Source organism: Panthera uncia (genome assembly GCF_023721935.1).
Source record: "Panthera uncia isolate 11264 chromosome A3 unlocalized genomic scaffold, Puncia_PCG_1.0 HiC_scaffold_12, whole genome shotgun sequence".
Classification (NCBI taxonomy): Eukaryota; Metazoa; Chordata; class Mammalia; order Carnivora; family Felidae; genus Panthera; species Panthera uncia.
In genome coordinates this window covers 17,808,823-17,953,001 of record NW_026057579.1, presented here as the reverse complement: position 1 = coordinate 17,953,001, position 144,179 = coordinate 17,808,823, and the positions used below count along the sequence as shown (strand labels likewise).

At 45.9% G+C, this 144,179-nt stretch overlaps 1 protein-coding gene across 1 annotated transcript; it reads left to right on the top strand.

Moving 5' to 3' along the window:
- Window positions 1–35,971: 35,971 nt before the first annotated feature.
- Window positions 35,972–123,693, top strand: LOC125937309 (BRISC and BRCA1-A complex member 2-like). Its single transcript, XM_049651918.1, has 6 exons — window positions 35,972–36,081; window positions 38,415–38,514; window positions 41,814–41,884; window positions 44,452–44,534; window positions 91,316–91,469; window positions 123,271–123,693. Exons 1-6 carry the CDS (start codon window positions 35,987–35,989, stop codon window positions 123,332–123,334), a joined length of 567 nt encoding a protein of 188 aa, XP_049507875.1. The 5' UTR covers window positions 35,972–35,986; the 3' UTR covers window positions 123,335–123,693.
- The last annotated feature ends 20,486 nt before the right edge of the window (window positions 123,694–144,179 follow it).

The following is a 144,179-nucleotide window of genomic DNA, read 5'->3' as shown; positions in this document are numbered from 1 at the left end:
TGCATTTTCATAGCAGCTTTATTTATAATAGTCATAGGTGGAAACAATCCAAATGTCCATCCATAGGCGATTGGATAAATAAATTGTGTTATATATATACAATGGAATACTACTTACTCAGCAATAAAAATGAGAGTATTTTTGATACATACAACAGTGGATGATTCTCCAAATAATCATGTTGAGGGAAAGAAACTAGACAAAGAAGAGTACATGCCATTTATATAAAATGTAAAGAATGCAAACTAATCTCCAATGGCAGAAAGCAGATCAGTGGTTGCCTGGGGGTAGGAGTGGTAGAGTTGGTGGAGGGAGAGATGACAAAGTGTAAGAGGAAACTTTTGGGAATGATGGATATGCTCATTATCTTGATTTTGGTGATGGTTTGTTGGGTGTATACATATGTCAAAAGTCATTAACATTGTTCACTTTAAAGATGTGCAGTTTATTATATGTCAGTTACTCCTCAAAGCTATAAAAAAAGTATTGATAGCTTATTATGGTCATTTTCATTTGTCTGATAACATCAATCAAAGAGATACTTCCAACAGAAGCTCAATGTCCCATTGATGTTGGCAGCAGATGATACATTAAGCCAGGTACAGAGCTAAAGCAATCACAGTTTGTGAGTCGTCGTTAGCTCGACTGTGTTTCTAGTTCCTGTTGTTCACTTGTGTTTGCCTTTGTTTTGAAGAAACTGCTCTAGAGCAATAGTTTTGTTTATGGTACCTGTGGAGAATGAATTAGGCACATAATAAAATTACACTTTGATTAGATTTAATTTGTTCAAGATAGAAGTTAATAATCATGCACTCTTAAGCCCCTGGCCCTCAGGTGTTAGGCAAGAGGCTCTGTGCTAAGTGGATTTATGCCCTGTGCTGAGTGGATCCAAGTCAACTCCTCAGCGAGGAGTCTGAAGGCCTGGTCTCTGGCTCTGGCTCTGCCATTTAATAAACTAATGACATTGGCAAGTCATGTGTTGCAGAGTCCCGGTTTCCTCATGCGCAAAATGAGAGTACTAATAATGCTTGTCTTGCCTGCCTTCCAGAATTGATTCTGAGAGTTACATGACCACTCTTTAAAAGCTGTAAAATTGCATAAAAATGCAAAAGGTTTTTGTTACCTCTGTTGTTATCTTGCCTAGGATCTCAATGTCTGCTTATTCATTGCTCAAGGAAACCATATTACATAATCTTTGTAATTAACAAGAAGGAAAAGAATGCTATGTCATAATATATGTTCTGTGTGGAAACAGATGACGTCACTCACACGTATGACACTATTGCAATGGACACTCCACCCTGTTCCTTCAAAAGCAATTCTTTCTCATGTCTCCTTTTTCTCTTCCCTCCTCTGCTTCCTTCGTTTAGTCAACAGATATTTGCTAAGCACCTGCCAGGTGTCAGGTCTTGTAGGCAATTGAAATAAAACAAGGAAGAAAACAGATGAGTCACTGCCTTCAAGAAGCAGACATTCCAGTGAGGGGCTGTGGTGCAGTGTGATGAGTGCTATGACAGGAAAAACAGGGGTGCTCAGGAGCACTTGAGAGGACTTCTTACCCAGATCTGGGGAGTCAGGGGAAGGGATGTCTAAGTTGAGACCTGAGGATAAGTGAGGATTAGCCATATGAAGAATGAGAAGGAGCGCCCTACTCAAAAGGAACAGCATGTGCAAAGGCGTAGGGGAGAACACTGGTGTGAATGGAGATTAGAGGGGAAGGAGGGTGGTCAAGAGATGGAGTCAAGGGCTTCCTGGGGACAGATTGGGTTGGGGCCTGGAAACCCATGGTAAGAGCCGCCGGGAGCCTCCTTCCCGGTCTCTGTGGGAGGCTCCCAGCTCCCAGGTTCCCGGGGAAGTCCTGCTGGTTGGTGCTCCTCAAGATTAAGGAGGCCATGAACCTCTGTCTGGGCGAGGTTTTCTTGGATAAACTTCGCTTATGGTGACCAAACTGACTTGTTTACCTTCCAAGAAAACAAAAACCTCCCCAAATAAGTAGTGACTGTTTCTTATACTGGTTACCAAAACATACTTTTCAGTGTTTCCCTCACAATTTGTTGTGTGGTTGCGACAGAGACGTTTTAAATGGGAATTCTCTACCAGAGAGAAAACTGTGCTCTAGCAGAGAAGACCAGAAAGATTTGAATATAGGGGAAACACTCTGAGGTCAAATGCAGTGAGATTTTATTTTAATGGTAGGATGATTAATTCTGTTCCCTTTGCCTCAAATGTCACATTGGCATTTTTAAAACAACTTGGGGAAAGTGTGCTGGCTTTTGCAGGCCTCAGGGATACTATTAAGAATGTGTCGTCTGCAGTTCTTGCTTATTTGGACCTATGTTGGTCTTCCTTTTGTCTTTCTGTTTTATAGCTGTAGGTTTCTTTGGACAAGAACTTTTCAGATTCCTTGGTCTCTTATAGCTAATAATAACATGTAGTCTTTGCAGAATTTTCCCCAGGTGCCAGGATAGCTTATTACTTATTTGTTTTTATATTCAGAAAAAAATCTCTATAACATGAGAATTCCAAAGGACAAAGGGCTTGGGCCCCATTAGCATGGGAGCACAGTTTCCCTCCTTTTGGGTCGAGGGCGTCCATCAAGAAGGCCGGAGTCTTCAGGGACACCAGTGAATTGTTATTGAACAAAATGTTGGTATCTGTTTAATATATGTGTGTATTTGTGTATATGTGCATGTGTGTGTAGAGATACAGACGTGGATAGTACAGTTCAGACGTGAACAGTCTGTGTGTGTAAAAGTGGCTGTCATTGGATATAAGGTCTCAGGAAGCATATTTGACACAGGCCATTAGTTAACGTAGCAGCAGAAATGGAAGTGCCAGCTTGAACGTAACACACTTTTTACACAGAATAGTTGAAAATTCAAGTCTGGATTGTATGGAAGTAGCTTTGGGCAAGTCTAACAACACACACGTAAAACGTTAGCTTGAGCAAGCGAAAAACAGTATCCCATGTTGTATCCCAAATATACTGCTGGGGCCGCCACTGTTGCCTAACGAGTTGGAAGATGGTTCACTGTAAGCTTTCATCCTTTATAGTGTCAGCCTCCACCATGGTGAGCATTGTGCTCCTCACAAGAGCGAATGATCCAAAATTAAGACATTTCCACACAAAAAGTTTTTAAATTTTTTAAGATTAAGCATGCTCACTGTCTACTCTGCCATTAACTTGACCAGTGTTTGTGAGGTTGTCATCAGCTATTTTTTTTAACCCCATTTTCTTCATCTCTGAATTAGCTCCAGGGGGACATGAGCTGTATTCTGTACTTCTGAGAAACAGCCTTGTAGGTAGAGGAGAAAAAAATGTTTGAGTCACGCTGACTTTTGATTCAAAGCTTCAGTGCATATGGGTCCTTGACCAATTTATTTAGCCTCTCTGAGCTTATGATGTTATTGTAAAAGTACAGCTTATAAAACCTCATTTACTAGGCAGAAAGAAGTAAATAGTGTGTGTGAAATCACAAAACTGAGGACTTTGTGCTTTTCAAGTACCAAAAACACTTGTTATGGAAAACGGGCTTGGTGCATCAGCGTAGAACGTTTCTTTTTTACCGTTATTTGCATGCCTTACCCTTAAAGCTACACGGGAGGCAAAGATGGGGTAAAAGAGATTAATTAGATAAGTGCTGTGTTTGTTAGAAGGAATCAGGAAACCACGTCTACTACAGTCATCGTTTTAGAGCACCAGTGACCAAACTTGATTCCCTATCAGAATCATGTGAGGAACTTGCTCGTGAAAAATACATGTTCCAACTTCTGTTTCTCTTAGTAGGTAAGATTAAGTACCTAAACAAAAGCTCTGTGACTAAAAACTCTGGAAATGAAGTAAGAGAAAATTAAAGCCAAAAGAAAGTAACACAGCCTCAAAGGCCAGAAATATGTTTAGGCAGGAGTCCAGTGGAATAGGTTAGCACTAAAGTCAGCTTTCAACGCAAAGACATTTACTTAACCATGATGTCCTTGGACTTAGGTTCTGATAACTTACTGGGTGTTGAGAACAGAAGCCAAATACAAGGTTTTGCCCAAGGTGAGGAGTCTAATAAAAAGAATTCATGTAAAATTGGGACCCTAAAATGCAGTACCCTCCATGTAAGGTATAAATTGGAAAGGAAGCTGTACTACAGAAGGGAATGGCAAAGAAACATGCCTGCCTTGACCTTGGTGTTGGGTAGAAGGGAGCAAAAGCTCTCTCCTAAAAATTAACAACCACAGGCAGCCTTCCAACAAGTTTATAGCCTGCGTTCATACTCTCTGAGAGTCTGAAAACCTTCAACCAGAGTCTTCTTTAGCATAGTTTTGGAATGTCGGTACCCATGCTGACTTTTTGCTCCACATCCAAGCACCTGCCCCCTCCTTACCTTCTTTGCCTTAGTTTTAGTGACTAAATACCAGGAAAGCCAAAGACTGGGTCTTCTTTCTTTCAACCTTCAGTTATTAGAGTTTATAATTGGTTGAAATATTCTTCATTAATACCACTTTTAGCTCGGGCCATTAGGTAAGCAGAGACCCAATACGGCATCCACAATCTTTGTTCTTGACCTACAGAATATGTGTGGGAAGGGGGGAAGAAAAGAACTTTTTAATGCCCTAACTGAACTGTATTAAAAATCAATCCTAACCATAATAAGTCCCCCCCACCTCCCCAAAAGCAATCCTAAATAAAGCAAGCCCTTTGTGGGCTTTGAAAGTGGAAGTCAGGGGGTGTGGATTAAGAGTGTGGTGATTTTGGCAACAGGACTGAGAGGAGAGCATCTGACCAAGGTGAGACCCATAGGGCAGCCAAAGAGAAAGTAGGTAACTGGGCTGTAGAGTTCCCTACAGGGCCTGTCACACCAAGTACCCTGGGAATGCAGGCTTAGGAAGGCTGCTGCTTGGGTAAGATTATTAAAATGTAGAATTTGTGGTTGGTTGGCTTGAATCTGTGTACCTGTTTCCATAGTTCTGTCCCAGCATATTTTTTAGTGCCTTCCTTGTTTTTGTGCTTCTTGGGTTCATTTTTGTAATGCAATGCTAATCCCTGTGCTGGGTCAGCATCGAGGGCAGACAATTGATTTTGGAATCATTGTGCCACTTGGCGTAATCCCAGAAGCAAGGTGACGTGTGTTACATTACATGCTGAATTGACGTCTTGGCTGACACACAACCCCTGCTCTTTTATTACGTGCTTGTAGCAAGTTGCATGTTTTACGTGCATTTTCTTGGCTAGGATGGCACAGATAAGTGTCACCCAGCTCTTCCCTTTCCTGAGCCTGTATTTGCTGTTTGTTTGGCTGTGGGTTTTCCTACCAGATGACAGTCTTCATTTCTAAATTTAAAAATGTCACAAATGACTTTGTTCACTACTACACACCCAACCCCTAGAATTGTGTTTGGCAAATAGTAGATGCTCAGTAAATTTTTTGAATGGATTATTATTTTGTACAGACTACAGTTAACGTCTAGAAGATAAAACTGAGAGTCGGTATTAGCTAAGAAGTGAAGGAAGATTAAGCCAAGGTTGTGTAAGCCAAGGTTATAGAAGGGTTCAGGAGTTGTGTTGTCCATTTAGTTGGCAGTAAAGCAGGTGAGGAGCAGAGAGCTGACTAGTGTGTTGGGTTGGCGTCCACAGACACGTCTGTAGGAAGGCAGCAGTTGACGTTTGAAGAGCCTGCAGATCGAGTTTCTGGCCAGGATTTGGGAGCCATCGTCAGTCAGTAGGTATAGAACCAGATACCATGGGCTGTAAGACCTAAGTTAAGTGCTCTTGATCTGGGATTGACACGAATGCAGAGTGTGGGTAGAGCCGGACAGTCCCTAACACCCTGTTATTTTGCAAAGGAAATATTAGGAAACTCCTGTTTATTCTATCTGTGTTAATAAAAGCGAACTGCTAATCACAGTTTGCACTGGTATCTTCTCTCCTAAATGTGTGAAATGTGCCTTTTAGGAAAATGCAAAACACATCTCACTCTCTTTGACCTTCATAGTTGATTTAGTATCTACTTTCCAAACAACCTTTCCTAGCTACTGTGCTGTTGACAGTGAGCAATACTTAGAGGAGAAGGCAGGACCAAAGATTGGATCTTCGCACTAAATTTCTTACCCTCATTAGTCATCGCTCAGTCTTCTGTATTCCTTTTACATGGATCATCATTGGCCATTGGCCTCTCACTAAGTCCAAGTGTCTCTGTTGAATATGTTTGTACCTTATTACCCTCTACTAATGGAAGGCTAGCAAGATTAATTTGTTAGAGGAGTGAACGAAATATAATGTTATCTATAGATATTAACCGTCTTCTTTACTCCTGTTGATAATAGCACTATGTCATTTCAGATGGAAGAAAGCACCACGAGCTTCCCATTTGTGACTATAGTGTGCACACACTCAGTCAGCCATAGGGTCAAGTGCATGTTCGTAGGCGGCTGGGAGTTTGCTGAAGCAATTAATCAGCCTCATCATCTATAAATAATAGTTTAAATAACTTCTTCTCTCACTTGACTGAAACAGCCCATCAAATTCAAACAATAGATAACATGCTTGACCTTTCCAAAAATAGACTGAGACTACAAAGTTTGTCTTTCGAGATTGAAAACTCTAAGCTGTTTACATGTTTACCAAGTTTGTGGTTTTTTTTTTTTTTTTAATGGGACAGGGAGTAGATTTCTGTAATAACCAAGGAGCTATGTCTTATGTCCCAATGGAAAAAAAAAAAAGCAGTATGCTATTTCATATTAAAGTGTCATCTTTTTTTTAAATTTTGTTTTTGAGGATTTAATGATAAGGAAAGAAGTCCTAGTATACAACACGATAGCAGAAATAAACAAGATGCCAGATTTTAGAGATGAATTTGAATTTCATATTCTTTGGTCCTAATATCACATAATGATTGTTTTTACCAAAAAATACCATATGGCTAATGTGGACTTCATCTCCTCAACATTTGTTTGCTGCCTTACGCACACATTTTCATTTATATTGCTTTTTTTTTTTTTTTTTATGTATGGAGCTTCGAGTAAGATGCCAAGAGAGATGATATGTTTGCGGAAGCCAGTGCCCACTCAAAGAGGATGTGATATTGGCCTGGGTGTTACATGGCACTCCGAATCTCTCTGTGCATAAGGAGCAGGCTTTCATTTATGGCTGTAGTTGTCACCAAGAGATCACTGTTAATTTTCCTTAAAAACTCCTCTGTTGCGAATTTTCAATATGAAGAGAAGGAAAAAAAAAATCATCATGGACAAGTGTGGCCAAACTTTTAAGATTTGGCTGTATCATGAGTTTCATCTCCAGTTTGTAGCCTCAACTAATCCTCCACAGTTTCTTGCCAGGGATTTCTTAAGTCTTAAGACTTCCAAAGAAGCTGGCAAGCAAGTGCCGTGCATCAGCAGGAACAGGTTGCAAAATGAAGACAAAGCTTCTGGCAAGGCACAGAGGATTGATAGAGGCCAGGCCACAAAATGGAGCTGGAGCCCCGGGTGATGAAAGATCACTGTGGTCACCATACAGATGCAGAGACGGGTTGTCCCTTCATCTGGGTGGTCATGTGGTGTGAGCCGTCATGCCCAGGTGGCCAGGGGAACAATTGGGAAGAGCAGGCCAGGGGCATCCTTTGCCAGAGGAAGTGAAAAGCTTTTAGAACTGAGGGTGCTCAGAAGTCTCTGGGTGCAGTTCTCACCTCTGCTCTGATAAGGATTGTAAGACCAGCTGGAAGAGCACTGCAGGGTCAGAAGATGAAAATAAATCCTAGAGAAGATAACAGGGAGATTTGGATACATACTACTTTATGGAGTACAATTCGTGACCAGGGTACTTACGGTATCCCTAATAATTGGAATAACTACGTTAGCCTTGCTCTGTCAGTAGTCCTCAACTTGGACCCTCCTCCGTTCATCCCTGTGTCCTCCCTCACACCTGCCCCCTGCTTCCTGGTGCCTCCTCTCCCTCCATCCTTCCCTTTCCCATTTGTGCCCCCTCCTTCCCTTGTCTTCCTCTTCCCTGTCCCCTCTCCCTTCTCCTCTGATTTAAGAAGTAACTTCTCTCAGTAACTTTATCAAGGACTGCTTATATTCTTGCAAGGCTGAGTACAAAGTTCCTCAGAGGACAGAAAATTCTACTGTAATTCCAGCATCTGGTTGCATCAAAAACACCAGGGTGAATTGGATTTGTCAAAGCAGGACTTGGTAATGTTGCCCTAGTTTATGTGATGGGACCATTTTAGTTGGGGCTTTTGTTAATTTCATACATGCAACTGGGAGGAGAATAGGACGTGCATTAGTTGACTTGCCCATAACATTATCTTTATCTGCCCCCAAAATTGAACATGTGAATACAAATAATCAGGACTTTCATCCTTTCTTAAGATGTGATGAAAGAAGGAGAGCAAGAGAGAAAATAAAAGAAAAAGAATAAAAAGAGACAAATACAGTAAAAAATCTTCAACGGGTAATATAAAGTCTATAAAACACACAACACAAATACATATGCTGTTAGTACTTTAAACATGGGAGAAAACTACTCCCATTTTTTATTGCAGTCAATTATGGCAAAGTATCAGCATGTATTTTGTACCTTCACCTCACCCGTGTCCTTACACCCCCACAGAGAGAATACATTCTTATTGATGAATCACTGTGGGACACATCCTGTCTTGTGTGTAGGGTAATGATGTGCCAAAATTAACATGTACCAAAATTGGGAAAGTCAGAATGAAATAACAGAGTGAGCTTAGGTGACAGGTAGTACTTTGACCTTTATAACGAATTCACTGAATTTCACTTTTTTTAAGTCTCTGTGTTCCGCCAGGGCTGCCTTACATTTTAGGATCCGGGTTTCTTGCTTTGGAAGATTTATCAATTAATTCCGCACAAAAAGGGCTCACTTCTTCCTTTTAAAGCCTCCTGTGGAGCAATTTTGATCTACTCTGGCAGTTAAACAACAAGGAACAACATCAGTATTTTTTATTTGCTTCGAAGTCTTTTCTGTTTAGATCCCTGTCTAAACAGGGATAGCTTATTTTATCCCATTTGTCTACATACATTAGTTGGTAACTTTAGGAAGAACTTCATGGATGAATAACAACTAATTCCTGCCATTGCTTCTCTACCTTTTTGTGTGGGTGTGAGTATCTGTGGAACCTTGGGGTAGAGACTTCAATTCTTCATACCGGTTAGTTAAAAGAGGGCATAATCATCACCACTAGTTGGAGGAAGGCCCTGCTTCTGCTTTTTTCTTTTCTTTCTTCACCTCCCTATCTCTGTTCTGTTTCCATTCTCCTTGATAATGTTCTTGATATGCCCTTAAAAATATATAGTGCTGTTTTGGGGACTTTACATAAGTGATGTTTTTCATTTACATAGATGATGTACTCAGGTTCTCATTCTGTTTCTCACGTTGGCTAGGCTTTATGGTTTTCAGGTCTTTCCTCTATGTACAGAGGTGGTTGAACCTTGTTGCCATGTGGGGTTCCATCCCAGGCACGCATTACATTTTTCTTTTCATCCCCATCGTGATAAACAGCTAAATTGTCTCAGCGTGCTGTGCGAGACACCCTCACAGCACGAACGGATGCCCTTCTGGAAAGGAAGGCCAGTTTAGAATCCCAGTGGAGATGCCTGGGGAGGCTCATTTTCCCATGTCCCTGCCAACACTTTGCATTATACAAATTTTTCATTTTTGTCAATCTTTATGGCATCGCTAATTTTTATTTCTCTGATTACTAGTAGGCTGCTCATCACTTTATTTGCTTTTACCTATTTAAGTTCCCCCTTCTATGAATTGCCTGTTCATATATTCTGCCCACTTCTACCCTTTTTCTTATTGATTTGCTGGAGTTCCTGATATATGTTAGATATTAATTCCCTGATTTAGTCTTTGCTGTTATCTTCTCCCTGTAAGTTACCTGTACATTCATTTTGTCTGTTATACCCATCTTTGAGCAGAAATCCTTACGTATCTACTTAAAATTTTGCAGCTTTTTCAGAAAAAAAATTTTTTGTGTTTGCTTGGAGCTAGCGATTGGCAGTAGATGGTATGAAAATTACAAAGTTGAGGCCAACGTTTAGAGAACTCAAGAACCAGCCTGATCTTTGAGACTGAAGCAGTGTGCAGAGTGCATTCCCCAAGAACTTTCCAGGAAGCATGAGCACGGGGAGTGCTCAGCAGTCACTTACGGTGCACACCAGCATTGAGTCATCTGTGGGGATTCCTGGCTCCTTGGAGTATCTTTCCTCGGCGTACTCAGGAACAGGATCATTTCAAATACCAATATATTTGGTAATGAGCGATCAGTCGTTAAATTCTAACTCAGACTGAATTTTCACTCTGTAAGAAATTTTTAAATATAAAGATCTTTTGTTCATTGGCCTGGACCATGTAACTACTTCTTGCCAGTCACATATGAGCAGAGTCGACAGTGCCTCTTCCAGGTTGGGTTGGTAAAAAAACAAAAACAAAACCTCTTTTTTTTTTTTTTTTTTTTTTTTTTTACCAAATTCTCCCGTGCCTCTCTTCTTCGGTCAACCTGGATCACTGAGCTTTGAAGTGAAGATAGCTGTCCTTGAAAATCACTCGTGCATGGAGCCAACTTCCCATGAGCTTTTGCTGCAATAAGACACTAACATGTGCAGATTATAACATGTGCAGCATTTCCTACTTCACCCTAACCAAGTATGGTAATAGTATTATCCCTCACTTTGTAGGTGAAGAAGGCACCAGAAATTAGCTTGTCCAGGTTTCTCACATAGTCAGTCTCTGACTCCAAAGCTCAACATCTTAGTTTCAGTGCAGTTCTTGTTGTGAAGTGAATGTCTTATTGTGAAATTAATGTGTGCCGAGCACAGTACTCAGTGCTGTCCATACATCATCACCTGACCCTCAGGCTCCCTGTGGGGCAAATACTAATACTATCTCTCTAAGTGGCAGAATGGAGGCTGAAGCCCATCTTTCTGACTCCAGACCTGAGGGCTGACCCACTATATTAGATCTCCCCTGAGTACTTAAGGATGAAGTAACTCAGAAAACAAAGTCGCTGTCCTGTTAGATATCAAGTAAAACAGCAACAACAGCAACAACAACAGATTTTTAAAGCAACAAACGAGCAGGGGATAGCATTAGTCCAGCAGTCTGCCATGGCAGGTGCTCAGCAAACGTTTCCCATGGTTTGTGCACACTACTATTCTTGAATGCTGGCACTTGAGCGGGCGGGGAGGGGGGGGGAAGAGGTTAAATTAAAGGACAGTGTAAATGTAGCTAAAGATTGTTGTGAACATTCTAGTGATGGTTTCTTGACACTCCCAAGAGAATTTAAGTTTGATGGGATTGTCTGACTGTTAATCAGATCAAATTTCACTTCCTTTTCTGTACCATGAGTATGTGTCTGGTTCATTACTAATTCCTGGTAGGCCTCTCGTCAGTGATTTAGGTCCCTGGTTTCTGCTGCTACTGTTTTGCATTTCTGTTTTGTCTTGTTTCTTTGCTTCACAATGGGACAAGAAGAGAGAATACATTTTTTCCTGAGACAGTTCATCAGAAATTCATCAGTCGGTGAGGGGGGAAGGTGTTTAAGGCCGTGCACACACATCCCTGTGAGAATGGGATCGCTCAGCGGCAGCAGACCTCACTGGGCTGCGATAGGAAGGTACTTGTAGGCAGGTGGTTAGCCCCGGGGACTGCCTCCTGGGGTTAGCGGCAGTCCAGAAGAGCCAGCTGTCATCAGTACAAGACTCAGAGTGTGAGAGGGAGTCCAGCTCAAGATGCCATGTCTGTAGCAGGCCATTTATACTTATGAAACATTTCCTAACTGGGTGTTGCTATTCAAAAAGAAGAAGATGAAGGAGGAGGGGGAGAGGGAGGAGGGGGAGGAGGAGCTAAATCATTGAATTGGGTTTTTAAGTACTGTAGGGCGATGGTTTTGAGACCTTTAAAAATTTTTGTAAGTTAGCAGAAACGCCCCCCTTGGCAATCCCAGGTGGTACAACTTAGAATCAGAAGCCAGCTTGGTGGACCTCTGTTTACTTATTCAGTCTTTCTGATGTCCAGAAGGGGCCCCTGAGGCACCGCCTTGTAGACAAATCTTTCTCTTAGTGTACCTTTCCTACACTTTCGGTTCCTTTTTCTCCTTGTGTACCTGCTTGAGGGCTCCCCCTGTCTCTGATTCTTCAGGCCATTTTCTAAGTTCTTGAGCAGTTCTGTCCAGCCGACGGCTTTCCCCTCTCAGTACTTGCATAGGGTTCGGTAGAACTGCCCGGGTGTGCAGGGCTCTGGGGTGATGGGCTCACAGCCTCTGACCAGGTGTATTAACTGCATCAGCTCCCAATGAACTGATTATTCACTCCTTGTGTTTCTCTTTGCCTCTTGGTCCCCTTTCTTTGCTAGGAGACCAGAAACACAAAGTAGATGGTTCTAGTCACAGCTGCTTTCACTGGCTGTGTTCTCAGGCAGGTCTTTTACTGTGTCTGGCCTCGGTTTCCTGTACAGTGAGGCTAAATTAGGTCTGAGGATCCCTAATAAGTTCTTTGCAATAAGAAGTTTTGAGATTCAAAGCCAGTTGAGTTGGTCACAGTTTCTGTCACACCCCATGCCCGCAGCTCAGAGATTCTTTTCTGGCCCAAAGTGGGCACCAGAGCAAGAAGTCAGCATTCTCTCCTGGCTCTTCCTCAGAGTGGAGGTACAGTTTGCGGGGGGAGGTGGTGGTTACTTTATCTATCTCCGAGGCCGTGCTGTTTTCTGTAGTAGCCTCATTGGGTGGAGAAGGTTCTGATTACCTATTAGCAATCTGCTAAGATTGGCATCCCACAAATTGGGGGTGGGGACTTTGCCAATAATAGAAACTTTGGACTTTAGCCGATGTTCAGATTCCTTGTAGAAGGTGTGGCCTGGGGGAAAAGGATTAACTTGATAAGGAACAGTAAAAATTGTTAAGTTTCTAGACACTAAATTATAAGCATTGCCAACTGGGAGAAAGGAGGGAAGGCCTGCCAGATGAATAGAAGATGATGTATGTGCTCTAATTGTATTGTTATTATTGTCACGTTACTCATTGATTCATTCATTCAACATACATTCACTGAAGAGCCATGTATTGGATACTTGACTAGCCACTACGGGTTCTTTATTCCTTAGGGCCGCTACTGAAGATTGTTCTCAGACTTTTGGCCTAAGTTAGGGTTGCCTGCCATTAGAAGCTAGTGACTTTAAAAAAAAATTTTTTTTTAACATTTATTCACCTTTTGAGAGACAGAGAGAGACAGGGTGTGAGTAGGGGAGGGGCAGAGAGAGAGGGAGACACAGAATCCGATGCAGGCTCCAGGCTCTGAACTGACAGCACAGAGCCCAACGTGGGGCTCGAACTCATGGACCATGAGATCATGACCTGAGCCGAAGTCAGATACTTAACCGACTTCGCCACCCAGGTGCCCCAGAAGCTAGTGACTTTTTTGATCATACTACATAGTCCAGTCCTAGGGATTGAGATATAGACATAGTTTTCTTGAGGTAAACATTCTGATGTGACTTTCCTTTATGGAAATATAATTATTTCTTAACATAAATTAATCTTAAATTCTAAGGGTACATATCTGTATTTCAAATTAATTGATATAGAGAAATCCAGAAGAAAGCAGAAGTCTTGGTATAATTAATTACCTTCTTCACATACATTTAACTGTTCTGATTGTTAACCCTGTGGTTTCATTTCCGTAATGTCACCATTCTTTTCTTGTACTTCCTTCCTTAGCTGTAGAAATCTCTGGGCTTATCCATGGCTCACTGGCTCTGCAGCCTCCCACAGTGTCATTCCATCTCCTTAACATTAAAGTCTCTTGAAAAAGAAAAGCCTGCAGGGGGAGCTGGGGTAGGGGAAAGCCTCTCTGGTTCTTTCCTGCTTTCCTGTCTTTTATTAATGTATAAGGTATTCAGTACCTAGTACGTGCCTGGGCTGGAGCCAAGTCCTGTAGCTACAAAGATAAATAAGAAAGATGTGTTTCCACCCTTGAGCTGCTCACAGTCTAGGGAGGGAGAACAGCATATGAAATAGTAAATTATACTATACTGTGGAAAGTGCTGGGTCTGAGTTATGAACAAAGTACACTAGAAGAATACAAGAGAGTGCTATGCTAGTAACTTCCCAAAAGGGCGTAGGGGTTTCACCAAGATATGATGATGGTTGAGCTAGGTATCAAAGAAAGCTGTAGAATTTGCCAGGTGGCAAAGGTGGTAGCAGGAGATAGTATTTCACCTTTATACCACAAGGAAACAGAAGGATAGCATGTGCTACAGTGACTTTTTTCCCAATAAAAAACGGAATTATTTTGCTTTTTCCCTTAAGAGAGAGAGGGAAGGCAGGGAGGGAGAATGCAAGAGAAAGGAAGAGCAAGGCAAGCAAGCCTCCCTCTTCCTACTAGTGTCAGTTAAAGCTCCTGGATTAGGTGTTCCATAAAACTGAAGTACAGTAGCAAAGCTCAGTCATTAAATAATTTTGGCCAGTCCCTTTGAAATGAATATCTAAAAGGAAAGGAAAAACAAAGAAACTTCCTCAGAGCAGATTTCTTGAAATAATTATGTTTCTTCTAAACAAAGCATTTTAAACATGCAAGCAGAACACTTAACAGAGATTTTGGATCAGAGATATAAAGTGATTCCATCTCAGTGTTAACTCTTAATTCCTTATACAAATGGAGGACAGTGGTATAAGACAATTCAAGTATTTTTAATCTGTTTTCAGAATGCAGCCTATATCATTTGCAGCTCCAAGTTTACCATGATACTTTTCTTGGATCAACGATAGAATGATTTTGCATCTCCTCAGCATATAGTAGCTAAAACCTTCAGAGGGTACCGCAGACTTTTATGCTAATGTCTTCTGAATTTCCTATTGGTCATCAAAAAGGAGAGTCATCAGGTTGGTTCTGGAAACTGCTGTCTTTATGTTGAGTTAGGTTGGGACTTCAAAATACTTTTTTAAGAAAGTTCTCAAGCATACACAAAGCCAGGAAAACATAGTATAATGGACTCGAGATAATCATCCTTCATATTTAACAACATTTTGTTATATAGTACATTCATCTATTTCTCTTCAGCATCTTTTGAACCTGCATTCATTTGCATGTTTTTATGCATGTGTGTGTATAGCTCTATGTGATTTTATCTTATGTAGTTTCATGTAACCACCACCACAATCATGAGCCAGGGCTGTTGTATCACTGCAAAAGAACGTGTTTGTATGGTCTCTTTGTTTTTGCATTATACTTAGGAAGGTAGGTAGGTTTTCATTTATTTTGAGGGAGTCATTATAAATGGTACCATGCTTTTAATTTTGGTTTGCATATGTTTGTTGCTAGTAGATAGTAATATGATTAATTTTTGTGTGGTGATCTTGTATCCTACAATCTTACAAAATTGGTCTATTAGTTCTACTGGCTTTTTGTAGTTCCTTGGGATTTTCTACCTAGACTATCATGACATCTGCAAATAAGGACAGTTTTATTTTTTCTTTCTGATAGATATGCCTATTATTTTATTTTCTTGCCTTATTGCATTGGCTAGGACTTCTACTTCTATGTTGAATAAGGGTGGTGAGCAGCAACATTCTTGCCTTGTTCCTGATCCTAGGTGGGAAAGCATTCAGCCTTTTACTTCTAAGTATGATGTTAGGATTTTTGTAGATATTCTTTATCAAATTGAGGAGGTTCCCCTTTATTCTTAGTTTTCTAGGAGTTTTTATCATGAATGATTGTTGGACATGGTAAAATATTTTTTCTGCATCTATTGATGTGCTTATTTGGTTTAGCAATTGATATCTGTCCTGAACTGCTGCCTTCCCCAAACACTCATGGCAGGCCCCTTATTGCCAGTGGTAAAGTAATCTAAAGAAGAAGAATATTCCAGAGAAAGCAATTTGGGATATGAATGCATGTTACTGATAGATCTACACTGATGAATATCAAAAGGAATTGATCAGATACTTGTTGAAAATCTGGCTTTTGAAGTTCTTTCCTTTCTTAGCATTGCCGTAATATATACTGAGGCAGGTACAGAGCAGAGAGGTTAAGAATAAGACTTTGTTCTTTTTTTTTTTTTTTTTATTTAACTTTATTTTTTATTTTTTAAAATTTACATCCAAATTAGTTAGTATATAGTGAAGCAATGATTTCAGTAGATTCCTTAATGCCCCTTACCCATTTAGCCCATCCCCCCTCCCACAACCCCTCCAGCAGCCCTCAGTTTGTTCTCCATATTTATGAGTCTCTTTTGTTTTGTCCCTCTCCATGTTTTTATATTATCCTTGTTTCCCTTCCCTTATGTTCATCTGCTTTGTCTCTTAAAGTCCTCATATGAGTGAAGTCATATGATTTTTGTCTTTCTCTGACTAATTTCACTTAGCATAACACCCTCCAGTTCCATCCACGTAGTTGCAGATGGCAAGATTTCATTCTTTTTGATTGCCGAGTAATACTCCATTGTATATATATATACCACATTTTCTTTATCCATTCATCCATCGATGGACATTTGGGCTCTTTCCATACTTCGGCTATGGTGCATAGTGCTGCTATAAACATGGGGGTGCACGTGTCCCTTCGTAACAGCACACCTGTATCCCTTATATAAACACCTAGTGGTGCAATTGCTGGGTCGTAGGGTAGTTCTATTCTTAATTTTTTGGGGAACCGACATACTGCTTTCCAGAGTGGCTGCACCAGTTTGCATTCTCACCAGCAATGCAAAAGGGTTCCTCTTTCTCCGCATCCTCGCCAACATCTGTTGTCGCCTGAGTTGTTCATGTTAGCCATTCTGACAGGTGTGAGGTGGTGTCTCGTTGTGGTTTTGATTTGTATTTCCCTGATGATGAGTGATGTGGAGCATTTTTTCATGTGTAAGACTTTGTTCTAATGCAGCCTTCATCATTTACTAACTATATGTGACTTTAAGCAAACCACTTACCTTATCTAAGCCTCAGCTTCCTCATCTGTAAAACAGGGCTGATAACTATCCCATGTTGTTGTGAGGATTAAACAAGATGGTACATATAAAATGCTTAACATGTAATAGGCATTTAATAGGTATCAGCTGCTGCTGTTGTAGTTGTTGTAGTATTCACGTATTTAACAAGAATTTATTAAACTCTCTCACATACAAAGCATTGTGCTGTATTTTGGTTGAGACACAGTTATATGAAGTGCAGATTCAATCTTAGAAGAATGTGCCATTCAATTTTCAAACATCCCATATGTTTGAGTAAGTGAATGAAAACTTTCCTCTCTTCCACCCATCCAAGACCAGTCAGTCTTTGGTCCTTAACTTCCCACCCCTGCCCCTTTGCACCTGTCCTGTCTTTCTCGCTCTCCCCTTTTTCCTCTCTCCTCCTCACCTCACTGGTTTTTGGTAGCAATCAAGCTGTTTTAGGTGAACCAGTTTCTGTTGCTGACTCTCGTGGGGATTCCTTTTTTCTTTCTCCCTCATTTTACTTTTCCAGTTTTTCAGAGCTTCCCTAATTATGTTTGGGGCCACCTTTCTCTTAAATCTTTCTATGTCCTTAGAGAATCTCGGGACAGCTGAAAACCTCAGGGCAGCCCCTCTTCACAGGTTATTCTTGTATTTCTAAGCCCAAAATGCCCATGATTATGACTAAGCTGAGAGATGCCTGAATCCGAAGTAATAATAATGAAAAAATTAGTGACATTAACCTCTAAAAGCCTTGATGGCGCCCAGAATTCCTTAATAGAATCTGCACTGAATTTCCCACTTCTCTCCTCATTTTATTCTGATTAAACCTTCTTTTCCTCAGATAAGAGCATGAAGATAAATTAAAAGCTCCAACCTAATTTTTGTTTAATTGCTACATTTCAAAAGAACTCACTTCTATTATTTTCTCATTGCAGATCTACAGTATTTCTGCTACTCTGTGGATTTGTAAAAGCTTTAGTGGATTGGCCTAAGAGTATCACCTCCTTCACAACATTATTTCTAAAGGAAAATGCATTCCCTGAATTCGCAAACAAGCTGACTTTGGGAACCCGCTTTGCTGGTACACGGGGCACTCCCTGTGCTAAGTGTTCCAACTTGTAGAGGGTTGCAGTCCTTTCAGATATTTTAGAGAGCCAAATCAGCCTGTAAGTGCAGCATTTGGTTCATCCTCCTTGGAAAGAAAACCACCTAATTAGGGTTGCCATGACAACTCTGTTTTCCTGCAGTATAACAGACCTATTGACCTGAAGTTAAGGTTGATGGAGCACATGTGCATGTTGATGACGGAAAGCATCATCCAAAATCTAAGAATATTGGCTCCATTTCCCTGCTAGCTTCTTTTGTAATTTATGCCCCTAGCAAGCATTTATTAAGCACCTTTTGTGTGGAGAGCTTATATAAACCCATGAAATATCTACATAGGAAGAAAGAAATGGTAAAAAACCCTCTCATGGAGATTGAATAAAATCCAGACACCTGCCCATCACCTTCATGAGCTGGCCCCTGCCAGCACATTTAGCCCGTCTCCTCCCACCCGCCCCGGAGGCTCTCTGTTTTGGCCACATCGACCTCTTCCTGATCTGCAAGCACTCCAGGCTCAGTGCCACCTTTGGGCTTTTGCACGTGCTGTTCCCTCTACCACAAAGATGTTGCTGCCATGTGTTTACTTATTTGGCTCCACTCCACCCTTAGGGTCTATTTAAATATATTTCCCCAAGAGAGGCTTTTCCTGATTGCTGTAAAGTTGCCTCCCACTACCTTCCCACGTAACCTAATTGAGCTCTTTGGCATTATATTTTGTTTCCTTCTTAAGTGCTTTTTGTTCTTTTTGGTTATTTTGTTATTTCATTATTGCATTGTCTGTATTTTATTAGAATGTCTCTTATTAGAAACTCTATGAGAGCAAGAATGATTTGTCTTGTTTCCTGTCACACCTATTAATATCTGTTGAGTGAATGAAGAGGAGAGTGATGGACCATCATGGTAGTCAAGAACGACTCCAGATCACCTCTGGTACGCAGCAAGTGAAAGAGCATAGTTGTTTGTTTGTTTGTTTTTAATTATCCTTCTCTATTTTTAATAGATTAAGAGCAAATCGCTTGTTTATTATACAGTTCTCTAATGAGCCCCCCCCAAATGAATGCATTACTGAAAAATGCAAACAGAATAAGGTGATTAAAAAGGAAAAAGAAAGAAAAGAAAGACTTCATGGACTGGCACTCATGTAAGTGTTTTGGATGATGGACATGGTTGGGTAGGAATAATGGCCAGAAGGCATTTTATGTGTGAGGAATGCCCTATATTCATAAGTGCTGTGTTGAGGTCAAATAGGCATTAAGATAATCAATAGGAGCATGTTTGAGTGACCAGCTGAACTGTAGGGAAGGCACCACTTGGAGAGGAAGCATGAAAGAAGCAGACACGTGGAATTCAGAATGTTTAGGAAGCAGTTCAGTTGGCCCGAGCGCTACAGGGGCCATCCTGCATTCAGAAAAATAAACAGTGGGCCTGAAGTAGAAAAAACAGAATGTCTACCATGAGGAAGCAATTCTCTATTTGAAGAAACATGTCTAAAGTTGTAGAGTCTCAGGTTGGGGGCGGGCAGGGGGCTGGATAGGGAGAAGGAAAGTTTAAAAGGGCCCTTTAGCTGCCCTTTTACTTTAGCTGTGCTTTAACTTTCCTCCAGGGAAAATTTGTTTCTTAGGTGCACTAAAAGGGTGGCTTTTCAAGCATTTGACAGTAGATACCCATGAAATGAATTTATTTTTTAGTTTGGTTTGAATGTTCTCTTTCTTATAAGAGAAACAAACGAGTACCTAAGTATTAGAACCCAATGGTAGTAAGAAGTAACATTTAAAACTATGTGTGAGCCACTTGCTAAATACCTCACATAATTCTTTAATTCACTTTTCACAGTAGCCCTGGGAGCTTTGTTATGGTCCCCATTTCATAGATGAGCAAACTGAGGCTCAGGGAAGTTTTAAACAGCTTGTCCCAAGGTCATTATTCTATGTGGCCAAGTTGGCTCTCAGATGCTCACGGTCCGTCTGATTCCAGAGCAAGGGCTCTTAACCACCTCATTTTTCTGGCTCATTCACACTTCAGTCTAGCTTTTGTTATGTTTTTATTTCGTATCATGTTATACATCTCCATGCTTTTATTTGAGATGCTGATCTGTTCAAACTAAATTACTTGATGCTCGTTGCACAGTTATTTATTACTTGCCTACGATACACAAGGTATTATATAGCATATTAATAACATTAATTGAAAAATCACCTAGCCAGTTATATATTGCATTACATTAAAGAAAATTAAACTCATCAAAGTCATATTTTCTTTCCCTGAAATTCTCTTTCTGTGTCATATAGCAGTGGATCAAATATGAGCATAACAATTGAAAGAATAATTATTAGGACTTCTTGGGTAACTTTCTATGTTGATATTTAAATGGAAGAAGGAAAGTTACAAGAATAGAATGGTGAGCTGCCTTCTATCTTTTACCCAGTTTCACCCATTATTTACATTTTGCCCCATTTGCCTTGTCATTTTGTATAATTTATATTTGTATATTATGATTATTTTTTAACTCAGCCAGTGAAGAGTTGGGCACATGAGGCACTTTACCCTAACTGCTTCAGAAAGCATTTCCTAAGAGCACGGACATTCTCTCCCACCACTGCGGTGCAGGTCTCAAATCAGGAAATGTATCGGTGACACAGTACGATTATCTAATCCACAATCTGTATTCTAATTTTGTCAATTGTTCCACTAATATCCCTGTTCGCTATTTTTTACCCTGGTCCAGGACCCAAGCCAGGATCACACACTGTCTTTAGTCGTCGTGTCTATTTTTCTTTAGTCTAGAGCGGTTTCTCATCTTTCTTTATCTTTCTTAACCTTGACACTTTTGAGGAGTTCAGGCCAATTATTTTGTTGCTCAACTTGGGTTCGTTTGATGCTTCCTCATGATTAGATTCAGGTTAATGGATTTTTGGCAGCGGCGCACGTACCTGGTGTGTGTCCCGAGGGCACGTGATGCCAGCGTGATCACTTGGCTAAGGTAGTGTCCACAAGGTTTCTTTAACGTTACTAATTTTCTCTTTGTAATTAATGAAAAACTTATGGGGAGATATGTTGAGACTATTAAAACATCCTCATCAGACTTCCACCCACTAGTTTTAACATCCATTGATGATTTTTCTAGCTTCTTTCCTTCTACATTTATTAGTTGGCTTTCTATTACAAAGAAGAGCTGCCCTTGTGTGTTTATTTACCCATTTACCTCTTTGTATCAGAAATTTGTATTTGTCTATTTGTATCTATTTGTATTACTGATTCTGTTTTATTCAGTGGGGCATATGCCATTGCTATCATTATTTTGTTGCATAAAGAAAGATAACCCCGTCTCCAAAAAAAGGATTGTTTGGAGTGCTGTATTAGATTTCTGTTACTGCTGTAACAGATCACTGCAATTTTAGCAGCTTAAAACAACACAGATTTATTGTCCTACAGTTCTGTAGGTCAGAAGTTCAGTGTAAGTTTCACTGGGTTAAAATCAAGGTGGTAGGGAGCCGTATTCCTTTCTGGAGAATCTAGTGGAGAATCTGCCCCTGTGTTCACTCGGGTTGTTGGAAGAATCCGGTGTCCTTGCTGGAGATCACCCAGTGATCTTTCCCGGCTTCTGTGGGCTGCCTGCCTCCCTTGGCTTGTGGCCATCCTCCTCCATTTTCAGAGCCAGCAACAGGTCCGTCTTGCTTCCAGTGTTTCCTGTCTCTTCTGGTGGCACGTCTCTTATTTACTCCTCTGTTTCCTTCTTCTGCTTTTAAGGACTCATGTGATTAGATCAAGCCCAGCCAGGTAATGCAAGATAATTATGTCAAGGTCTTTAACCTTCTGGGAAGTCCGTTTTACCATGTAAGGTAACATATTCACAGGTTCTGAAGACTATTCTGCCTATTATTCTGCCATTATTCTGCCTGTCACAAATGCCTAACCCTGTTCAAGGCTTGTGCTAGGAACTTGCTTCTGTTTAACCAGAAAAAGACATCAGGCAGAGAATTACAAGCAAAGAAACTGTTCAGTGAGAGATTGTTTCATATTTTGTTAAAAGGAATAGGCTTATAGTCAGGAGCAGGGGCTGAGAAGAACATAGAGTATTAACAGGGCCTCAGTCACAGTTCCTGAAGGGTTGGGCAGGCTGCAGAGAAACCACACAAGCATGGAGGGCTTAGTGTCCAGGTGTCCCTGTTGCAAACTGAAACTGTGGTACTATTGGCTGTAGGAACTTCCATGCATGCAGGGCTGGTGAGAAAGCATATATGGGGGACAGGCATGGCTCAGAGTTCCTACTTCCCGCATGGAGCACCCTCCCTTTTCACAGCACCTAGCACGCCTGTCTCTTAATCATGTGCTTTCACTTTTTTTTTAATTTTGTGCCAAGAAAGTTTATATGCTGAGATTGGATCTCTCAGTTGTTCCAGGATTTCTAAAGCTTTCTTTAATAAGACAGGCTTCTAGGGTTCTGAACCCAAAAAAACTACCTTCCTGTGTACATCACTGCACTAGACCAGGGGATAACGAGAGAACCAAAGGGGATTTGAGAGTGGTTGGCCCCATCCTCACTGTGCATATGAGAAGACAATACCAAGAAAACTAAGTGATCACTAGAGCCCCCACGGCCAGATGGTCTGTGGTGCGAGACAGGGTTTCGAGCAATGGTGAAATACATGGCTTTGGGAATTGAATGGCTCGATTCAACCCAGTGTGTTTCATTTACTGGATGAGTTAACGGAGTCAGTTACCCAACCTGCCACGCCTTACTGTGTATCTGTAGAACATGTCAACCTCATAGGTCTCTTATAAGGAGTAAAGAAAGCTAATGAATGAAAGCTTTCAGTACAACGCCTGGCGCATGGAAAGTGCTCAGTATGTGGTACCTGTCGTTACTGATCTTCTGACAGTAGTAGAATCTAGATCAATAATGTAGAACCCCAAAGCCCTTGGGATTTTAGGGTCCCAACCCTGGAACTAAACTATGTAAATACTCTGCACACCTCTCAGGTACTTCATCCATTTGGTTGGCCATTGCCCTTCCCATTACGCCTTTGCTCACCAAATTCAACACCTTCTATGCTTTACATTCACTTATTTTTATACCTTGGCTTCTCTGTCTTTCTTTCTTTTTCTCCCTACTACCGAGGTAGTATGTGCCAGTTATAGCCACCAATACCAATTCCAGTACCACCAAAGAACAAAGTATACATGGTAAAATGTCTTCATTTTGTCCTACAATAGCTCCCCCTTACCCTGGAAGTTACTCAACATCATGATCTCTTCATTCCCAAGTGGGCAGCGGAATTAAAAACCCCTGTCAGTTGGATTTCCCTCCGTTAATCTAGAATTTCTGTCTCTCCACCACCACTGGTTTGTGTTCTCACTCTATTGCTCTCTGTCCCCTCAGAGGCCCAAAGAAGGCCTCTGAGATGCTCCGGAAGCCCCTGTTCTCTCTGACTCTGTCCCTTTCTGCCTCTGTGTCTTTCCGTTCCTGTCTGGGGGATGTGCTCCCCAGTGATGTGTCCACCCTTCTTCTTCCCGATGCTGGGGCCAACGCTGACCTATGTGGGACCACCCTCTTCCTTGGGACAGTGAGCCTCAAGCTTTCACCTCAATGAAAAGGGAGAGGGGAAATATGACTTACTAGGAAATACACGATATGTGGATGTAATGTTTTCAAACTGTTGTCCCTATTAGCTCAGCTTGGGGTTTTGTTGTTGCTGTTTTAATTTAGACGTAAAAATGGTGTCATCTGTTACATACCATTCTGCAACTCGCTTTTTCTTTTAACAATATATCATGGTCATTTTTCTAAACCATGACCTATAGGGCACTGTCATTCTTCCCAGTGGGTACGTTGTACTCCACCGGAAGGTTCTCTCCAATGTATTCAGCTCCTCGGTCGGCGGATGTTTCCCTTTGAAACCTGCTTACGTTTGTGATTTGGTTCTACCTGTGTGAACGAGCCATACATTCTCTCTGAGCACTGGCTCAGTCCTCACCCTTCTAAGGAGGCTCCTGTCTCTGAATATGCCCAAGTCATGTGTTGAGTCTGGAGGACAGTTAGAGCGTTTGCTGCTCAGGTGATGAGCATGGCTGCAGCTCACGTTTGAGGAGGTGATATGAGTGAGCTTCAGGGCTCCCCCTGCTCTGAAGTGACCCTGAGCCCCTGTTCATTCCTAGCGAAATGAGGAAGCACGCACGGAAGTGAGTTGTCCTCCGTTTGCCACAGCTCATACTGAGAAACCTTCTCGGTCTGATTGAGAGAGAGGGACACTGATGTGAGCCTGGGGCCTTTCCTCTGAGTGGCCGAGTGGCAGGGGTGGACTGCTGAGCCCTGCAGACTTCGATGCTCAGGGTTTGCCAGACGGCCTGGAAGTTGCGGACCCCTCCCTGCCTTTCTCCTCAAAGACTGTAAATGTCCACAGACATCTGTGGGATTATTAGCTGGGGAAAGTACCAGGACTCCTGAGAGTTAAGAGTGTCTGCACCTGCCTCCTTACACCAAGAGGTCTGGTCAGCATGTTCTTCTTCCATGTGAGTCTGGGTGAAATTGCTTCGGGTCCGTTGATGCCAGTGACGCAGTTGTGCTACAGAGTCAGGACTCGGTGGCTGTGGTTCAGCCACCCAACTTTTTAAGTAAGTTGTGTTTGCATTCCCCTGTCTGCTATTAATATTGCTCTTTTAATAATGTTTCAGTTTTGAAAGCAGAAGAAAATCATAATTCTGCAGCAGTCACGAAAGTTTCAATAAACAAATTATTAGGCCAAACTCAATTATATTTGGCCAATTAAGTTGGCGTTCTCCTTGTCTGCATTTACCAGAACCCATTCCCTGCCTGACTAAACCTTTCTCCTTGTGTTGTGTCTGTGCCACGGGGTTGAAGAAAGCAAACACACCTGCCTTGTGGGTTAAGCAAGCACCCCACAAGCCCAGACTTCCCAGAGCTGCCTGGGCCCCTGCGTGCCTCCTGGGCCCCCTGCTGCTTCTCCTCAGTCCTGCCCCACAATCTTGGCCCAGGAGTGTGCAGGCCCTTGTTGACTGGCATGGCTGTTTTGAATAATCTATTTTAGAGAATTTGATAAAAATAGTGCTTAAACCAATGGATATATATATATATATATATATATATAATTTTTTTTTTTTAAATGAAAGACAAAGGTGAGTAAATTGTGATACTCAGAAACAGGCTCCCGGTTCTGCCAGATGGGTATTAACAGAACTGAACTCCCACTTTCTCCATTAGTACGTAAACAATTTATTTAATAAGATAAAATGCTTTTTACATGATGAGCATCTACTGAATGCGTGTTGTTTCTGTTAGAATTCCGATGGTGCGCATAGCCTGCTCAACCCTCGTGTCTGCAGATTCCCTTCTCCGTCATCTTTTCCTGTCCTCCCTGTCCCCAGTGTGCTCCAGAAAATGGCTCCCTCTGCTTCCCAGGTGACTTCCGGAGCATGCCGCCCTGGGGGCGCAGAAGGATGCCTCCTTCTGTGGAGGGGGGCAGTACTCCCATCGGGTGTCTGTGTCGTGCTTTGGTGCGCTGGTGACATCCTGTGTGCACACCTGTGGGCATTTCCTGGGGCAGTAGCTGGCAGCGGGGCCAGGCATCTCTGCCGTGGCAGCGGAGTAGAGGGCGTGCTTCTCAGCAAGCAGTGGCCTGCGGTTCCCGCTCCTCTGCATCCACTGCCTTGATTTTATCATACTCTCGGTCACAGCGGGCAGCCGTGGCATTGCGGTGGGGAGGAGGAGCTAGAAAGGCGGCGAGAAAATCGGTGGACGTCCGGAATGACGTGGGTGATTTGGCTCGTAAAGGTGGAGCCGGAGCTGGGCCAGATGCTGCCAACATTGGAAGACCAATGTGATTTTGCCCGCAAGCTGAGAAGATCTTCCACTCCTAAGGATAGAAGACTTCTCCTTCTGTGTGTTCAGTACAGTGATTCTCATGTTGGGTTGGGGGCAGTTGGAAAATCTGTGCTATTAGTTCATACCGGAAGCAGCTGCAAGGTGTTTTGTTTTGTTTTATTCAAATCACACATTTCTTCACCCTGAGATTCTAGATTCTAGATTCTACCCTAGAATGGGGATGAGAGAAGAGATATTTTTTTCTTCTCCACCTTCCCTTCTCCCCAAGAGAATCGCTGGAGGGATACCGCAGTATGTGTGTGTGCTGGGGCGGATGAAGGTGGAGAATCACTGCCTACTGGCTTGTCTGTCGACTGTTTATATATGCTGTAGAGGGTGTTCAAGAATAAGCTGATTTCTTGGGGTGTCTGGGTGGCTCAGCTGTTTAAGCATCTGACTCTTGTTGTGGGCACAGGTCATGATCTCAGGGTCGTGGGATCAAGTCCCGCATCGGGCTCTGTGCTGACAGCATGGAGCCTGCTTGGGATTCTCTGTCTCCCTCTCTCTCTGCCCCTCCCCCCCTCAAAATAAATAAATAAACTTAAAAAAAAAAAAGGAATAAGCTAATTTCCAACATTAACCAAAATGGCATGTGCCTTTTCCATGTGAACCAAACCAAAATAACAACCAAAATACTTACTTACCTGCATGTTATGGACAATTTAGTTTACCAAGTTAGTCACAAAAGATAAAATCACTACATCAAAAGTATTCAGCCTCTAACTGGTGTTTTCATTTATGATGAATATTATTCACCGGCTGTTGTTAAACATTAACTATAACACATATATCCTGAGGGAATGAAATAGTGACTTGCAAAAGTTTTGGAATTGTGGCATCTCATTGTTATCCGTAAATAGTTTATGTGTTGGACACGTGTTTTTAATTACTTAATTTATTTATTTTTAATGTTTATTTATTTTTGAGACAGAGACAGAGTGAGAGCGGGGGAGGGGCAGAGAGCGAGGGAGACACAGAATCCGAAACAGGCTCCAGGCTCCGAGCTGTCAGCACAGAGCCCAACATGGGGCTTGAACTCATGAACCATGAGCTCATGACCTGAGCCCCAGTCAGATGCTTAACCGACTGAGCCACCCAGGCGCCCCACGTGTGTTTTTAATTTAAAATAAGAACAAAACAACACTTGAACTTTACACAATCCCTTTTGTGATAACTCTGGACGTGAGCATGTCCCAGAGCCAGACCCAGGAATTGCTGCCACTCAGCTCAACAGGTCATTTATTTATTGAGATTGACTATTTTGTTACTTTTTATTGCTAAATTGTAGGTCCATTTCATCTACCCAGACTATTCTCCTGCCTCTCCCTGCCCCCGCCAAATGCCTTTTAAATCCCTGCAGGTGAATTCCGTCTAAACTTTGTCTGGCTTACAAAAATTGGGGGTGTTTCATGCTTCAGTCAGTGTACTCGGAGTGAGTGTCCCTCTTGTGATGGCAGAAGCATGCCCATACAATGCCCAAGACGCTGGCTTAGGCCTCTGCCGACAACCCTGAGCTCTCACAAAGTGTTGAAGGTTTGGCCCGCATACCGTCAAGAAGCCAACATCCCCATCCTGAGTACAGGCCAGGCCTAAGGTTAGCAGTAAGACCAGCATTTCATTGCTTCATTTTCCTATTAAGCTCTGGGTTGCTGATGGAAGCAAAATTCCAATGTATTGACACACTACCACATTGTTAACACGATAGGGAGGATTTGATTATGGGAGAACAAGTCCAAAAACGGTAAATTGACAAAAAAAAAAAAAAAAATCCGAGGCCTTCCCTCTCCAGGCAGCTTTTGCGGTTGCATTCCTTTATTTGATGTGGTCCCTCCTTCTCGTGTGCCAAACGGTGCAGTGTGTAAAAGTGATGATGTTGCAGAAAAGGGCAAGGGAGGGGCCAGGAGGAGATAGGGAGTGAGCTGTTTAGTAACAAGAGAAAGAAAGCAGAGCTTAGGGATCAAAGACAGAAATACCTGTTTCTCCAAGCAGGAAGAAGAAAGAAACGTGGGATTCCTTGCCCTGTGCTTGGGTCCAGACTGAGCCCGCTGTCAGCTGGCACCTCTCAGGCCAACCCAGAGCAGGAGACAGGGAGGCCACAAGCTGCCTGTAGGTGAGAAGAACGGCACAAGTCCGAGCTGAGTGCCGGGGGTTACCAAGGGCAGCAGCGTTAGCCGGGGAGGGCCCCAGGGAAGAGGGGTGGAGAACAAAGGCTGCCTTCCATCATCAGATTATGGGACTGAACACGTTTTAACACCAGCCAACCTCGGAGGCAAGTCCTAAGACAAGCATTGGAATCTAAATGAGGAAAATGTTTCCATGCAAGAACAGGATTTTATTTATTTACAATTTTCAGGCTGGGCAGCTTTTCTAATTGTACGGTTTGTGACTACCCAAAGTGACATTTTCTGAGTTTTAAAATTATCTCTTTTTGCGCTGTGAAAAGAGCATATATGATTCATCTTAATATTTCTGAGGATCAGTCACCAACTAACAGCTAGTATTTTGGGTGGGAGGAAGGCTTTTGTAGGCAGCTTTTTCACCTAGCATAGACGTAGAAAGCACCAGAATATGCCTCAAGCTTCATTTGAGATCATATAAATAGCTCTCTTGCACAGTGTTCCAATCCAGTGTCATTATGAAACTCCCACAGCGCACGAGTTGCTGCTTAACGTCCACCTCACCCTCGCCTGAGAAAGACTAATGCTTGTGGTTTCCCTGCTGGTCGAATATGGTTGGTAAGAGGTTTGACCAAAGGGGCTTCTTTTCAATTTTGCTAACCTGATCCAGGTCTTTTTGGCTCTATTTCTTCTTGGATATATATACTTCTCCTCAGCACCCCTAGAACTGTCAAATGACCTAGGATCCTAGATCAAGAGTCCGCAAACTACAGCCTACTTTGTCTGGCTCGTGAGCTAAGAAAGATGGTTTACATTTCTAAAATGGCTAGAGAAGCACTTAAAGAATAATATTTTGTACTTTGTAAAAATGGTATGAAATCCACATTTCAGTGGCTCTGAATAATTTCGTTGGAGCACAGCTGCGTCATTCGTTTACAAATTGTCAACGGCTGCTTTCATGCCGTGGCGTCAGAGTTGAGTAGTTGCAACAGAGATGTTATGGACACAGAGCCGACACCATTTACTGCCTGGCCCTTTACTGACCAAGTTTGACGACCCCTGTCCCGGACCCTTGAAACCTTCCTTTTCATAATGACTATTTCAGAAAATATGTATACGTTTTACTGACTTTTAATATCCATTTTGGAAATTTGACTCCTGTATCTTTCCCTACATTCATTTGACTTTAATACCACAAATATTTATTGAGTGCCTACTAGGAACTTGGCACTATTCTTTGCTTCTGGTGTAACAGCAGGGACCAAAACAGAACAAAACAGACAGAAGTCCCCATTCTAGTGAAGGGTGGTGGGGGGAGACGGTAAACAGATACAGTATGTAGAACGTTTTATGGACATATAGGCCATAGAGCAGGTAAAACAAAGACGAGGAGATACCTGGGCTGGAGGTGGCTTGTTTTAAATAGGTTGTTCAAGAAGCCTTACTAAGAAGGTGATATCTGAGTAAGACCTGAAGCGGGTGAGGAAGCAGGCCCTGCAGACGGCTGGGAAGAGTGTTCCAGGCAGAGAAAAGACCAGAAGGACTGGCCACGTGTCCGAGGCAGAAACACTGAGGTAGGAGCAGCCCCGGCTTACCCATGGGGGCAGGAATCCAGATGAGAAGGTACGGGAGATTGGACAAGGCTGACTGAATGTGGAATGTGAGGGAGAAGAGTCAAGGATGACTGGGGAGCCAGTAGGCTGGAGCTGCCATTGGCTGCAAAGGGCTGAGGGCAGGAGCAGGAGGTTTGCAGGCAGGGTTTGCTTGTGTGGGTTGAGTTGGAAGTGCCCTTGAGACATCCAGGCAGAGGCATGGAGTAAGCGGTTGGCTGAGTCCCTAGTTGAGGAAAGGTCTGGGCTAGAGTATAAGTTTGGAAGTTGTCAGTGTAAAAGAGTTACGTTAAGCAATGAGGTTCATTATCCAACCTCAGAGGTTTCCTTATCTCCAGGACATCTCTCACTCTGTGACTAAACAGAAGTTCTTTTTTAACCTCTAATTTTCTTTCCTGCCCAGGTCACCACTGGCATGCACCAGGATCTACTCTTGTCTCTTCTTACCTCCTCCAGACAGATGCCCTTTCAGCAGTAGCTGAAGTATGACATATGCTTTTCTCATAGGGGCAGAAGCTGTTCGCTGTGGTCCAGGCCCCACGGTCTGCTGTCTGCACAGTCCCTGGCCTTTGATTTTGTGCCTTGCCTTCTTGTAAAGTAGAATCTCTGTCCTCACTTCCGGCCCAGTCCTGATTTCACTGCTCCTCTGCCTTGCCTTCTGGTTACCTGCAGGTAACTGCACTGCCTTTTGTCCATGTGTAAACTCAGTGCTAATCACCCTTTTCTAGTTGTTTCCAGAAACATATTCTACTTCCACGCTAAGCCTTAAAGTCCTTGAGAGCATGTCTAGGTTTTCTTCACCTTCTCGTCCGCAGTGCCTTTCAAATTGTCAGTGACCTAATGCACCAGGGATGGGTTGCAAGTTTGCTTTTCCTGCACCTTCCACATTCTCAGTCCCAGTTGTGCATCCTCAGCATCATGTACAGAGCAGTGGTGTGAGGACCGCCTGCACCTACATCCGTTAGAGAATCTTAAAATGCAGATTCCAGGGTCCCATCTCAGACCTGCTGAACCTAATAAATCAGCTTCTCTGGGGTGATGCCTGGGTATCTGAGTTTTTAACAGGCTCCCCAGATTATTCTCACACAATCATGACAACTAGTAGTGCAGAGAAAAGATCGCGATCCCATTTTCAGGGTTTCCAGCTTTAAGACCTTGGGCAAGTCCCCCATCTCAAGTCGTAGTCTTCTTATCTCTATAATGGGTATAACAACACTTCCTACCTACTTTGTAAGGCTGTTGTAAAAAAAAAAAAAAAATGAGCACTTTGGAAACAAATTGTAAAGTGTTATGTTCTGGCACCCTGGCTAATCTCATCTTCTGGTATCTCTGCTTGATTTTGTGTGGGCAAGCCCAGCTGCAGCTTCTACAGATTAGCTCTTTGAGCACAGAGACCAGTAATGTGCACATGAAGTTGCCTAATGCTGTTTATGTGCCTGAGCCTTTAGTGACTAACAGTAAACAGGAATCAGGTGGATACCCTTCTCTGCCCTGGCCAGGCAGAGGCATTTTTCCCCCCTCGTTCTCTGTGTCTGCCATTGACCATCATTAAAACCAGCGTGCCACGAGGGAGTTGTAAAAATGCTTGTGGGTTTAGTCGAGGGTATAGTCGAGGGTAACTGTGGTGTGCGCTGATGTTTTACTAGCTTTATTGATGTATACTTGACAAAATTGTAAGATATTCAAAGCATACAGTGTCACGATGTGATACATGTAGGTATTGAACTTTTCGCAGTAAATATGTTATAAAAGTACACCATAGGAAGAGGAACCTCTGCCTGTGTAATAGCAGAGCGGTAAAGCCATTCGTTGGAACCTCAGGGTTGTAAATTTATAACAAACTCATAGTCGCTTTACACATTCCTGATGACTGGTCTTTGAAAATAGTTCCATTTCTTAAAGAAGTTGTGGTGCAGTCAACTGCAGATACGCGGCGAGGGATCAAAAGGCAAGAGGGAGAAAGCTTTTCTTTTGCCTGGTCTGTTCATGTCTCGTGTGGCCAGGCGTCACTGTAAGTAGTTCAGACCAAATCTTAATACAACATCTGCCGAGTCCGTTGTTGTTTTGGGGGATTTATTTTAAATGCTTTTCCACATGCTAACAGAATCCTGATGGTGGACAGCTGTTAAGATTACCGTCCCTTGAAGGCTTTTTTAAAGATGTTAACAAACTTAAAAAACACATTTCCGAACAAAAACTTGGTTAGCTTTCATGTCGTGAGACATGTTCTGTCTGCAATCACCATATTCCATCTTTTGTATTTTTGTAAGCGTGAAGTCTCTTGGCTTGCGTGCCGCCTCCTATCTGCCGAAACTGCCCATCGTGTCCTCCGGCCCTCAAGAGTGCTTCTGGGTTTCCTGGGGTTCGCTTGCCTACAATGAAAAAGGCCTTAATTGCTTCTTCAGGTACCTGAAGCAGTTGAATAAATGTTCCTGGAAGCAGCCTCAGTGGCTCAGTCAACCCAGGCATCTGCCTGAACCACCCAAGCCAGAAGGAGCCCGATAAAGCTGATACACGTGGAACCGATATCCGGTCTGCAGACAGGGATTCAGAAATTGCAGAAGTGATAACCTGAGGGTGGGGTAGATTTAGGTCAGAGACGCCTGGATTTAGTTGACTCTGCCATTTACTATATATGTGACCTTGGAGAGGTTCCGGAACTTCTCTAAGCCCCGGCCTTCCCGTCTGTAAAATGGGATAACGCTTCTGGCGCAGCTTGGTGTGAAGCAGAGTTGATGTCATATAGGAGGCCACTGAGTAGAGTGCCTGACACCTACCGCTTCTCAGATGGACCTATTATTCCCTCTTCGTCCTGTGGAAAGTTCACTCACTGTACCAACGAAATCCGTCATATTTTAAACTCTTCATGTATATGGTGCCCAAGCAAGGAACCACTGATTCAAATTGCCCATATAGTATGTCTTCACATTCTTAAGTTACTCTATTTAATAATTCCGTAACCTTCTAAATAATTTTACTTAACAATTTCAGCTTCTTTTTAGACTTTTCCTCCAGAGGGACATTTTCTAAGTATTCAGTCATATTTGTCATTGTCTCAGAACATTTCCATTTTCGTATGTCCCTCTAAAAATGGGAAACAAGAAATGGAATACAGTACTCTAATAAAGACCTGATTTATGCTGAATAGAAACATTGGGTTAGTCACAAATGTAGTATGGCCAGCCCTCCATTGGTGCTCAGTGAACCCCTCATCCAGTTTGACTCCCCATGTTTTCTTCTACTTGTAAACTTGTCTCTGTGATCTCTGTTTTCTCCTGTTATACTTGCTGAGATTTTTTTTTTTTTTTGATTTCGAATTATACCCTGATTTTGTTTAACTGAGGTATCCAGAGATTCTTGAGACGGCTCAGAGTTGAATCCATGAAATGAGGCAAGAACTAACAATAGCACTAGAAAATGCTTTGCTAGGAAAAAAGAAAATCCCGTTGGGAACAACAAACAAATAAACCAGGGTCTCTCCTTAATGTACTATTTGTGTGCTTGTGGGTTTTCAGAAGCTATACGTGACTTTTTTTCTCTATCCTGCAAGTTAACTTGTTGTGACATATGATGTCTTAAGAACAAGTGAGACGGCACAGTGATGAGTTTCATGGATACAAGCTTTTTTGAGGATAATTTCAGCCACTTACACCGCTGTTTCAGGCCATAGTGGGGTGAGAGTTTCAAATTTCTCACACCTCTTTCTATGAAAGAATTTCTGATGAAAAAGGACGTAGACTTTGGAACCAAGAAGACTCTGCGGCTCGCTTGCCTGGGTAACCTTGGAAAGATACTTAGACCCTAAGACCCTTGGTTTCCCCTTCTGTAAATTGGACTCATTAGGTCCACTTGGCCGGGTTGTTATGAGGTTTAGAGATAGTGAAGTGCCTGGTAGGGTGCCTGGCAAAAGTGGATACTCAATAAATACCAGTGACTTCTGTTTTGCTGTAATGGCCCTCCTGGCGGGCCACCAGGAAACATACTCTGGCATTATAGAGTGCTCCAGATTCTTGAGGTTCCCTGGCATCTCTCTACCGTGAAGGGAATTAGCAGTGGTGCCCTAATCACATCTCCAGAATGGGAAACTAAAGTCCTTAAACACAGTTAGGCATACAGTTAGTGTTTGTTGAATTGAATTGAAGGCTCACCTTTCCTTAGGATGTCTCTTAGCCTTGGGGCTTAGTGGCAACTTGTGTCCGTCTGACATCCTGGAAGTTCCCCGTGTCAGTGCTTGACCCTCCAACACTCCCCAGAATCATATTGTGGAGGAGGCAATGTCCTCTCCCTCGGAATCCTATCCAAAGTTAAAAGCTGGATGATAACGCTGAGCCAAGTGTCTCTGAAGGGCCTTGACATAACCCTTGACCACAGCATGCTCCAAGAGGAGGCGATTTAGAATGAAGTCTCTCTTGGAGTGCTTGGTGCTATTTTAATATTAACGTGATTGTGATTGTTATTTCTCCCTTGAGAGAGATGGGTCTTTTTGAGAGGAGTGTTACCCCACTGCACTGATGGGAGCATTGAATAGAACCAAGCAGAACAAACTTGGCAGAAGCAAGAATTATAATTGAAAACCACTGGCCCTTCTTGCTTTCTCCAGTGCCAAGTCATGTTTTGCTCGGGCTAGTAAGGTAAAACCCCACGTGGAGAGGAAGAGTTACTGTTCCATAATGGGTTAAAATCAAACCCCATTGTCCCAAGTCAGGCCTTCAGACAGGCTGACTCCCTGCATTTTTCCATGTCAAAATGCTCAAAAGTATTTCCTTTGTGTTGTTGCACTGTAGCCAAGTCAAGTCTTCAGTATTAGAAGTGCTCTGAGTATTTGCAGACAGAGCCAGGTTCGCAAAGGGCTCTCTTGGCTGTATTTGCATGGAAAACCATTGTATCAATACATTTAACACAGACAGTTCTTGTATTTGACTTTTACATCCAGTGAGACGGACCTGGAAATGCTTTTCTGGCTACCTTTTGGTCTATTCAACTCCATTGTTGGACAGATTTCTCAGACTCTGGTCTTGTCCTTCTAATTTGTATCCACAGATTCAGTTTCAGTTCTAAGAATTATCAGCTAATTTCATGGCGCATTTCAGTCAATAAAGAGATAGATGGTATTTTCTCATCAGAACAGCCCCTTCACTCCTTTCTCCTCCTAATTTCAACCTGAGATGCCCCCCCCCCAGTAGTTGATTTTCCGTCACTTTGTACCCCGCTTCCTCACCTCACCGGTCTGAAGATCAGAAGAATCAACAGCAGTGGTCCCCTCCACCCCCTTCTCACCCTGTCCTCAGCCCCTTCCCGCCGCTAAGCCAACCGGTCCAGCCCTGCCTTCTCCAGCCAGCCCTGCATTCCTGGGAAGAGCTCCGTGAGCCCTGGAATCTGCACAGGCTGAGCCTTCTGTTGTACGTGCTCAACCCAGTAGTTTTTGATTCGTGAATATTAAATAATTAGAGATCACAAGGCCTTACCTCCATCTTGCACCTTTTAAAAACATAATAGCTTTTTTATTTCATGGCACTTGACTTTGTTTATTGAGCATGATCAGGGCAGCATTCAGGCTATAGCAAACCTGTTAAATATTTACCCACGAGGCGGATATTTATACATGAATCAGCAGCACTTATCAGTGTGTGACGCTGGAAGTCAGGTTCAGTACCCTCCCAAGCTGAGGAACTCCCGAGTTAAAGAAAGGCTGCAGTAAGTGCCATTTTAAAAATAAACTCTCACTTAAAGCAATCCTTCGTAGTATCGGAAGCACTTCACTCACTGAGGCTCACCCTGTGCAGCCAACTCGGTCACCCACAGTGAGACATGGCAGAGAGGGTGGCTCCTCGCATCTGAGATCCAGTGAATCTGGTCGTTTGGTGGTTGGGGTGGGAGAGACTGAAGTACGAACAAAATCGACAGGAATGCTTGCTCGGCTGCGGTGTGGAGGAATGTCAGGAGAGATGGTGGGCTGTACAACACAGTGCCTGCTTCAGGGGTAGTCGGAGTGCTTCTGGAAGCCCTACAGCATCCCTGGAATCCTGGTCCCACTCACTGGTAGCCAGACCCACTGTTTCTTCCCGTCCCTGCAGCCCTTTCAAGAGTAAAAGCCCCCTGCTCTCAGGGAGGCACGGAATTCAGCAGTAACAGCCTGGACTCTGGCAGTAGGCAGGTCTGAGCTCAGATCTTGACTTTATCATTTTCTGGCTGTGTGAATGAACCCAAGGAAATTTCTTCTGCTCTCTGAGCCTCAGTTTCTTCACCTGTAAAATTACACTGATAATTGTCACCTCATTGAATTGTGGGGAGGATTAAGTTCGATCATGAGAAAGCACCTAGCAACAAGTGTTAGTTCCCGATGAACACAGAAGCAGAGTGGAGAGAGACGGGCCTGGCGGCCAAGCAGACGGTCTTTGGATTTCTCCACATCTCTGCTTCTTTCCATCATTACAGGTAATTTTGGTTTAATGGCTGTATTTCAGAAGCAGAGAGAGTCTCAAGTTTAGAGGATTACCCACAGACTATTTTCATTTTTTCTATTCAATTTAATGAATGATTAAGAACTTATCCTGTAATATTTTATACAGGTCAAAGCCCATTATAATCAATTCCAGGAAACTGTTCAAATTATTTTTTGGAATTTTATCATGCCAAAGATTGTTCCTCTAAGCAATGAGAAGCTGGATCTTGGTATTTTCTGTGTCACACAGATATTTCCCCCAGTAACTACAGGATATAAATATTGGATTTGTTACTCTTGTGCTACAGAATTTTCTTCTGGATCAGTTTCCATCCTAATGGAACCAGTAGAACCTTCCGGTTTGAAGTGTGCCTTCTGTGTACATTTGCATACAAAAGAGGGGACAAAAAGCCTTCTTCCAGTTCACAAGAAGTCATAGGAATTTTCCTAGCCTTCTTCAGAGTTTAGAGTAAATCTAAGCCAGTGTCTGCTCTGAGAGTAGCAAACGGAAATGATGTTCTTGCTGATTCTGTGCAGTTGCAGGCTGTAGATGATTCATTAATGTCATACTTAGTCAAATGCTGTCTCATAATTTTCTCAGTTGTCAGAGTTGTTGTGCTTTTTAGGTATCATCTGAATAGAAAAAAGTCAACAGCAAATCTTTCCACCCGATGTTGACTTCCTCATATCACCTGGGGTTTTATTTGTGTGTTGGGACATTTTCATTCCATAAATAAATAAACAAAATATTCATTCCTACCAGAAAAATTAATTTCAGAAATCTGTAGTCAATAGGGAGACAGGCTGGGTCTGGAACCCTTTCAGTAGTTCTGTGTATTGTTCTCTGTATCGCAAACCCTCGGCTAAGTCTTTCTGCTCTAAACTATTTAGGAATGATTTTCTAGACTGTTATTGTGAAGCACTTTGCTTCCGTTTACTGCCTTGTAACTGTGGGGACTTGGTTAACGAATTATCACAGCATTAACAGATCTTAGGGGTCTTTTTACACCCCATCATATTACAGAGATGGTTCAAGGGGCTTACAGCAGAAGACCTACACATTAAGCTAAAATTCAAATAAGAAAAACAAATTAGGACCAAAGGAAACTGAGAGAGAAAAGAAGATAAAATCAAGATTGGATGATTACGAGAGGTGCCTGCTTGGGTGGTTCAGTCGGTTAAGTGTCCAGTTTCAGCTCAGGTCATGATCTCAGTTCGTGAGTTCGATCCCCGCATCGGGCTCTGCACTTACAGCTCAGAACCTGGAGCCTGCCTTGGATTCTGTGTGTATCTCTCTCTGTCTGCCCCTGCCCCACTCGCACTCTGTTTCTCTCTCTCTCTCAAAAATAAATAAACATTAAAAAAAAATAAAAACAGTTTAAAAGAATGAGATACGAACTGTATACTGCTCAGGACCTGGAAACTATTTCTGGATCCGTGTTGTGTCGTAGTGCTTGGTTTGGTGATTTTTGACTGTACCTTCTTGTTTAGATGGATTGGATGTCAGTGTTGACTTGGACTAGTTACAGACTTCCCACCCATATTGGTCCAGAGACACAGGACCAGGCGGCATGGTGTTCCAGAAGGTGTTTAATTAGTTGCCACCGTTTAAAACTTGAGACGTTAAATATTCTGGATTTCTGGCTTCACGTGAAAAATTGATCTCCTATAAGACCGGGCCTGTGTTCCCACGTGGCAGAGATCAGCTGAAGAGAAGAGGTGGAGGGCCCTTTCCACTGGGCAGAAACTCCAGTTCTCTGTGCTCGTTTCCATCACCTACCTGGGCCGGGTAGACCCTGGAGTCTGCAGCCCCTGTCCTAGGCCACCTGCCTCACACTAAACATGAGGACGCTAAAGCCCAAGGAGGCTTCCCAGGGCCCCCAAGCTGGTGAGGGCAGAACTGGTCCCTCTGGTGCACTGTTGGGAGCGCTGCAGCAACTCAGTTCAGTTCAATTCAGGGGTTTAAGGAATGACTTCTGACTTCTCTTTGCCTGGCACGTAACGAAGGGGATGAAAAAAATGTGTTTCCATACTAGGTCCAACCCATTACTATTGGTAAGACATTTACCCATGCCAATCAGAATGTGCTAATTTGTACTCTTGTGTGACAGAATCATTCGTTGTTATTCATCGGTAACACGAACACGCTGAATTAACAAAGTGGGTTAAAATAAATCTAATCATAAAGCGAAGCCCATATTCCCGTTGTCATCATTCCAAGCGGTTCGTGGGCAGACCTTGGTAAGAGAAGCCAAGTCTGTGAGGGTACCACTTCTACCTTGTCGGAGCCCTAAGACAAGTGTCCCTTGTCCTCTTGTCCTTTCAGTGCGCTTGGAGGCTCCTCAGCTCTTCATATCCCAGCTTTCCCAGGAGGAGGATGTCTCATTGATTATGTGCCTCAAGTATGCCACCTGCTCACCAACAAGGTAAAAGCAAGTCTCCTGACCCTCCCCTCACCCCTTGTAAGGCTCCTCTCTCCAGCGTGGCACCTACACGGCCTTGTGTGCAGGCGCCAGCTTCTTCACCCCATCTTAGAGTCAGTCTCCACCTGACGTCGGCCTTTCTTACTGTGAATTACAGCTCATCCGTTTCTCTCCCTAGTTCTTCACCCTCCTTCCTTTTCTAAGGATTCTGACCTCCTGCTCCAGCCTTATCTTCATCTTTTAAACTTCTGTCTCCTTCTTCTGAAATTTCCTTTGTGTCCTGAGTTTTTGCTAGATCGTTCACCTTTGAACTCCTCCATTTCCCAGTTATCTGATGCATGCATGCATGGCTTTGGGGGGGGGGGGTTGCCACTGGCTAGCATCAAGGTAATTCACTAGAGCTGCCTTCAGCTCTTTCTGTTTCTCTGTACCTCACTTTTTAGTAGTGAGTTCCTGACTGTCCGTGTCCTGTCCAGGAGCAGTTTGCCAGAGCCCCGCTCCTCAGGGCGAGATCTCCAGGTCAGCCGGTCCAATAACCCAGCACATCAGATTATCGAAAGCTTTCCCTGAGCTGCATTTATGAGCCATTACACTGCCAAGTAGCTGAGTTTACGTTAATGGCTATTGTTAGATACTTTTAAAAAAACATAAGAATATGCTCGTTCATGTCCAGCCAGTGTATTTAGCTAAATACTGGACGTGTTAATCCACAAGCAATACTGATTTACTCTCTTCTTCTACATGGACTCAGTTCACTTAAGTTCCAAAGTACTGTTTTCTATGCCCCTATTGACTTGTTCACATTGGCTTGGAAAATAAATCTTTTGTTTGTCTCTTTCTTTCAAAAGATGGCTCATCTCTATATAGGAAATATTTTAAAAGTACAATAATATTTCAGAGTCTTCAGTATTAGTTTTTAAATGTCAGAGAACCTAAAATCTGGCAACTCTGCAGTCTGTGGGCTTGGCACAGATTCCGGGGCATCTAACTCTCGTGAAGTGGACGCTTCTCATTGGACCAAATTCCCCCAGCCACTGCCCTCCTTGAGGACTGATCGGAGGATAGAATTCTTATTTACATTGTGGGACTTTACACTGCCTTCAAATCTGTGTCCCAGTATTTTAGAGAAACATGCAAATTTGGTCTTCCAGAATTGAGAAGAAAAGCCTTTTTTTAAAGCTCTCCAATTGAGATTAATTTCTAGTCATAGATTTTTCTCCAAAAAATTGTATTACCATTTTCCCAGAAATATAAGAATCGGTTTGTTTTTCTTATCTGGTTCCCTTTCATTAATTTTACTTGTCTTTTAAAATTGATGTTCTTATGCTTGCTACAAACGAGGACAGTATGGGCTGCTTTTAGAAACAATCTCTTCAAATGAATTTCCATAATTACATGGGAATCTATCTTTATAGCCAGTTTTGTTGTGGGTTTCTGTTAAAATGGTTTTCTGTTTTTAAAATCAAGTACACAGAACTGTTTTCATCCCCTTTTTAAACAAAGCCACTTAAGCAAACTTATCATCTGTTTTTCTTTTCCCAAAATAACATTTCTGATCCTGCATTAAGCCTGCAAAGTAAGCACTGTTTTTATAAATTGACATAAACCCCTATTATATAAATAGAATTGTTTTACTTTTAAAGGGTACAAAATGGCTATCACTACCAATTGTGTCAAGGTTATTTCAAGCACTTTATCTCGAGCTTTTGTTAGCCATGGAAACTCATTGTGGCTATAGCCAATAAAAACAATTTGGGGGGCCGCTTCCCCCCGCCCCCGCGCCGTTTCTTTGAGCCACTGTGAGGACATTATAAGGAATGAATTTTTGTGTTAGTAGCTGATGGGTAAATGACTAACTTCAGATGCCCAGCTTAATAAGTTCACAATTTTTTTTAAAAATAAAAACGGTCATTTGGTGATAACAAGGAAATCTGAAAAGGCAAAATAAAATCTATTGTAACACTCCTTCTTCTGAATACTAGGAATTTGAAAAGAAAGAATTAAGCATTATCCTGCCTTTTCAATAGGAGTCCTAATTCAGGATAAAATAGCCCCCATTAGATGTGAGGAAACTCTTCTTTACAGAGAATTCCAGATGGTAAGTACACAAGGAGGGTTAGAATTTTTAAAAATCACCACTTTTCGGCTCCTAATGAAAAATCTGATTCAGACAAGGATCTCCAACAGGTATCGAAACCGTGAGGTAAAAGGTCGAGAGGGGACTAGGTCTTCTCATGCCTCGAGAAGCATACCCAGGGGTCACTGCTGGCGGCAGCAAAGGGGAAACCTCCCTTTACGATGGATTAGTCCTGCTGTCGTCCTGCTGTCGTCACCTAAATCAGTGATCAAGCCCACCATCACTTATGAAGTTGTTTTGCCAAAAATATTTAACCTGAATCTAGTCTAGTCTAGACACATTATTTTTTAAGTTTATTTATTTTGAGAGAGAGAGGGAGGGAGGGAGAGAGAGAATGCACAGGCACATGTGATTAGGGAAGGGGCAGAGAGAGAGGGAGCAAGAGAATCCCAAGCAGACCTCATGCTGTCAGTGCAGAGCCCTACACGGGGCTCAATCCCATGACCCTGAGATCATGACCTGAGCCAAAATCAAGAGTTGGACGCTTAGCCAACTGAGCCACCCAGACACCCCCAATCTAGTCACACCTTTAGTCTAACTTCCAATTAATAGGAATTACAGGGAGTAGAGGACAAATACAGGGAGTAAGGAAACAATCAGAGAGTCTAGAATGCAGAACATTCTACAAGACAACTAGCCCAATCTCTTTGAAAAGTCAGAATCATATATGTGCATGCAGGCATGGACACATGCACACACGGTCGTATTAATCTACATTAATAGACTTTCTAGATTAAATGCCTGACCCTTGAGTATGCCCTGTCTTTTAAAAGAACATTTTGGGGACAATTGGGATATTTTGAAAACGCCCGGGGCACTAGATGAAGTCAGAAAATGGCTGATAATTTCTTGGGTACGATCATAACATTGTGGCTATGTAGGAAAATATCTTACTTTTTGGAGGTACATGCTCAAGTATCTAGGGAGAAACTTCCATGGTGCCTCTAAGTTCCTTTGAAATGTTTCAGCAAGATTGACTGATAGCTTGTTAGGGAGGTAGATGGCTGGATGAAGCAACCAGACAAAATACTCATAGTTGTTGAATACAGGTGGCAGGAATATGGGTATTCATTTAACCATTCTTTCTACTCCCTGAATCTTCGAAATGCTTTGTAAAATAGCATTTGAAAACTCCCTGTTCCTCAGCTTTGGGTTCCTGTTCCAGGTGCAGTATGTGATTCAAGGATACCACAAAAGAAGGGAGTATATTGCTGCTTTCCTCAGTCACTTCGGCACGTAAGTTCCTCTGTGCTTAAACCATGTACCAACAATGTCCTCCCGTCCTGATGGCCCTAACGCGAGAGCTTGATTGAGAAAATAGCAGCTTGCTCTTGTACGGAATAGCTTTTCAGTGCCACTTTGATTCTTTTTGGTATGTTGCTTAAGCTAAAGCTCCCAGGAAGACATTTTTTAGGATTTTGCTACATATCAGTATCGCGTTATTGATTGTGGAGCAGAATTTGGAGCAGCCTCACGACTAACCCCAAGCCCAGCAGTAACGAGGGCAGCGAGGCCTGCTTGTTCTTGAGCTCTCTGCAGTGTGCACAGCGCACACCTCCAGCTGCTCCCCGGAGTCGTGAGGGAGGGAGCCACGTGGGCATTATTGGCACGTTTGACTGAAGAAAGCCCTGGACCTTTGAGAAGTCTTGTGACCTGCCTGGAAGAGACAGGGCCAGGGCGGGAACCCTGGTTCTCGAGACTCAGGCAGGCTTTTCTCAGGGAGGAAAGCCGGCGTTAGACGCAAAAGCAGCGACTCACACTCGGGATTAGGAGTTGGAAGAAGGCACAGAGAGGGGAAAGCAGGCGTGGGGCTGGGGAGTGCATCTCCTCCTGCTGCCGCCCCCCTGGCTGGCCCCCTCCTTCAGGTTGCCGGTGGCCTGCTGTTCTGCAGCTCTGTTTTCCTAAATGGCGTCTGAGGCCTGGTTGAGCTTCTGCCCAGGGCTTAGCTCAAGGGCAGAGGGACCGTGTTTTCCCCACAGTCTTCTTCAAAAGATGGAGCGCTGTACCCATTCAGGGGGGCTGAGCACTAAGGGTGTTAGCGATCTGCTTATAGCCCACCTTGTTCCAGAGAAGGTTTATAAAGATAGAAAGATATATATAGTCACACAAAGTTAAGATTTTAAACAAGGAGATGAAGAAATTGGGACCAAAAAAATTGGGACTAGGCAGGAGCGGGCAAAACAAAGAATAAGGTTGGCCATTCCCAGGGATATAATTTTATAAACTGTAGCATAATTATGGGCAAAATTTCTGACTCCTCAAAACAATTTTAAGAAATTTTCTCATTATACATAGTGGAACTTTTTATGCCTCCAAAGTAGAACTGTCAATATCTAAACAGTGTGACTGTCTCTCACATAAGCCTTTAATACTCAACGATTTTTTTTCAGCTTTACTTATGAACATTTTGAAAAAGTTCTTATGATACAAACAGTGGTTAGTAAATGGCACCATTGGACTTTTAATTTTTGAGGAAATTATCTTAAGAATATAGAATGAAAAATGAAGGAGCTAACACAGTAACCTCCCAAGTAGGGGGCACACACCCCACCTCACTCCATTCACACCCAAGAAAAATAGGAAAACTCGCATTTACATCTTTTTGGAAAAGTCTCACTCTTTTTTAATATACATTTTGTGTATGTTTTATTATGCATATAACACAGTAATATAGTAGTACTTGTATACAACTACTAAATCCTGTACAAATACTATTCTATTACTGTACTGTATGCATAATGGAAAGGATTCTGTGCTTGTTTTTACGTACAGCATGCAGGATCTAAAAAGCTTACATAGCGGTGTTTAACATGTTGAGTTGATTATAAATTCACGAAAAGAAATATAAACCGGTGACTAAACTTATTGACCTAAGTCATCTGAATGATGTGCCAACAGTCTTTGAGCAAATCACTCAGTCTTTAGTGTCCTAATTCCCTTTGCCCTTATGATGAGTTCACCCTTCCTACTGAAACTGGCAGGCCATTGGTATCGACAGTCTGATTGGCCTGACTCAGCCAGGGAGATAGCACACGCCACTGGTGGACAACAGAGAAGATTATGCCTGTCCTCAGTGTGTGGTTAGTATTGTCACCTTATGGTCACGTCTCCCAAGCACTCAGCTCTTGAGGAGAACGGGGGAGGCTAGCCTATCAGGATTCTGGCCAGGCCCTTAGCAGTTGGGGGCTGTTCTCCTTGACACCCGTCCTGTGCATCTCCCACCTGAACCAGTGTCCACCCAGCTAACGTGGCTACTTTGTCTTGAGCCTGGTGGGGAGGACAGGGGACACAAGTGAAAGGATTCCAAGTACTTTGGAAGAAACTAACATAGACTTCCAGACTTAGTAACGTTGTCACTGCTCATTGCTTTTTAGTGCCCGAGTGAAAGTGGGTCTTAATCACCATCCAGACAGCAGTGTCCCTGTTGACCTGATTGCTTAATTTGTCCTTTTACTCATAACCAGCATTTGAATAGCATTGTATGGTCTATCTTACTTGTTTTTCACAACCCTGTAATGAAGCTCGAAAATATTGTTCTATTTGTCTTACAGATGAGGAAATTGAGGCTCCAAAGGTTAAGTGATTTGCCCGGAGTCGTGATAGGTAGTAAATGGCAAAGCTGTAACACAAATGTAGAGGCTGCCATTCCAAATCCCATGTCCTTCCTGTGGTAACACTCACCTTAAATGCCTCTTGGATTCAGTCACCGTGACTCTAGGAATCTATTCTTTACATGGTTTCATCTCTTTTCTGCCTTGTTTTTATGAGGGTTTCTTCTTTGTGTGTGTGTTCTTATCACCCAGAGGTGTCGTGGAATATGATGCAGAAGGCTTTACAAAACTCACTCTGCTGCTGATGTGGAAAGATTTCTGTTTTCTTGTACACAGTGAGTATACTTTTGCTATGAGCACGTCAGCCTACATTCATTTGCATGTACGTCCATGTACTGACTTCATTCAGTGGATAAAACTATGTAATAATGGCTGTGAAAACCTTTAGTGCCCTGCTGTGATTCCTTTTACTTTAGTATATTTACCGCATTGGTCTTAAAGAGAAAATATCTCTAGACCAGTGGTTCTCAACCACGTATAATTTGCCCCTCGGCAGATGTTCGGCAGTGTCCGTAGACATTTTTGATTGTCATGATTGAGCAGGAGGGGAGTGGGGATGGTGGTTGTTGCTACTGGCATTTCGTGGGTAGAGAGCTGGGAGGTTGCCTAAACATCCTACAATGCACAGAACAGCACTCCAACAGCAACAAAATCATTTGGGTATAAACTGTCAATAGTGCTGAGTTTGAGAAACCTGGAGTTTAAGAACTCAGGGTTCCAGATTCCTATTTCAAAGCATCTTTCCAGCATGAGGTTCCAAAACTTTCAGGATTATTCAAAACATACTTGTTTTGGTCATGTGGTTATCATCCTTATTAAGGGAAAAGACTACATCTTTGATAACACATAATAGATATGTAAAAGGTGAGACAAGTTGGAATGTATCTCCGGTGTCACTTCTCATTTTTATTCCACAGATAGGCATATTTAAATGCTTATTGTGTTACATTAATCAGCGAGTCAGTAAACTTTGGTCCACCTTTCTCCTGATGGATAATTTGAAGTCTCTCTCATTTATTTTTGGTTATATAAAACTTATTAACCCATGGTGCCAGGTTTGCTCTGCAAAATGCCCAGTCTTTAAGCCGAAGACACGTAATTCCAGCTCTCACAAATCAAATTACAGAAAAGCAGCGGGCTTGGCTTGACTTCATTCAGTGGATAAAACTACCCTAGACCTTAATAAACTATTCCAGGAAGAGGAGCCTTGGCCCTATTTAACCAGGCCCTCAGACAGTATAAAGCCATTGACTTGGGGATTTTTGTTTCCCCAGCAGACGGACATTCTTGGTTGCGATTTGCTTAGACTAAAAAATAGTTTTTAAATTCCTTTGTCTTACCCCATTTCACACCAACAGACAGAGACAGAGACAGAAAGCCTCGAATACCATGGTATAATCTGCACAGAGATAACTGAGCCTTGGCTCTGATTTTGAGGTGTTTCCCAATGATAAACACCTCTTCATGAAGTGCTTCACATTGGGCTTCTACTCTATAGCTAGTCCTGCATTGGGATCATCTCTTTACATGCACCTGAGGAATGCAAGCATATCGTAGTGTATTCATTCTATGCACAGATAAAAAGAGATTTTAATCTTGGGTGTTCCTCCAACTAGTTACATGATGTTCAGATCACTGGGACGAGCCTCCCTCTGCTTTCATTTCCTCATATGTACCCTGGGGATCTGGTTGTTAAGTCCTGTGGAGACATTCGCATATGGAGCTTAACCCGTAATACAGGGCCAGGTGGAAGAGGAAGCCTCACAGTCAAGGCCTCCTGGCAACCTCCTCTCTGCTGGTCATCTCACGTGGCCCTACTGGTTCTTCCAGCCACCACTTTTGATTCTCATCTTATGTGTTGCTGTTTTGTTTTTTTCATTCTGAGTCCTAATTCCCTTGTGAGACCCATTTCCTATTTGCCACATTCACTTTGCACACCATCTTGATCCCAGCAAGTCTGCTTCTAGCCTGGTAACCCGACCCCAGATCCTGATTACATTCTTGGTTCGTCTCTCATGACCCTGGACAGGTGCCTGGGTGATTTGGTTGGCGCAGTTCCCCTAGCCCAGCCCAGCAAGAGGGGGCCTGTACCCTGCCTCGAATGGTGGTGGTGACAGTCAGAAAGCCACCCAGAGTGGCTGTGAGAAAAGGACACAGAAGGAGGGACGCACAGAAGGATAATTGCAAACGTGAAATTAGAGGAATGCTCAACCGCAGTGGCATGAAATCTCAGCTCTTTAAATGAAACTTATTTTGGTTTTCCAGCCATGATTCTACTTCCCAAAATCTTGATGTCAGATCCTATCAGATATGAAGGTACAAAAGATACTCTTGCCATTGTTCATTCTCACCTGTGTCTTCCACATGCGACTCAACAATGACTCTTCTGGTGGCGGCGAGCAGGAGGGCTGCACGGGGCTGAGGGAGAACTCACCTGCCAGCTCCTGCCCTCCCTCATCGGTACACGTGGTGTTAGAGCGGTTCCTGTTCCTTTGGAAGGTCTGTCCCCCAAAGAATATTTCCCCTGGTACCACGGGTCCGGTGTTTCTTACAGCTCCTTCTCCACCTTCCTGTCTTCGCTTTTCCAAGTCAGATGTGCAACATGAAGTCCCAGAGTCACGTTTCCACTTAGTTGTGGTTCTCTTCTTCAGAAATGTAGAACCCACAGTCACTCTTTACAACAGCTACTAGGGCTTTGGGATTCGTTTAATTTACTTTTTCCGGAGTGTTTTCCTCAGGCCGTTACTCTCTTCCTCCCCAGGCTGCTTGCCCCTTGTCTCTTAGCATTACTGCCTGCACTCGTGGCTCCTTGGCGGATATGACCTCGTCTGTGAATCATGGGGCTAGATGCTATTTCCTGCTCCATCATCAACACGCAGCCTGCCTTTACATATATTATTCTCACCCTTCTGCTTCTTTCTTGTGTCTAAAACAAACGTAGGACTTGCTGCATCAAAGTGAAGCTTGGTTGGACAATGTGTTTTGTTCTGTCACGCAGTTAAGCATCTGACACTCACCTTTTTTTCAGTGTCTGCCTGCTTGGTTACAGCACCCAAGGGGCCACTTGTTCCCTTGTTTCTTTCCGTGAAGACAGGGAAGCGAATACAGGGTGGCAGAGACTTCCTGAAAGAACATGGCAGTGAATTATTCTGAGATCTCAAGAACATGAACAAGGAGGGAAGTGCCTGGGGATGGAGCCAGTCTTCCATGGCTGGCCCCGCTGCTCCATGGAGAGTGAGCACCTGGCAGGACACCGGATAACATCCCTGCTCTCCTTCCTTTCTCCCCCTTTCCCAGGCCCGGGAAGAACTCGGTCACTAGGGCAGGTGCTGGTAATAATTCTGAGCATTTTGGATGCCAGAGGAAAGAGGCGCTTCTCTCTCGAGGCAGGCGGCTCTGACCTCACACTTTGCTAGAGTGTGCGGAAGCAAGAATGTCCTCGGGGAAAACATTGTACATATTCTGGGTTCTCTCAGGAGCCTCTGCAACCTCCCAGCTTTCTGACGGTTTCAGGAGTGGGGACGGGGCCATGATCATGGCTGTGGAGAGTTTTTGTCCACTTCTTCCTTCTTTCTTTCCTTCCTTCATCCATTATCAACATACTGCAAGACTTGGAACCATGCAAGAATCAGGGAGTGCTCCCATCCAAAAACTGTGTTCAGGAAGGTTTCCCAGCCAACATGTGAGAATTATCTGTAGTGGTTACGGAGGTAATTCTGTGTTTGCCGAGCTCTGGAGGGACATGTCACCTTTAAGCCAGCACCTTCTGAGAATGCTGGGTGACAAGAGAACCAGACAGCAAAGCACGGTAACACAGAATAAAAGCAACCACTGGGAAAAACATCAGCTCTTCTTCATGGTCCCAGGCAGTGGTACTCTAAGTAGATATGAGAGGAGGCACCAGCCCACGGTAGCAGGATCGCTGCTCAGAAGTGGAGGGTATTGAGGTCTGTGACTCCCAAGGCAAGCGAGGGAGCGTGTGATCGTATGAGAAGCTGTCTTTTCTCATTACCCGTAAATCCTTGGTAAGCGACCCTTTGAGTCATCCGGCCTGGACCGCAAGCCAGGTCTCCATGGCAAAATATCTGTTGCTCTAAATCTGACCATTTGGGCTGTTCCATTTAATTTTTTATCTTCTCTGCCCCTGACCTAATCACTTTAACCCAATGCAACTGAGTTCTGGGTTTATTGAGAACCTGTATGTGCTTAGGACTATGATAGGTCCCAGGGGACAGAAATGGGTCCATAACTCAGGCTTGCTCTGAAGACACTTAGAGCCTGGCATAAGAGTTGGCAAACGCTACCCTGCAGGCCAAATCCCACCCTCAGCCTGTTTTCATACGGCCCTAAGCTAAAAGTGGTTTTTGTGTTTTTAAAGAGTTATTGGAAGTGGGAGGAGAAAGAATAGGCAACAGAGGTGGTAAAGCCTAAAATACTGACTCGTTGACCCTGTACCAAAAATGTTTGCAACCCCTGGTCTTGTTGATGAGAAAGGAGGTCAGATAATGGTGAATCACGGTGGTGTATCTTTTTAAGACAACTAGCTTGTGAGTGTGCCTACCATATGCCAGGCACAAAGAGCGGGCAGGGAGAGAGCTTCATACGTTTTATACGTAAGAGAGAGATGTAGAAAAAGAGAGAGACCCTCCCTAATCAAGTCTGGTGAGAGAGACAGACAATAAAGAACTAAAACTATCAACTGTATAAATTTCAAATGCTGACAAGTGATATAACGGAACAAAGCAGGGGGCTGCAAAAGAGACCGAGGGAAGGTGGTGTTAGGCCAGTCGGGAAAGACTAGTTCCTCGGCAAAGTGGGGTGGGCTCATGTCCTCGCCACAGAATCAACATCGTGTCTTTATAGCGACAAGCGAGATGGCTGCTAATTCGGTAAAAACCAACATCGTGCGGTTTTTCAAAACTTGCTTACTTTTTGGATACAAGTCACATTGTTATATAAATAAATAGATTTAAAGAACAAATCAGAATCACTGAAGTGATTAAAATTGGAACCACAATGTTAGAATTCATTTCAGTGTTAGAATTCATTTCACAGTGAATCTAGAGAAAGTGTAATATTATTTTAGAATTAATATGATTACTTCAGATGAGGCATCTATGAAGATTTGTGGCTTAATTTTCTCATTTCTAGTAGGAATGATAGCTATCAAAGTAGCAGGAGCTAAAATTGATTATGAATAAAAAGTAAAATTAATCAGTTCTCTATTGTTCAAAGAGATAAAAGAATATGGAAAAAGATAAAAGAAAATCTACTTTCTAAATGCCTTTTTGCTTTGATTAAGAGAACTATTGGTCCTTCAGATACTTTAAACATTTTGGTTAATTTTTTTCCCGGACTTCCTTGAAAGTGGTTAGCTCTGGTGGGTAAAGCGGTTTTCATCTTTTGATTATATACAGAAGCACACCCTGTTCACAGTTTACAACCTGAAAACTCTAGAACTTTAGCGACCACTGTCACCATTTTGATTCAAATTGAAAGTCCGGTTTCATCTTCAGAGTCTACTTTCTAGAAAAGTCTTTTTCTGTAATTTCTGGCTCTGGTTTGAGCATTTATTTCATTAATTTAAAGTATTCTTGGGTATATCCTTTTCATTCTAATACCTTGGATTTATGTGACTCCTTTTTAATGACCTTGAAGGACTTCTCGTAAGGAAGGAGGTTGAAATCGGATGCACAATCACCATGCGGTGATTTCTTTCCCTATTCTCTCTCATATATATTGTGTGAGTCCTCTCAGTTGTGATTGTTGGATTAAAGTAATTGCTAAGGTGAGTTTATCCAGTCGGAGAAAGGGCATTAAAATTCAGTGATTTTGACTTAAAATTGTATGCAGCTGCTTTGAAATGAACACATGGTAACCCAAGAAGGCATGTAACTCAGTGAAAGGAAGTGGTTTACAAAGAATAACTTTTAGAGTATTGATCCAGCTCAGTATCATCTTTTCTTAGAATTAATTTTAAAGTATTACTGACATTGGTGAAACAGGGGCATTATTTTGGGGGTAAAACTTTTGCTGTTGTTAAAGATAATATTTACAGTAATAACAGTTAGCAAGTGTTGAGCATATACCATGCTCCAGACACTTCTCTCGGTGTTTTGCATATATGGTATTATGTGGCTTAATCCACATAACACTGTTCTGAGGATAATTACAAGTATTACTGCATTTTACAAATGACAAAACTGTGGCACAGAAGGAGTAAATACACTCACTGTGACAGAGCTAGGGTTTGAAATCCAGGCATTGATTCCAGAGCCCACGTGCTAGACTGCATTACTGTACTATTTCAGATGATTGGTTGGCAGTATCCCCAAGTATGTGTTGAATTTTGAAAGCTTTTGGAGCTTCCCAGAGAACCTGTAAGCTCCAGGAACAGAAGTGTTCACCCAGGCATGGGGAGATACGGGTAGACAGTGGACATCGCACCAAAGACAGTACCGATCTGAAGGCAGCAAGGCAGCAAGCTGGTGTCGCTCCTCAGTGGTGATGACAGTTTGCCCAGCTATAAGCCCCTGGCCAGTGGCGCAAACATGCCGGCTTGAGTAGGGTTTCACTCTGTGGCTATAGAAAGACATAACTAATGAGTTAATTAAAGAATTAACCGGCTATTGACTATCAAAGACTAGATTTAACCTGCTTTCAGATATAGTTAATGTGGTCAGTTATAATGGCTGATTATACAAAGTCCTGCAAATGCAAACCTACAAGGTTGGAGCCAAATGGGCACTGGAAGTAGGAGAGCAGCTCAGGTTCTAAGACAAGAAGGAGTGATAGGAACTCCATGCTCCTTTGCAGGATTTTTGTTTCTTTTTTTAAACCGAGTACAATCCAAACATTTCTGTGGCCAGGATTTATCCTGATGGCTTATGAATCTTCTTTTAAAAAACACTTTTGGGGCACCTGGGTGGCTCAGTCAGTTAAACTTCTGACTCTTGGTTTCAGCTCAGGTCATGATCCCACGGGTTTTTAAGTTCGAGCCCCACGTTGGGCTCTGCGCTGGCAGCGCTGAGCCTGCTTAGGGTTCTCTGTCTTCCTCTCTCTCTGCCCTCCCCCACTCATGCTGTCTCTGTCTCTCTCAAAATAAATAAATAAACTTAAAAAAAAACTTTTTATTACAAAAATTTCAAACACAGGGGCACCTGGGTGGCTCAGTCAGTTAAGCATCCGACTTTGGCTCAGGTCATGATCTTGCAGTTTCTGAGTTCAGGCCTCACATCTGTGTGCTGATAGCTCAGAGCCTGGATCCTGCTTCAGATTCTGTGTCTCCCTCTCTCTCTGTTCCTCCCCTGCTCACACACACACACACCCACACACACACACTCTCTCTCTCTCAAAAATCAACATTAAAAAAATTTCAAACACAAAAATAGAAAAATATCATAAACCCCTATGTGCCCATCACCCATGTTGCATCTTTGTCTATCTTGTTTCATTGACCCCTTCCTCCTTTTTAATTTAATTTAAAATTTTTTCTGGAATATTTTGAAGCAAATGTGAAATATCATTTTACCTATAAATACCTCAGTGTGTATCTCGAACAGGTAAGGATTTTTTAAAAATTGTTTTTTAAGTTTATTTATTTATTTTTGGAGAGACAGAGAGAGTACAAGCAGGGGAGGGGCAGAGAGAGAGAGGGAGAGAGAATACCACGCAGGCTCCTTACTGTCAGCACACAGCCCGGTGCGGGGCTTGAACTCACGAACCGTGAGGTCATGACCTGAGCCTAAATCCAGTCAGATGCCCAACTGAGCCACCCAGGTGCCCCAGGAGTTTTGAAAAGATGTATCCAAAACAACAATATTAGAATGTTACAATACAGTAACAAATTATAATGTTGTTTAATATCATCTAATAACAGTCTGTGTTCAAATTTCCCCATTTGTCTCATATATGTTTTTTTTTTCTTTTCCAATTGGTTTGTTCAAATTAGAATCCAAATAAGTCAGGACCCATGAATCTTGAAAATCCCTGGAAAAGAAGAGATGTGGACCCAAATAATGGATATCACCACCCATTTTCTTTCCCCATAATTTAGCTAAGAAAATACAGAGTGAAATTATTAAAACATCACTTCACCCATGGGCCTGTAGAAGATAAGGTCTTGACGTTTGCTTATCACCTTCGTTTCAAAGTGCTTTTAATTATCGCATTTAGAATATGAGTCATTGAGTCTCTCTGTCAGTTTTGAATAGAATGCTTAGCACTAGAACGAATGGTTAGAGATCATCTAGCCCAGGAAGGGACTTTTAACATTTTTGTGCCAAAGACCCCTTTGAAAAACCCTGTGGATCCATTCTTCAAACAGTGTTTTAAAATGTATAAAATAAAATATATAGTACTGCAAAGGAAGCTGATTCTATTAAAAAATATTATCAAGTCATTAAAAGTGATTTAATCATACACTTAAAAACGTATGACACAGAATATGAGCTTCTTTGATAACAACCTTAAATAACAATATCCAGTGGCAAATCTAATAACCCTTGTAATTTGGAAATAGTGATGAGCATTGAAGAACACTTTAAGATCTGGGCAACACCTGCCATGTGATATAAAAGTATCTGCAATGTCTTATGACAACAAAGGCAAGGTACTGCTAATACTGCTGTAGATTGTTATCTGCATTCCTAACTGGAGGAAACGCTAAATTTCAGTTCAAGGCAGTGAGTGTAGAGATCCACATTCTTCCTGTGCAAGTTCCCAGATACCCAAATTCGATCCAAGACCTTGCGGAGTGGGAGGTGAAGGGAGGTGTACAGATCTCTGACTGAGAATCTCGGAAAACTCCGTGTTACAGAGCTCAGATGTGTCTGAGGACCTCACCCTCAGCCATGCATAACGTCAGGGGAGAACAGGACTAGAAGCCAGGTTTCTGCAATCCAATTAAGTATTTTTCCTATGTTTGAATGGCTGAATTCTAAGACTCCTAGGCAAGGGAAATACTTTTGCAGCAATATGTGTGAACGCTGGCCTGAAGAACTGTTCAACATAAGGAAAATACCGGAAAACAGTGCTCAGATTTAAGGATTAATGACCTGTCTTTTGCATATTATATGCTCCCTGATAAACACAAGTTCAACTCTCATAAGTCCATGAGACATTTTTTCCCTGTCTTTTCTGAGGTATCACTTACTATAACTTTACTATAACTTACAGTAGAACTCACCCTTATTAAGTGAATAATAAATTTTGGCAACCACATACAGACACAGAACTAGCACCACAGTCAGGACGTGACACATTTTTCATCACCCTAAAAAGTTTTTCATCTTTAAAACGTCTTTGCAGCGGATCCCCCCTATTGACCTTCAGCCCCAGGTAGTCACTGACCATTTTCTGTTTCTGTAGCTTATTCTTTCATAGAATGTATAGAGTTCATAAAAATGGAATCAAGTTGTATTTGACCGCTTTCACTTAACGTAATGTTTTTGAGATCCATCCATGTTGTGCATGTGCCGGTACTTCATTCTTGTTTATTGCTGAGTAGTATTCCATTTTCCCATTCTACTATTTACCCATTTACCATGCAGCGGACATTTTATGTGTTTCCGGTTTCTGGCCAGTAAGAATAATGCTTCCGGCTCAGTCAGTTGAGGGTTCAACTCTTGATTTTTGGCTCAGGTCACAATCTCGTACTTCATGAGATTGAGCCCCACATCAGGCTCTGTGCTGTGTGGAGCCTGCTCGGGTTTCTCTTCTCCCTTTCTCTCTGCCCCTCCCCCTGCTCATGTTCTCTCTCTCTCTCTCTCTCTCTCTCTCTCTCTCAAAAAAAAATCAACGTTAAAAAAAAAGAATACTCCTATGAACATAATTTAAGTGCAAGTCTTTGTGTGGACATAATATTTTGTTTCTCTTGGGTAAAAAGAATACTGGATCATATAGTAAATATGTGTTTAACTCAGTTTTGTAGTCCTATATTGCTTTTCAGAGGGCGGTAACTTGTTACATTCTCACTAACAACATATGAGAGTTCTGGTTCTTCCACATCCTCTCCAGCCCTTGCCATTATCAATCCTTTTAATTTCAGCCATTGTTAGGTACGTAGTATTATCTCATTGTGGTTTTAATGGACAATGAAACTATGGCTCAACATCACTCATGATTAGTGATGTTGGGCACCACCTTTTCATGTGCTTATTTGCCAAGTAAGTTATTTTGTGAAATGTCTGTTCAAGTCTTTTTCCTGATTTTAAGTGGGTTGTTATCTTCTATTTGAGTCATGAATTCTTTATACATATTAGATGCCAGCCCTTTGTCAGTTATATACTCTACACATTTTTTTTCCAGCCTGTGGCTTGCCTTTTCATTTTCTCAACTGTTTTTTTCCAAAGAGCAAAAAGTTTTAATTTTGATGAAGTTCATTTTGTCACTTTTTTATTTATGGATGTACTTTTTAACAAATTTTTAATTTCAGTATAGTTAACATGTCATGTTATATTAGTTTCAGGTGTATAATATAGTGATTCAACAATTCTGTACATTACTCAGTGCTCATCGTGATAAGTGTACTCTTAATACCCTGCACCTGTTTCACTCATCCCACCCCTCCCCCCCAACCCATCTCCCATCTGGTAACTTATACTTTAAGAGTCTGTTTATTGGTTTGTTTCTTTTTTGTTTTCTTAATTCCACATATGAATGAAATCATATGGTATTTATCTTTCTCTGACTGACTTATTTCACTTAGCATTATATACTCTAGATCCATCCATGTTGTTACACATGGCAAGATTTCATTCTTTTTTATGGCTGAGTAGTATTCCAGTGTGTGTGTGTGTGTGTGTGTGTGTGTGTGTGTGTGTGTGTGTTACATCTTTATCCATTCATCTATCGATGGGCACTTGGGCTGCTTCCATAATTTGGCTATTGTAAATAATACTGCAGTAAACATAGGGGTGCATATATCTTTTTGAATTAGTGTTTCCGTATTCTTTGGGTAAATACCAATAGTGGAATTGTTGAATCATATGATAATTCTGTTTTTAATTTTCTGAGGAAACTCCATAATGTTTTCCACAGTGGCTGCACCACTTTGCATTCTTGCAGGCTGTACTTTTAGTGTCCTGCTTGAGATATTTTTGCCCAATCTAGTTCAGGAAGAATTTCTACATTGTTTTCTTCTGTACATTCATAGTTTTAGCTCTTAAATGTAGGTCTCTGGTCCATTTCAAGTTAATTTTTGTGTATGGTGTGAGGTAAGGGAGGTATTTTTGTGTATGGTGTGAGGTAAGGTAATATATAATGGTTTATATATTTTTTCAATGCTAATATCCATTTGTTCCTGCACCATTTGTTGAAAAGACTATCTGTCCTTTCCTCTTTGAATTACCTTGGCACCTTTGTCAAAAATCAGCTGAACATATAAGTGTAGATCTGTTTCTGTACCTATACTCTGCTCCATTGATCTGCATGTCTGTGCCTTCACTTTATAGTAAGTCTTGAATTCAGAGAGTATAAGTCCTTTAATCTTACGAATATTTATTTGGAATTGTTTTCTCTGTTTAGGTCCTTTGCCTTTCCATATACATTTTAATTAGGTTGTCAATTATTTTCACTAAAAACTTGATTAAGATTGCATTCAAACTGTGACTTAATTTGGAGGGAATTGCCATGTTAGAAATATTGAATCCCCCGATTCATGAACATGTTTTAGGTTCTCATTTATTTAGATCTTCTTTAGTTTCCCATAGCAGTGTTTTATAGTTTTCAGTATACAGGTCTTATACATCTCTTGTTAAATTAATTCCTAAGTATATTTTAAGCTATTATGAATGGAGTTCTTTTAAAATTTTTCATTTTCTACTTGTTTATTGTTAGTATATAGAAATACCACTGATTTTTGCATATTGACCTTTAGTGGATTTCTTAGAATTTTTATTTACATGATCATGTCATCTGCAAATAAAAACGGTTTTACTTCTTCCTTTCCAACATGTATTTCCTTCCTACCCCCCCTTCCTTCCTCCCTTCCTTCCTCCCTTCCTTCCTTCCTTCCTTCCTTCCTTCCTCCCTCCCTTCCTCCCTCCCTCCCTCCCTCCCTCCCTCTTTTCCTTCTTTCCTTCCTTCCTTCCTTCCTTCCTTCCAGTGGCCTCCAGATCTGACCTATGCAATAATTTGTTGATTTAATTCTTCATGTACCATATGTTGAGTACCTGCTCTGGTTGAGGCAGTCAAGACTCAAGGGATAACAAGAGGAATGCCACCCACTCTAAAATGCCTCACAGTCTATTAAGGAAGATGAACATAGAAAAACAACAATGCAACATTTCAAATGTAATGCTAGGCAACCACCAGGTGTTATGGGAACACAGAGAAGGGGCACCCAGCCCAGTAGCACAGGAGGGCTGCAAGAGCATTTCAGGCAAGGGGCTCTCATCAACAAATGCACTGAGGGGAGAAACAGAGCGAGGAGCAGTAAGCCGTTTAGAATTTCTCAAATGTGTATTGGATCCTGGGGAGTTGTGAGAGATTGAGTTAGAGGCAGTCAGAGACCAGAACTCAGAGAGTTGTATACCAGGCTAATGAATATGGACTCTCTCCTGAGGATAGCTAGGAGTTAATTGAAGTGTGCTCAGTAGAGAAGTGGCATAATTTACTTTTTAAAGAAAGGGACTATTTTGGTATTATGTTGAAGATGATTTGGAATGGGGACCAGGACACCTAAAAAGATATTTTAGGCAAAAGATGATTAGACCTGAATGAGAACAACCATAACAGGGATGGAGGGAAAGGAACTGTTTCAAGAAATACTTTGGAAGTGGAACTGGCAAAATTTAGTGATTGATCCCAACCAAAGTGAAGGTCTAAGGAAAATTAGGATGATTCCCAGATTTGTTGATTAGACATCCAGACTGCTAATGATGCAATCATTTGAAGTAGGGACTACATTAGGAGGAACAGATTTGGAAATGTTGAGCCCAGTTTGGGATATGTTGAGTTTTATGAGCCAATGGAAATCCAAGCGAAGAATGAGTGAACATTCACACAAAACAAATGTGTGGTAGAGGCTGTCATCAAACAGCTTATTGGCCTGGAGTCTATTCCTGGAGTCTGTACAAACCCCCAGCCATCCCCAGTTCAGATGATTCAGAACTATTTGGCCCAACTGAACCTTTAACGAAAGGATTCAGTCATGCTTCACGGTGGACAGGATCTGGTTTGGAACTTGGACCTTATTGATACAGTTTTCCTCCCATAAATATGGTTCAGATTCTTGACATGGCCTGACCTAGGATGTCCTGAAAGAGGCTTTTGGGCTTCTGGACTGAGAATGACCCTTGGCTAAAGTTAAGCCATTGCCTTCAGTCAGGTGAGGGCAAAGGGAATGTCAAAACACGTCATAAAAGGACAAATACTGTGTGATTCCACGTATTTGAGGTACCTAGAGTAGTGAAATTCATAGAGACAGAAAGTAGAATAGAGGTGACTAGGGGCTGAGGAGACAAGGAGTGGGGAATTGTTGGTTCATGGGGACAGAGTTTCCGTTTGGGAAGATGAGACAGTTCTGGAGATAGATGATGGTGATGGTTGCACAACAAAGGAATGTACTTAATACTTCTCAACTGTACACTTAAAAATGGTTTAAATAGTAATTTTTATGTTACTGTATACTTTACCACAATAAAAAAAAAGACACAATTCATTTGTAGGCAGGCATCTTATTGGCAGACTTTCGTCAGTCTCAGTCAACCTGGTGTTTTTCTCTAACTCATTGTCAATCAGAGGTTACTGGTGATAAGAAGTGACCTCTAATAATAGGTAACAATAATAATAGTAATGCCATTGTTGAATGTATTATTTGCTGAGTGATCACTGTGTGCAAATTACTGTGTTAAGTACATTCATAATCCCATAGAATTCTCTCAGCCGCCCTATAAAACAGATCCCTATTTTACACTAAAGGAAACTAGTTGCCAGGTGTCCCATAGCTAGTAGTTGAAGGAAACAGCATTGGAAGGAAGACCTTTTCATTCCAAACTCTCATTCTCAGCAGTTCACTAGAGCTTCCCAGTCTACGTGCTGGGGCACACCACTGGCTTGGGAAGAGGCTACTAATCACTGTAGTTCTTATGGAAGCTGGATCCCATGTGGGCAACCTCTGCTGGCCTCACGCATTTTTCCCAGCGTGCCAAAACATCACACCATTTCTCTGATGATGCCATGATTTGAAAGAAGTGGGGAAATGGTGGGACACTATATTGCGTTTTCTAAAACAATTAGAAGACCCTAGATATGCATACGACCAGTCTACCTGATGGGGAGGGATCCTAATTCCTAGTTCCTTTCTGCACACGAGGTCCTACAGGGTTCTCCCGGTGTTACTTCTGATGTGCCCGGCTGTGAATCTGTCTCTTTGTACTCTGAGTCTTTTGAGCTCTCCGGGGTGTTGAAAAGGTGGATTAGGATTCCCTGTCTCCAGGGAAACCATAGTGCCTGCCAGCAATCAGCAAACTTTGCATACAGGTGAGCCTAGTGAAGATAATTGCAGAAAGGAATCTGAGTGTGATTGAGGCCAGGTAACTAACACTCACTTTTTAAACAACCCCTGCAATTTCTGACCTAAACCATTGTTCCCACTCGGTTTGTTTCCCAGTGAAGAGACAAATTTAGTTCCTTGCATTTTCCCAGTTAGCCTTTCAAGTTAGATGCAGAGTCTCATTCAGCTTTATAGTCCTGAACATTTGTAGGAATGGGGTTTGCCTTTTTATGTACTCCCAGGTGACAGGTGCATTTGACTCCAATGAGCGTTTAAGCATATTCTTTGTGCCAGGCACCATGCTGAATACTAAAGATATAGGGCCGAATGGGACATGTTCTTTTTCTAAAGAAACTTACAGTCTAGTGTACTCAGATTCCAGGAGGCTTTTCCCAGTGAACATTGTCTTTAAAAAAAAATCTCTTTAGCTATGCTTAAATTTCCTATTTTTCATTTGGCTGCAGCTTGGAAACCTCACATGTATTGTAAACTGTCTTCTGTGTCAGACAAATTAAAAAGAATTTGCAAAGTTTATCCTTAAGCTCTTGTTTGATTGAGACCTCAGAAATGAACTGTGGTCTGAACAAAGCATCTCCAAATGGTGCATAGCCTTTGTTTTATGTCGGAAGAATAGAGTGGGCCAGAACCCTCAGTTCAGACTGTTCCACCACAGTCGGTCAATGAGAAGGTAGAACCTATTTGATGGGAAGCACTTGAACACTGTATTTACAAGAAGATGAAAACATGCTCAGCTGGCCTCCACCCAAGAGGACAGAATACTTCAAAAGACCCATTATTCTGGGAGATGAACAGCCTAAGATCGCAGACTCCGTGGACTCCACAGAGAGTAAACAAAAAGAGACTGTATGCTGTAACGTTCAGAGACCGTTTACTCCAGCATCATTCACTGTTTCCATTATTCCAGAGATCATGGGGGCTGCAGAAAACCAACACAGTCAGAAAGAGTGGCTTCTTGATTGCAGTTTTCCAAATGTGATGATTTTAACAACTACAGAGTACTTCGAAACAACCCAGATTTCACTTTGGTACCTTGAGAACGTTAGTTTTTTTAAGCCACGTAGGAACCAAGGCAGTACTGGCCAGTGGCTATAGTGCAGAAGTGGGGGTGAAGACCTCAGTGTCTATTTCGGACCCCATTTTGTCCTGTCCAGTGAGTTTGGTCCGCTTCAATCTCCCCATGTAAGGTAATAATATAATTAAATTGGTGGTTCTTAAAGTGAGCCAAGGGACACACAATTGGAAAGCAGGGGGTAGCTGCTGTGGTGATTCACCTTCCACGATCCTTGGGTATTTCCAGTTTGGGAGAACAGGAAGCAGGTAGGGCTTGGCCAAAATTTTCAAGCATGTGCAGGCTTGTTCTTGCACACACGCACATACACACACCCTTCAGTGATAACACTCAGCCACCCTAACACTCCTGGAACTACTAAGGCTTCGACAAAAACCAAAAGTGTCCCTCCCACACACAAAATAGAGGGACTCTCCCTAAGAATCTTCCCTTTAAAATTTTTTTTAATGTTTATTTTTGAGAGAGACAGAGAGATAGAGAGCTAGCGGGGGAGGGGCGGAGAGTGAGGGAGACACAGGATCTGAAGCGGGCTCCAGGCTCTGAGCTGTCAGCACAGAGCCTGACACGGGGCCCAAACCCACAAACCAACTGAGCCACCCAGGCACCCCCTCCTTTTAAAATTTTGTATTTTATTGTTTGAATAGGCAGTATATTCACCTAATTTTTAAAAACATGCTCACTGTGAAAAAAATCTCTTTCACCCCTGCTCAATCCATTTCTCTTGTTATCACTTCTTTTTGAAGTATAATTGACATACAGTGTTAAAGTCATTTCAGGTGTGTGACATATTCTTGTCACTTTTGTTAGTTTTTCAATTCAGCCTTTCAGAGTTTCTTCAGGTGGATAAAATAAATATAAGAATATATTCTTAATTTTCCTCCATCTTACATGAAAAGAAGCACATGCCACACCTTATCTGCACCTAAAACAAGAAATTTTGATGTCTTGTTGCCACGGATGTGCAATTCCTAACCTCCCCTCAGTCATGGTTACTGAGTTAACACAAAGGCTGAGAAGGTACAGCTTTCCAGCTATTGTAAATTTAGGTGGGATTTATATAATGCCTCTGTCACTCCCCAGTTGTTATTAGAAATGTCTCTTCAATATCCAGTATAAGACTTCACAATATTTCAAAGTACTTTCTCATTTATCGTCTCCTTTAATTTGAGTCTCCCGAAACCTCATGGAGTTGGGAGGGCAAGTATTATCCTTGTTTTTAAAGTGAGGAAGGTAAGGGTAAAGGGTCTGCGTTGGGTCACACGTCTGGGTCTGGGGCCGTCCTCTATGCCTTACGCCACTTTCCTGTTTTCCAAAACAAGGGAGAAACCGCCTTCCCTAGTTCTGTTTATGCTTCTCCATATCTACCACATAGTCTTTCATGGTTTCTCAACACTTCTTGTTCTGAGATAATTGTATAGTCACGCATCAGTGTAACAAATAATACGGAGAGATCCTGTGTCCCTGCTACCCAGTTTCCTCCAGTGGCGACATCTTGAACAACCTTAGCACAGTAGCAACAACCAGGATATTCACATTGGCACTGTCAAGATGCAGAACATCCCCATCACCATGAGGATCCCCGGCACCCAGCTCAGAACCCGTCTTGCTCTCCTGCAGTTTTCGTGGATTTCCCCTGCAGTTCCCACTAAATCAGTCACGCTCGCCCACTGACTCCGTGGTCTTCATACTCGTCAGTGAGTAATGTGACTTGATGTCTCCTGTGGAGATAACTCCCCGCAGAGAAATCCTGCAAAGTTATACCTTGATCCTTCCCCACAAAGGGCAAGTTTTGTGTATCTAAATGTACTAAATACCGTTCCTTTAAAAGTATCCCAGACCTACAAAGATGTGACCAGGTCCAGCATTTCAGCAAACAAAAGCTGAGGCTTGTAACAAGCAGGAGTCATTGCCATACAGTTATCGCCACAGGTACATACTCAACTTCGAGGGCAACCAAAGTACTTAATAAACATGCCACCTCTTCTTTATCTTAAAATGAGAGACCTAAAGGAAGCACCACAGTAATAGTTGCCAGCCAGGATCCACCCCTTATCTGGCTGCTGTCAAACAGTCTGTAAATAATCAATCCGGAACAGTCCTCTGGGTTGTTGTTTTCTCTCCCACTTCTCTTCTTCTGAACATTTCGCCTTTGCAGTCTCTGCCTTCTGGACGGGATCCTGTGTTCTCTCCACCTGGAAGGAGTCAGTATATGGAAACATATCTGCATTTCCAGGGAAATGGACTGAGGTTATCAAAAAAAACCCCATCTGTCCAACCCTAGATCAAGATCAAGGCGTTTTATAGCAACCCAAAGAGCCGCACTCTGGAACACATAGTACAGCTCCTTTGGGAAATACCTGACTGGGGAGTGACTTTTGGTCTCCCGGGCAAAATGTTCACTTCTCAGACAGCAAATCCTTTGTAGAAGGGCAACAGACTCAAACCTGGGTGGTGACCAGATAAAGGCGGGCCACTCCTGTTTGAATGTTTGTCGTCTTGGTGGGGAGTGTGTTTAACAAGGTTTCTGCCTTATCTGTCTTCTTTTAGATTTATAGCTCCAGAGCCCACGAACGGGAGGCCACAGATGTGAACACAGGCTATGGAAAGATTAAAAACAAACCTGGGCTGCCCGATAAAAAGAATCTTGAGATATTTTGGATTTTGTTCTTTGTGTTGTCATTTTGTTACAGGAAGAGCACATTAGAGGCTCTAACAGAGCCTGAGAGTACTTAGCAGTACTTGGCTAAGTGTACGTATTACAGAATGCTGGAAGGAATGTTGCTTTGGCATTATATGTAGTAAGTATACTATTTCCCATTACTCGGTCCCTGGAAAACAGGGTTCAGCCCAGTATTTTAATTCCATTAAAAACTATTGAACCCTCGTCTTGGACCATCCACTATATCGGGGACGTGAATAAGATGTGGTCCCTCCCCTATGGAGCTTAAAATGAGAAGATCATCAATATACCCTGCTGTTCCAGACATTAACATTAAAGTCTCTAAGAAAGGGCCAGACCGAAGAACAAGCCCTTTAGGAGGTGGTGTGTGGCACCTGCTTTGTGGCCTTTGTGCCGTGGAGGGGCTCTTGGCCACCACAGCTGTCGGTTGTGTATTTCCTTGTACCTAAACCACCTTTGCCTTCTACTCCTGAACAAAGAGTCAACCCGCTGTCCACCCAGATGGCATGATTATTCCTTCAGTCTGTTGATACCTTCTGCTGTTTCTGTGGAAGAGAAAGTGTCTGGGCCCTCAATTCAAATCAACACTAGTCATTGTCATTTGTGGAACACTCACTGTGAGATAATCACTGCACTAGATGGTTTATTTGTATTATCTCATGTATTCCTTACAATCCTACCAGATAAAAATCATGATTGCCATTCTACAGATGGGAAAGTAGAGAGCAGAGAGGCAGTAACCTGCCTAAGATCCCACCGGTGATAAATGCAGAATGATTTCAATGAGTCCCAAGTGTTCAAACTCTGAGCCCTTTCTGCTCTGCCTTCCTTCCTTGCTTTATTTTTCACAATGATAAAATGCTATTATTTCTTGATTCATTGAAAAGAATTTTTTAAAGTTTATTTCTTTTGTGAGAGAGAGAGAGCATGGGGAAGGGGCAGAGAGAGAGAGAGAATCCCAAGCAGGTTAGGCGCTGTCAGTGCTGAGCCCTGTGCAGGGTTTGAACTCACGGACGGTGAGATCATGATCTGAGCCGAAACCACGAGCTGGATCCTTAACTGACTGAGCTACACAGGCGCCCCCTTGATTCTTACAGTGATGTGATGTTGCCCTGTTTCCCTGGGATGTGGGAGTCTGTTGTGCAGAGGGTGCACGAATATGGGCTCAACGTACACATATTATGTTCCAGAGCCTCGGGTGCAAAAAAGGATGGAGAACATCTTATTTGGCTTTTCCAGTTGAAAGATGGGAAGGATAGAAGATGACCATCTACAGCCGGGTTGCAGTGAAGTGCTTAACTTGTCTGATAGTGTTTGAGATGAAAGGAGGCTGCTTCACATGTATAGAATTCTTCAGAAGAACACAGACCCAGGGGCTTAGAGTTTTCACCCATCACCCATCACCTAACCTTTTGTAAACGCTAGGTGGTTGCATGTGTTTAATTTGGTTGGGCCTCAAGCTGGACCAGAGCCACCACCTGCCACCGGGGCCACTTCCTGCTGCATCCGGAAGATCGTTCTTTCAAGGTCTCCCCTACCCAGGCAGTGCCCCAGCATGACCTCCTTCTCTCGTGACATGGGCCCCATGGGGATAGCCGTCCTTCCAAATGCAGTGATGTGACCTCAGATAGTTCCTGGTTTTCTTTCTTTCTTTCTTTGTTTCTTTCTTTCTTTCTTTCTTTCTTTCTTTCTAAACCAATCAAAAAAAATTTTTTTAAGATTTATTTATTTTTGAGAGGGACAGAGCATGACTGGGGAAGGGGCAGAGAGAGAGAGGGAGACATAGAATCCAAAGCAGGCTCCAGGTTCCAAGCTGTTGGCACAGAGCCTAACGCGGGGCTCGAACTCATGAACTGTCAGATCATGACCTGAGCTGAAGTCAGACACTCAACCGACTGAGCCACCCAGGCACCCCTCTGGTTTCCTTTTTCAAAGAAAGAGAGATCAACCTGTCAATACACCGTGAAGGAAACAAGCCTCTTAAATGTCCTGCCCTTCTTCCAGCTTGGTTGAGCTATAATTGAATATTTAAAGTTTCATATACATTGGACCCTTGAGCCATGTTGGGTCAGTGGTGCTGACCCCCCCTATGGTCAAAAATCCACACAGAACTTTTGACTCCTCCAGAACTTAACAATGAATAGCCTACTGTTGAGCAGAAGCCTTATTGACATTATAAACAATTAACATATTTAGTATGTTTTATGTATTGTATACTGTATTCTTATAATAAATTAAGCTAGAAAAAGAAAATGTTATTAAGAAAATCATAAGAGAAAGTACATTTGCAGTACTATACTGTATTTATTGAAAAAAATCTGCGTATAAGTGAATTCACACAGTTCGAACCCATGTTGTTCAGGGGTCAGCTATATTTAAGGTGTACAACTTGATGTTTAGATATACATATTACATATGCACTGTGAAATCACAAGCAAGCTAATTGATCACATACTCATCACACCACAGTTACCATTTTTTTCTGTGTGTGTGTGTGTGTGTGTGTGTGTGTGTGTGTGTGTGTGGTGAGAACACAAGATGGACTCTTCTGGCAGGTTTCAAGTATATAGTTTTGTTAACTGTAATCACCATGCTGTACATTAGATCTCCAGAACTTATTTATCTTGCATAACTGAAGATTTGTGCTCTTTGGCCAGCATCTCCCTGTTTCCTACCCTCCCCACCCTAGTCCCTGGCAACCACCATTCTACTTTCTGCCTCTTCGAGTTTGACTCTTTTAGATTCCTCATGTAAGATCACGCAATATTTGTCTTTCCATATCTGACTTATTTCAGGTAGCCTAGTGTCCTCTGGGCTCATTCATTTAGTCACAAATGGCAGGATTTCCTTCTTTTTGAAGGCTGAATAATATTCCAGTGTGTGTGTGTGTGTGTGTGTGTGTGTGTGTGTGTGTGTGTATGTATATGTATATGTATATATATACACTAAATTTTCTTGATCCATTCACCTATTAACAGATATTTAGATTGTCTGTCTTGGCCAATGTGAATGATGCTACAGTGAACATGGGGGTGCAGACCCCTCTTCAAGGTACTGCTTTCATTTCCTTTGCATATATCCGCAGAGGTGAGATTGCTGGATCCTGTGGTGGTTCTGTTTTTAATTTTCTGATACAATCCCACTTGTCTATTTTTTCTTTAGTTACCTGTGCTTTTGGTGTCACATCTAAAAATATTGCCCAGACCAGTGTCAGGAAGATTTTCCCTTATGTTTTCTTGTAGCAGTTTTACAGTTTTCTGGTCATACATTCAGGTCTTTAATCCATTTTGAGTTGATTTTTGTGTACGATTTGATAAAAGTCCAATTTCGTTCTTCTGCATGTGGATGTCCAGTTTTCCCAGCAGCATTTATTAAAGAGACTGGCCTTTCCTCGTTGTATGTTGTTGGTAACCTTGTCGAGGACCAGTTGACTGTAAATGGGTGGATTTATTTCTAGGCTCTCTGTTCTGTTCCATCGGTCCATGTGTCTGTTTTTATGTCAGTACCATACTATTTTGATTACTAGAGCTTTGTAATATATTTTGAAATCAGGATGTGTGATGCCCCCAGCTTTGTTCTTCTGGCTTAAGATTGCTTCAACTGTTCAGGGTCTTCTGTGGTTTCATATGAATTTTAGGATTTTAAAACATTTCTGTGAAGAGTGCCATTGTGATTTTGATAGGAATTGCACTGAATTTCTAGATCACTTTGGGTAGTATGGTAAATGTCCATGCCCTTACGGCAAGAATTCCACTAACATATTGAAACTGAAACAACGCTATGGTATTGGAAAAGATTGTAGATAAATACAAAAAGCATGTGCCCCAAATCTCTCCTTTCTGGGGCCACTGGTTGCAAGGGAAACAGCCAACCTTGTAGGTTACCTAAAAAATGTAATACTGGAAGATTCTGCTTGTCACTTTGAAAATGGCAGGTTTGAAATGGGTTTTCAAGCTTCACAAATGTGTGCTCGGGCTTGGTGATTACCCATAGCTTATGACATTTATGTTAATTGGTAACATTTAATAATCTTAGATGATCGCTCCTCCTGTTCTAAGAACATGGTAGATGTGGAGGTGATTCCTATCGTTAAAGGCATTAACTTTCAGTAGGCATGTGTGCAGAGAGTGTACAGAAAGCATAGGTACAAATATATTTTAAGAGGGGAAGAGAAGGCAGAATTGGGAGCATTCTTTTGGGAAAACATGTGGAGGTTTCAAGATTCTACTTTGAAGGAAGGGTGTCGTGTGATGAGCAGGAGACCAAGAGATTCTTTCTAATGGTTGGTCCAGTTTACTTTTCACAAAAGCGGCGATGGAGGTCTATGACCGAACTGTGCTCAGAGCTGTAAATCACAAAGCTTAATAGAAATCAAACTTTTGTCCCTGATAAAATCGTACAAGCTAAATGAAATACTAAAATTTTTGCTTTGGTCTAGAATTGTGTCACCTTGGTTTAGTCATGTGGATATCTCCTGGGGAAACGGCCATTAAGGCAAAATCTTTTAAAACTTGTAGCTTTGGGGAGGAAAGTGGAGTAGAGCGTGAACCCCACATAATAAAGAGGTGAACTATTGCTTAGGCAAAGGCTCAGAGATCAGGGGAAAGCTGACTGGGCTCAACTCCAGGATTCTGGCCTCCGTGTAAGTCAGAATAGTCAAGTGAAGGTGTGGCTTGATAGAAGTTTACTTTTAGTCCGGAGGATGGTTAGGGGTTATAAAAAGCTGCGACTCGGACAGAGGTTTATTCAGTTTGGTTCAGATTCAGTGGCCACCACACAGAGTAAACAAATAGGTACTGAGCCTCTCAGACTTGGGAGTCCGAAATGGTACTCCGTGGTGCCTGCCGTCAAGTTGCTTGCTGTCTAGTGCCGAAGTCTGTGAGACCAAGAAAGCCCGCAGTGATGAGACTGCCAAGTTCTGTGGAACACTGAAGAAGGTTCTGAGGAAGCTTGGAGAAGGCTTCACAAAGACGCACGAAGCGGGGACCAGCATGGCTGAGGCAGCACGTGGAGTAATAAGAGCTTTGGAGACGGGAGACCAGGAAGGCCCAGCAGCACCCATGCCCACTCCAAGCGGGGAGAGCACTGGTCCCCAGCACAGGAAGTCATCTTCACAGCGACTGCTCTCAGCACGGTCTCCTGGAATGCCGCAAAACTTCTTTTACTCTGGCTGGCGAAGATAAAAGATAGCTGATACGACACCCCAGTGTAGGAGACGGTTTTCACCAGATTCCCGGGATTGAACATCTGCTTCACCCAGCTTTTAATGGAAGAACCAGACGTGTGAACTGAGGCTCCAAACCGTGGACTGGTGTGTGATTTCTCCTTCTCTTTTACCCCCTTTGTCCACTTGGGCCCCACATAATGCAGCACAGTGTAGCCTGTGGTTCCAGCCCTGACCCTGCATCCAAACCCCTCCAGAACCTAGAAAAGGTCTGCCGTCTCCACACCTCCCTGCCTTTCTCTTCTCCCAGCCCCTCTCCGTTATTGCGTCAGAATTAGAGGGAGGGGCATGGTTGCTGAACTTGTGTATTTTTTTTTTTTGGTGTTGTTTATTTATTTATTTTGAGAGAGAGAGAGCAGGGGAGGGGCAGAGAGAGGAGGGGGAGAGAGAACCCCAAGAACCCAAGCAGGTTCCTTGCTGTCATCACAGAGCCCGACCCCGGGCTCAATCTCACAAACCCTGAGATCATGACCTGAGCCGAAATCAAGAGTCGGAAGTTTAACCGATTAAGCCCCACCCCACCCCCCCCCACCCCCTGCCCGGTGCCCCTGAACTCTGTTGTATTTTAAAAACAGCTTCCTTGGAAAGTCTGAGGCACAGCTAGTCTTGCTTGACAGCTGCAGGGATAGTGGAAGGAACCCACCTCACAGCCAGAAAATCTGGCTTGCGTTTCCACACTCACCACATACTGGCCCCCAGACTGTTCTGCATCTGTGAAATGGGATTGGTGCTTATCCCACACTTCACAGGGATTTTGTGAGGATTAAATCACATGGGCGCAAATTAGAAACCATCATTGCTATAAAAATGTAAGGGGTTATTTATCCCTGTGTTTGCCACTCCCATGCCCCCACCCTAGATTATATAACCACTCCACGCCAGGACTGTTTCATTGGCCAGCTGGTTTGTCTCTTGCCCTCGCACCCTGCCACCAAGTTATCATATTGAAATACCACTTCCGTTTTGTTTCTTCTCTGCTCAGATGCACCCGCTAGTCTCTCCAGTAGACAGGCTCCCTTTGTCCATCAGACTTTCTCTTCCCTCAGCCTTGGCCTGTTTGTTGTCCCTTTTTGTGGTCTCTCCTTGACCTCCATGTCTTTCTTACACCGTTTCTTTTTTAAAAAATAATTTTTTCTAAGTTTATTTTTATTTATTTTGAGAGATAGATAGCAAGCAGGGGAGGGGCAGAAGAGAGAGGGAGACAGAATCCCAAGCAGGCTCCGTGCTGTCAGCAGAGTCTGATACAGGGCTCGAACTCACAAACCGTGAGGTCACGACCTGAGCCAAAATCAAGAGTCGGACGCTCAACTGACTGAACCACCCAGGTGCCCCATCTTGCACCACCTCTTAAAGACTGTCCCAAGTTTTCTCTCTAAACCGATCACCCCTATCTTAGATCCAAATAATATAATTATGAGACTTTAACATATATTTTCTAGGATGATTCTGTAATTGTCACATGTATTTGCTTTATTATTCTAGTTAATTTTCTTGCCAAGGCCCAAGACTACACCTAAGTGATGTTTTGCATTGTGATGCAGTTGTGCCCAGTGCCCCTCAAGGTATTAGGCATGTGGTAGGGCTCAGCGGCCGTGTGCTGAGGCTGAGGGGGCAGAGGTGGAGGCAGGGACCTGGTAGTCAGAGCATGCTCGCAGCCTGTGGCACACTTTCACTTCCAGGGTCACTCTTCATCATCACTACCCTGGAAGGCAGTGGTTATTCACCCCGTTTCACATGAGAGAAGAGAGCCTCAGGTTAAGTAACATCAGTTTTGCGGGGTGAAAGGAAGACGAGGGGCACTGTGTCCTAGAGAGGAGCCAGGGTGTAGCAGAGCCCATAGGTGGTGTGGAGGCGAAGGAGAGCTCCTGCAGGTTGTGGTCAGGTCTCAGCCGGGCCGGGACTGAGGCCGAATTAGTGAAGACCTAGCAGGAGTGACCGGAGCAGACAGGCCTCAGTGGGCCCTCTGCGGGGCTGGCCGCTCACCAGGGGGAAGAGCAGAGTCAGGATGACTCCAGCTGGCCCCCTGATCTGGAGTCGGGAGGGATGTAGGTGACTCAGCCTCTGCCCTGGTTGGAGCCAGGCAGTGGGCTTAGCAGGCCATTTCCTGGGGACTTTTCAAATGGACCAGTGATTTCATCTTTCTCTTCTAAAGCACCTCCATTCCCTGGGAGCTGTTATTTATGGGGTCAAGGGACTGAGGCCACGTGGTCTGATTTCTTAAAGGAGAAGCTGAAATAGCTCTGGGAACTTTCTAGGCCTAGAGCTTTCAGTAATTCCATTCCTGACCAACACTGATGAGAAACCCTTCCAGTCTTCTCTGGCTTCAGCCGGCATGTAGATAAACAGTGCTTTGACATTTCAGTATTGCTGCCTAATTTATGAAGGCATGAGCTCCACGCAGGTAACTGGCTCCTGCCTCTGGTTGAAGTCATTGTACTTACTGCCTAACTGGGACAGGCCTGGGGCAGGGCTGGGGAGGGCTGGCAACACCAGGCCCAGAAAGGCAAGCCGAAGACCAGCAGGCAGGCCTGAGGGTTGGACAGCCACCCAGCAGATGGGTGGAGACCAAAGCTGAGTTACATAGCTAGAGAATCCAGGGCGTGGTGAGGGAAATCAGCCACTGCGACAGTAAAAATTAATGTTGAATACGTATGCGTTTATTAGCGTGGCTGTACTTTCGTCAGAAATGTCATAAATTCACAGTTCGGGATTTTAAGGTAAATAAGATCACTAATACTTCTCTCTCAACAGTCAACAGCACCCCTCACTAAGAGAAAAGTGCAGAGTCTTCGATTAATCTTTAACCTGAAATATTAAAACTTTTGTTTTTATAAGCTGTTAGAAATAGCTTCCAAAGAATTCCTTCCCCCCTCCACCTCAAACCCCTGCCCACGTCGAAGGTTAAGAGCAAACCATATTTTCTTTAAAACATTTGATGAAACCCTCCTTCCTTCCCTAAGTCTACCAAATTTTGATCTTAAAAAAAAAAAAAAAGAAAGAAAAAATGGGGCTAATATGACAGTAAGATTTGTCCCTTCGCAAGTAAATATTACAATTTAGCTGGGTAACTTGTGGAAGCTTGTCAGGTCGAAGTGACTCACTTGCATAGATGAAGTTATTTTTAGAGATGTAATTTGTACTGTTTAGAAAAGAATAAAGAGATGGTAAAAGGCTAGATCACTCATTATAGTTTACAGAGCTCATGAACCCAGCATCCATGCAAAAGATGACTCAGCAACGGGTCGGTTGGTACTTTCTCTCAGAATTTTACAGATGTGAGTCACCCACATTAGACTGCAGACACAGCATTGAGGTACCTGTGACTCAGCTCCCATTTAGAAAGAGCACTCGAATTCAATTCTGATACACTTTTATAGTTAAGTACCAAGGAAATTACATACCAGAGCAAAATACGTCTTTGTACCACACAGTCATCGGATGTTTTTAGCAAAGATTGATGTATCTTTGTCTCTGGCCTTTGAAAGAATCCGTTTGGGGTCCACGCTGGCTAATGTGCCCCTTCAGTCTGTTGCTATCCATTGCTGTGCACCTTGATGTTTGGGTCCCTTACTCTGGTGCACGACTGTCCTCAGTAGAAATCTCGGCCTCCCCCTTTCTGCACTATCATGTCCGGCATTCTGGCCCACATTCCTTTAACCAAATGTTTGTGAGTGAGTGAGTGAGTGAGTGAGTGAGTGAGTGAGTGAAATCTCTAGCCTACTGTATTAAAAATCTGGTTTTTATGAACTGGCAGAACTTTCACAGGCTTGCTCCCAGCCACACTGTGCCCATGTCAGGGATTAGAAGAAATAAAATCACATTTTCTTGAAGTGTGTTCTTAGGGTTTTTCTTTTAATACCCTACACACATGTGTGGACACACGATAAAAATAATCTCTATATGTAGACACACGTGTTGAAGCAAATGCCTTGTTCTCTCTACAGGGCTGCCTAGTGGTTCTCGTTGCCGGGCTTTGCTGGCCAGGTGCCCCTGCAGGTGCCCCAGCACAGCAGGCTTACCCCCCCCACTTGTTGGCACACGCTGATTATGCAGCCCCATTGGAGTTAAGCCCTCAGAACATGACCTGTCCTTTCAAATATACAGAAAATACAGTTTGCAGCTTGTAGACATTATCAATAGACTGTTCATAACCAACAAAGAGCCTTGTATTTATTATGTTTATCAAAGAAACACGAACATGGTTACAAAAGCAAATAGTCCAGAAAGACCTATAATGAAAAGCAAAAGTACTCTGCCCCACGCCTGCTTAATAACCATCACTTTTAACCCCTTCGGTCAACTGGCGTTTACCTCTGTAACTGCCTTCATTCCTCACCTGCTGTGCATGTAACACTATTACTAAGAACATCAGGGCAGGCAGAGGTTAAAAACCGTGTTCTGTTGTCAAAGAGAAAAGCCGTGTGTACACTCTAGTCAAGTCAGCAAACATTTGAGTATCTACTACACACCGATTCCTGTGTTAGGCCCCGTAGTCCCATAAACGGGTAGGTGCACTAAGGAGTTTGCAGTCAGGCCAGGGAGCCAGGTACGCAGATACGTGAAGGCGACGACTGTGTGGAAGCCGTGTCATACAGATGCATGATGCAGGTGTGTCAGACCCCTGTGTTTTACAGAAATGCCCTGGAGCTGGGTCTGTACGTGCTAGTAGAAATCTTCTAGGGAGAAAACAAGGAAGAGATATCCCAGACGGGGAGGACAGTGAGCTCATGCACCGATGGCGGCACACTCAGAAGACAGGGAATGATAATGAAGTCGCATTTGCAGGGTAGTTGAGTGAAGGGAGTAGTGGGAGATGAGCTGGGGAAGAATGTGCCTGGTTAAGAAGGGCTTTGTGTGTGAGGAGTTCAAAGTGCATCCTATTACTATTCGAGAGCCTTGGGAGGATTTTAAATACGTGACATTATCTCAGTGATGTTACAGGTCTGATGGTGGAGGGGAGGATGAATTCAAGTGGGAGAAAGCCGGGGAGAGCAAAACCATTTGGGATAACCAGTCCAGACAGGGGAATGTGAGGTACTGAAACAGGGGGAGGCAAGAGGGACAGGAAGGCCAGACCCTAGAACGACTTCAGAGGTAGAATCAGCAGGCCTCAGTGAACACACAGATTTAAGGAGGGAGGGAGGAGGAATTGTAATTCCTGGCTGGGCTAGCTGAGTGGTGAGCAGACACTTAAGAAGAGGACCAGAATGTAAGGGAAAAGACAATGAGTTTGAATATATTGAGTTTGAGGTGTTAATAGGATAAGCAGGTGGAGATATTCAAAATATTCAGCCTCCAAAAATGTGAGGCTGAAATTCAGAAGAGCCATCCTGGCGAATGCAGGCGTGTGGGCCATGTGGCTCGGGGCTGGTGGGCCGCTCCAGGCGGTGTCTGTAATGAGAGGGGACCGGGTGGAGGCCGAGGAGCAGCCCGGAGGGAGGATGAGAACTGGGTGAGAGGGGCACCGGGAAGGCAGGGTAGTGGGGGAGCCAAGGATGAAAAGCATCTGCTTTGGTAATTAATGTCCCGGTGCACAGTGTTCGACTAGTAAAGGAAACATCCACACGTTAGTGTAGGCGGAAGCTGGGTGTCAGTGGGTTAGGGGATTCATCGACAATGAAGGAGTTGAACCAGTTCTCTTACAGAGTTTGGAAAAAGAGAGAAGAGCAAACGGGAAGTAGGCGGCCCGGGTGGTGGTCAAGGGAGTGCTTTGCGGGATAAGGGATTCTGCAGCCTAGTGAGGTGGGACCAGTGGAAGAGGTTGAAATTTAGAGAGAAGAGAGAGTTGAAAGAGCGAAACCCTATGTGACTTAAGAGTATGGAGCATGGGGGCGCCTGGGTGGCTCAGTCGGTTGAGCGTCCGGCTTCGGCTCAGGTCATGATTTCATGGTTTGTGAGTTCGAGCCCCTCGTCGGGCGCTGTGCTGACAGCTCAGAGCCTGGAGCCTGTTTCAGATTCTGTGTCTCTCTCTCTCTGTGCTCCTCCCCTGCTTGTGCGCTCTCTCTCTCTCTCTGTTTCTCTCTGTCTCTCTCTCTCAAAAATAAATAAACATTAAAAAAATAAAAAAAAGAGTATGGAGCATGGGACACAGTCAAGGAATAAGCTTTGCGCAAGAGGGAACTCGCCTCCTCTGAGACAGGAGGAAAGGGTGCAGACAGATATTGCTAAATAAGAGGTGTGGGAAGGGAGGAAGGGCCAGAAATGGAGATATTTACCCCGAGTGTCCATTTTCTCCAAGTAGTTGGAAGCAGGCTTGTCTCCTGAGTGAAGGTGTCAGAGGAGGGATTAACGTCTTTGAAGAGACAGGAAGTTGTGGCAAAGCCATCAGAGCCAACAGCGCAGCAAACCAAGAGGTGTTTCATTCATCTCACTATTACTAGCACCTGACAGTACCTGGAACCTAATCGGCACGCACAACTGTCTCTGAATCAGTGAATTTTTAAATTGGGTCAGAGGCGAGGGTTTCAGAAGTTATAATTTTGTGACTAGAGCACGAATAGATGATGAGAAGGTTCAGGGTGTGGTCCCAGGGAAGCGGGTGCTGGGTGGGTTGCCCTTGCACGTGATGAAGTTACACTGGATGATTCCGGAGATCAGAACGGAGAGGAGTCTTGGAGCAGGTGGAGAGGTTCTCAAGAGCATTAGTGTGTAACCAGGAGCCCGAGTAGGTAACAGCAAAGGGGATCGACAGAGGTCATGTAGCCAAATGGTAGGAGCTTCGAATGGGGATGCTTTTCTCGGAGGTGAGGCTTGAGTATGTAGGCAAGTCTGGGAAGACCAGTGGCTTCTATCCAGGCGGTGGTCACGAGAGAAAGCCAGGTTTCACTTGAGATAGGAGGTGGCAAGAAGGCTCTGAGAAGAAGTGAGAAGGTGACTCCTGGAGCAGAGGCAGAGGGTGTGGTACAGACTGTTTGTCCTATGAGGTGACAGACGGCATTAGGCAGAGTCATGAGGACAGGTGTTTTTTTTAACAGAAAATGAGCCTCACTGAAAGGAACTGGTCAGCTAGGGAGGAGAAAAGAGGTATCTAAGGTCTGCACAGGGCCAGCTCCAGCCATACGGAAAGGTGTGGTGGACAGCTCGTTACCATTCGGACAGCCCCTCGGGGAGCCACGGTTAGCCTGGTGGCCAGATGCCCAGTGGGCGGGTAGCACAAGCAAAAGCGTGCCAGGAGACCTGCTCCAGAGGCTCAAAGTGTGGGCTACGGATTGTTGCTCTTGACCCGACTGTGAAGAGACACAGAGAAATAGAGAGGAAACATTTACAAACTTGTATAGCAGTTTGACATTGCTGTGACATCCCAACACATAATTGTTTTTTCAGTTACTCAGTTTTATTTTATCAGTGACATACTGGAAATGAAAACAGAATAAAACTGGTCATTCACCTCAGCAAATTTATGAGGCACGGGAATGCTCTACAGCATTCCTACCTCAGCCTGAGCCCTGATACAGAAACACCCACTCCTCAGATCAGGCCCCATGGCCTGTCACCCTGATCTGGTCCTGCAGGTCCCAATGACCAGCACAGCCTGTTTAACCACGGGATTTCTTGGCCATAGAGTCTGGCCGCTCATGAGCAAAATATATAGACAAGAGTAGTACACTGAGCTGGCACCCCTCACTCTCCTGCCCGAGTGCCCCTCAGAGCCACTGAAGGGTTCGCACCTTGTTTCTCTGCCATGGCCAGGTGAACAGGCAGCTTGAGAAGTAAAATTGAGTTGTCCCTGGACCTGAGGTTTAGTCCACCAGAAACCTCAGCACAATTCAGCAGGGATGCATGTCAGCAAAGCCAAGCCATCGGTCTCTTGCTTTACTTTTTATTATCTGCTAAAGAAAGATGGCGCATTTTGAGGCAAAAAGAAAACAAAGCCTGAGTAGCAGGTAGTTCATCTAGAGTCTCTTCATCTGAACTCCAGACCATGTAATGCAGCCTCCTACTTCAGACTTCTCACACTATATTGTGACTACTTGGTTTACTGACCTTTCCCAGTGATGAACTTTTTAGGGCAGAGATCATTTCTCTTTCGTCTCGAAATCCCCTTAGCGTAGGAGTTAGGGCAGCTCAGACACTTGATAAATCAATGTACAAACTCACATACTCTTTCCTTATTTGACTAATAATAATGCATTTGGTCCTACTCTCATACCAAATCATAACTGATTTTTTTTTTAATCATTAAAACGCCATAGGTGGTACTATCCTAAAAGATGCCTTAACTCCTACTGGCCAGGACCAGTCCCATGGTCAGGAATGCTCATGGTCACTGTCTCTGAGGTTCAGACAAGAAGCTCTCCCACCTCTTTTTGTACAAGTCTGAAATTGTCCTGCTGCTTAAACCAAATACACACACATACACAAAGGTGTAAACTTAGATAGCAGTGTGTGTGTGTGTGTGTGTGTGTGTGTGCATGTGTGCATGCGCACGTGTGTGCATGAGATACGCCACCACTTGTTACAGCATTCGTCTAGACCTGGGATTCCCACACCCCTCCTCTGAAGCCATATTGGGGCCTGCTCACACACTCCTTTGCAGATTTCCATTTCACTTTCCCATGAGCTAAGATTGGTTGAGTGATAACTTAGTAAGTTGAACATTTAAAGACTCAAACCTGTTTTTCCATGGAACCAATTAATGATATACCTCAAGTGAGCTACTCGGCTGATAGAAACAGAGCGTTTTCCATCACACAGAGTGCTGGGAAGGGGTTCTGAATAAGAGGGGAGCAGGTTAGAAGAGCTGTTACATTGTAAGGGCAGCAGGCGGGCTCAGCGAGAAGGGGCTGACTGTTGAGTCCACGTCAGGCTCTGCCGAGGTGTGACCAGGTTTAAGGCACTTTGTTTTAAAGCTCTTTGGAACTTCCCTCTCTTTTTTATTCCTATCTGATTCTTTTCATCTGTCCTTAAATGCTCTGTGTATATGAGTTTCAACTTTCAGGTCTCAGTGTTTTAACCAGAAGCTGATGGCCGTCCCATGCCTTCTTTAGGAGGAACAGCTAGATAGGCCTCATCTGAGCTGCTCCCCAGTAGCATTCAAAAATTCTATTTTTATCCAAGAGACCTTGGTTAGTCCCCATGGGCTAGAACAAGGGGTGGAATTAAGGTAATTAAGCTGGCATCACTGTGTAGGACAGGCAGAAAAGTGATTCCTGGAGGCAGAGAAAGCATAGTGAATGACTTCAGGTATGAATGATGAGTATTTGCAGCAGACCTAAATTGGTGGGCATGGGAGGCCTAATACAAAGTGTATTCAGCTGTGTAAAGTGGGGTGCTGTTTTTTAATATATATGCCCACTTGTGTTTGTCCACGTTGGGAGTAGACATGGCCCCCGGCCCTCTCCTGTCCCCTCTCGATAGTACCGTGCCTTGTGGACAGTCCTCTACAGTATACGCTGTCAACGGTGAGGCTCTCCAGAGATGGAAACAGAATAAAGAGTCTCGGGTGACAGAATATGGGTGGAATATCAGACCCAACCTGGACGCGAGTGAATGAGGAGCATGCAGTGGCTTTTGTTTCACATGTGTGGTATGATTCTTCCCCAGTCGACAGCAGAACATCCTAATGGCATCAAGACCACTGGGTTCGGAACCTGAAGGCCTGAATTTGAGGTCCAGCTCCATCCTATAACTGGAATTCTAAACAGACTGCTTTCTGTTTCCGAGTGGCCGTGTTCTGACCTATAAATGGAGTTATATGCCCAGCTTAAAAAGTACACGTGAGACGGTATATGTGAAAACATATTTAAGCCATAAAACTTCTGTTCCGACATCCAGCAGGTGTCTGGAATTATCAGAGTGAAGTGCAGGTGAGCAGTCAGGGAACAATATGGAGATTTTGAAGTCATCAGAGGGTATCAATAAATGAGACTTTTCTGCAGCTTTCTAAAGGAGGAAGACTGAGGGCCACACCTTCAGGGTTAACAAGCCCCTCAGTTGAGCTTTGGGAATGAGGGGCTGTTAAGCAGACAGAGAAAAGGCAGTAAACATTTTAAAAGGAAAGGAAGTAGCAGATCAATACAGTGTTATGGAAACCATGGGAGAAGAACAGAAATGAGTAACAATGTCAGATACCATTAAAACCCCGTAGATATGAACATAAAATGCTTTCCCAGTCAAAAGGAAGAAAACAAGGAGATTGAAACGTCAAAAATAAAAATCCACGAAAGCCTGAGATCGTTGTACCCTTGAGAATAATTTTTAAGGTCTGAAAGACAAACACTTCCTATTCCGCCTCTAGGTCTGTTGTGACTGTGCATGCCAGTCTCTCTTCTTCCTTGCTTGCACACTTTCTTGATCAATGGCCTGAGAAGTTGCTTGCCAATAGCCACCCCTGGCTGAGATGGCAGATGAGCCAAAATGGCCCTGAGGAGAAACTCCTTCCAGAATGTCAGAAACAAGCAGTAAATATAATCTGTAGCCCTTGCAGTGGAAGAAACATGGACTCTAGACCCAGCTGGGCTGGGAGTAGCCCGTCTTCTTCATGGCTGCAAGCAAGTTCTCATGCTTGCCCCAGGGACAGGCTTGTTCCCTGGGGACAAGGGGCAAGAGAGAATCGTGTGGCACAAGTTGTAGGCATTCAATAAATGTTAATTTCCTTCCTGTTTCTTAGCATTCTTAGCATAAATATATTTATTTAGGAACGCCTGGATGGCTCAGTCAGTTAAGCATCCGACTTTGACTCAGGTCATGATCTCGCAGTTCATGGGTTCGAACCCCACATCGGGCTCTGTGCTGACGGCTCAGAGCCTGGAGCCTGCTCCGAGGTCTGGGTCTCCCTATTTCTCTGCCCCTCCCCACCCCACCCCCCCCACGCTCTGTCTCTCTCTCTCTCTCAAAAACAAATAAACATTAAAAAAATTTTAATATATTTATTTATTTATTTATTAGAATGAGATACAAAACAAAAAACCACCACAAAAACAAAAGACTGCCTACGCCTAACTGTTGTCTGTAGCAAGAGATTTTTCCGAGCTGGGGTAATGAAGAACCCAAAGTCTTAACTACTGTAAAAGCACCTACTGGGAGATGCACCAGGTTGTAAGTGGCACACACAGTAATGTGTGGCTTGCTGGATGTGGGGTCCGTCCTCAGTGTGGCTGCTCAAGCAGTTACCCCTCTATACTGCAGGCTGCTCAGTTATCACCCGCATAGATGATTCCCAAGACCCCTTTCTGTACTGTTGTTTAACGAGTGTGTCCTCTATTTGACAAGACATGGAGATTTTAAAGTAAATATCTCACCTATCTGCAGCTCAGCTCTACCCTGTGAGCACACCTGTCAAAACATAGCCGAGAGGAAGGGAGTTGGCTAAAGAGGGGTCACAAAGTCTGTGTATTTTACTCACAAAGAGCCTTCCAGGCCTGGCTCTTATCCCTTGTAATAAGCTGGCATGCTAGTTCCCAAGTCCCTAGCAGCCTAACTGCCCATAGACAGTCTGTAGCATATAGATGTACAAACGAAATAGCCCGAGCTAGGAGGTAGGGGTGGAGGGAACCAAGAAATGCAGGTGACAGATACCAATTAGTGTAGGGGCTGGTGTGATGTCATGACCATATATACAGTCCACTCTAAGAGTTGATATTTATAATTTTCACTTTGAGTCATTTAGAAAGGGATATGAGAGAAGTAAATGTGAAGTCTACTTTAGAAAGGTTCCTATCAAATCAGTAAAAAGGAAGAAAGTTTTGGAGCTTCCAAGAAAAAACCCTCAGCTTGCATGTGAATATGCTTGTCTTCCTTAGGTAACATGGCTCTAGTACCTTTGCTTGAAAATTACCTTATTCCTTTAAGTTTGAATGTACTGTCCAAGCAACTCACTTGAGGTCTTGCCTCCACATGATCACCTCTGTTTACATAGTTCCTCTCTTTGAAGTCATTAGATAGGAGAATAGGACCACTTAAAAACATCATTTTAGATGTTTTAGATGGCAATCATACCTTCTTCTCAGATGAAATTCCTAATTAGAACTGCTATCAAGGAAGAATTTGTTTCCGTTCCCCTACTGTCTCCCCCACCAATTCTCACAGAAGAAATAATGACCTAGGAGCTGGGCCCAAAACGATAACCACTAAACAAAAACTTGGAAATTCACAGACCAAATATAATCTCTAAATATATGAAGACTGGTTATATTTCTGATCTTTTTTTTTTTCCTTTTTTTTTCTTTTCCCCAAAGAGCAAAACCACTCATGAATAGTTTAGCAAGAAAATAAAAAAGCCTTTAACTTACAGGAAGCACCTATGAGAATAAAGAGTATCTCAGTATCCAAGCACAAAAGAAAACCGTCTGGCCAAGTTTTCTTCAGGCTTCCTCCCTCTTTCTTCCCTCTTTCGCTGTTCTCTGGTCCGTGGTCAACTTTTGCTGCAAAACCCCATTTGACCTTAGATTCTCCAGATTTTTTTTTTTTTTTGAAGGAAGGAGATTGTGGAATTCAAAATGAAGAGTTCCTAAGGACTCCTGAATTTGCCTCAAATATAAATAGTGGCAGAACTAAGTTGGAAGCTTACCTGAAAGAATTTGGCTACTTTTAATCTATAGGTTGTATTTTCTCAGCTGTAAGTCCAGTTGGAAAAGGAATTCTATAGACTCAGGTTTGTTTGTTTTTTTTTAATTGCTTCTAAGGAAAAGGTGAGTAATCATAGGTCTCATTTATGGATGTCTTCTATGTGGCAAGTGTTCCGTATATATTTATTATATCATGTAAACCACTCAAAAGTCTTGCAAGGTAGGTATTATCCCATTTTAAAGATCAGGAAACCTAGGCTCAGGGAGTTCAGTAAATTGCCTGAGGGCACCCACGGTGTAACTGGGAAAGTAGAAATCAAGCCCAGATCTGTCAAATTCCAAAGATCGTATACTTTCCTGTTCTCGATTCCTTTTAGGCTCCAACCTGTATTTATCAAGCGCTTCCTATGTGCCAGCTGCTGTGCTGCATGCTTTATTTCCAACCCAGAGGTTAGAGTTTTTCTTGTTTGGTAGATAAGGAGAGAGGCTCGGAGGGACCAGTTAATATGCCAAAATTGTACAGCTACTAATAGAGGCTGGTTCACCACATACAGAACACGTGCCTTCTTCACCTGAACCTTCAACTTCACCTAGATAAGCAATTTCCTGTCCTTCTCACCAGACAGAACTGAACCAACAGCAACCCAAGAATGCAGTGGCTTATGTTTGAACATTTCCAGGGAAAATACCCCATAGCACCAAATCTAGCGGGTCAGACATTCTCCTGTAATTTTAACATCCTAGCACAATATAAATCTGTAGTGGAGAATGCTGGGAAAGTGCAATACACAAATGAAAATAGGCAAGTGGAGGTTTCTGTAGAGCAGAATGACATGGTGACCCGAGCTTCTGCCCCATCTTACAAGGAAGCACATAGTCACTCTTGAGGGGCATGGTTTCCAACATGGTCAGATATTTGACTTCAACTATTCCCATCCCAATCTTAAATCCAGTACCAAATCTTAGGCCCTACTGTATGGATTGTCCATATAGGAAGTCAGAGTTGTTTGAGAGAAAATGGAGGACTCCCATAAATGGCCAACAGTCCGTTACCATCAGCCTTTTCCTTCAGAGCCTCCTGTGACTATAAAGGATGCACAAGTAAGTTTTAAGAGAGGTTTTATAAAGAGGAATCAATCCCCATACTGAGGAGTACATGACAGCTCTCTTCTAAGAAGAAATAAAATTTATTCTTGATTTGTGTATTATACTCTCCATTCTGGAGGATTTATACTATGCTGGGGGTACTTATTATTTTTTTTATTATTTATTTTTGAGAAAGAGACAGAGCGTGAGCAGGGGAGGGCAGAGAGAGAAGGAGACACAGAATTCCAAGCAGGCTCCGAACTGTCAGCACCGAGCCTGATGTGGGGCTTGAACTCACGAACTGTGAGTTCATGACCCGAGCCCAAGTCGGATGCCTAACCGACTGAGCCACCCAGGCCCTCCTATGCTGGGGTTATTTAAATTATGGGAAAACTTCTGACCCACTGGAATGGTGGTATGGGATATTTCCCCTAGGAATGTTCAAGGCTAACACTGCTCATAGAAAAGTGTCCACACTTCTTTGCTTTGTGTTTACAACTCTCCACAGCTTGCCATCTTGATCCAGAGCCCCTCTGCACCGGCATGCTGTCCTCCAGGCCTGTCTTCCCTTTACCCTGACCACCCCTCATTCCCTCACTCTTCTCTGTTCTGACTGCTCAATACTGTTCCCTCTGCCTGGCATCCCCTCAGTTCCCCCTCCCAGTCAAAATCCCCCTGCTGCACCTGCCTGTCAGAATCCCACTTGTCTTTCAAGGCCCTGCCCATCTACTAAGCCTTCTGGAATAGAGCTTCTCTTTCCAACACATACCCCATGGTGGTTACTACCTCTACTATAGCTCTCATCACCATCTCCCTTCCTGAGAACAGTGAGAGTCAAGGGCATGCTGCCACTGTCACAAGGAGGACCCAGCTTTGGTCACCGTGGCCTCCCAGAGCTGGCTCATAGTAAATGCTCCAGAAATTCCTGTCAAATTGGATACTTGTTGCTGTTTTCTCTAGAGTATAAAGCTCATAATTAGATCCTTTAAGAAAACGAGATTAGGGGCGCGTGGGTGGCTCAGTCAGTTGAGCATCTGACTCTTGATTTTGGTTCAGGTCATGATCTCACAGTTCATGGGTTTGAGCCCTGGGTCGGGCTTTGGGCTCACAGTGCCTAGCCTGCTTGGGATTCTCCCTCTCTCTCTGCTCCTCCCCCATATTCTCTCTGGCTTTGGCTTTTTTATAAAATAAAATAAGATGAGGTTAGTTTCAGACTTTTTTTTTCCTTCATAAAACTACATGAGTCATCCGCTGTGGCACAGTCACAGTACTTGAAGATTTGTACCTGGCAGCATGTTCCGATTTTTCAAGACTGGAACTTAAACTGACCAGTGTCAGTCCCTCTACTTTAACTATTTTAAATGTATCTTTTTTCTTCTAATCATCTACATTTGGTACTGTGTCCGTGAGTTTTTAAAATTAAAACCTTACAGGGGTGCCTGGGTGGCTCAGTCAGTTAAACATCCAACTTCGGCTTAGTCATGCTCACGGTTTATGAGTTCAAGCCCCGCGTCCGGCTCTGTGCCGACAGCTCAGAGCCTGGAGCCGGCTTCGGACTCTGTGTCTCCCTCTCTCTCTGCCCCTACCCCACTTGTGCATGCACGTGCACTCACTCTCTCTCTCTCCCTTGCTCTCTCTCTCTCAAAAATAAACATAAAAAGGTTTTTAAAAATCTTTAAAATTAAAATTAATTTGCAGTTAATTTTAAAATTAAAATTAAAACATCTTTAAAGACTTTGCCCAGTTTTTAAGTGCCAACACCTTTGCATTTGAATACATTTTAACTTCTTTAAGGATTCTCTTCATCATATTCTTCCCTAATGTAGCCAGGTTTCTTTTTTAATCCTCCCAGGCCAGGAATTTATTGTGACTAAGTTCTTTTAAAGATAGAAGTTAAAACAGGGGCGCCTGGGTGGCTCAGTTGCACTCGCATCAGGCTCCCTGCTGTCAGTCAGCACAGAGCCTGCATCAGATACTCTGCTGGCCTCCTCTGCCCCTCCCCTCTTCTCTCTCTCCCTCAAAATTAAATAAACATTTTAAAAAATTGAGAAAAAAAAAGTTAAAGCAGTATTAAATGCTACTTTTGATGTTCTCTGTTGCTTGATTTCTTTCTGCGTCTCATAAAAACATGTTTCCTTTTTTATACATCTAGTGCAATCAACATTTCTTCACTTTCATGATCTATGCCAGTCAGTCACTGGTTATGTATCACCTAACTACTGTGTCCAGCCCAGTGTTACATGTGTGGAGGATATAAAATAACAAGTACACTGAATTATTAGCAGGTCAGCTACAGCTCGATTACATGGCCACGGAGGATGGAGAAATCACTGAGGGACAGAGCAGGCAAGAAAGGCTTCCTGCAAGAAGGTGGGGACTTGGACTGTGTCACAGAAGCAAGAGATAGTTGAGGGATTGAACAAGGAGCCAGGCCTGAGAAAATGGTTTTTTTTTTTTTTCTTAATGTTTATTTTTGAGAGAGAGAGAGAGAGAGAGAGACAGAGCATGAGCAGGGGAGGGGCAGAGAGAGGGGGAGATACAGAATCCGAAGTGGGCTCCAAGCTCTGAGCTGTCGGCACAGAGCCCGACATGGGGCTCGAGCTCACGAACTGCAAGATCATGACCTGAGCTGAAGTCGGACGCTTAAACCCACTGAGCCACCCAGGCGCCCCAAGGAAATGCTTTTCTGAATTGAATGTAAATGCTATAGGGTATTCCATTGAAGAACATAGGACAATGTATTGATCTAATCTCGTGTTGCTGGATACTTCACATGTTTCCAATTTCTGCTACCACAAAGAATGCTGTAGCAAACTTTCTCCTATGTGTCTTCTTATGCACAGGTGATAATATTTTAGGAGTGGAATTGCTGAGTCTTGAAGTATGTACATCTTTACTTTTATTGTACAAGAGGTTATAGAAATTTATATTCTCATTCGTGAATGAGAATTCCCACCACCTTGACAACACTTGAGCATTGTTGGGTTTTAAAATGTTTGTCCATCTAATGGGTATGAAACGGGATCTCTTTGAGGTTTTAATTTGCAGTTCCCTTACATGCCCCTTTCCGGTACTTCAACAAGCATCTATTAAGAGTCTCTCCTATGTCACAACCTGTTCCGAATACTAGGAATACTGAGATAGCTAATCCCTGGCCCCTACCCTTAGCAGCTTAACAGTCTGAGCGATTCTTTCCTGGGGAGACCTATCAGAATCATTTAAGGTGCATTTTCGAAAATGAGAGGTCTGAGGCAGGGCTCACATAGCCGCACTATGTGATTCCACGGTGATGCCGATGCTTACTTCCAGTTCTGAACCTCTGATCTCGTGGGAGGAGAAGCCTACTGTATTCAGTCTGGGCTCGTCTGTGTGGGCAGGGTGAGAGAGCCCAGCTCTTCGCCGGCCAGCACTATGGCATCCCTTTCATCCTGAGGTTCTTCTTACAATTTTATGTGAATGTCTCACTGGGTGTTGGAATGATTCATTTGTATCTATAAAGTACCTCAAAAGCAAACGCTAAACAAAATATAAGCAGAGACCAGATTTCCTGTAACTCCCAACTATCTGGGACAGCCATAAACCTGGAAGGAAACAAACACAGAAACAAAAGCAGGGGGAGATGCTCACTGAGCGGTGCTGGAGGAAGGCACCCCGGGACTCCACACCACATCACCTCCCTCCCGTTAGTGCAGCCCCTGCCCCGTGCCGCGTTCTGGTCTCAGGATGGATGGTCGGCTGGACCCGACTTTTCAGAGGCTGACACACACGTGGAATGAAGTAGACGAAGAAAGAGAAGAGGGAAGAGAGAGAGAGGACATTGAGAGTGGGCCTTGATGAGAAGTGGCAAAGGGGGAAAAAGGAAACAAAGTAGAGACAGTTTGCGGTCAGGGGGCAGAGAGCATGTCATAGTGCGGTAGTCCTGGGGGCCTCCGTGTGCCGCTCTAAGAGCACATCACCTCTTACCAGTGGACAGTTGAGGAGGCGTGGCCCTTGTGTAGGAGGCATTGGGAAAGGGCAAACTAAATCTTCCTTAACCCTGGAGGCCGTCATGTGTAATGGGTTTTTGGTGTGTTTTCTGTCATCAAGAAAAGGCTAACCTATTTTCAGTGTACTATACACTGGGATGTGAAGGTATGTGCAAGGTTTTGAAGGTTTCATTCATCAAAGTAGTTAAAACTTAAGCACTGTGAACATTTCTGCTCTAGTTAGAAATTTTGCATATACGGGACAGTGTATAAAGCCAGATTGAAAACAAAACAAAGAAGGAAGGGGAAGGGAATTCATATTTATTTATTACCTGCTCTGTTTTTGTCCAGTCCTGTCAGCAGTGCTGAGCTAAAAATTATCCTCATTTTGCAGATGAGAACATCAGGATTTACAGAGCTAAAATATTTTGCCTATGGCCTCACCACTAATAAATGGTGGGGCTAGGAATTAAACCCATTTTTATCTGACTCCAGAGGCTGCGCTTTTTTCCACCATACCATACTGTCCTCTACCGTATTAGAATGTTTAGAATTGACAGCAAAATTCAAGAATCTGCAGGCTTTATTTTGGTAAGATTAAAACCCCAAAAGTAATCTGTCTACCTGGTCAGATCTACAAAAGGCAATGAAAATTTGAAGGCAGTTCAACAAAATCTGGTAAGGCAGGGATGGTAAGCGGAGATACCGTTCTATTTTTAACGCCTTAAGTAGGGGGATACTTCTGAATTGGAAAACTTTGCTCTTATATTTCTTGTAGGCAAGTCCTTTGGATGTGTGGTGTTTCACTTTCTAGTGGTTAGATTCCATGTGTCTCAAGGGTTTTGTGTGTAGTTAGTAAGATGGTGTAAGTAAGGGGTGGTCCAGTAATAAAGGGCAGACTTCCCTAGGTGGTTGGTATGCTCACTGTGGGGGCAGCTTGGGAATGAGATGTGAGCAAAATGCTTTTAGGAAGAGTTGACCTCAAATGGAGTCATCGTTGGAGGGGGAGTCTTCAGCAAGTCGACATGGAGTTAAGACTCTCTGCTAATAAGGCTTCTAGGAACTGGAGAGTCTGCAGAGGACTGAAAATGGAAACACAACTGTAACCACCACGAAGCCAAGGCGTGAGTATCTTCCCTACTAACCCAAGGACACAGCAATATATCGTTTGGAAGGTTCGGCGAAATGAAGTAATGGCTGACTGGTGAATAAGGATGAAAATATCTGATGATGTGACTCCCAGAGAAGCAATTATGGTTAACCCCTCATTTGTTTGGCATTTTCAAGGATTGAACTGTCCCACATAACTGAATTTTCCTGACAACTAAAACTTTCCTATTTATGTGCCTTGAATGTTTTCAACCATGCTTGGTGGAAATACTTCTGAAATTGGTTATCCAATTATCCTGCCTTCTTGAACAGAAACTGCAAGAAATAACATTTCTTTAGATGCCTCTGAGTGCAAGTCTGAGGAAACCTGAGTAAAAGAAGTTTAAGTAGTTAGGACCTGTAACGGTCTCACATAGCAAGGGCTCCAGAGCTGGGCATTCCAGGGCTGATGAATTCAACAGCTCAGTGTTGCCAGGCTGACTTTCCCCTTATGGTCACAAGGTGGGGTGCACAGCTCCAAGCCTCGAGATCTCACATGATAAGATCTAGGCACGAATGCAACAGGGGCTTCTCCTTACACGTGTCTTTACTCAGAGAGGAAAATATTTCTCAGAAGACCCCTAGCTGACTTCCCCTTGGGCCTCATTGGCAGGACTGAGTCACATTTCTATGCCTTGGTCTCATGGAAGGCTGAGAGAGCAAATACCCAGCACTTTTGGGCTCTAGAGTGGGAGGAGGGCTCTGCCCATGGAGAATGGCTGTTGGTAGGGAACCAAGAGTGTCTGCCAGGTGGGGAGTGAACCAAGATGGGGAGTGAACGTCACTTACAGTATGGCAATAGCTTGAGGGATGGCTGGGCTTTTTGTTCTATGCTGAATGGCCCCAGGCTGGGATTATTTTTTATTTTCTAAGTCTGTTTATATTTATTATTCTCTCTCCTTCCTTTGTGCCAGACTGCTAGTTATCATTACTTGCTGTTAGTATACCTTGTCCTAATCTTGCCATAATTAGGGTTTTTTTTCTGGAAAGGTCATATAATCAAACTTGTTAGACCTATGCCTGAAATGTTCTGAGTGAGTATCTGGCAGCTGTCCTATGGATCCCATACATGGTGTGGCATCGCTTTGGCCGTTCAAGGCCATTCTTCCATCGTGGAGGTCTTTGGAGAAGTGACAGATTTCTAGAGAGGCTTAGGAATTCAGATGCAACTTTAGTGAAGTCATCTTATGTGAAAGGATGAGCACTTGGGGACACTTAACGCTTGTTTACTAGCGAAAGCGAAACTGCATCTGTCCCGTGTGAACCCCAGCATGGTTTGGAGAGAGGCAGCAAAAAACTTACTGATGCATATTCAGCTCCCCCTCCACGCCGCATGGCTGCCGGGCGCTTGGAGAACACCACTAGCTCTGGGACTGTATGCGGTGGAGCTCATCACAGCAGTGACTATCCACCATGAAGCAAGCTGGTACAGAGCCTCATGGTGCCTTCCTGCGCTCTGGCAGGGGGTGCCCTGTGAATGAATCCTGTGAAATGCTCAGGTTGTACAGAATTGGAAGTGTTTGGCAGTGACTTGTTTCAACAAGTTCTTGAAGAAAGCAATGCTTTGGGAAAGTGGTTATTGACATTATACTGAACAAGCGAGGGCCATCCTTTCCGTGGTTAGAGAGCTGACCAAAATTCAGTCTCTGTATACGGGAAGAAGGAAATAGGCAGCAGTTGTCCAACTAATCCTGACGAGTAACTGAACCAAATGGAGGGGTTCTACCCTGGGAATCAAACTTGAGCCGGTAGGTGGGTTGGGTTCAAAGGAAGCCAATAGTTAAAATATTCAATTCCGATATAGCCAATATGAGCCCAAACTGCATAGAGCCCTGGGAGTACCTTCAGAACAAGTTAGCTGTGCAAAGGCCTGCCGTCATTATTTTACTATGCGTGAGAAAATCACGAGTGAGGGGTGCCTGCCTGGCTCAGTCAGTAGAGCATGTGACTCTTGATCTCAGGGTTGTGAGTTCAAGCCCCACGTTGGGTGCGGAGATTACTTAAACATGAAATCTTTTTAAAAAATCATGAGTTAGCCTATAGGCAAGTGTTAAGTGAGAAGAACATTTGGAGATAAGGAAAACAAACTTTGTTGTGTTTTTTTAAAATTCTGACTAATTTGTACCATCCAAAACATTCTTTCAAGAAAAATGCAAAGCATTTTCATAAATATTTTAGTTATTAACTCCTTCTTATGCATAGAACATTTTCAAAGAATCCATCCTTTTATTGATTCCTGACCGATACAGACAGGGTATGGTTTAGTTCAGTTGAGCAAGATAATTATATTTTTTGAATTTTATTTTCTCATGTGGATTACCGATTTTATGTCTCAAGTACTCTGACCATTCCTGCTTCACTGTTCATCTAGCTACTGTGTTCAGATTTTAATATTGGCTTCAACTATACTTTTTTAGAAAAAGCTCCATGGAGAAATAATCATGCAATCAGTGTTGTTTTTTCTGGGAATCGCGGTACATATCAGCATATAGCTGGCTGGAAATTTTTTTTTTTTTTTTAAATCAGAACAATTCACTTGCCTGGGTAAATAAATTTACATTCACATTTTGAATTGTTTCTGATCTTAATTGGGCATTTAGGGGGTCAAAGTGGATGGTTCAGAACTAGGTGGGAAAATCATTTTTCAGCATGTCAAAATACCAGCAACTCATTTTCTACAAAACAAAATAACAGGAACAAAAAATATAACGTTTTCCAAAGCCCAGTAAGCTGATAGCTTGACAATCATGAAGCCTGTGGTATTCTCTGTATTACTTTGATACGAAATATGACTATACTTACTTTAAATTGGTAAATTATTGCCATTGAATTCTGTTATTCAAAAATCACTGCATTTTTTAAGGGAAGCTCATGCATGTTAAATACTTTTCACCGGTGCTGTTGGTGATTGCTTTGGGGGTTAATGTGAATCTCGTTTTATACTTGGAAATGTATATGTAATATGAACAATTGAAGCCAAATTAAACTATGTGTAAATAGGCATGCTTTCTAAAATTAGAGGAGATGAAATGAGTAATCAGAAAAGATATAAACTTAATTTTAGAAAGCAATATTTATTCAAAATGACTGAAGATGTTACAAGTCCTGCTTTGTAATATAAAGGGACTCAAAGGGGCTTTCTGAATCAAATTATTTATAATTTAAGTTTGTTTTTCCTATTTTGTATTGTTTCCTATACGTTACTAAATCTCTGCTTTGGCACAAACAGGCATGTGCTGGCACCACACGGAGGCCCATGGAAAATGTGACTAACGAGTGGACATTCAAAGTCTTGCCACTTTTCTTGGGTTGTGGTGATTCATATGTAGAAACCCCCTGCAGCACTGAGTCAGAGTCAAATATATGCAGTGGTCTAAGACACTGAACAATTTTTTTTTGTTTCTTGTTTTCTGGGTTTTTTAAAAAGTTTGCTGCAAACCTGACTTTTCCTTCATGAAATCATTTTGGATGCTTAGAGGGCCTAGCCCAAGTCAAATGTCACCCTACACCGGCATGGTGACAGATGTGTAGCTATCTAGTATGTATTTTCTTTTCATATATTTGCCTCGTGTAGCCAAAAAGATGAATCTTGTACGTTCTTCACAGTAGAGACTTCAGAGAATGGTAACCGTGACACAATGAATGTGTTGTGAGCAGGTTGCACCAGTATCATTAAGAGCAGGAGGCAATGGGAATTGCCTCCCATTAGAGAGAGCTCAGGATTTACACCATGGGACTAGATTCGAGCCCCACCTCCACCTAGCTGGGGCATGAGCAAGTTAATAAACCTCTTGGAGTCTCAAGTTTGTCTGTCTGCTAAATGCACATGGTAAAAATAATGTCTCCTTCATGGAATTATAACTATCAAATGAGATAAAGTATATAAAAGTACTCTGTAAAGCTAGGAAATTCTATACACATTTTTTCTCATTATCGTATTTTCGTAAATTGATGTCCCTATCTGTTCTTTGCCCTAGAAGTGGTAACATTCATACAAATACACATTATATGCCTTGAGGAATGTGCTGCTGAAACAGTCTGTGTTTATAATGTTGCTTTGCCTCAAACTAAAAAGGAGTCATTTTATTTTTAAAAATTGAGTTAAAGGACCCTAAAATGAACAGACAAAGCACATAATACTTGTTAGCAGCAAACACTGGAATCAGGCTACCCTCAGTAGACATATGCAGTGTTCAGATTAGTCCCTGTTGGCGTTCCATTAAGGAGCCCCCACTGGTTTAGGAACTATATGTGGTAACACATCTGGAGATGCTTCAAACTGCTGAGTAGCAGAATTCACTGCTTGATTGGAAGTAAAGTGATAACTTTATTTTTTCTGGTAGTCCAGTGGCCATATCCTATAAAATATAAAGATTATCACCTGCCCCTCCTGCTCCCCATTCCAAATCCATTTTTTAAGGACAGCCTCCATCCCACCCCCTCCATCAAATTCTAGATGAGGAAGAAACTGCCTGACCTTTGAAGAGTTTGTGATTTAATAGAGACTTTAAAAAAAAATAATCAACTAACTTCCCTACTAAATACTGGACAAGGTAAATGCCATAGGAGGAATTCACATGGCTGGGAGTGCCCAGCTTCTGTGACCATTTCATAGCAGCAGCCACACATCATGCCTCATATTGGTTAAATTTATTTTTATGTGTGATTTTCACTTATGTGCCTAGATTGTAAACTCCTTGAAGTCAGGGAAGGCACTTTGGTATTTCTTGGCCCCTCTCTCCATATGTTTTACCTAAATCTCAAACCGTTTGTAGTTCAGATAGAGTCCTGTACCCAACATTCAAGTTTAACCCATACGTTGAAACCATAACTTTTTTTCCTTTCTTTTGTCTTTGCAGTCGACCTGCCCCTGTTTTTCCCTCGAGACCAGCCGACTCTCACATTCCAGTCTGTCTATCACTTTACCAACAGTGGACAGCTTTATTCCCAGGCCCAAAAAAATTATCCATACAGCCCCAGATGGGATGGAAATGAGATGGCCAAAAGAGCAAAGTAAGTGAATCCGTTGCTATTTCCTATAAATAGGAGCATTTTGTTTATCTAGTCCAGGGGTTGGCAAACCATTGCTTACAGGCTAAATCCCGTCCTATGCCTGTTTTTGTAAATAAAGTTTTATTGAAACATTGCCATGCCCCTTTCTTTACTTATTTTGCATGGCTGTTTGCATGGCTGCTAACATAGCAGAGTGAGAAATTACAACAGATCACATAGGACCTGCAAAGCAAAAAGTATTTGCTATTTTTCCCTTTACAGGAAAAGTTTGCCAACCCCTTATCTAGCCTCATCAGGTAGATTGTTTTTCTTTTTTTAATGGGTTACAGGATGTTTCTGAAATCTGTCTGTTTAGATTGGAGAAAAAGTACTAGATAGGAGTTAGAATAGTGGATAAATGATGTCGATGATGAAAATGTTAGCAACTACTTTCATATATTTTTTTTTAAATGGAAAATTTCACCTGATGGTAAACAAATAGGATTTTTGCAGTGAATACATGAATCCAGTACTGAGTTTTTCACGTGGAACTGTAATACCTGAAGGAACAAAGTGATTATATACCTCATTGTGTCTCTACAGCCATTGCCCAAAATAGGGCCTGTGTGTTCCTCGACTCAATAAATGGCTACACAAATAGCTTCGAACTATTAGAATCCACAGGGATGGAAGTAGGTTGGAAATTCAATAGAGGTTGAAGTTAGCTAGAGTTTGGAGTTTAGGGATTTAAGTACTGCACATGAACCTATCTGTGGAAAACATTCACGAGTCATATGGAATACGTAAATGTAAAAGTATGTTGAGTGTCCCTTGTGGATAAGACTTCAGTGTCTGGAACCCCAGTCTTCTTGAACCATGGCCTCCTAGACTGAAGCAACAGTGGCTTAAAGTCATAGTTTCCAAGAATCAATTATGGTTAGAGTGGCAGGTGGCTATTACTTTATCACTCACTCTGAACCACCATATGATCATACCTGTGAGCCCAGCTGAAGGATGATGAAATTCACAGAATCACACAAATGAAGAATACTTATTAAGCATCCTTTTCCTTCACTCCTTCTCTGTTTATTGAGCATCCCCCATGGCAGTGGGCTCCATGCTGGGGATACAGCGATAAACAAATTGAAAGTTGTCCACGTCTTCATGGAATTTGTAGCCCAGCAGGAGAGACCAAAGTCTTTATCATACCAGACTTCTGACAGTTTTAAGTACTGACAAAACCTGGCCTTCCAGACCTAGAATGTTCTCGATTAGTAGGACTTGTTGCTCTTGCTTCCCCTCCCTGACACCCTCCCCAGGGTGCCTACTGGCATCCCCTGTACTTTCTGTAGTACAAAGCCTCCACCTAATCAGGATTGGGGCTCTGTTAAATAATGACAGGGCTGCTTTCTGTAGAAACACACACCTTCCCAGACTCATGTGGAATCCAGAATTGTTGTTATCTGAAACTTCAGTGTGCCCTTTCTCCCTGTATTTTCCCTTTTTATCCATGATGTCCAAGTCTGAAATTGTGTTTAAGGAAAACAACAGACATAATCAAATGTACCTAAGAACAATCATTGAGACTTTGGTATCTTGAAATAGACTTGAAGAAAGGGATTAAAAAGTAAGCTTTATGTTTGAGGTATTGCAGTTGTTTAATTGTCTGGGCTTTCCCTGTGTATATACAAGATCTGCCCTTAGATGATGGGCTGTTATTTGTGGTACGTGCTATGGACTCTGAACCAGACATGTCCTTGTGGTTTCCATGGCAAAGCTGTGTGTGTGTGTGTGTGTGTGTGTGTGTGTGTGTGTGTGTGCGCGCGTCTGAACTAGACCTTTTAGCATGTATGAATTGAGTCTTTAAGGAGTTGCAGACCACGAGCCTATGATTTCAGTATAGGAATATCGTAAGTGAAGCCTGTTTATCTTAACAGATTGGTTCAGAGATGCAAGAGACATTTGCTTTATGTTAACACCAGTCTAAAGAAAACATTTGAAGTAACATTAAAAAAATCTGCTTTCTACTGTAGGGAAGATGGATTCATTTTAAATGTAATAAAAGAGAAAGCCAGCCACTCATCCTAGGAAGAAGAAATAGTTTAAAAGCTCGCTTCTTAAATTGAAGTGAGTAACTTTCCTGGGTTGTGTCACAAAGGCAGGTAATGGATAAACACAATCAGAGAACTGTCCGTGCAGGATAGGCTTAAGATTGCTGGAGAAGGTTGGAGAGAAAGGACAGAAAGAGAGAAAGGTCAACTGTAGCATTCCTTCCACGCCCTGTTTCTTTGTCCTCTGAAAATATTGTATGTGCTCAGTGCGTAAAAGGCTATAATTCACTTGGAGAGCTCTGCCCATGACATAAACACTCTCACGGTTTATGAACAGCAGTAGAGCTCTCTGAGTGGAGTCAGCTGTTTATTCCCTCCTGTAGAGCAAAGTTCTAAACATGTGAACTCAGAAAGGACGCTTTCTGGCACTGATCCGAGCTTTTCCTATGACACGTGCTTCTTGCGCATGGCTGTCCGGCAAATTCTGTCCTCACAAGAAAAATGCCCTCTAATGACGGCGCACAGGCTCTGGGGTCACACATGCCCAGCTCCTATCACAGGTTCTAATCGAATAAGCTCTGCGGCCTTGGGCAGGGCCATTAATCTTTCTGAACTTCATCCTGTAAAACACGACTGTACTCCTCCCTATTGGATGGACCTGATATGAAGGGTCAGTCAACGAGTGGACATATGAAAGACTCTTGTGTTTAGCTTCTGCTTTGTTCCACTGGTGCCTTTGCTCACCCCTTCCCCTCGCCCTCTTTCTGCTCCTTCAGATCCTTCAGTGTTCTTCCCTGTGGTTTTCCCCATCCATGCTAATACACAGGCAGCTTCTTCCACTCTTCCTAGTCTCAGTTGACTGTTGGTCATGTACAGATCTTCCTTAACTTACGAAAGGGTCATGTCCCTATAAACCCATCGTTATAGTTGAAAATATCATTCATAAATAGAAAATGCATTTACTACGCCTAACCTACCCAACATCCTAGCTTAGCCCTGCACTTCCTTCAGTGTGCTCAGGACACTTATATTAGCCACGGTTGGGCAAAATCATTGAACGCAAAGCTTATTTCATAATATAGTGTTGAATATATCACATAATTTACTGAATACTGTACTGAAAGTGAAAGACAATATGGTTGTGTGAGTACAGAATGCTCGTATAAGTGTATCAGTTGTTCACCTTCGTGATCGAGGGGTGGACTTGGTGCTACAGCTCACTGCCTCTGCCCAGCATCACAAGAATCCTACCACCTGTCACTAGCCTGGGAAGAGATCAAAATTCAGAACTCAAAAGTACGGTTTCTACTGAATGCATGTTGCTTTTGCACCATTGTAAAGTCAAAAGATTGTTAAGTGGAACCATTGTAAGTCAGGGACCAGGTGTACTGCTGTGAAATCTCTTTTGTATTATCCTTTGATTTTTCACATCTTTATATTGTTTCCTTTCCTTAAATTGTGAGTTCTTTGAAGGCAGGGGCTTTGCGTATATATCTTTTGAAAGATATTTATTGCAGTGTAATTTACATACGGTGTCATGTACATGCAACAAAGTGGACAGGTTTAAGACTGTCTTTTGATGGAGTTTTGACAAAGTCACCTTCTATCCTTTCCAATTAGTCTCCTCATCGCCAGGACAGACACTGTCTGATTTCTATCACATGTCTTAGTTTTTTCTTTTCTAGATACTTCTTATAAATGGAATAGTACAGATCATACTCTTTTGTGTGTTTTTTTGTATTTAGCATAATTATTTTAAAATTATCGGTTATGGCATTCCTTTTTTACTGCTGAGGAATTTCCATTATAGAAATATATCATAATTTGTTAATCCATTCGTCTGCATATATATATTTGGGTTGTTTCCAGTTTGGGGACTTTATGAATTAAGCTGCTAAAGAACATTCTTATATAAGCCTTTTTCATAGACATATGGTTTCAATTCTTGAGTAAATAACTGGGATTGGGAGTATGTGTATGACTAACTTTATAAGAAACTGACAAATTTTTTATGAAGTCTTTATACCACTTTACACTCCCATGGGCAATATACAGGGTTCCATTTGTTCCATATCCTCTCCAACACTTGGTATTGTCAGTCTTTTTAATTTTAGCTATTCCAGAGAGGATGAAATGAGATTTCATTATGTTTTTTTAATCTTGATTTCCTGATGATTAATGATGTTGATCATCTTTTCATGTGCTTATTGGTATGCCTTCTTTTAAGTAGCATCTGTTCAAATTTTGCCTATATTTAATTGGGTTGTTGGTCTTTTTATTATTGAGTTTTAGGAGGTATTTATGTATTTGTCAGATTTATGTATTACAAGTATTTTCTCCCAATCTGTAGCTTGCCTTTTCATTTTCTTAATGATGTCTTTTGATGACAAGAAAGGTTTTATTTTTAATGAAATTTATTTTATTAGCGTTTTCTTTTTATGTTAATGCTTTTCGTAGCCTCATAATTATTTGTCTACCACGAGGTCATGAAGAGATTCTTCAACATTTTTTTCTTAGAAGCTTTCATTTTGGCTTGATATTGAGGTCTCTGATCCATCCCATCTCAAATTAAGTTCTGTGTATGGTATGAGGTAAAGGCTGAAGTCAATTGTTTATATATATCCAGGTATTCCAGCAACATGTGTTGAAAAAAACTTTTGTTTCTCTATTGAATCACCTTCATGCTTTTGTCAAAATAAATTGACTACATATGAGTGGGTCTATTTCTGGATACTCTGTTCTGTTTCATTGGTCTGTTTTTCTGTTTGGATACCAATACCAATATTTCTTAAAGTCAGGAAACGTAAATTCTTCAACTTTGTTCCTTTCGAAGATTGTTTTGGCTATTCTGGGTTCTTTGCATTTCCACATACATTTTAAAATTAGTTTGCCAATTCCAACTCCATTTTCCCCTCAAAAAAAAAAAAAAAAAACACCCCACTGAGATTTTGGTTGAGATGGTGTTAAATCTATAGATCAACCAGGGGAAAATTGGCATTTTAGCAATATTGAATCTTCCAGTCAATGAATAGGGTTTTATTTAGGTCTTTAATTTTTCTGAAGAGTGTTTTGAGATTTCAGTGTAGAAAGCTTGTGTATTTTTTTAGTGATTTTACTTTTATTGCAAATGCTAGTTTTTTTAGATTTTATTTCTGTCTTACTGTTAGTATATAGGAATACAAACAATTTTTCTGTGTTGACCTAGTGTCCTGTCACATTGCTAAATTCACAATTAGTACTAAATTCTAGTAGCTTTTTTGTAGTTTTCTTAGCATTTTTTACATAAACAATCATATCACTTCTTACAGCTTTACTTTTTATTTTCAATCTTTATAATTTTTATGGCTTTAAATTTCTTTTCCTTACCTAATTGCATTGGCTGGGATCTGTAGTTTAGTACACAGTGGTAAGATCAGATATCTGGCCTTATGTCTCCACATTAGGGTTGATGTTAGCAGTAAGTTTTATATAGATGTCTCTATCACACGAAGTCCTCTTATATTCCCACTTTGCTAAGAGTTTTTATCATGAATGGGGTGTTGAATTCTGTAGAATGCTTTTTCTGTATCTATTGGCCTGATCCTATGGTTTTGCTTTATTCTATTAAAGTGATAAATTGCCTTAATTTGTTTTTGAATACTGGACCAACCTTGCATTCCAGGGGTAAATAAGCCTTCTCAGTCATGATATTTTATCCTTTTTTAGATTATTAGATTTGATTTGCTAACAGTGTGTTAAAATTTTTTACATGTTCGTGAGTGATACTGATTTGAAATTTCTTCTGTTGTCCTTGTCAGATTTTGATAAAAGCACCATGCTGGCTTCATAAAATGAACTGGCAATTTTTCCTTCCACCTTTGTTTGCTGAAAGAGTCTGTGTAGGTTTGGCACTGTTTTTTTTTTAAATGTTTGATAGTTTTATTTAGGGAAAGAAATTCAAAGAAATCCTTACTAAATACAGGGATATTCACCATTTTTTCTTGTGTTGGTTTTAGCAAGTAGTGTTTCCTTTAAGTAAGTTGTCTAAGTTGTTGAAATGATTGGCGTGAGATTGTTGATAATATTCCCTCATTTTTCTTTTAATATCTGTGGGCTCTAGTGATAGAACTTCTTTCAGTCCTTATAGTGAAAGTTTCTATTCTTTTCTCTCCCCTTTTCTTAGAACAGTCTAGCTAGGGATTTATCATTTTTACTGATCTTTACAAAGAAAGCTATTTATTTTATTAATCTATGCTTTTCTCTTGGTTACTTCTACTATTTATTTTCAGTTTAATTTGTTCTCCTTTTTCAAGCTTCTTAGGATGGAAGCTGAAGTCAAAGCTGTGCCTGCATATGCCATCCAGGCACCTTTGCCTGCCCTGTGGACCTCACCATTCTCAGTGCACCCTCACACACCTTCATGGGATCATCTCAGCAGCCCCGGGGGGGGGGGGGGGAGGGGGGTACAGTGTAGAAATCCTCACTGTCCTTCATGCAGATAAAGAAACTTAGGCTCAGAGTGATTAAGTGTCTTTCCTGAGGGCACACAGCTAGCTTCTAATAGAGTCAGGGCTCAACACAGGGCCTCTGACTTTCTGTACATCTGTCCCCAGGCAGACAGATACAGTTCCCCTTTCTCTTTACCACTTGTCTGACTCAACCCCCTCAGAGGCCTGGCACTTGAATAACATAAATACAGAGAGGAAATGCATGTGGCAGTTAAGAGCACTGACCCTGAAGTCAGGACAGCTGGGTTGAAACCTGTCTCTGCCACTCACTATCTGTGTGACTTTGGGCAAATTCATAATCTCCCTGAAGTCTGTCCCCTTATCTATTAAATGGGGAATCTATTTTTAGAGGGTGATTATGAGTATCAAATGGTGTGTATGGTGTTCCATTATTAACTAAGAGATTACCACACACTTAACAACTTAGAACAGCACAAATTATTATCTCATAGTTTCTATGGATTAGGAGTCTGGTTCAACCTTCCTGGGTCTCTTTTCAGGGTCCCAAATGACTAAAGTCAAGGTGTTGGCTGGGGCTGCTTTCTCATCTGAGGCCCAGGGCCTCTTCCAAGCGCATTCAGGTTGTTGGCAGAGTTTAGTTCCTTGTGGTTGTAGGACTGAGGTGCTGGTTGCTTTACAGGCTGTCAGCTGGAGGCCATTTCCTGCCATGTGGCCCCTCCACATCATCAAGCCAGCAGTGGTGCATCAAATCCTGCTGTTTCTAATCTCTGACTTTGGTGTCACTGACTTCTAGACTCAGATCATTCAAAGAGTTCATTTGATTAGGTCAGTCCTACTGTTAATCTCCCTTTCTTAAAGTCATCTGTTTCATGTAGCATAACATGAAATCATAGAAATGAAATCCAACATTTTCATAGTCCTGGGGATTATTATACAAGGGGTGAGAAATCTCAGGGGCCATCTTAGAATTCTGCTTCCCACACAGGGTGGTGTAGGTGAGTTGTCCAGCGTAGGGTCTGGCACGTCGTGAGCATTCAGTCGATGTTCACTATTAATGTCACTATCCCTGGAAGGAAAAAGATTTTCAATTAAAGGATAGCAGAGTCAGCACTGCACCCAACTAAACAGTTCCCTGGCCTCAGTGACTTGGCCAGAGATCCTTAGATTCTAGGCTGCCCCGTCTATGCACACCATCACCTATGGCTGTATCTTCTTGGTGCCAGCCAGACCAGCTTAGAAAGTTGGAAAAATCCATACTTAAGTTGTTTAATCTACATAAAACCAACTGTCACTTTAAAAAAAACAAACAAACTGAACTTACTAGTTACCTACATTGGTATCTTGTATACAGCTTTAGATCTGTCTAGATGAATGGATCAGATGATTTTTTTTTGTAATCCTTTCTAGTCTGATAAATCTGTGAGTAGATGGAGCGAGTTTTCCATGAGCTTCATTGTGTAAAACATCAGGTTGATTCTAGAGGCCTAAGTAGTATCTGAGAATAGGATTTAACCCCAAACCACTCACTGCAATGGCTTGTCACAAATAAAACCCGTTATATAAATGGAATCACTTAAAGAATATTTCAAAAAATAGCTTCTCAGTCAACACATGGGAGTAATTCATGAACCTCCTAAAAACATTTGTTGTTTCCCTTCTTGCCTCAAGGTCAGAGAGTTGTTATTTTCTTATTTAGAAACCTATCCAAATGGTCCCATAGCAGTCCGTAATTCACCATATGTTCTTCGCCATGCACACTTTTATAATTTGTCATCCAGTTGTCTTTGCAGAATAATTTTCTCTTTCAAGGGTTTTTAAAAGATTGTACATTCTGGACTATTTCAGGAATCTTTCACTGTTAATACCTATATATTCCCAAAGACACAGTTTTCTCCAAACTTGTCATTAGCTGCCAAATGCTTCAATCAGTCTTGGGCATCCATCCTCTAAATACACCCAATAAAAATAGATCTCCTCTCCTTGATTCAAGAGAAGAGGGTTAGATGTCCCCACCTGATTTGCTGCCCATCCCCACCCTTACTGTGGCTCGAGGCCCCTTCGGGTCCTTCAGATGCCATGGAACTCAGTGTGGAAACCCCAGTTCAAAGAGGTTAGTACATGGTGTGGTCGCAGGAGCTGTGAGGCCTGAGAATTCTTTGGGACTAGGGGAAGACTCAGGGAGGGGTGTTGGTGAAGTGTAAGTGGTTATAATGTCAGCCTGTTATATGTGTTTGTCTTTCCAGAAATTAATCACTTACTTCTTTGCTTCCTTGTGGGTAGCTCCTTAAGGCAGCTCAAATTATGCTTTGTTCCTATTGAGATTTCATTGCAGAGTCAGGCCTCTCTCTGCAGTCCCCGTGCTTGGTCGGCTGGCCAGAGGGACACCCTGACATGTGTGACACCCATCAGTGTTACGGAAAACCCTGATGGGGACATTGCCACCCTCCCTCTCCCTGGACCGCTACCTCCCCTTCTCCCCCCTACCTCCCTGGGCCCCATCCCTCCTCCTGTTTATAGCCATATTTCTGGAACCCCCATCTGCACCCAAGGGTAGGGGGATGACCAGAAAGGTAAGGGTTGTGCCCAATTGTGATTGCTCACCCCCACAGCCCTTCTGCAAGGGGGAGCAGCTACAGAAGTGAGCCGCTCTGGGCCGAAAGAGTCATTGGCAGAAGGGAGGGCACCGAGGCAGGCAAAGCTACCAGGTTTGGCCTCTCAGGGTGCTGTGCCACAGTGATAGAACCGCAGTTCCAGTGTTGCTATGATTCATGGGTTTTCTTTATTCTTTTATTTTGCCTTAAGTTCCCTTGGAAGAATTCCCTTTAAAAAATCCCAAACCCAGTCTCATCTTAGCTGAACTCCCCTCTGAAGAGAAGAGGGAATTTTCTGGTCCAGCCAGCACAGCTTGGGCCATCAGAGTGCCCTGGGAGGACAGGAACAGAACCAGGCTGGAACTGAGGAAGGCCGAGGTCCCCGAGCCTTCCCCTCACCCACATGCCCTGGGTTCCTGCGTGGGCAAGCACGCCTTTCCCTCCAGGGGTTTAGAAACGTAGACGCTGTGAAGAGGAAAGTAAAGCAAATAAATAACATGGAATTATTGGATCCTTGAACTCTCAGAGAGAATCATTTTGAAAAGTATCTTCAAGGGATTTGGTTTGTTTTTCCTTTCAGAAGAGAGAGCAACGGAGGTGGAGAGGAATCCAGATCTGCCTGACGTCCAGGCATCCTCTCCAAATTGCGTAGGTCAGAGAGAACATGTTATTTATTAGAACCTGACATCTGTTGCTGTGAAATGATAAGCTCCCTTAAAAATCCTGGCCATCAATTACTGCTAATACAGCCCTCATCCCGACGGAGCTGTTTTACCATCCTTCCAGCCTTCACGAACCAGGCCGTACCAGGAACAGAGCAATTACAGCCCAGCTCAGCCTCCTTACTCCCCTTGGGCAGGACCCCTCAGGCCATCTTTTACAGGCCCTGCATCTGTGTCCCTGGCTTCTTTTGATTCCACTCTTTGACCCTTCTGAGGTCTGCTTTAAGGACTGAACCCCACCCCACCCCCTTCGGATCCATCCTTCCATCCTGCTTTCTCAGTGGAAAACAGGGTTAGGGTTTACTTTCTGGTCTCATCGTGTAAGCCAGAAGAAACTGCACATGAGAAGAATAGCTGGAAGATCAGTACATCTTTGTCATGGACGTGAACTTTGTTATACTGTTCGAATGCTACCAAGCGCTCAGGCAAGGGTTCTGATGATCCCACCCAGCCATTGTGAAAATCTGATAACCAAGGACAGCTACCTCCTCGTTTGTGAGTTATGGTCACATATTTTTCTTCCTTGGAAAAATAGATGTCTTACAGAGCTGAAAGCAAAGGATAGGAGAATTGGTTTGGGATTTTTATAGAATATCAAAGTAGAAACATATACTTAGCCCTGGAAGCAGAGTTGCCTTTGAACTGTTGGAAGAAGAAATGTAACAGTAAGTAAAGACCATGCAAAAAAAGAGTGGCCTGGGAGCTAGGAGACCTGGGTCTGATCTGGGCACTCTCATCAATTGCCCGTGTGATCTTGGGAAGGAAACTTCACCTTGGCCTCAGTACCCTCATCTAAAAGCACTGGGCTGGTAACTGATGGTCACCAAGTTCCAGTATATTTTTGGGATTTTAAGTGAAAATTGTGTGTAAATTATGTGCTTAGCATACTTTTTTATTCATGTTGAGAAAATTCCACCTCTGTTGCCAGAGGTCAGACACAAATTGAAAACATTACTAAATGGAATTAAGTACGCTCTGTACGCGATGCCTTTTTCTACAACCCATATCTGGTATTTATAGAACACCTCAGTTGCAGAACATGCACGCATATGCCCTGAACACACACCCAGTAAAATACTTCTAGATGTAATACATTTTCAGATGTCAAGTTAAAGCAGCTTCTTGGGAATTAGGCCTGACTGTTCAGATGTGTATGTTGGTTTCTGACAGGTGCCGCCAGGGCCGCTCAGGGCTGTCACGTGTGATGTGGAGTCCAGCCAAGGCAGGAGGGCCAAGCTGCTTGTTTCTATCACTTCACATTAAGGCATGAGTTCTAGAAAAAAAAAAGGAAGCAGCAAAGAACAGTCAGGACCATCCATTCTGGGCACATCGTTAATGACAAGCAGAGGCCTTGTTTCTTCAGAAGTGGGATTCTGTCTTGTCTATTGTCAGATCATTCTGGACGGGGGCCACCTGTGAAAATAAGTCTCATGACTTGTTGAAGTAGCAGATTTATAGAGGTGAGCAGAAACAAGGAGCAGATATTGGGGCAGTCACCACTGCTCAGAGACTGGCAAAATTGCCAATATAGTGGAGCAAAGTTGGGCAGCCAAGCAGAAGTGTATCCAGGAAGGTAGGTGTGACAGTGAGGACCAGTCTCGGCACACAGAGCTTGGAAGGAACCTTAGAAACCATCTTGTACAACTAAGGTTGAGTACAGTAGGTATTAACCACTGTGCTGGGAATTAAATGAAATAATTGGTATAAAACGCTTGGCACAGCAGCGGGCATGGACTTGGCAGTTCAGTTCATCTTTCTCATTTCCCGGAAGCAGTTGTTCAAGACCATACAGTACCATGATTAGAACGCTGTGCCCCAAGCCACCTCTGACCTCTCACCTTTACTCAGTCTGTTTCCGGCTTCCTTGCTCACAGGAGCCATATAGTGACATCAAGGGCTGGAGGTTAGCATGCCTGCATGCACACACCCAGCCACCTGCCCTGTGTGTGGCCTGGCCTTCTTCCTCACGGCTCACTTGGGGGCTGAGGGATGCTGTGGCCATGGGGAAAGCCTAAGGTATTCTTTTTCTGGTTGTTTGTTTTTTTAAGGTTTACTTAGTTTTTAGAGAGAGAGAGACAGAGCGTGAGCAGGGGAGGGGCAGAGAGAGAGGGAGACACAGAATCCAAAGCAGGCTCCAGGCTCTGAGCTGTCAGCACAGAGCCCGATGTGGGGCCCAAACTCATGAACCACGAGATCATGACCTGAGCCGAAGTTGGACGCTTAACCGACTGAGCCACCCAAGTGCTCCAGAGAGCCCAGGGTATTCTTGAGCAGAAATAGTTCTTCTGGGAGGATAAAGACCTGGCACTGAGTACCTTTGAGGGAACTAAATATTCCTGTGGCCAAACGTATCACAAGAATCAGTGGACGGAAGAAGAAAGGGGGTGTCGTAATGGAGCGGGCCAGAGAATAGATGCTGCTTCTTGGCCTCCAAACTAGCAGGAAGGCTGCACATGGAGAAGAGGATGAAAAATTCCAGTGACTCTTATCTTCCCAGACAGACAGAACTGCTGGCACTTAGTCATGCCTAATGGAAAATGGAAGCCAAGAAAGCAGAAGCGAAGACGGAGTGATCGAGGGTCGCCCTTAATCCAGAGTCGCTTCTGAGGAGAAAAAGGGGTGTGTCTCCTTGTGTGCCCTGGATGGTCAGGGCTGGGCTTCCGGGTAGAGATGCTGTGGCTGTCAGGAGAGCAGGCTTCAGAGTAGCCATGATTGTAAGAACCCAGCGTAACGGTGGTTTCTGCCGTTAAGTTACTGCTGGTACTTCATTTGGAAAACACTTAGGAGTTATATATATGACATACAGAGTATGTGCAAAGCACAGGAGACACACAACACACCCAGTTTGAAGAGCCCCAGCTACAAAGCCTGCTGATCAGTCTTGGAGCGGTTCATCACCAGTTGAGATTCCGTTCTGGCAGTGGGGCCACCCATGGCATTAACTACTTAGCACACTGAGTATGAGTCAGGATTGCAAAGCAGGAAGCTCTGTCGCTCTTCTACAAATCAAAAATCAAAATTTAGGAGACCAGAATTTTCCATTATTGATCATTTTAAGGAGCATATCATCTTTAAATGGTCATTATTCCTGTCGTCCAAAAAAAGTGAAATTTACAAGAACATACATGTAAACGCATGACTGTTGTTGTCTCAGCATAAATGGTAGCAGATCACGCAGTTTCTTCTGATCATCTTATAGATGATGATGAGGAGGAGGAGGAGGAGGATAAATGTGTACTGGCTGCCTACACTGTACCAGCATAACTCCAAATGCTTCATATATGTTAATTCCTATACTTCTCTTAACAACCCTGTGAGATCAATACTGCCATTATACCTAGTTGATAGATTATGAAGGCTGTGTGCCTTATTGGGGAAAGGGAATTCATTGGTCTTCTAGGCTTCTTTCTTGGGTAGCATAGGCTTGCGCAGCAGGCTGTAGGCAGTGCCTTCAAGTCGCTTCCTGGGTAGAGATGTTAAATGTTGGCAAGTGTCCCTGTGTGTGTTTGGGGGTGGGAGTAGGGGTGATGTGGGGAAAGGTGTCTTGGACCAGTCTTCTCATATTCCCACCCTCTTTCTTCAGAACATTCTCGAGGACAGTTGGCAGAGTGAAGACCGCCTCCATGGTCTGAGAACTTGTCTCACCAAATAAGAGCAAGCCCTCTTTTAGAGAGTTTTTCTTCCAGGAGCATTGCTAAAAGTGGGAACTTCAGCTGTCCCTTGTGGTGTGACTTGAGATGGCCATGGCAGGTGTGATGGTAACTGACCAAATACTCCCTGCTCTGGTGAGTCTGAGGACCACAGCATTGGAGCTGGAAGGCAATCCAGCTGCCTGGCTTTGAAAGTGAAGCAAAGAAGACCCAGGAAAGGAAGCCCAAGGTCACACAAATATTCAGAATTTGAGTCTAAACTTAAGTCTGGGTCTGTGCTCCTGGGCTCTTCAGGAATAATTTAGGGGATGTGAAATTCCCAGCAGACTTGTTTAGTTGAACATTTGCTCTGGGTACTTGATCACAGTCGTCTCCAGGTCTCCATCTGGCTGTGTGTCCTTTGGTGCTGCCATACCCAGCTTTATGCTTGACTCATTCTCTCCTTGAGGCAGAGTTTGTTAAGCCCCTAAGAGCAAGATCACCACTGGTAGGGAGTTAGTGGCACTATCTTAGGCCAGTTTGATCTTGGCCCTCCCCTTTGGTGCCTCCTTGCTGATCTCTTTGCCCCACCCTTGCCAAGTGTTCTGTGGTTGAGATGGAAAAATCCACCTTAGAGCAGATGGCTTTTAACCTCAGTTTCAGAAGAATAATTTGTCCACGGAACATGAGGTGAAATTTAAAACAACACAGGGCGTAGGTTTGAGCAGAACAGCACCCTTGGGCTTAAGAGTGACTTTGACCTATTCCTCCCAGACTAGAATGATTATCCAGCTGCCAGAGAGTTCTTAGAGGAATCACTTTATTAAATGGTGTCACTGGTGAAGTGGTATTAGCCCTAAGACCAGCTTTATCTGCACACTCTAAAAGCAAACCTGACCGTGCAGGCTGAGCTTGCCCACGTGGAAGCTGGGAGCAGCGATCATGGGATCTTCCACTCTTTTTATTTTCTTGTTCTTGCCACAACCTGTCATGAGACCAAGAAAACTTGTTTTGAAAATGCTTGACAGCCAAAACAACCTGTTCCCAAGCCCTGGACCAGAGGGTTTGCCCTCTCTGACCATTTATGTACTGTTAGAGGTTTGACGAGCTGCTGCCTGGAAAAAATGAATATGCTGTTTTCTTCTCGTATTGTTCACAGACAAGTGCCAGTGGCTTCACGGGTCCTTTTTTCCCTTTTTTTCCAGCCCTTCACCAGAGACATTTTAAAACTGTGCCTGAGTCTCACTGATGAATGAACCTTAGCAGCATATACTTATGAGGATATAACCAATGGTTACCTGTCTGCAAGCCGAGCTTGATATGTGGGTTGTGTTTCCCAGTCCTATTAGACTTTAACCTGTGATTTTCCACTTGCATTTTGGTCCTCTTTGGAGTTAAATGTGAGAGTCAGACTCTCCAGTTACCCCAGGGGCTAGTTTGTCCTTTCACACTGGTGACTCTAAGGCCTGCAGGAGCATCTCTGTTCCTCCCCACAAACCGTGCAGGTCTTGGTCTTTGATGGTCTTGGGTGGGTCCTGTGACTGTGAAGGAGTCACGTCACTCCTCCTCTGAAAATACAGGGGTGGGACTAGAACAAGAATTGGCAGACAACAGCCAGCTGCCTGTTTTTACAAATAAAGTTTTATTGGAACACAGCCATACCCATTCATTTACATATCGTCCGGGGCTCCTATCACTACAAGGGCAGAGGCAGATTGTAGAAACAGAGTATATGGCCTGCAAAACAAACTTTTTACTATCTGGCCCTTTACAGGAAAAGTTTGCTGGTCCCTGGACTAGATGATCTTTAGGGTTTTCAAATCCAACTCCCTATGACTTTTGAACTTGTGGCAGGCAGTGCTTTTATAGCATGAGCTGCTGAAGTAACCAATAAGGGTCTTAACTCTCTCTTCCCTGTAGTAGTTAAAAGCATGTTTTGAGATTGTTGAAATCTACAACAGGTGGGGACTTACTCTGTTTATTTTTACAGTTTATTTTGCTGTACGTCTGAGTTTGCTTATTGGTCTGATGTCTCTGGCACCCATGGTGTTCACCAATTTTGGAAAAAAGACAGCCAGCTGCAGGTCTGACTGCATTCAGTGGCATGGTTCAAGGTGGGCCATCTGTACCCCACGGAAAGGAACACAGATTCGTCAACTTGATAACCATGACAGGAAAAGGGAGCCAGACACTGCCTTGAGAGCCTGTGTGGCTGCCCAAACCCACCCACCTGTGTTCTGTCCCTGAGTCTGAGCTGTAGGATGGGGTGGGAATAGCCCGGAGTGGTGGGGTAGGTTGGTGGCTGTGGTAAGAAAAACAGAAATGAGTCCTGAAGATGCCTTAAAAAATTCAGAGACCAGGGAAAAACTACATCTTCTTCCCCCATTAGCAGTCCAAACAAGATTCTCTTTTTTTTATGTTGATTTATTTTTGAGAGAAAGAGAGCACATAAGCAGGGGAGGGGCAGAGAGAGAGAGGGAGACAGAGAATCCCAAGCAGGCTCCATGCTGTCAGCAAAGAACCTGGTGCATGGCTCAAACTCACGAACCATGAGATCATGACCTGAGCCGAAATCAAGAGTTGGATGTTTAACTGACTGAACCACCCAGGCGCCCCAAGATCCTAATTTATAAAATTTGCGTCCTAGTGACATGCATCCCCTATGCACATGCCAGATGCACAAGAGAGAACCCAAAGTACAGAAATGAATGGTTCTCTTCTCAGGGCCACTCTGGTCTATAAAGAACTTTTGTGCAGACTAGAAAAGGTGTCCCCTTTGCGTTGGTTCAGAGCAGAGTTCGACTAATAGCTTTGAGTTAAAAACAAACAAACAAAAAAAACCCACAACAGTCTGTTTCTCTGGGCACATAGCCCCTGGAGCACACAGCTTACAAGTAGAGCAGGAGTGAACTTTCAGTCCCCACTTGCTTGCTCAGCTAGATGCCTTTGTGCGGAGTAGAAGCTGTACTCCCAAATGCATCAGCCACTCCTGATCCCTGGTATCCTAGAAGTCTGCGGGGTCTTCTCCCAGGGGCCTTGCTGGACAGTGACACATTCATGCTGCTTGGCGTTGGTTTCTGAGACCACAGCGGCCTCAGCTGGCCCCTAGCCTGCCCATTAATACCTGTCCCTGTCAGCAGTGCCCAGGCCAAGGGTGGCTCAGAGTCTCAGGGCTGGCAGAGGGGTGCCCCACGGCCAGAAGCACTAAGACTTGGTCTCCTCCCAACAGACACCAGAGACCCTGATCTATGTTAGGCGCTGCTTTTGGAGAGCCCACGTCCTGGCTCTTCTTTGGCAATTTCTGACCCGAAACTGGCCGTCAACTTCAGGAATGCACACGATTTTCCAGAGCTATAGCTCACAGGTGATACGCTAGCAGCACAAATGGGTGAGGCGGTCCAGAATAGACAAGCTCACGGTGGTGGGAGCTGACCTCACTCCCGAGGCATTGGGTTACGCGTTGCCCAGTGTGCGCGGTGACGCCGTTCCGGGACACCCCTCCTGCAGAGGGTGTGCTGTCAGAGTGGTTTTCAGTAGGCTGTTATGAACTCCCCATGGGTGAGACGGCTTTGTGGTCAGATATGATTTCCAGCTCTCAGCTCACAGTGGGAATTGCATTTGGGCCAGCTGTGTGGGCAAATTTTGAAAGATTCCTAACCTACCCTTTTCATTTCATATCTAGCAGCGGCCCCCAGCAGTTTGGAGGCTGGAGGATTGGGAAGAAAGAGAGGCTGGGAGCCCACAGTAGCCAAGAACTTAATATCTACTTCCTGTCCCCTTTCTTGGTTCTGAAAGTCCACTGGGAACAAGAGGAAATGTAGTTTGTCAGTGTTCTGAGCCCCTAAAGCGTGCAGAGCACCGTGCTAAGGAACAGAGGCCTGCGTACAAGGGCACTTCTCTCTGTGCCCTAGAAAGATGCCCTAGGGAGGAAAAGGGTGGGATGTGGGCATCAGTGCCACCACTCCTCGCGGGGAAGGGTGATGGTAGCCCAGTGAAGCCGGCACTGGGGAAGGGCCCTGTAGTTACCTTGGGACCAGAGGCCTGGGAACTGAGAGGAAGAAAGCTGGCAGTTAGCAAATGTTTTTGATTTTTAAAACATACTGCTTCAAATCACCAGGCACACGATGATGCCCTTCACTTTTCGCTACAGATGCTGTGGGTAAACATAGGCCCCTTCCAGTGGACTGTGAGTGCCTCAGAGCCGTGGCCATCCTGCTCCAAGCCTGTGGGCACACAAAGCGCAGGAGACCTCCCAGGGAAAGCACTGCGCTGCCACAGGGCACTAGCTTGTGTCCACATCCCCCTCTGCCTTGACCACACAGCTGACCTCGGGCCAGCTACCTGTTCTCTCCAAGTCTGTTTCTTCATGTATCCAGTGGCAGGAGAGCAGTGGTATCTATTTTCATACACTTGATTGTTGCTTGCATTAAAATGAAGGGTTTTTTTTTTTTTTTTTTTTTTAATGTTCATTTAGTTAGTTTTGAGAGAAAGACAGCGTGAGCAGGGCTGGGCAGAGAGGGGGAGAATCCCAAGCAGGTCAGCGCAGATCCTGACGCGGGGCTCAATCCCACAAACCACAAGATAGTGACCTGAGCCGAAATCAAGAGTCAGACACTTAACCGACTGAACCACCCAGGCACCCAAAATGAGGTTATTTTAAAAGCATATTATAAACTAGAAAATACCAAGTATCAAGTTAGTTCACTCATTTATTCAACAAATATTAAATGCCTACTAGGTACAGGCACTATGTAGTCAATAGTCCCAGGTATTCCAGACCCTCTTATAAACAGAAGCTGTTCCATCGATGTTTCTTTTTTTTTTATTTTTATTTTTTTAACATTTACTATTGAGAGACAGAGCATGAGCATGGGAGGGGTGGAGAGAGGAGGAGACACAGAATCTGAAGGAGGCTCCAGGCCTTGTGCTGTTGGCACAGAGCCCGACGCGGGGCTCGAACTCAAAAACCGCGAGATCATGACCTGAGCCAAAGTCAGACGCTTAACCGACTGAGCCACCCAGGCTCAGTTTCTTGAATTAAAGTGAAGCAGGAGTTGCCTAGAGTGTGTTCATGCAGCCGTGTGGTGGGAGCAGAGGGCAGGCGGAAAGGAGACTAACATGGTTTGAGTTCTTACCACGTGCCTGGCACGGGTTCCTCACGACAGCCACGTGAGTCCTATGGGAACTCCATGGAGACCCAGGATGGTTAAGTAGCTTCCCCAGAGACACACAGGTACTAAGTGACAGATGCATATTTAAACTCAGTTCTGACTCCAAAATCCACCTCTTCCCTCTGGGCAGTAAGAGTGGTTGCAGAGTGCTCTTCTTGCCACAGAATGAGACCAGCCTGTTCCCTCTCTAACCTCTCTGATTTTCCTTCTTCCAAATATCCCCCAGATCAATGACTCAGGCCAGATCCTAGCCAAAAATGGTCACTCTTGCTTCTAGGCCAGAAAGTGGGACTCGTGTGAAAGCAAAGCAGGGTGAGGCTCTATGACCACAGGCCAAAACCTCATGTTCACAAGGGCACAGGTTTTAGGAAAACAATAGCCTTTGATGCCTGCTCAGGATTCCTTCAATGGTAAGGCCCCAGGAGGCAACTCTCACCCAAACAACGTACTCTTGGCAAAGGGAGGGTGGGTGTCTTTTCAGGCATAAAGCTACCAGCAAGGACCCAGAAATCACTCAAGGGAGTTGTTGATTTCCCTAGGGGATCTAGCTTTTGGAAATAAACTTAGCAAAGGATTCCATTGGCCTCCATCCTGAGGCCTGTCTTGCCTCTAACACCTTGGAGGGGAGGGAGATCATGGAACTTTTGTCCTTAGGTTACCAGCTCAGCAACTGAGGCGTCCTTTTCTCAAGTTTAGCACCAGCTATTTATTCTGATAAAGAATTGGTAAAAAAACAAAACGAAACTAGTGAGGTTACTGTTTGGCTTGGTTTCCAAAAACCAGTCCCTGCAATTGGCAGTTATTTCCTAGACTTAATAGGTGTAGGAAAAAAGGACCTTTGTTGATGGTCAAGCATTTGACAGAAAATGAGAGTATTTCTGTGTTACTGAGGTACAGCTCCCAAAAATGAGCACAGAGGCATCCAGGTGGGGTGGATCGTCAGAAGGATAGGGAATCTACAAGGCTGCGTTCAAAGCTGGGCAGACCCAGGGCTCCAGAGCCAGCAACACCAGAGAACTCCTGCCCACAGTGCTCAGGAAGGCAGCCTGACCTTGGGGCCCGGGGCACGTGGTGGAGGCCTCGGCTGCCCCCACCATTCAGTTCACAAGGCCTCAAACATCTCCTCCCCCTGAGAGTGATCGCAGAGGCAGACAATGACATGGCTACAAGAGACATCAACCTGCAACCCCAACACAGTTTAGGTAGGGTGTTTTGTTCCAGAAGACACAAGTAGCACCCATGGGCGGGGGTTCCCAGGGGGTAGATTTCAGTTTAGAATAAGGCAAAACACTGTAACTATTAGACATGCCTTTAGGTAATGTGCTCTCCCTCATGAAAGGTGTTCAGGCCAGCACTAGAGGGTCACCCCCTCAGAAGTACTGTTAAGGCAAGCCCTGCCTTGCGCAGGATCCTAAGATCTCCACTGTGTCTCTGGTTAGTACCGAATGAGCGGCTCCACAGTTGGAGCTTTAGAGACTGGCACATGCCGTGGCTGGGGGTGGCAGCAGCAGGCTTTGTGGAGGGCCTGATGCTTATGCCAGGCCTTGAGGGCAGGTGGGTAGGTTTGGGTAGGAAGGGAGGGCTCCAGCATGTTGCAGGGTCCAGGAAAGTTCCCTTTACCTGCAAAGCAAATGCACTCCTACTTAACTGGCTCCCAGAGTTGCAAAGGGGAATTAATTATTGTTTGTGATACACTTTAAGATTCCCCGATGAAAGACCTTGTATAAATGCAAATTATTATTATTGTCATTAAAGGTGCTAGACGTCTGGCCTGCTGGCTAATGCCCTGGTATAGCTCTGAGAAGAAAAGAAAGCAAACTCCCGGCAGAACGTTTGCTCTGGTTGCTCCAGAGCGCTAGCAGTGAGGAGAAGCAGGTCAAGGAGGGCTTGGCCCATGACTGCGAAAGTGAAGCCATCCAACCCTGACCAGAATTAGCATGCAGCTCTCTGCTCTAAGAGTCAAGTGTCTGTGTACCTCCGAGGGCCAGGGCCCTGCTCAGATTCATTCCCTGATCGCCGCAGGATCCGGCCTGTTACTAGAGCAGGAGCTATCCATGACCCAGTGAGTGTTTGCTTGTCTACTGGTCTGAAGGATGGAAGGAAGGTGGCCAGGATAGATGCTGGCCACCCAATGTTGGGGTCCTATGTCAGATCTAGAGACAAAGGGCGAGATCTAGAAACCTCAGACATGTGTGATATCCCTGCCAATACTTATTAAGGCTTTGAGAGAACCCCTCTAGCAAAGCACAGGGAGAGGTCATTCATTAATTACTGTTTCCACGTAAGCCACTGTCTCTGGCTAAAGTGGTTGGATTGCTACCAAAGTAATAATAATAATAACAATAATAATAATAATAATAATAATAATGAGTGGATAGTAGTGTTTTGGACCTGGAAGTGAACTCAGAAGCCATCCCTTCACTTTCCAGATGAGGCAGTGTGGGGTGCGGAGAGGTGAGGTGGCCCATCCCAGGTCGCATAGCCAGTAAGAAGCAGAGCCAGGATCACACTTCAGGCCTCCCCATTCCTAGTCTACAGCTCAATTATGTCAAGATAATAATACCTCCCATTTTATAGCACTTTCCAGACATCGTACTTCTCAACAACCCTGGAGATTTTAAGATCCCAAATGACCTCACTATTAAAGGACCTTCTGCCCTCTGCTCTTCTGGGGCTCATTATTTGGAGAACATTTATGATGCCTCTTATGTGCACCTGGGTAGATTGCACATGTCCTCCCCGTACTTTCTTTTCCTTCTCGCGGACATTCAGAGTAGGCCTCATTCTTCACGCAGGTGCTTTAGTACTTCCGGGAACCCGAGGGACAAGCGAGAGGGAGGCCAAGCTCATCCCTTTGTCCCTTGTCATTGCAGTCATGATTCTACTGAAAAGCCACCCGATGCAGGTCCCTAGAGGGGGACTAAAGGTACCAGTCAACACCTCTAGACACATAAACCTACAAGAGGGAGGGCCATTTAGCAGGGGTTTGTAAGAACGAATGTGAGCTGGCAGTAAGTAACTCTCTGAATTCATTCCTGGGCTGTCGGCCGTTCGGTGCTAATGGAGGAGACCCAAATGTAGCTAACCTGGTGCTTGGGAGGGGAGGATCGCCAAAGCAGAGCACTGGAGAAATCCCCGAACGCAAAGAGGAGTCCGAGTGACTCGGTGTCACACGGCAGCCCCAGAGGTAGGGCCCCGGCCTCCACACGCCATCTCCAGCTCTCTCTCCTCTGGGAACCATGGCGGTGTGGAAAAAACGTGTCCTTTGGAGTCCAGCAGCTAGCAGCTCTGGATTTATAAATAGCATTGCCACCAGTTACCTGCGTGATCTTAGAAAGCTGCTTTGCGTCTCTGAATCATAGATTTCTCATTGGCAGAAACAGAGATAATAATACCTCCCCGGCAGTAGGCCCATCAGGAGAAGTTAAACGTAAAATAATATAGATGGAAACAAATAGCATGAAGTCTAGCACGTAGCAGGCACCCTCCCTCCTTTAATACTTATGGCTTCCAGGTTTTTTGTTTTTGTTTTTCTTTTTAACCGCAATCCACGGGAAGATATTTATTTTATAACCTAATTCTGTCTTTATAACTAAAACAAAAGTTTCGTGAAAAACTGTTTCCCCTCGCCACATGTGATACACTCTGACTTTATTTTGTTTCACGTTAATGCTGCTTGGGACCCACTAAATTGATTTCACAACGCACTGCAACCGTGATACCAATCATTTGAACCAGCCCGTTTGATACCACGTGTGGATCTCATTTACCCACGTTGTGTGTCCTTCATTTCCTTCCAGCCCTGGCTCTCTGTAGCTGGCACATAGGGCCAGAGCTGCCCGTGCACAGCATGCACAGGGCCCCAGGCTTGGTGCAGGGTGCAAAGAGCCCTACGGAGCAGGTGGGCTCCTCCCCCGTGCTCCCCCCCACCCTCCGCGGTGCCCCTCAGAATGACTGAGAGGACCCATAAGGCTCCCCGCCTGCCACGGTTCTGCCTCCTGCCAGCCTGCTGGAGAAGTTCGCTACGCTCCCAGCCCAGCATAGCCCACCTGAAGTTTCTGTCAAGGCCCCTGGAGCCCAGCAGGGATGGTGGGCCTCGGGCAGCCTCTCCCATTGAATAGTTCCTTCCTTTGGAATCGCTGCTCTCCCGTCTGTGAGCCCCGAGAGCCAGATGTCTGCGGATCTTATTTCAGCTGCCAGGCAGGAGGATTAGAATAGAAAGAAGAGGGACCCTGGCCATCCTTGCTGCCCCTCCTCTCGGTCTGCAAGGGGTACCTGTGAACACCCAGCTTGGGGGGGGGGGGGGGGGCGAATACTCAGAGAGCTGGAGTGATGAAAAGCTGGGCCCAGAAGCAGCAGGCAGGGGCCCGGGCATCCACGGAAGACATGAGCTGCAGCCTCCAGATGCCGAGTCTAAGTGGAGAACCCAAACTCACAGCCAGGCAAACACCACTTTAAAGCTCCAGGGAGACTCTCTAGGGAGGACAGGATTGTTTATGCCCCAAAGAGTCAGTCTCCTAAGTGTTTCCCTGGCACTGTGGGGGTCTGGCACTCTCCTGCGGAGGCTGATGCCTGGCAGTGCCGAGGGGGAGCCTTGAGGCACAATCCCCACTGGAGTGTGACTTGGGGCCTCGGACACACACTCCCACTCCGCATGGCCAGCTCGGCTGGGACCCTGAGCACTTCCTCTTTGAGGTCTATCCTTTGGTTTTTCCCCCTTTGCTGACTAAGAAGGGGAGAGTAATCCGTGACCTTGGCAGTGACTCACTGCCATCAGATGGGCGGTCAGCGTCTCCCCAGCACAGGTGAGCGTAGGAGTAGCTCTCATCCTGGCCAGGCCTGTGGAGGGATCCCGACACCCTTCACGGGCATCCACACAGCCATCCGTGGGAGCAGCGCTCAGCTCCTATTCGTGCAGCCCTGGGCAGAGGGAGCAGAAGACCGGTGCCCGCCGCCGAGGCACCTGCCATCTGAGGCACAGTGAGGGAAACAGGATGAGCACAGGACTGTGGCTCTGCTCTGGGTCCCCAGGCAGTGCCACACTCCCTAGGCCCCCCCCCCACCGCCCCGACACCTGCTGTCCGGCTTCAGCCCAGCCAGGTGCACCCCTTCATCTCAGCCCCCTCCCCACCCAGGGGCCCAGGCCTTTCTCAGTGGCCACAAGGTACCCCCTCCTCCCAGCCTCTCATCGAATAGGTTCAGGATGCAAACAGCATCAGGCTGAGAGGAATGTGAGCACTGCCCCTTAGCTCCAGGGCCTCCAGCTGGCCGTGGGCACTTCATTCACTCATGCACCAAGTTAGCATTCACTTGCTGTGAGGCCCACAGGAAGGTGAGCACCACTGGGCAGTAAGGACGAACCATCCCTAAATTCTGCTGTCCAGAGACTTACAGAGAAAACCTGTACTAACGGCCGTGACTGTCGTGTGCTGTGTTAGAGGAGCCGCCATTTTCTCCGGCTCTCAGTTTTCCCTTCCCTGTAGTGATTGGACTATATGACCTCTGAGATTTCCTTTTGTTCCAAAATGTTATAATTCTAAAGTACGTCTTGAAGCCAAATGTCTACGTTCGTTAGAAATATTTATTGCATTGCTGTGTGTTGAGCCCCACACCAAACCTGGGATGCCAGAAGGCGGTTGAATATGACTGTCTTGCCGTCGAGGAGTGTGTGGTGGCTATGGAAGAACGGTTGGAATGTGACGGATGTGTGCCCCCAGAGATGGGGCCCAGTGGAGGATGGGAGCCCTGTGGCTGGGGGAGGCTCAGGAGCCCATAAGGACTACCTGTCCCTCCCTCTCATTTGGCCAGCTGACCTCTGCTGTCCTCCTTGGCCGCCTTTTCATGCACTGTGCCAGAGGGTTCCAAGGGGGCAGAGATACCTGCAGCCCTGGGGACAAGGCCTCACTCCTGCAGTTGCAGAAGCTGGCTGCAAGCTTCTGTAGCCCAAAGGAACTGGCCAGGCTCCAGAGGGCCTCCTTGGAGGGCCTCAGAAGGAGAGAGAACCACTAGGTAATTTTGATCATTTTAGTAAGCATTTAAAAATACCCTGTGATTTAGAAGGAGCCAGATTCCATCCCAATACTTTGATGTCTAGAAATGGATCTCGGTTGGTTGGTTGTTGAAGTCCTCCTAAAACAGCATTTGATTTAATTCAACACATACTGAGACTACAGTCTCAGCCCGTCGGCAGTCTCACAGGCGAGGAGCCCGAGCTGCACAAGACATCGTCTAGACACCAATCTAAACATTCCAGACTCGAGTCAGACCATGGCTGGGCCTGAGGTTGGAGGCCCGGTGTGCCGTGGAATCCAGCGGAGGGGAGATTGCTTCCAGCTGGGGGTGGGGGCTGCCGCCGAAACCGTGAGCTCGTGATGCTGTGTTCCCAGCAAGATATCAAGCCTTTGCATCTCAAGCATGTTGATTTTCTTGTTTTGCAAGTTCAGACCCCCTAAAAACGAAGCAGCCGTGCTCAAGGATCGACACATTTAGGGAGATTGTGTGAACCAGTTACAACCACTTGTTTGTTCCTAGAGCCCACGCCAGAGAGCCAGGCGGACATCGCCTGGGGCGCAGCTACAAAATAAGCTTCCATTGTGCCAGTCCCTTGCCCACCAAGGCGCCCAGAGTCGGATGGGCAGACTTCACAGGGGCCTTTGGAGGGTTTGGGGTGAAGGGCATTGGAGTAGACGCAGGTCTCTTTGTAGAGATCCTATTTTAAGGTTGACTCCTCTGACACGAGGAGAGTAACCTCAGATGAGTCAGTATTTACAGTGGCCCGTCCAGGACAATGAGGACCAGGCAAGACCACGAGAAATGATTAGCAGGACTTTGTCTCACTATTTACAGGACTGCTTTGATTTTCAGACCACAATCGGTTTTCATATGACTGATTAAAAACATGTGCCAGTTGAAGTCACAGCTGCAGCAGAAAAGTGGGGAAAGAAATGGGCCTTAGATGTTTTGGAACTTGCCTCTCTTTGCAAAAATGCATTCTGACTTGATTTATAGTTCCTTGATTTCCTGACAACGAGGGTCGTGTCCCCAAACCACTTCTCCCACCCCGCCCCTCTCCACCACCACGTTGGCCTGACTCTGGCAGACATCCTAAGGCTCATCTCATGATTGCCCAGAGAAAAAAGATTTTCGAATTCCAAAAAGAGACTACCAAGCCCTGTTTTGGAAGAAGATAATCGTTTAGGCTTTTATACAATACAAAGTCCCAAGTAAGCAAGGCTGAAGGCAGCAAGACCCCAGGGTCTCCTACATGTGGGAAGATGTGCCCCAGTGGCACCAGGATCAGGGCACCACTGGGCACGTGAACTCACTAAGCCTGCGTTTTCCTGCCTGCAGACAGAGAGCGGGGCTTCCTGCCACACTGATAGCCATGCTTCACCCGCTCCACGGGGCCCCTTCCCCTTCTCCAGAGTCCCCAACCTGTTTGGGCCTTGTTTTCTGTTATAATTTTCTTAAAGCCATATCAGTTCACATGTTCAAATGTGGATTTTTATTCGTTTGAAAATATCCATTGAATAAATACAGAACTGCAATTCCCGTAGGGAAAACCCCTATAGATGAGCCCTTTTTGGACACAGTTCCTAAATACCTTCACCCGAAGGCGTCTGCAGATTTCCCTAATGGTCCCTGTCATAACTTTCCAGAACCCCTTCCCCAGAACACGCCGGTTATTAACAACCTGCTGTGGAGCCTCCCCTCGGGCCGGCACAGGGACGGCTGGGGAACTGGTCTTCCGTCCCTGTCGTGCGCTGCCTGTGGTGCCACTAAACGTCTCCTCAGGGCCCTGCGGTGTTCATCACTGACCCTGTCTTGTTTGTGAAAAGGCGCCGCAGATGGTAACAGCCACCACTACCGCCTTTCCGCGCTGCCACCGCCTGTGACACGCTGGGCCCCGGGCTTGGCTGGGGCCCTCACTGAACAGGTGAAGAATCAAGACACAAAGAAGTTAAATGGCTTGCTCAAGGTCACGTGGGCGTCTCAGAACCATAAGTAGGTGGCACTAAGAGACCATCAGGTATAAATCTTCCTGTTCCGGGTGAGGACACTAAGTCCCGGTTCTGGATGACACAACAAGCCAAGGCCTGCACTAGAACCCATGTCTCCGTGGTTCGGTACTCTTTCCACCTGACCCACGGACTACCCCTTACGATACCTGGTGACCTGAACAGAAGGCCTGTGTGGGGACCCAGCCAACTTGGGCGCCCCCATCACGGGCCGCCAGAGCCCTGTGATTCTTAAACATCCCTCTAGTTCACGGCTGCAGCTTCCTCCCTGACCAAGCCTTTGACCAGAGCTACACACAGGAACACAGCCAGCAGCTTGGGCAGAAGACAAAGAGGGTGCCGGTGGCTGTGACCGCACAGCCCAACCTTAGATAACCCAAGCGTGCCGCTGGCACCTCCGGACTGGATTTTAAGAGATGCGCCGTGTCCCGAAAAGTTTGGCTGGGTGTCCCCCCGCCCCGAGACTGGCCATCTCTGTCCCTCCGACTGCCCCGCTCAATGTGATAAGCGAGAGATCATCCAACAAGCCGTGACAGAAAGGATGAACCAAGGGCAAGGACCCTATGTCCTCTTCTTCCACACAGGGGCTCCCTCTTCTGCTGCCCCCACAGACTCAGAGCCTCTCCCCTCGGACCCAGCTTCGTCCCCACGGTAACCATTGACATCTACTGATCATCTATGACGCCAGGCACCAGGCCAAGTGCTCACTTGGGCCATCTCATTGAACCCTCACGAGGATTACCCTTTAAGGCAATTGAAGGTTATTTTTCCGCTTTTGTAGTTGAAGAAATTAAAGCCGGAGAGGTGAGTCACTTGCCCAAGCGATAGAGCCAGTAAAGAGCAGCGTCGGCCCTCGAGCCCAGGTGTGCTGGCTCCGGAGCGCACACGACACTCACCCCCGCAGCCTTCACAGCCCACGGCCTACAGGGCTCCGCTCTGTAGATGAAGGATCTGACTCCTCGAGAAGGGAAGAGATTTCCTGCCGAGCGCCCATTCCCTGACTCCTGGACCGAGGGGTCTGTCTGCCGCACTCCCTGTCGGGCCCGGGAGCCGAGGCCTGGCCGGTAGCCACTCCTGCTCTGAATTCATGGAAAACCTACCCAGCCGCAGCCTGGGGTCCGTTCTTTAAGCTTCATTCTTCCTACTTGAGACTCTGGGATTGGACCGAGCTGTGATTTTATAAAACCCGGAGCAGAGGGACTGAGACCAGTGAAGAAGGTCAGAACCTTACTTTGTCCTAAGGCATATTCAGCTCGAATTTGGTCTAAAAATAAATTCCCTTCCAGCGTGAATAGAAATGATGAGTTTGACTGACTCAAGGCCTCTCTCCCCACGGGTCCTCCCGGCCAGTTAGTGCGGAGGCGAGGAGACCTCCCCTCCCCTACCTTGCCGCACACTTACACTTTAAAGCGTGCCATACGTTTTGTCTTTGGGTCAAAGAGTTTTTCAAAAGGTGATAGATGACTAGTGCCTGTGGCAGGCTATACCCTGGGCACTTCTCCATTTTCTCTGATAAGAAGTGAAATAAATGAAAACAGCACTTTAAAAAAAATAAATCTATAAATGGGTGGGAGTCAGTTGTCATTTTCCCCTTCCTCCTCCTCCCTCTCCCTGAACTGGCTTCGTGAGGAGCCCAGTGGGGCAGCGCCCGCTGACAACAGCCGGGAGCCTCATGCCTTTAAATAGCCCTTCTCCACACTGCTTCCCCTTCGCGTCACACAGCTCGCCCTGGAGGGAAAGCCCAGGACAGAACAGGAAACTTTAGAACTTTCTGAAGAAGGAAAGAACTTAACTCTAAAGCTTGCTCCCTCTTGCCAAGACCTTTTAGTCTAAGGAGCTGGTAGTGTTGCAGTCTAAGGAGCTGGTAGTGTTGCAGCCCCTACCCCAGAAGTTTCCGAGGAAGAACAGCCGATCAGATTTGTTTGGGGACCCGTGGGACTCTGGACCTGAAGCGAGAGGGAGGGAGGGGGCGGGCCCCAGGCCCAGCCAGTGTCGTCCACTCATCGGGTGCCTTTCGGGGGGCCGACTTGTAACTTGGGGAGGGGGCACCACCCTGCCCAGTGGTTCTGGGGTTGGCTGTGCTCCACAGGACACCTCAGGCAGCAAAGCAAGTACCGTGGACGTCGGCAGCAGCCTGTCAATCGCTGACTGTCGAGGATGGGCCACCAGGCTGTCCTCCAGTGAACACATGCATGTCGCTGGGCGAACAGCAGCAAATGAGACATGGGTGGGGAAGGAGTGGCCCGCACACTGGGTGGCTGCAGACAGTTGACAAGATCCCTTCCTACACTGTCCCGTGCAAGCGTCACGTGGGGTTGGACCCGTCACCCCTGCTCGCGGTGGGAGACACAGCCCAGGGCCTCGCATGCCCTGCCAGCCTCGCTCTAGGTCTGTGGCTCTCTGGACCCCACGCAGCCCCTCCTGTCCATCAGGACAACTGTGGTGGTGCAACTGGCAGGAAAGGGCTTTGAGGTCACGGGTCCCAGAGACGGTGACAGCGTGGCCGGCTCAGGCCCGTGTTAAGCAGGATGTGGATGGAGGAGGCTGCTCTATCCTTCAAAGTGTTGGCGTAATTGGAAGTCTGAGAACGGACTGCAGTCTCTTCTTCGGTGCCTACGTGTCACATTTGTCTGCCTTCTGAGGCTACTCTCTCACCTTCTCGAACAGCGTGCAATGGACATGCGTTAACGCCTCCTGCAACCCGGTGGCCATCCGTAGTTACCTTAATTACAGCCGTGAAGGTCTCGCTGAGGGGCCAGCTGAGGATGCTGTCGACGGGATGGCCTGTGGGGTCACTGAAAGATGTGCTCCCTGCTTTCCAGGGCCCACCGCGCAGCCCGGCAAGTATGACATGTAGCGTACGTGACAGATGCTGGGAGAAGTGCAAAGGGAGAGAACCTCTTGGTAGCCAGGGAGGACTTGACATTTGACCTGAGCACGAGTAAAGCCCAGAGGTGGAAAATGGCATGTGTGAGGAAGAGCAGGGGGCCAGATTGGAGCGGGGGGCTTGCATCCTGGGCCATGCGTGGGCGTCGGGGAGTCTGTGACCTCCCCCAATTCCAGGAGGCTGGAGGGCATACCTGCAATTTTTCTGGAAGAGGATCCTTAGCTTTCTTAGCTTCCCAGGGGAGGGGTGCATGCGCCCCAGAATGGAAGGGCAAACACAGCTTTTTTAACATGTTGGAGCCAGATAGTGACAATCGTGGAGTGCCAGGCTGCAAGTCCGGGGAACATGCAGGGTCGTGGTTGGGGTAGCGACAGGGATGCGCACTCGAAGAAAAGGTCTCTACTTGCAGCAGAAGGGTGAAGCAAGCCCGTGCCCGGGGGGAGAAACAGCCTTGTGCAGCAGCTCTGTTGAAAGGTAGTAAGACCTGGAGCCAGGGGGTGTCACAAAGGACGGAGGGACGTTGTGGAGGAGGAGGAAGAACATCAGGATGAATTCACCGCAGGGCTTTAGGGAGCCATGGGAGCCGTGGAAACAGGGTTCTGTTACGGAAGCACAGATGGGCCAAAGCAAGTTCAAAGACCTAATATTGGGGAGCCCTTCGTTCGGAGCACACTGGTTTGAATTACAGAGATGTCCAGATCGCAGTGTCCCGCAGGTGGCTGGAACGTGGGGCTGGAAGTCTGGGAGGGAAATGAGGGCGGAGGGGCCCAGATTGCGTGCTTCTGTGCTAAGGAGGCCGAGGCTGAGAACGGCACCGGGTGTGAGGGGCTGGGGCGGTGAGGGGGGCGGGGGGGGGGGGGGGCCAAGATGGGAGGGTCCCGGTGAGAGAGCTCATCCGGGGAGCGCGGCAAGGAGAAGGGAGGTAGGAGACCTAGGATGTGGGATGTCACGCCGGAGAAGAGCTTCCTGAGAGAGGAGGCAGCACATAAAGGCCACACTGAGGCCGCGGAGGCCAGGCCTGCAAAAGCCAGACACAGTGGCGACATTGGAAAGAAGTTTCAGTTGACTTGGTATTGGGGCAGCGGGAGGGCAGTCGGGTGTCATTGTAACTGCACTGTGGAACCCCAGGGCCTATTGAATCGTGTAGGGCCAGTCACCCCTGCACCGTGGGAGCCCTGTTTGCGGCCTTTGTGGTACTGGTAGCGACAGGGCCTCTCGGTGGCCCGTCCTAGTTCATGTTGTCATTCTGAATGAGCCACTCTGGATAAGTAAGGTGTGACTACCCTGCCCTCATGTGAGCCGGGGGTGGGGAGAGAGAAGTAGGAGGCAAGCCTGGGTGACCAGGGGCCGAGGGCGCCTACCCCGCCCCTCCACTTCCTACCTCACCTTTTGTCTTACGGCAGAACTTTGAGTTTCCCAGCTCACAGCAAGCCACGCCTTGCCCCCTGTCCCTGCTCCGGCTGTTTCTTGCCTAGAATACCCCTAATGCCTACTCCCCCTCCACTGTCACTGACGGTGCGAGCCTGGTGCCTCACGGTGCCTCCACAGGAGCCCTTACCGCCTCGGCTGGCACTGTTTATGTGTGTCTTCTCCTGTAAACTGGGATCTCCTGTGCGGCAGGGGCCCCGTCTAGGTCACCTCGAAGCCCCTTGCACCGCATACCGTGCCTGGCAGGGTGGGCCCATGTAGGACGTGGAGCCTGTCTCTACAGATTCGAATCTGGGTTCCAGAAAGACCAGACGGTCTGCCCCAGATCCCATCGCCAGACTGTGACTGACCAAGGAACGTTCTCTTGGTATCCAGCCTGGCTTTCTTTCCAGTAGACCAAACTGCACATATATTTGGAAATAAGTGGAGACCATGGAACGCTTAGAAATCCATTTTCTTAGACCCTCTTTGTCTCATCCAACTGAATGAAGAGTACAATTCTCTTTATACTTCAGGTCACAGAAACGACTGGGTGGCTGGCTTGGCCACTGTCTGGCTTGTCGCGGGGATCAGGCCCGTCTTTGGCCCGGGAAAAGCAGAGGGAGACTGAGCACTGATGTCTAATAGGAACTGGCCGCCAGGAAGGTCTGCATACGGGCCCTTGAAATGTCCACACAAGATAGCACAGTAGTGAACTGTGTGTACCTCCCTTGGAAAAATCCAGAGGGCTTTGCATCAGCAGGGAAGGGAAATCCAACCCCAGATGCACGAACAATAAATAACAACTGTTCTGAGTTAGGTTGAAAGCTCTGAGTTGCACTTTTTTTCAAGTTGTTTGTGCTAACCACAACTTTTTTCTCCCCCTCTTTCCCACCAGGGCTTATTTCAAAACCTTTGTCCCTCAGTTCCAGGAGGCAGCGTTTGCCAATGGAAAGCTCTAGGAAACACCAGTCTTGAGAAGCGGCCAGCCAGACTGCTCTGTCCACATGCGTGTCAGCACATATGGCGGCTTCCTGGAAGCCGCTTGGAATGCCTTCATGGCAGCGTTTTGCTCACACAGCGGCTTTGCACACCCCGCCTGGGACCCAAACTGAAGCTGGCCAGTGGCAACCTGGCCCCCACCTCCGGCTGCTCCCTCTTTGTTTCCTTCAGTATATTTCTAGTTGGAAGAAATAAAATCACAAATTATGACAAACTATTTTTCCGGGGAAAGGAAGACACCACAAATGCACACACCCTTATTCCAGGAAAGCCTTTGTCTCCAAGACCTTGTTTAAGTTTTAACATTAAACCCCCCCTTTGCTTTTATTTGTCCCTAAAACTAGTGTCACGAGTGTGTGTGTGTGTGTGCGTGCACGTTTTACACCCAACATTTCCCACTTGGGGCAGTTCTCCATCGAGAAAGGTGCTGCCTGAATGAATCTGACCACCCTGCGTGGTTTCAGCCACCCAGCAAGCCAGGCCCAAGACTGGGGCTCAGGAACAACTGGGCCCAGCACCCCCACCCCCACCCCTCCAGCTCCCTGAGTGGGCGCCCTGTGCAGAGTTTGCTGAATCAGCCAGTGAATCCGTCCTTCCCTCTCTCACGTCACCCCTCCCTAGGCTGATAGGAGGCCTACTTGGGCTCATGCGGCCTGGTGTAAATCCTACCAGGAAGACAAAGGTTGGGTGCTGTGGGCCATCACTGGCATATGTGTGATATCCAGGCTCAGGCCTGGCGGCTGGGGAAGATACCCTGAGCAAGTTCCGTTTTTCCTGTTTTTATGGATTATGGATTGTCAGGACTCCTCTTGTTTCCACCCCCAGCCCTTCACCCCTGCCGCCCCCTTAAGTACACAGAGAGAACTATGACCCAAGAGCTACAGAAACTCTCCCAGCAAATTGGGATGGGAGCAAGCCTGGAGTTGGGGGCCAGGCCTCTCCATACCATCACACGACTTCTCTTAGCTCCCTCACAAGTTGAGTACAGCCACCCTGACCACTTTATAAGATTGCCACTTTCGCTTAGCATTGTCCCATCCTGAAGGCTTTCAACACGGGACGTCGGACCTACGCACCGAGGTGAGAGAAGCCAGCAGCTGGCCTGCAGGGCCTGTACCCGTACTTCACCCACCTGCCTTCCCAGGCGAAGGTGAAGCCCCAGCCCACCTGTAGGGTTTCACGGGGCCTCGCGCTGTTCCCCTTGGTTCCCCTTTTATCATGTGAGCCTGAAAGGGGACCAGCCCAGGGCCCTCGTGGGGGCCCGTGAGGGATCTCTCTCCTTCCTGTATTCTCCAGCTCCCAGGAGGGAGGGGAATGGCTGGGGCAGAGCCCCCGCCCCGGCCAGCCACCAGCTGGAGGACCGCCCAGCTCCGGGTTCTTACACCGCGTGGGTGCTTTGCCCCCTGCCCTGAAACCTTGGGAACTCCCATGACAGAGAAGAGCCCAGTGTCCACACCCCAGCTCTGCCAGCAGCTGGCTGTGTAACCTTGAGTAAGTCCCTTCTCTACGTAATACAAAGACTTGGCTCATCAGGACCCCCCGGGGAGCTTTTTCAGAGCCGCTGCTCTGGACGCCCCTGCAGTTCTGCTGGATCAGTTCTCACCCATCGGGGCCAGGACATCTGGATTGTGATAAAACTCCCCTGATGATTATTCTGAGCCCAAAGCCAGCCGACCACTCTGGAGCCTCTTCTGCCCCTGGCCGGCTGACAGTCCACTCTCCCTCCGTGCGACTGGGGGCCAAGCCTCATTCTCTCTGCTCCGTGATGCTGTCGCCCAGGATTGCTGTGGCTGTGCCCCCACCCTGTGGAGGGGCATGGGTAGGGCTCACTGCCCACAGAGCCAAGACTCGACTGAGTCAGGGCTTCAGACCCAGTTGGGGGATTCAGCTCCGGTTCCAGCAGAGGGTGGTTGGTAGTTGTGGGGCGGGGTCAGGTCACGTGGCCTGGACCCTCGGCACTTCAAGCGGCCAGTCAGTAGTGACACCAGCCGGTAGCGGGCCGTGTGATCTGGGAATGGCCCTCCCGCCCCTGCCAACCTCTAGGGGTGCATATCTGCTCAGGCCCACCAGGCTGCTGACGATACACCCACACGCCTGCCAAGCAAGGCACGGCGTGCCTGGGAAGTGCTGTCACACACTTCGTCTCAGCATCTCCACCGCAGACCTGTGAAGTAAGCCCCTGAGTAGAGGTTTCCACAGATGAGGAAGCAAGAACAGAGAGGTTAGGTGAGTTGCTCACAACCACCAGCCAGTCAGTGCCAGGGTCAGGATTCGACCCAGGCTCCCGGCTCTGGACCCGCAGTGCCGTGTCTCACGTACGTCCCCATCTCTCTCGTAAAACAAACACACTTTTTTCTTTCCCAGAGAAGGATGATGTGCCATGTATAGGTCTCTGAGCACGAGGAGTATATGAATCTTAAAAAGACTTGCGTCTCCCTTACCACAGGGGGAGGGTTTGGGCTGATTAGGAGGAACCAAACAACCGAAGGTGACAATAGCCACTTCGTGTGGCAAATGCTAAGGATTCAAAACCAGCATCTGTGAGTTTCCCCTCTGCCCTGACAGCAACAGAAGCAAGCGGTGCTTGTAAATGGATGACAGTCACCTGTGTGTTTTTAAACACTTCTTGCTAGTTCAGCCAATCGTCACGCGTTGTACCTGCGTACAGAGTACAGCCCGGGACTAATTAGTAAATGGCTATAAAACGCTTTGAAGAAGAAAAGTGCCATTTATAAGAGCACATTATTATTCCCTCATAAAACCCGTCTCCAGCTTAGTCAGCTCTTGTCATTTCGGTTGAATCTTTAGCTCTGCACGGACAAGGAAAAGGACTCCGATGTGTTGACTAGCAATACCCGGGCTTCTCCCGGGAGGTCCGGGACGGAGGTGCAAGAGACCTGGGCTGTTCGTGTTCAGCCTTCTCTCAGCCGCTCGGCTTCCTGAGGACCCACTGCCTCCAGCCTGATGTCATGGGGCTCCATGACAGAGCCCGTTTGCTCCTGGGAATGAATTGGAAAGAGCGTGAACTTGAGCTTGAGGAGAGAGACTTTTTCTTTTTTAATATATTTTTGAGAGAGAGAGAGTGTGTGTGTGTATGTGTGTCAACAGGAGAGGAACAGAAAGAGAGGGAGACACAGAATCAGAAGCAGGCTCCGGGCTCTGAGCTGTCAGCACAGAGCCCGACGCGGGGCTCGAATTCATGAACCACAAGATCATGACCTGAGCCGAAGTCGACGCTTAACCTACTGAGCCACCCAGGCACCCCGAGGAGAGAGACTTCTATTTGACTCCTGGCTCTGCCCACTTGGTGGCTGGCAAATATTTGACAGGCAGTTCTTCAGCAGTCTTTAAAAGGACGAGAAAAACAGGAGGGGCGTGACTTGCACTGTTTGCCAGTTTCCACCGTGTAAATACCCCTACTGTGATCGATTTCAAGCTACCAACGTGAGGTCCCTGGATGCAGACGGGGGAGAAGCAGGGAGGGTGCTTGTGGGAGCCTCGGCCAGGGTAAACAGACCCCAGGGTGGGTCTTCCCTTAATCTCTGGGAGTTCTGTTTTCTCATCTGTAAAATGGGAGTAAACACCTGCCTCCTAGGGTTGTGAAGATACAATGTACCTAAAGCACCGACTATGGTGCTCGGCCCACGGGAAGGTTTGATAAAAAGCGGCTATTATTATTATTGCAGACCAGAAAGATGATTTTCTGATGTTGACTTTGGCCTTTTTCTGAAAAGTCAGAATGCCCCTGTTGAGCAGTCCTGCCCAACAAATGTGGCCTTCGGAAGAGTGGCCCTGTCTGGATCACCGGGAAGACAAAATTATGAGTCCTCTTGATCGTAACGAGCGAGCGATGGGAAGTGTCTGTGGGCGCCCCCACCCCTGCCACGCTGGGTCAGCGTGCTGCTCTGCGTAGCGCTTGAGAACAAACACCCGCGTGACCTGCTTATCCGCCCTGGAGCCTGCTCTGTCACAGGCAGGAAAATCAGAGCAGCACAGGTCACTTTTGCTTCTGACTCAGTTTCGGTTCCTGACGGCCACAGACTCTTGTTTTGCAGGCACGGCCTTGGTAGAGAAATCACCACATTCGGCTCGCCTCTTGCTTGAGCCTATAAATAGTGCCAGCCCCAGAAACTGCCCCAGTTCACGGGGACTGGCCCGTCCCACGTTCTCCTTCACGCGAATGTTAAAAACACCATCTCACGGTCAGATGGCGTCTCATGCTATTCATGGCATCACAACGAAGTCGTTGATGCTTTTGAAATGAAAGCAAGAGAAGAAGCCTCACCTTTTTGTTTATGCATCTGTAGTAATTATGCACAGTGAGTAGAGTAAAAGGAGAGGGGACCAGATGCCAAGTAGAAATGGGTCCTGGGCAGGGGGTAATGGTGGTGGCTATCCCCATGGAGCTATAAGTAACGTTCCGTGCTAGCTACTTTTTGTACACTGTCTTTTTTAATCCTCAAGACAACTAAATGAGGTAGGTGCTCTTATCCCCATTTCGTAGATCCAGAAACTGAGCCTCAAGGAAGCTAAATAACTCACCTGAGGACAGGAAGCTGGTATATTTACCTATTCATTCATCCCTGCTGCTTTCTGTCCCTCCTTCCCTCCTTCCTTCCCTTTCTCCTCCTCTCCCTGTCCATCCCCGGTCCTCATTACACAAAGGCAATGAGCCCAGGGCTTGGTTTCTTTCCACTTCCCTTATCAAGCTTCTCCACATGGAGAGAGATTTATTGAGCATCTATCTTATACGAGACGTTCGTATCCTGGTTTCTGCCATTTTCCGCAGGAGGAGAGGGGCTTGGGGTGGTCGGGCCTGGGTCAGGTCAGGTGGAAGCCGGGGTTGGCCCTAGGTCTGCTGGTTCCAAGGCTTCACCACCTGGGGTTCTGTGTGTCCGTGTGCCCTCTGCTGCAGGATGCTCTGAAGCAGTCCTTGTGCAGGCAGATGGGCCTGTCTGTGTGGCTACAGAAATCCATAGAAATACCAACTGACTTGCAGATGACTGAGCCAGGGCCAGCCCACTGTTGGAAAAAAAATCTGAGTTTGTGCCACATTCTCAGGTTAAAGCCCAGGACACACTTGGTTGAAACGATGGCCTGACATCTGGGGAAAACTAGATGGGAATGGTTGTGGCAGTTATTAAGGAAGGGCACCGGGCTATTTCCAAAAGCACAGGATCCATGAACGGATTCCAGGGCAAGTAAGAAAGAACTCCAAGGATTATTTCCTAACATAACTCGTGTTCTCCTGCTTCAGGGCTCCCATGTCACTCCTCCATTCATCTCTGACCCTTTTGGAAGAGCCACGCTTTATAAGTCTGAGAGGTCAAGCTTGGGGTTATGATGAATTATGACTAATTGTGACAATAAAAGTAACCCCACAGGCAACCCAGGAATGACCAGAATGACCCTCCCTGGGCTGGGCCAGTTGCCACGTTGGGGTGAGCCGCATGGCATGTGGAAGGTGTGACAGATATGTGTTCCTCCAGAAAAGAGCCCATCACCCACTTCTTCAACACCAGCTAGGAGCTGTCCCTCTACAGAAGTCTCCTCACTCCATCCCCTGTGAGCCCAGTTAGGAGTCACCCAAGAGAACTCATCCCTTTCGACTCCACGATCATACTTTTGCTGCAAAACAGGACTCCCCAGCTGGCAATGACCTTTGGCCGTCTGAGCAGGTGGTGGGGGGGTATTAGTGACGAAAGCCCTCTCGAGCATCATGCATGAGATCCCAGGCCCTGTTCTGGGTCCTTTGCATCCATTGCCTTCTTGGCCCTTCAGAGAGCTGATAGGCCACCACTGCAGAGAGCCGAAGGCAGGCATCGGGGCTCTGAGAGCAATTCCTGGGCAGGCCAGAAACCATTTGGGTATAACAGTGCCTGCAGAATAAGAGTGCCACCTCCCCAGGGTACAGCTTTGGAGTCAGTCGTCATCTGGGTGCATAAGTTCAAGTAGGTTGACGGAGGGATTTTACCTTGGGCTCATTTCATAGCCCAGCTGGGGGCCGGTGTCACGCCTGGGGACACAAGGCCTGGGGGCAAGGGTCAGCCCAGGGGGGTCAGATTGACTTGGGGGAAGACTCCTCAGGGGCTCATTCCTTCACTCCCACACACAGCCCGGGCTTCAGATGACTCTGCTGCCCCTTATCCTGCCTCAGTATCCCCTCCTGATGCTCAAGCACAGGCTCAGGTGGGGTAAGGAGTCTTCCGCACACCCGGGCCGTCAGCCTGCGTGGGCTGGCGGATTGCCCAACCCGGACAGCTGCCTCCACCTGTCTCCCCGACCTTTCCACCCGCACGGCACCGACACCTCAGGCTGCCCCCTGGGGCACCTCCTCTGCTTTCCCTTCTGTCACCCCAGGACCAGCAGCCTCCCAACCTTGCCCATTCCAGGTGCCGGCAGTCAGCAGTCGGCAGCCATAGGGGAATCACAGAAATGGCGCAGAACTCTCCCGACGGGAGCACGCTTCGGTGAACCCAAGCCCTTGGCTAATTGGCTTGTTGTGGGAGATGAGGCCCGTGGGCTTTGGAGCCAGTCAGCCTGAGTCAAATGCCGTTTCCACCACTTAGTAGAGGCATGAACTTGAGCAAGCCACTTGACCTCAGTTTTTTTCTCTGCAAAATGGGACTCCTGCCTCCATCACAGGCCTGGCAGAAGGGCTCCGTGAATTGGGACATGTGAAATGCTTAGACCAGCACTGGCAGGTAGTGAGTGCTCAGAAAGGTCTGAAGTCTCTCTTGTCACTCAGATTTTGCCCAGGTTAAGCCTTCCCTGTTCTTTAGTCCTTCTTTCCCTTTCCCATCCCTGCTCTTAAGCTTCAGCTGACTACAAAAATAATCCTTTTCTGCCCCTGCCTTACAGGCATTCAGATGCCACCCCCTACGTGTATTTGACACTCCTGGGGCCAGTGGTCACGGTCACGCCTCTGCCAGCCCCACCAGGCCCACAGCCCTCCTCCTGTACTCCCTCCTCCACTTCTCCCCTTCCCCCTCCTTTTCTTCCCTATTCCTCCTCTCCCCTTTCCCCCTCCCCTTCCCCTCCTCCCTCCTCCTTCCTCCTCCCTCCTCCTTCCCCCTCCTCCCTCCTCCTTCCCCCTCCTCCCTCCTCCTTCCCCCTCCTCCCTACTCCTTCCCCCTCCTCCTCTCCTTCCCCCTCCTCCCCTCCCCCTTCCTTCCCCCTCCCTCTCCCTCCCCTTCTCCCCTCAGTGAGCCCATGCTGAGCACCTTGGCCTTCAGTTCCCAACTCTTCACTTCTGTCAAGACCCCTGCTGTCAGAAGGTTTTGTTTATTAAACTGCAGTTATTAAGTAATCATTTATTTCCCCCCCTTTTGACCAATGACATATGCTTGCTTGCTAGAGATTCCAAAGAATACTAGGGACTGGAAATTACCTCACTGAATGGGCACGTTTCCAGACAAAACTAGAACACTTTATTAGCCCGGGGTTCCTCCTCTGTGGTAAACATACAGTAAACATTAGTCTCCCTTAAAATCTTGACTGTCAGTCACGGACCCCCTTGACGGCTTTCTAGGCCCCTGGTTAGAAAGCCTGGTCTGCCCAAGCCAGACCCTGGGCTGAGGGCGGGGCGGGGGGGGGGGGGGGGGGGGGGGTCGCGTTCGCAGCTGATCTGGAGAAGCAGGATGAAGGCCCAGCGTTAACCATCCGCAGCTGTGGAGAAACACGAAGCCCCTTCTCAGTACCTCTGCCTCCCACGTGCCCACACGTGAGCTACCCCGGTTGTGAAGGGCGGCCCTGAGAGCGAGAAGCAGGTTTCCAGGGCTGGAGAGATTAGCGTCATCCAGAAACCTTGTGTGTCCCACACCCCTGGGAGGGTGGCCAGGCCTGCAGAGGCTGCAGGAAGAGACACCGGAGCCATCCTAAGCCAGAAGGCCTTGACCGAGGCGGGTCTCGAGTAAACAGGACACAGGTGAGCCCACGTGTCTGGGCTCAAACAGGTGGGGCCAGACCAAACAGGTGGAAAGCAGCGGAACAGCAGTACCGAACCAGGCAGGCCTCCGGCCTTTCCACGTGTTTTTTGAGCACTTTCTGTGTGCCTGGATGTGGGAGCTGCTCCCAGGGAGAAGCAGGGATTGAACCCCACTTAGGCATTCGACAGACATCTGTTGAGCACCCTCTCTTCCTGGCCCCAGGACTGTACAGATGATAAGACCAACCCTGCCCCCAAAGAGCCAGAAAGATAAGCCAGAAAGATAACACTGCTCACGGGGGAGGCAGTGATACGCCCTGTGGGAGAGCAGCAGATCCACACCGCTTACCAGGCAAATCAGGGAGGGCTTCCTAGAGGAGGGGTCAGCTGGGCCCAGATTCAGCCTCTTGGCCCCCAAAATATTTTATCCCTTTGCCTCGTTGTGGTGGTTGGGCTTCCTGGTGGGGTCTGCGGCTGGGCTGAGGAGAACAGGATGCCTAGTTCACAGGCGTTCAGTTATTTACTGAGCACCTACTTGGTGCCAGGCACCGTCCCAGGCACTGGAGATGGCGGCAGTGAATAAGTCATAAGGACGCCTGCATTCGTGGAGCTTCCATTGCCACCGGAGAGAGACAGCATGAACAGGACGCACAGTGAGTACACTGGGGGGTGTAAAGCAGGGAGGAGTGGGGGGGGTACCATGACCAGGGCGCTCAGGGAAGACCGGAAGGAGGCAAGGCACACTTGTCCTCCTTCCCCTTCCAGAACCTGCTTCATTCCCAGGCCCCAGTGTGGGCTTGCCTCTGGCCCCTGGAGACCGCCCTGCCCCCTGCCCACCCCGAGTGGCGTCGGTCGCTGACCCCAGAGCTTCCAGACGGGGCAGGCGAAAATCGTGAAGCGGGAAGGCAGGGCTGAGTACTGGCCGCCGCCCTCTGACCACGCGGGGCGTTAACTGTCCCTCATCTGTGCAACAGGAGCCCTCCTCACGGGCTGCTCATGAGAACAAGGCAGACAGGGCTTGGGGATAGCACAGCTGTGTGAGCCGTCTGCCACTGCCACCACCTAATGCAGAGTCGCTGTTGCCGCCAGGCAGGGGCCCTGGGGGGGGCGGGGGGGGTGCCCCGAGGACGTGGTGAAATGGGTGCCGGTGGCCTTGCGACCTACACTCCCTCGGGCTCCGCCCACCCCCAGAGCCGCCCTGGCTGGCCGCCTGCTCCTCCCATTCAGTTCCAGAAGACCCAAGGTGGGCGAACAGGGTCCCGTGGGGTGCCCGAGATGAGTCCTGTCTGAAAGCCCTGCGTTCTGGATCCTGGATCCTTCCGAGGTGGGTGTGACCTGGAAGGCGGGCACCTGGACAGGTGTCATAGCCAAACCTCCCCGTCATTGCCATCAAAACTGCTTTTATCGACGCCTTTTTCCCATTATGAGAGGAGCAAGGCACAGAAATGATCCACAACCCATCCTCCTGACATAACTGCGTTTAGCGTGGTGTTTAACAGCGGGCAACACGTACCGTGCGCCGATTCTGTGATGGGGAATGCTATCCCAGCCATTCGGTTGTCACAGGTTCAGAACCAACATGATACAGTTTTGCGTCCGGTTTTGCTTTTTACTTAACATTATTTCCTAAGTCTCAGCCATCTTGCCACGGTCTTCACAGCCATCTTTGGAAGATCTCCCTCCTGTTTCTCCGGGGTTCGCCTAGCGCCTCCCCTTTTGGCCATTTGAATTAGCTCATGAGTTTCCCTATTATAAGTATATTCCGTGAAACATACTTCATGGCAATGGACCAGTTCATGCAGTGGGAAATGGGAGAGTGTGCTAGAATATTGTGGCAGGGGAGGAGGAAGCACTGAGGTAGGTAAGACAATGAGGAGGGTGTTGGGCCTCCAGGCTGAGCTGAGGTGGGGTGTGAGGAGAAGTAAGACAGAGAAACGGTCAGCTCAGGAAGGGCTTCCCAGGAAGTGAGGTGCCTAGCTGCTGCAGGAGGAAGAGGGAGCCCTTGAAGGCTTGTGAGCAGGGGAGGGACAGGATCAAAGTGATATTTAAGGAGGTTCCCGGAGTGGTGGCTGGAGGCCAAAGGGTAGAGGCAGCCTAAGGAGGAACTTGTAAAGGAATCGGACCCTCAGGTGGGGCAGGGGAGGGCCCTGGGGCAGGAAGCAGTGAACTAGAAGAGCTGGAAAATGGGAAAACACCCCCTCAAGTTTTGACAGCAGTGGGCACAGAGCGTGAGAAGCAAGGGTGCTGATGCTCAGGCCGCAGCGGGGAGCCTGAGTCCTGCCTTCCCCACGTGGCCTCAAGCCCTGGGAATGGAAGCAGCCTGGGGAGGTGGCATTGGGCAGGCCTGGGTGGGGGCCCCAGGGAGAGCCTGAAACCTGCATCTGTCCAGACATGTGTGGGCGTGGAGGTGGGAGGAAGCCTGAGACCAAAGGGAAGGTGTCAGCGCCTCAGAGAATGCTGGAGCTGCCCTCCTCTGCCAGCCTCCCACCAGCCAGGGCTGGTGGGAGGCGCGGGGGCCTGAACACGGCCTGGAACCCCCCAGTTGGGGCTAGAAGCCCAGGTCTGGAGCCAGAAATAAAAATCCTCACTAAGCTACTTAGTGGTTACCTGACCTTCACCTCTCCGAACCTCGGTTTCTTTGTCTATAAAATGGGATGATAATAGCACCTACTTAACAGGCTGGTTATGCCGATCTGGCAAGTGATGGACATAACATGCCTGCGATATAATAAGCAGCCACAGATGGGAGCTGCTGTTACTATTATTACTGTCATTAAGGAGCCCTCAGCCCACCGCAAGTCTAGCCCAGCCACACCTGGCCAGTGTGGGAGGCTGCAGGGGGCGGCTTGCCTCGCCGCTGGCCGGCTCACTCGGGGCCAGGGCACCATCCGAGGGCCCAGCCCCTTGGCCAGGTTTCCCTGAGCTTCCCCTGTGAAGGGCCCGGCCACAGGCCTCAACGTTAGGGCATTCCACACTGTCTTCTAGAATACCTACTATGTGCCAGCCTCTGTGAGAAATCACCTCCAGGAGGCCTCACGCCCAGCCTGTCTCCAACGCCCACACACTATGTTCCAAGGATGTTTTGAAAGACGGAGTGTCTGTGGTGGAGGTGAAAGGGGCTCTTGAGACATACTCCGGCTAGGGGATCGGAAAGTGTTACTTGGGAGAGGTGGCACCTGCCTGCCCCACGGGCTCTGAGTGGCAGGAGCCAGGAAGGGCATCCCAGGGGAAGAGAATGGCAGGGGACTCATCTGCGCTAAGGAATGGCACCTGGCCAAGCGCCGGGACGATGGTGACGATTTCCGTCTGGTGAGCGTTCTCCCCTGTGCCAGCCCCGGGGTCAGACCCTTGCCCTCACGTCAACCCTAAGAGGCCAAAGTTTTTATCCCCATTTCACAGGCAAGAAAATGGGAGCCCCAAAGGGTGACCACCCGGCTCGTAATAGGTGCTAGTAGAACTCCGATCTGCAGCCCTCCAACTTGAGGATGCTAGGCTCCCTCTCGCAGGCCACAAGTTAGGAGTGTGTGAGCGGGACAGGTCTGAGTGCAAGAGGAGAGGAGCTGAATGGGGAGGTTTGGGGCCACACCCACACGATCCAGGGCTGTCGTCCACTCTGGGAAGGGTCATGGTGTCCCCACAGCATGAGACATCACCCTGGGACACAGGAGACCCAGGCAGTGGGTCTGGCCTGTAGCCCAGCCCTCCCCACACTCCCCACACCTTCAACCCCACTTCTTGCCCCTCTCCTGGTCAGTGCTGAGACCCCTGGGTCTCTGCTCCTGCCATTCTGTGGGAAAGGCTGGTGGCAGAGAGCCTTACCAGGGACAATGGACAACCTTTACTCTGGCACTTATCAGAGGACCACCCAATGTTCAGGCTTCAAGGGCCATCGAGACCATGTGGTCCAGTGCTAATACAGGTGGGAAAACTGAGGCCCAGAGAGGGACAGGGATCCAGGATGGGGCTAAAACCTGATCTGATTCGCAAATCAGTGTTTTTTCATCTGCCTCTGACTCAGTCAAGGGCCATCAGGGACCAGGGTGAGGGGTGAGGTGGGAAGGAAGACCTCAAAGGCCCCATAACAGCAGAAGCATCCTGGATTTGCAGGGGACCATCCAGGTGAGGGTCACTCTGTATAATCAGGAAAGGGGATGGGGTTAAAATGTAGCCCCAGCCGCCATCTACGCAGCAAACCTGTGCCTAGGGCTACAGCTGCCCAGATGGGGGCATCTTTTTACCATTTGCTCACAGGCCCCATAGGGACCACCTGCAACCTTGATGCACATCACTTGCCCCAGTTCTGGAAAGGATCACTGGCCAGCTGGGGTAGTGGCCGCAGCACAGACTGCTGGAGAGACCCCCCCAACACCACCACCCCTCGCTTAGGGCAGGTGGGGGGCTTTGGCACCCAGAGCACTGGCCCTGCTCTGGGCTGATTTCCTCTTCCCTCCCACCTGGTCTGGGAGCTGAGATTCTGTTTTTGTTTCCAGAGGCTGGTCTGCCCTCCTGGACTGTTTCCTCACATTGTGCTCATTCCTGGGAGGGCCACTGGCACCTACTTTGGGCTCCTGCGTCTTCCCACCTGGTCCTTGGCCCTGGCCCATGCAGAGCCCCCCCACTGGGGCTGCTCTTACCCTATGTGGGGGGTGGCCACACCTGTTCAGCCACAGTGAGCCAGGGCTCACCTCCCAGGACCCTGCCCTGGCTCTGAGCCCCCATGGACCTGAGAGCCTCCTCACCATGTTGTTTGTGCATCGTGTTCCAGGGCCTGGAGGCCAGCGAGATGCCACATACTTGGCCTCCTGCTTTTCTGTCTGTGTGGCAGTTCACTTGTGTTAATGGCCACCCCTCTTGCTCACAGGATGCCATGAGCTATGGACATGGCAAGTGTCACGGCATGTCTTCTGCCCAGTATGCCTGGACACCCCCTCCACCTCCTCCTCTCTCTCCCCTTCCCCTTGCCCTTCCCTCCCTCCTCCATTGTGAGGCTCAGAGCCTCCCTGGCCACCTGACAGTGACCGAAGGCTAGGGAATGAAGCTTCGTGTTTGGTGTCTCCTTTCTTCAGGGGCTCAAAGCACTTTTATAAGCATTAGTCTCCTTAATCCACCTCTGCTGTTGTCTTGTTTGCTCTTTATATTTTATTAGCTGAGGTGTTGTGTTTAACCCTCGGGAGCAGACAGAGGATGCCTCCCCTGCCAGTGTGGCCAGGACGCGGGGGCCAGGCCCCCCGGGGCCAGGGCCCAACTCTTCGCCGGCACCTGCCTTTGGACAGGAATTTGCCCCCGGCACCCACTACAGCCAGCAGGGAAGCCATCTCTGGAAGGCCGCAGACGAGCTGTGAGGTGGGGGCCCAGAGGCACTGAGGTGTGGCACGGAAAACACTAAACAGGCAGGAAATATGGGCTCCACCAACTGCTGCCATGTGACCTTGGGCCAGTCACTTCGCCTCTGAACCTGGCTTTATTGAGACGTGAGACAGGGGTAATGAATGGTCCTTGTGAATATCAGATTAGAGTCTATGGAAGGGATCTGGAAATGCTAACGCTCTGTGCAAATGTCCAGGGCATTGCTCCCACCTCTAGGACAGGGGCCTGATGACCCCATGGGGACGTCAGCCCAGGATTTTCACTCGGATTCTGAGATGAAAGGAACTCGTTCCCTCTTCCCCGCACAGCCCTGAGCCTGTGACTCTTGGCCCAAGCGGCCCAAGTTGGCACAGTAGGGGGGGTGGCGGAGAGGGGCAGATGAGTCAGAAATCAACTTCCAGTGCCTGAGGATAGATGGCCTGATCTGAAGGAGCTCCTTCCACTGCTCCACTTCATGGGCAGCTTGTGTTCTTCGTGACCTCTCAGGCCTTCAGAGCATGTCCACATGGGGTCAGGAGGGTGCCAGCTGCCCATCAGCTGCAGGGCCACCCTGCGAGGCTGGTGCTTTGCTCGTCTGGTGTCAGCCTGCCCAGAGGAAGAGACGCCTTTCCCGTGTAGAGTTGCTCTGTAGTTGCCAAGCTTTATCTCCAGGTGCTGAGGCTGCAAGGAGCCTGCCTTATTCTAATTCATACAAAGGCGCTGGGTGGAGGCCCTCTGTGCCGGGGACACTGTGCAGGGCGGGCCCCGGTGGGCAGCCCAGAGGGGCAGGAGGAGGCGCCCAGCCACCCTTCTCCACAGTGGGCTCGCAAGGGGAACCATTTCCGTACTCCCTCCTAAACAAGTGTTGCAATAACAATCCCAGCTCCCCAGTTCCTTGTCCACAAGTCCAAACTGCCCAAAGTCCTAAAACCCCCAACATTTTGGAGTAACTTAACTGGCAGCAAAACGTGGCCTGATCACACATGAGGCTGCCTGTGGTCTTTCCTTTTCCCGCTTAGGGTGACTACTCGTAGCTGTGAGTGAGGAAATGCTAATACGTTTGGCCATGGCAAGCTGCCAAGACCTCGCTGGATCACATGTGCTATCGCAACACGCATATTACCTTTCTAAAAATTCAAAGACATATAAACATAAACTCTGAGATGCGAAAGGCCAAAGGTTTCAGATAAGAAATTACGGCTGTGTAATAACCGGTGCTTAGTAGGGGCCTTGCAATATATCTCAGACACTGTGCTAAGCACTTTACAGGTGTTGACTCCTGCAATCCCAACAGCTCAACTTATTTCCATTTTATAGATGAAGAATGGGAGGTCCAGTAACTTTGCCAAAGTGACATAGTTTACTATGGGTGGTGCCAGGATTTGCACGCAGGCGGTCTGGTTGCCTGGTATTAGCCCTGCTCTGTGTAGATGAGGAGATGTAGGCCCAGAAGGAAAAAAGGAACAGGCTCAGGGTACCCCCCCCCGACCCTGTAAGCCTGAGGGGGGGATGGGGTCTGAATCCCGCAGCCGCCCTAGCAACGCTTGCTCCTGCTGAAGGGCCGGCTGGGGGCGGTGACTCCCCAGCCACTGCTCAGGAGCTCACAGTCTGCTCGGAGTTAGTCCGTCCAGCCCATCCGGGAGGAGTTCAAAATAGAAGAAGTTCCCGTGGAAAGTTTTAAGATTTCACTGGATTGAAACCAGATGACCATGTGCAAACAGACCCCACCAGCAGGCACGGGGTCTGGGCATGCGCTGAGCTCCCCATGCGTGTTTCCAGCCTGACCCGGGGAGGGAAACTGCCCTGGGGGCGTTCAGAGAGCCAGTGACACGGGACACTAGACAGCTCAGGCCTCACTGATGGGAAGGGGCAGGAGATCCTCTGCTCTGCTGGGAGAGAAGCGGCCCCACCACTCGCTGGCTCCAACTGTTTTCCAGCTTCTGAAGATGGACGGAGGGCTCTGGGAGAGCACCCCCCATTCCCATGTGTTCCCAGCTGTTTCTCTGTTCTTCCACCAACCGGTTCTCCTTCGAATTCACTCCTTCACTTGCACACCCAGGTCATACAACAAGCATACAGAATATCCCGATGTGGAGGGCTGGCTGTGTATGGAACACCAGGGACCCAGTCCTGCCCTTTGGAAAACCCCAGACACACGAAACAGTCATTACAGCAGGGACGGGAGTTTATGCTGGGAACACAGGAGCAACCCTGGGCTGGTCACAGAAGAGGCACTGAGCAGGAGCCTGGAGGGAGGGAGGGAGAAAAAGAGACATTCTGGGCCAAGGGACAGGATTGGTCATTCCAGCAGGCTGGTGCATAGGCACATGGAAACGGGGTGGGAGGAAATGGGGAGAAAGAGACCAGGGGTAGGCATGGGCCTTGTTAAAGGGCCTCTGAGCCTCATGAATTGATTCCAAGGATTCTGGGAGGCAGGAGAGGATTTTGTGTCTTCCTGGATCCAGGATGGTCTAGAAGACTCTTCTACTGGCAGTGGCCACGTTGAGCTCCTGTGTGACAGGGCCTCTCTCTGTCACCTATGTAGCTTAGCCCCTGGCATGGGGCTGAGAGCTTTAGGAAGAGCTTGCTGAGCCAAGCTGACCTGAAGGCTATGATGTGACCTGCTGTGACAATCTCTCCTGTCTTAGGAATCGTTGTGCTGGCACTAGAAGGATGAGGCCACCAGAGAAATGGGAGCCTGAGCGGGGTTTTATGTGACACTCCGTTAACTTTTACCAACAGTTGCTAAGACTCGGCCTTGTGGTTATGTAAAACAGACACACTCAATCTGTTGGAGATAAAAACTGCAGTATTTATGGGAAGAATTGTCTGATGTCTGGTATTGTTTTAAAATACAAAAAAAGGCGGGGGGGATGGGAAATAGGAAAGATTAGAAAAGCCTGATGAGTGTGGAGGCTGAGTGGTGGAATCCTCGGGGGTTGTGAGACTCTTTAGTTCCCCCTTTAGTGTGTTTGGACTTTTTCATAATTCTCGTTACAAGCAGAGAGAGTGTGAGTTTCTAGAGCGGTTGGGCCAGGCAGACATGAGCTCACTGCTCCCGCCTTGGCGGTGGACGGGGTCGGGGATCCTCTGCCTCTGGGAGGTAAGAGCATGGGCCCAAGTTGACAGAACCCCGAGTTGCCCGAGACACAACCCAACACTCTTTCTAATCCCCACATCCAGCCAGTCACTGCTCTGATTTGTTCCCCCTCCAAATTCTGCCTACTGGCCGCATCCTCTCTGCCACCCCCACTGCAGTCCCTGGCCCTGCCCGCTCCGCCCTCGTCCACCCCAGGCCCACACGTGACAAAGTCAACAAACGGACACTTAGCCAGTCTGTAGGCTTGCCACTTTGGAGGGCGATGAGGTGAACAGATGAGGCCCAGGCCCCGGGGCTCCCAGGTTGAAAGATGGGACAGTGGAGCTGCGAGCAATGCCAGGGGATGTGGCTCCACAGGGGAGCTCATGCTCTTTGAGAGCAGATCTCAGGCAGCAGTCCTGCCAGGATGCAGAGCACTGGGTGGCTTTCGGAGCAGTCAAGGGGCTGATCATTGGTGGCCGTCTTGGCCACCTAAGGGTGTCACTGCAGCCACAGCAGCCATGGCGCATAAGCCACGATGGCCACATCTCTGGCTCCTCTGTTACCCATGTTCGGCTTGGGAGCTGGCCCAGAGCAGGGATGCTGACTGTATCCTGGGACCTTGCTCATCCCAGGTTCCAGAGCCAGGGGCAGCAGTGGGCAGGTGGATGGCAGGGCAGTATGGAAAACATAGCCCACCGCCCCTGAGCAGCCCTGATTAATTACCACTCCAGAAGGAAGAGCAAGGGGCATTCGAAAGGACTGAGGGAGTCAAACCTGCTTCCCCTGGGGCCCGGCCACCAGCCCGAGTCTGGATAATTGGCAAGGCATTCCTGCTGATTCCTGCAATCTCCACCCAGATGCTTAATGAAGAAAATGGCTTTCCCGGGCCTCCTGAGCCGCCACACACAGCCTGGGCAGGCCCCACAGGGCCATGAAGGCCCAACAACTTGGTTTTCCCAGGCCCCTCCCACCTAGAGCAGGGCCCAGGAGGCAGTTTCTCAGTCACGAATCAGCCTGTGAGGCCGGCTCTGAGCCTGGGCCTCCTGCCAGGAGCGTGAGCAAGGGGGAGCTGGGCTCACAAACCGTCCCCGGCGCCTTTGCTCAAGGCTCGCTGCCCTTGGCCTGGCCCCTTCTCCACCTCTGAGCCACCCTCAGGCCTGGCAGCCCAGCTCAGGGTCCTGCCTGCCTCCACTCTGGGGCCCCAGAGAGCCACTTAGTGGAGACCCACCTCCTGATGGTAAAGGAGCAGAAGATAGGTGGATGAGAGAAGAAGGGAGGTGAGGCCAGAGGCAGAAGGCAGCTGCCAGAATTCTGACTGTGGAATGGAACACAGGAGTGCAGGAAAGGTCCCGCCACCCCGCCAGGGGGCACAGGCAGAGTGGGCGGGCAGGCAGCTGTGGCCGCCATGATGCCCGGCGATGGCTTTGGGGACAGTGTCTGGGGCCTCTGGAGGCCTATAACCAGCCCAGCATGCAACATGGACGCCAAGCCTATTCTGACTGAGTTGCCGGTTGCCGGTGTCCAGGCCAGGGACAGAGCCAGCCCCGTTGGCTCCCTCCCAGGCTCTAGGGGAGACCACCCACACGGGCTCTATCAGTTCAGATCCCTCTCCAGGTCTCAGGCTCCGCCCACAAACCCAGCCATCTCTGAGCTGCTCAGGCCTCTCTGGAACTACTTGGTCTCAACAGCTGACGCAGGAAGGCATCCGGACCGGACCGCAGGGAGGGGTGCGAAGGTGATGTAGAGAGCAGAGGGGTGGGGCACGGTGCTGGAGAAGCTCTGGCCTGAACAGGCCTTTGACCTCAAGGACACGGCCTTCCGTGAGGAGCCCAAGGCTAAACAAAGATGGAAGCTCTCACCCAGCACCAGTTTGCCCCACTCTGGCCTTGATCTCTGTTTCCCAAAGCACCCCCTTCCCAAGGGCCTGGCCTCTGTCCCAAAGGAACTACTGGCTGCTCCTCACGAGGCTTATGTGCTCCGGGAGCCCCACCCGTCAGCCCTGGCTGGCACTGGTGCCCTTTGCCCCGTCCCTGCCCGTCGAACCCTGCCTGCCTTCCACAGGGCCCCGGGTTCCCCTGCATCCCTTTTCTGCCCACTCAGCACAGTTGTGTGGAATGTGTGTCCTTCTGCCTTGGGTCCAAGTTATTGGTGTTCTGTGGTCAGGACCACGGTCCTGTAGTCTGACAGTCCCAGATTCAAATCCCAGCTTTGCCACTTCCTACCTCGTCACCTTGGGCAAGGGACCAAAACGCAGTTGCCTCATCTATAAAATGGGAACGATGGCCACTTCACAGGTTGTTTTTAACAGGCATTAAATGAGACATATGTGTGACACGCTTTATGGGGCTTGGTACGTAGTAATGCTGGATAAATACAGTGATTAAGAACACTGGGGTGGTGGTGGTGGCCATTGTTCCTGTCATCATTCCTAAAGAGAGTGTAGGTTCCCTGAGGACAGGAACCCTGTCATTTTGTCTCTGTTTTATTTCCCCTCTGGCCAGGCTATCTGATCCCCAAAGGGCCCTGCAGAGTGAGCCTGACTGGCACGGGTAGTGGCCCAATAAGAATTTGGATCAAGTCGAAGGGGATGGAGCCCCACTGCGAAGGCAGAAGGGCCATCACGTTCTCCAGCATTGGATGGATCTGGATTGAGTTGGGTCTGTGATGCTCTGGCCATCCACAGCCCCAGCCTGACATCCAAGCTCCTGAGGAGGCCCTGGCCCAGTCAGGGCCCCTTCACTGGGGGGTGCCAGCTCCCTCAGAACAGAAACAGTCTTGTCCCGTGCGCCCTGAGACATCTGCTTCTCTGAGGAAAGGTAGCATCTTGGCCCCTTTCTACGTGACAAACATTCCTGAACACCGACCACATGCAAGACCTAATGCTAACTGGGGCCTCAGGCAAATCCCAAACGTCTTTGAGCCTTGGGTCTGTCATCGGTCAACCGAGCACTCTGTGAATTACCTACTTCAAAGAGTCGTTGGAACCTTAAATGAGAGCTCAGAGCCTGGGACAGGCATAAGCTACCCCTTCCCATTCCCCAGCCCTGGCATACCCACCCCTTCTGGGCTGGCAGCAAGAGAGTGGGGAGGGGGTACGGCCCTGATCTGAAAAAGGGGGTCTGTTCTGTCTTCCTGCTCTGTGTGGATAGTGGCTTGGAGTCGGGTGCTGTGTCACGTGGGACCCGTGAGGTCCAGCGCCTGACCTGTGCCTGATTCCCACGTTTAGAGAGCCCTGCCTGAGCCTACACTAACCAGAGGCCTGCGAGAGGTGCCAGAAGACCCCCTGCAGCCACCCCTGAGCCTAGGCACCCTGCAGATGCCTTCCCTGGTGGAGCCACTACCCAGCTGCCCTCTCTGAACCTTCAAACGGCGAGTTGGAGCAGGCACCATTTCCCGCCCGGGGACCTGTCACACTTGGAGCAGTGAAGTCTCTTCTGGTTTATCTGGAGGAAGGAAGATGACGTCATGAGGTAAACCACACAGCCTGAAACCACGAGGCCGGGTGCCCCAGTGATGTTTGCTTTTCAGCAAAAGTCACTCTTGTGCACAGAGGGGCAGAGAGCCTGGACCTTTCTGGTCAGAGGGTGGCCGGGAAGACAGAGGGAGATTTTCGAACACGGAACCACAAGAAAGGAGAGGGCTCCCAGACAGGACGAACGTCAGAGCCCAGGCAGGGCGGTTTCCTGGGTCCTGTGGGAAGGTCACCCGCTGGGTGGGGCTGCTCTGCCGGCCTCTCATGAGGTCCTGGGCTTGACACCTGAAGTTCTGAGGATCCTGTTTACTGTGGTGGTCGTCCTAAGTGACAGCAGCATTGAAGATAAGTCCCGTCAATGTGGATCCCTCACCCTGTTAGCTCAACAGCACGGCATGAGATGAGCCCCCATGAGGGTGGCCCGATCCCCAAGCGCAGATGAGGGAGAGGAGGCTGGCGGGCCTCTGCTCTGTACTTTTAACCTCACAGCCATAAAGCTTATAGGCCAACAGGCTGGCTGTTTGTCTGCCCCGAGGCCCTGGTTTAAACCCCAACCCCACCTTCTGGGACCTGGAGGAAGCCCCTCACCCTCTGCAAGCCTCCGTTTCTTCATCTACCCAATGTCCTGACTCACAGTTAAGGGATTTCCTAAAGGGAACCCTATTCTTCACCCATGCCATTATTTTATCAATGCTTTGAGCAGTTTTCTCTGAGGAACCTGGCTCTGGCGTAGGTCTGGGCACTGGTTCTGGTGGGTTGGTGGCTGGGGCTGGAGGGGTGTCCTCAGTATAGTCAGGGCCAGTGGACAGCTTGAATGGGGGGACAGACAGCCATCTGTGGAGACCGGAAGACTTGATTCTCTCAAGAATTAAGGGCTGAGTGAGTCGGTGGGGGTGGGGGTGCCTGAAGGAAATTCTCTGTGTGTCCGGGTGGGACTGTAAGGACAGATGTGATGCCCATAGGGCTGGGCGAGATCCT

Coding starts and splice junctions, on each gene's coding strand:
- LOC125937309 (XM_049651918.1), top strand. CDS start 35,987: ATGAACACAGAAGCAGAGTGGAGAGAGACGGGCCTGGCGGCCAAGCAG. Junction 41,885..44,451: donor TTCCTCAGTCACTTCGGCAC/GTAAGTTCCTCT, acceptor CTTATCACCCAG/AGGTGTCGTGGAATATGATG. Junction 91,470..123,270: donor GAGATGGCCAAAAGAGCAAA/GTAAGTGAATCC, acceptor CTTTCCCACCAG/GGCTTATTTCAAAACCTTTG.